This window comes from Mytilus galloprovincialis, chromosome 3, assembly GCF_965363235.1.
Source record: "Mytilus galloprovincialis chromosome 3, xbMytGall1.hap1.1, whole genome shotgun sequence".
NCBI classification, from domain to species: Eukaryota; Metazoa; Mollusca; class Bivalvia; order Mytilida; family Mytilidae; genus Mytilus; species Mytilus galloprovincialis.
Window position 1 is genome coordinate 35,104,357 of NC_134840.1, and position 144,179 is coordinate 35,248,535.

Sequence of the window (144,179 nt, forward strand, 5' to 3'; positions counted from 1 at the left end):
TGTAGTTTGTAGACTAGTTCTGTTGGTATACATTTTTGTGCCTTCACTTTTCTTAATAGACATGATCTTGCTTTACCTATAACTATTATGTTCACAATCAAAATATGTTTGTGACATAACACAGTAGTTATATATCAAGTTACCCACATATGCCCCTTACAATGTCAAACAAACACAATTAATCTGATTACTTAATTTTATTTTTAAACAAATAGTCCATCTGCTAGACATCTTGTACTGTTGTTCCATATTGTGGTCTCTATTTTTTACATTCGAAACTTGTTACTACAGCATTTGCAACAGAAAAAAAAACCATATTGTACTATCTTTTACATAACTGGGTTAATTTCATTATGCAGCCCAAATAAAGAACTCTAGTGTCATATGAATGATATAGTTATTTCTTTAAATATTTATCAATAGCTATCATGACACTTGAATTCAGATAGTAAATAATAAATCACTTTAATAAAAACAAACCTAAATATTTTAGTAGACAAAGATGCCGGGCCAATTTAAAAGAAATTGTGACCAAAATCTCACACACTTTTATGTGAAAAAAAACAATGGTGTATATTTCAATACTCACCTCTTATTATTTCAATCGGTCAAGCTTGGACACCATAGGCATTATGCCGCATATTTATTCTTTTTATCCGAGATGTACTTTACAGACATGGATTTTTTGGTAAGACATCATCTAAAAAAAATACGTTTATTTAATTACAGCATTTTCAAATTATTAATTCCCTCCTGAACTAATAAATAAACACGCTTACAAAATTTGAACATCCAAAACCTTTCATTGGGGACTTTCTAATTTGAATTTTCCTCGGAGATCACTATAATCTATTGTTGTGATCTTACATTTTTTCAATAATTGGTTGAAAAACTTTAAGTCCAATAATTATTATTGTAGCATTACGGGAAGTTTGTCCAGTCGGGAATCAAACATGATTCTGGAATCATTGGCAGATCCTGAAATTTTCATAAGGGGTCCACTGACTTAATAATAGAGGGAAAGGGGGGGGCTCAAGTCATGCTTCAGTGATTCATTATATAATCAACCAATTTTTCCCTCTCAAGGGGGACCACAAGCATTGAGATTTTGACAGTCACTCATCTTGAGATACAATACTGCACCACAATCACCGAAATCTTGACAGTCACTCATCTTGAGAAACAATACTGCACCACAAGCACCGAGATCTTGACAGTCACTCATCTTGAGATACAATACTGCACCACAAGCACCGAGATCTTGACAGTCACTCATCTTGAGAAACAATAATGCACCACAAGCACCAAGATCTTGACAGTCACTCATCTCGAGAAACAATATATGTCATACTTTACATCTAATTTTTTCACGATCTTTCATCAATAGATACTTAAATTCGGCATGGTTGCTAAACTTTGAACCTGTGTTTACATTTTTCTTTAAACTGCAATATATTCCAGTCTTTTGTGATACGTCTTTTTTAATTTTCATTTGCATGCATATGGATTAAGTTTAGACATTAAAAATAAAAGAATATTTGTTTTATTTCCTTGACTTTTTTTGTGCTGTAATAATTCAATACGGTCAATTGATAAAGCATCTATTTAGACGTTAATCATATAGACCACTTTGAAAATGGACAGATCATTACGGACGTCAAGTTGGTTACCTATTCCCTATTCCCTATTCGTTACCTATTCCCTATTCCCTATTCGTTACCTATTCGTTACCTATTCCCTATTCCCTATTCCCTATTCGTTACCTATTCGTTACCTATTCCCTATTCCCTATTCGTTACCTATTCGAACAAAGTTTGGAGACTTATTGTTTTTGCTCAGTTCTTATTATTTTTATTATTATGGCACCCTCAACGGAGTTGGGGTGACGTATTGTTATTCTACGTTTCTTTTTTTTTTCTTATTATGGCACCCTAAACGGAGTTTGGGTGACATATTGTTATTCTACGTTTCTTTATTTCTTATTATTTTATTTATTCTTCCACACATTTTGTCCATGCTATTTCTCAGAATTGGCTTGAACAATATTGATGGAACTATACCATAATGTAGACCACTATATGAAATTGTGCAATCGAGGTATGGAATCATCAAGATGGCTGCCGTTGTCATGGAAACTGACAAAATGTGAAAAAAAATGCAATTTCTAAATCTTTCATTATAAGACCTAGCTGGATGAAATTTTATGGTAATGTTCCTTGGTATGCCTAGATGTTGTGACAATATTAGGAAATTCCAAAATGGCCGCTATTGTCATGGAAACAGGGCGAAAGTTTAACATTGGCCCAATGGGAAATCATATTGAAGCTGCATTTCCTGAAAGAATATTTGATCAAACCTTCTACAACTTAATGAATATGTTACACGGCATGTCCCAAAGTGGCACCTATCTTTGGAATTTTGGAAATGGTACCCGTTACCATGGAAATTGCAAAAATTTCAAAAATTTCAAAATGATCCAAAATTGACGAAACTTTACAAAAATGTTTATTGGCATGTGTATATGTTATCTTTGACTTTGGATTTTTCAAAATGGCTGCCGCTCACCTGGCAATTGGGGAAGGGTGCCATCCGTTATTGCTAGCAATTACAAATCTAGTTATTATGTCACCCTGACGGAGGTCGGGTGACATATTGTTATTGTACGATTCTTTTTTTTTTCTTTATTATTCCACACTTTTTTGTCCAGACTATTTCTCGGAATTGCATGGACCAATGATGATGGAAGTGTACCATAATGTTAACCCCCATGTGCAGATGTGCAATCGGGGGTTGGCATTTCCAAGATGGCTGTCGTTGTCATGGAAACAGAAATAATGTGAAAAATCGGAAAGTGTTCCAAAATGAATAAAACTTTGTGGAAATGTTACTTGGCATGCGAAGACTTGAAATCCATTTTTGGAATTTCCAAAATGGCGGCCGTTGCCATAGAAACAGTACAAACATCCAAATTTTCAAAATGCTTTAAATTTTCGGAAAATTCGCAAAATGATGTATTGTAAAGTGAATTAAGTTAATTCAATGTTAAAAGTTTCGAAATGGCTGCCACTTAGTGGCAATTGGCGGACCAGGGTGACATCCGCTATTGCTTGCAATGGCAATTCTAGTTTTTATTAATCTTCTTCCACACTTTTTGTCCACGCTAGTTCTCAGAATCTAATGGGTCAATGATGATGGAACTCTACTATAATAAGGACCCCTATGTGAAGTTGTGCATCTTCCTATGGAATGGTCAAAGATGGCCACCGTTTCCATGGAAACGGTAAAAATGTAAAAAAAAAAATCAAAATTCCAACTCTTTCATTGTAAGACCCAACTAGATGAAACTTTATGGAAATGTTCCTTGGTATGCCCTGATATACCGACAATATTTAGAAATTCCAAAATGGCCGCCATTGTCATAGAAAAAAGGCGAAAGTTAAACATTGGCCCAATGGGAAAATACATTAAAGCTGTATTTTCTAAAGGAATATAAGATTAAATCTATTAAAACTTTATTGATATATTACGTGGCATGTCCCAAAGTGGCACCTGTCTTTGGAATTTTGGAAATAGTAACTGTTACCATATATTACGTGGCATGTCCCAAAGTGGCACCTGTCTTTGGAATTTTGGAAATAGTAACTGTTACCATGGAAACAGCAAACATTTCAAAAATTTCAAAATGCTCCAAACGAGATGAAATTTTACAACAATGTTGATAAATATGTCTGAAAGCGTTCTTTGACTTTGAAATTTTCAAAATGGATGCCGCTCGCCTGGCAATAGGGGGACGAGGGTGCCATCCGTTATTGCTAGCAATTACAAATCTAGTTATTCTTCTTCTTCCTCTTCTTCCTCTTCTTCCTCTTCTTCTTCCGCCACTTTAAAAATGAACTTGTCCGCAGCATTTCTCCAAAACTACTTGTCAGATTTACTTAGGGTTTCATAAAATGTTAGACTAATATGTCTAGGTGAGCCACCAATCGTTCATTTGTGCATTGGGGTCTATTAAGGGGTATTTTGAGGGGCATAAAGAAGGGAGGGGTTTACTATAGAACCCTATGGGATTTTATTTTCTAAAATTTTCAAATGAATATAACTTGAAAACTGTAAGTGAAAGCTACATGCAGTCTTCAGAAATGATTAAAGGACAATAAAACAATTCACATGAAATATAGGGGAGTCCCTGGGGGTCATCCCTACCCCCTTCAATTCGAGAATATGCTTTTAACTTGTAAACGGTCCAGATCCCCACCCCTAAACCATATATATTCTTGTATGGGACAATAAAACTAATCAAATGAAATTAAATAAAAGTTCCTGGGGATCACCCCCACCCCGTTCAATTTGAGAATGTACTATTATCTTGTAAACGGTTCAGATCCCCACCCCTAAACCATATATATTCTTGAAAAGGACGATAAAACAAATCAAATGAAATTAAATGGAAGTCCCTGGGGATCATCCCCACAACGTTCAATTTTAGAATGTGTTATTATCTTGTAAACGGTCCAGATCCCCAACCCTAAACCATAAATATTCTTGTAGGGGACAATAAAAATAATCAAATGAAATTAAATAGAAGTTCCTGGGGGTCACCCCAACCGGTTCAATTTGAGAATGTACTATTATCTTGTAAATGGTCCAGATCCCCACCCCTAAACCATATATTGTCTTGTAGGGGACAATAAAACAAATGAAATGAAATAAAAAGAAAGTCCCTAGGGGGTCACCCCACCCCCTCTTGTTTGAAAACTTATAAACGGTCAACGTCCCCACCCCTAAACTATATATATTCTTGTAACGGACAATAAAACTAATCAAATGAAATTAAATGGAAGTTTCTGGGGGTCACCCCCACCCCGTTCAATTTGAGAATGTACTATTATCTTGTAAATGGTCCAGATCCCCACCCCTAAACCATATATATTATTGTAGGGGACAATAAAACAAATGAAATGAAATAAAAGGAAAGTCCCTAGGGGGTCACCCCACCCCCTCTTGTTTGAAAACTTGTAAACGGTCAACGTCCCCACCCATAAACTATATATATTCTTGTAAGGGACAATAAAACTAATCGAATGAAATTAAATGAAAGTTCCCTGGGGTCAACCCCACCCCGTTCAATTTGAGAATGTACTATTATCTTGTAAATGGTCCAGATCCCACCCCCTCTTGTTTGAAAACTTGTAAACGGTCAACATCCCCACCCCTAAACCATATATATTCTTGTAGGGGACAATAAAACAAATAAAATGAAATGTAGGTAAAGTCCCTGGGGGTCACCACCACCCCCTCCTGTTTGAATACTTGTAAATGGTAGAGATCCCCACCAGTAAGCCATATATATTCTTGTATGGGACAAAAAATCAAATCAAATGAACATGGGACCATATGAATAGCGAGTTATGGGAGCTTTATTTGGGAGACTTCGTAACAGCATCCTGTTACAATTACTTCTTGTTGTTTATACTCTTATATCTGGTAATAGTTCTAAATTTGTTGAGGTAAAATGATCTTTTTATGACCTATTTATATGTGTTTGTGCTCAACCGATCCTTTTACTTTATGTTCGATACTCATTTGTTCCTTATTTGATTTTTATACGTTCTACCTTTTAACTGCTTTATGTCCGTATGTTTGAAGATGGATCTTGGTTCGAAGGGATGAAATCATCGTGTTAGCGCTTGCATAAAAAAAAAGATGTGGTATGATTGCCAATGAGACAACAACCCACAATAGACCAAAATGACACAGAAACTATCAACTATAGGTCAATGTACGACCTTCAACAATGAGCATAGCCCAAACCGTGTAGTCACCTATAAAAGGCCCATATATGACAATTTCAAACAATTCAAACAACAAAACTAACGGCCGTATTTCATATACAAAAAAATAAACGGAAAACAAATATGTAACACAAAAACAAACGATAACTACTTAATTTCAGGCTCTTGTCTAGGGACAGGCATATACTAACATAATGTGGTGGGGTTAAACATGTTAGCAGGGTGTAAATCGTTTCAGAGCATGCTCTTACCTTGTTTAATTCGTTCCATCACTCGCTTATAGTTCGCTTATAATACGTGTATCATACGTTGCACCTTTTAAAACATGATTTTCAGTTGTTTTGTTGTCTCTAATGGTAGATTTGGGTTCCTAGAGGTGATATAACTCTATAAGCGCATATGTACCCGTTCCAGCGCTCGGATAATACCCTGTTAAATATTCGTTACTTATTCGCTTTTAATACGTTTGTTGTACGTTGCACCTTTTAGAAAAGGATTTTCAATTGTGTTCATATCTCTGGTGGTAATAATGTGTTCTTATGGATGAAATATCCCTATTAGCGCGTATGTACCCGTTCCAGCGCTCGGATAATACCCTGTTACTTATTCGTTCCTTATTCGCTTTTAATGCGCGGGGTAAGTATACGTTGCACTTTGAAATAAATCGTTTTTTAATTGTGTTCATGTCTCTGGTGGTAACAATGTGTTCTTAGAGAAGAAATGACCCTATTAGAGCGCATGTACCCGTTCCAGAGCTCGGTTAATACCCTGTTACCTATTCGTTACCTATTCACTTATAATACGTTTGTTGTACGTTGCACCTTTTAGAAAAGGATTTTCAATTGTGTCCATGTGTCTGGTGGTAACAATGTCTTCTCAGAGATAAAATGACTCTATTAGCGTGCATGTACCCGTTCCAGCGCGCGGATAATACCCTGTTACTTATTCGTTCCTTATTCGCTTTTAATGCGCGGGGTAACACACGTTTTATTTTTTAATTCAAACATATTTATTTATAGTGGATTGGGAAACAAGTTTTGCAACTTATATTTACCCCTTTCCACTTTTCGGGTGCGAGTGCTGCCTTGTAGCGGCATCAGCCTACTCTTTTTCGAAATCTACAAGGGTGTCTTCAACGTGCAATAGATATGGCTCTCTCTTAACACGGGTCAGCCATTTATCGTCCCCTTCCGACGGACTATCATCGTTTCCTGAAGACCATAGTCGCAAATGGTGTCAAGGGAGGGCCGAAAATTGAGTTAAATTCCTGAAATTTTCATCCCGAACGGGAATCGAACCAGGAACCATTGTGTTAGTAGTCCGATGCACTAACCGCTACAACACGTTTTATAAGCGAATAAGAAACGAATAAGTAACAGGGTATCCGTGTTGCGCTGAAACGGGTACATATGCGCTAATAGGTTTTTTTTCACTTCAGAGAACACACAATTACCGCCAGAGACATAAAAGCAATAGATAATCGATTTATTCCAAGGTGCAACGTATACCACGTGTATTAAAAGCGAATAAGGAACGAATAAATAACAGGGTATCAGTCGAGCGCTGAAACGGGTAATATGTTCTATTAGGGTTATTTCACCTCTAAGAACCGACAGTTACCACCAGACACACAAAAAATATTTCTTTTTAAAGTGCAACGCATAACACACGTTTTAAAAGCGAATAAGGAACGAATAAGTAACAGGGTATCAGTGTAGCGGTGAAATGGGTACATATGCGCTAATATGTTTTTTCAACTCAGAGAACACATAATTACCACCAGATACATGAAAGCAATCGATAATTGTTTTATTTCAAGGTGCAACGTATACCACGCGTATTGAAAGCGATTAAGGAACGAATGAGTTACAGGGTATAAACCGAGCGCTGGAACGGGTACATACACGCTAATAGGGTTATTTCATCTCCAAGAACACATAGTTACCGCCAGAGACAAGAACACAATTGAAAATCATTTTCTAAAATGTTCATTTTTATACAAGCGCTCACCTCTTCGAACCAAGAACCAGATCTTCAAACATACGAATATAAAACATTTAAAAGGTAGAACGTATAAAAATCAAATAATAAACAAATAAGTATCTAACATAAAGCAACAGGATCGGTTGAGCACAAACACATATAAATAGGTCATAAGAAGGTCATTTTACCTCAACAAATTTAGATCTATAACAAGAGATAAGAATATAAACAAGAGTGCACACGCTGAAATGTCTCGCCTTCTTTACTAATCATTGATATTATGTTGATAGTCTTAAGTATAAAGCTTTATAACAACTGTCACATAACTTAACATTAACCAAGATAACAAAAACCAAATTGAATGACCCATGAAAATGAGGTCAAGGTCAGATGAAACATGCCAGACAGACATGTAGAGCTAACAATGCTTTCATACAACAAATATAGTTGACCTCTTACTTATAGTTTAAGAAAAAAAGACCAAACACAAAAACTTAACACTGAGCAATGAACCGTGAAAATGAGGTCGAGGTCAAATAAAACCTGCGCGACTGACATACAGATCATATAATATTTCCATACACCAAATATAGTTGACTTATAGCATATAGTATTAGATAAAAAGACCAAAACTCAAAAACTTAACTTTGACCACTCAACCATGAAAATGAGGTCAAGGTCAGATGACATCTGCACGCTAGACTTGTACACCTTACAATCATTCCATACAACAGATATAGTAGATCTATTATGTAAAGTATGAGAAAAAGAGACCAAAACACAAAAACTTAACTATAACCACTGAACCGTGAAAATAAGGTCAAGGTCAGATGACACCTGCCAGTTGGACATGGACACCTTACAGTCCTTCCATACACCGAATATACTTGCCCTATTGCTTATAGTATCTGAGATATGGACTTGACCACCAAAACCTAACCTTGTTCACAGATCCATGAAATGAAGTCGAGGTTAAGTGAAAACTGTCTGACGGGCATGAGGACCTTACAAGGTACGCACATACCAAATATAATTATCCTATTACTTAAAATAAGACAGAATTCAACATTACAAAAAATCTTAACTTTATTTTCAAGTGGTCACTGAACCATGAAAATGAGGTCAAGGACATTTGACATGTGACTGACAGAAACTTCTTAACATGAGGCATCCATATACAAAGTATGAAGCATCCAGTTCTTCCACCTTCTAAAATATAAAGTTTTTAAAAAGTTAGCTAACACCGCCGCCGCCGTAGCCACCGCCGCCGAATCACTATCCCTATGTCGAGCTTTCTGCAACAAAAGTTGCAGGCTCGACAAAAATTAAAAAGGGTGAGGATATCAAAAATTGAATAAGTAACGAATAGGGAATAGAGAATAAATAACGAATAGGTAACGCATAGGGAATAGGGAATAAGTAACGAATAGGTAACAAATAGGGAATAGGGAATAAGTTACGAATAGGTAACGCATAGGGAGTAGGGAATAAGTAACGAATAGTAAACAAATAAGTAACAGGGTATTAACAGAGCGCTGGAACGGGTAGATGCACGCTAATAGGGTCATTTCATCTCTAATTACACATTGTTACTACCAGAGACATGGACACAATTTAAAATCCTTTTCTAAAAGGTGCAACGTACAACAAACGTATTATAAGTGAATAGGTAACGAATAGGTAACGAATAGGTAACGAATAGGTAACAGGGTATTAACCGAGCGCTGGAACGGGTACATGCGCGCTAATAGGATCATTTTATCTCTAAGAACACATTGTTACTACCAGAGACATGGACACAATTGAAAATCCTTTTCTAAAAGGTGCAACGTACAACAAACGTATTATAAGTGAATAGGTAACGAATAGGTAACGAATAGGTAACAAAAAGGTAACGAATAGGTAACGAATAGGTAACAGGATATTAACCGAGCGCTGGAACGGGTACATGCGCGCTAATAGGGTCATTTCATCTCTAATTACACATTGTTACTACCAGAGACATGAACACAATTGAAAATCCTTTTCTAAAAGGTGCAACGTACAACAAACGTATTATAAGTGAATAGGTAACGAATAGGTAACGAATAGGTAACGAATAGGTAACGAATAGGTAACAGAGTATTAACCGAGCGCTGGAACGGGTATATGCGCGCTAATAAGTTCATTTCATCTCTAAGGACACATTGTTACCACCAGAGACATAAACACAATTGAAAATCCTTTTCTAAAAGGTGCAACGTACAACAAACGTATTATAAGTGAATAGGTAACGAATAGGTAACAGGGTATTAACCGAGCGCTGGAACGGGTACATGCACGCTAATAGGGTCATTTCATCTCTAATTACACATTGTTACTACAAGAGACATGAACACAATTGAAAATCCTTTTCTAAAAGGTGCAACGTACAACAAACGTATTATAAGTGAATAGGTAACGAATAGGTAACAGGGTATTAACCGAGCGCTGGAACGAGTACATGCGCGCTAATAGGGTCATTTCATCTCTAATTACACATTTTTACTACCAGAGACATGAACACAATTGAAAATCCTTTTCTAAAAGGTGCAACGTACAACAAACGTATTATAAGTGAATAGGTAACGAATAGGTAACAGGGTATTAACCGAGCGCTGGAACGGGTATATGCGCGCTAATAAGGTCATTTCATCTCTAAGAACACATTGTTACCACCAGAGACATGAACACAATTGAAAATCCTGTTCTAAAAGGTGCAACGTACAACAAACGTATTATAAGTAAATAGGTAACGAATAGGTAACGGGGTATTAACCGAGCGCTGGAACGGGTACATGCACGCTAATAGGGTCATTTCATCTCTAATTACACATTGTTACCACCAGAGACATGAACACAATTGAAAATCCTTTTTTAAAAGGTGCAACGTACAACAAACGTATTATAAGTGAATAGGTAACGAATAGGTATTGAATAGGTAACAGGGTATTAACCGAGCGCTGGAACGGGTACACGCGCCCTAATAGGGTCATTTCATCTCTAAGAAGACATTGCTACCACCAGAGACACGAACACAATTAAAAAAAACGATTTATTTCAAGGTGCAACGTATACCCTGCGCATTAAAAGCGAATAAGGAACGAATAAGTAACAGGGTATTATCCGAGCGCTGGAACGGGTAATATGCGCTAATAGGGGTACTTCATCTATAAGAACACATTATTACCACAAGAGATATGAACACAATTGAAAATCCGTTTCTTAAAGGTGCAACGTACAACAAACGTATTAAAAGCGAATAAGTAACGAATAGGTAACTAATAGGTAACAGGGTATTAACCGAGCGCTGGAACGGGTACATGCACGCTAATAGGGTCATTTCATCTCTTATTACACATTGTTACCACTAGAGACATGAACACAAGTGAAAATCCTTTTCTAAAAGGTGCAACGTACAACAAACGTATTATAAGTGAATAGGTAACGAATAGGTAACAGGGTATTAACCGAGCTCTGGAACGGGTACATGCGCTCTAATAGGGTCATTTCTTCTCTAAGAACACATTGTTACCACCAGAGATATGAACACAATTGAAAATCCTTTTCTAAAAGGTGCAACGTAGAACAAACGTATTAAAAGCGAATAAGTAACGAATATTTAACAGGGTATTATCCGAGCGCTGGAACGGGTACATATGCGCTTATAGAGTTATATCACCTCTAAGAATCCAAATCTACCACCAGAGACAACAAAACAATTAAAAATCATGTTTTAAAAGGTGCAACGTATGATACACGTATTATAAGCGAATTATAAGCGAGTGATGAAACGAATTAAACAAGGTAACAGCATGCTCCGAAACGATGTACACCCTGCTAACATGTTTAACCCCACCACATTATGTTAGTATGTGTCTGTCCCTAGACAAGAGCCTGAAATTAAGTAGTTATCGTTTGTTTTTGTGTTACATATTTGTTTTCCGTTTATTTTTTTGTATATGAAATACGGCCGTTAGTTTTGTTGTTTGAATTGTTTGAAATTGTCATATCTGGGCCTTTTATAGGTGACTACACGGTTTGGGCTATGCTCATTGTTGAAGGCCGTACATTGACCTATAGTTGATAGTTTCTGTGTCATTTTGGTCTATTGTGGGTTGTTGTCTCATTGGCAATCATACCACATCTTTTTTTTTATGCAAGCGCTAACCAAGATCCATCTTCAAACATACGGACATAAAGCAGTTAAAAGGTAGAACGTATAAAAATCAAATAAGGAACAAATGAGTATCGAACATAAAGTAAAAGGATCGGTTGAGAACAAACACATATAAATAGGTCATAAAAAGATCATTTTACCTCAACAAATTTAGAACTATTACCAGATATAAGAGTATAAACAACAAGAAGTAATTGTAACAGGATGCTGTTACGAAGTCTCCCAAATAAAGCTCCCATAACTCGCTATTCATATGGTCCCATGTTAATTTGATTTGATTTTTTGTCCCATACAAGAATATATGGGCGTTTTTCAATAAAAACGTACTTTCTTGTCCCAGCCACTTTAAAAAAAATGTGTTTGATCTTTGCAAGTAATTTTTTGTGCAGTCAGTACATTGAATTAGATATAACATTTTTAAGCAAAGAAACAGTTTATTTTTTAGAGGGATTGATAAGATATTGAATTCTGAATGGTCCAAAACAACCAAAATGGCATGTCCCTAGACCGCCTGTTCAACATTCATACTCTCAAATATCGTAAAAAAATATAGAAATAAATATTAATTTTACTTAATATAAGTTCTTTAATAATTCAAAAGTATGTTTAGAGCCAACATATTTTAATAAACAGCTTTTAACATAGGATTTTTTATTTTAGAAGGTGTGTCCCTAACACAATGTCCACTACGAAACGAAGTCATTAAAACTTGCTTATAAACAGTTTTATAAAATCAATGTAATTTTTTGTTTGCAAGAGTTATAAACATTAGGGTCTTACAAAAGAAGTGATGCTTTTATAACGGCAATTAAACTGTTGGTAAGAAAAATTGAGCACATCAAATGGACCAGAGTGATGCCGTATTTTTGTAAATGTCCACTACGAAACGGGTCAAATTTCTTCAGTAACTGGTTTTAAAATTATGAAAAAAATGTCAGTGTACAGCTTAATAACGCTTTGATAAATACAGTCAGTCTTGTTACTATTGCAATATTGGGGTTGTGAGAAAAAAATAAAACATGTGAATACGTCCCCTACGAAACGGTCCCCTACGAAACAAGTTTGGGAGAAAAACGTTTCGTAGTGGACACTACCACTACCATGCAGTCTTTTTTACTCTTTTTTTCAATTATATTCGTGCAAAGCAAATAACAAAGGTTAGTTTCATGTAAGTTTTATTATGTTTTTATTAACGTTTTTCTCCCAAACTTGTAATAGGTAACGAATAGGGAATAGGGAATAGGTAACGAATAGGGAATAGGGAATAGGTAACGAATAGGTAACGAATAGGGAATAGGGAATAGGTAACGAATAGGTAACGAATAGGGAATAGGGAATAGGTAACGAATAGGTAACGAATAGGGAATAGGGAATAGGTAACCAACTTGACGTCCATCAGATCATTGTGTATTAATTTGTTATGGTCACACATGTTTCTTATCTGCCGTATTGCTTCATTGATAAATCCTCGGAATACATGCTGTGAGTGACATCTATTCTGACCCAGAGAAAAGAATTTGTTTGTTTTGAATGTGTTGCAAGGTCAAGAATGCCATGTGTTGTAAATCTTTGACTTGTAATTATATCAGCATATAAAACATGTAAAAGAACTAGTATGAGATCGCATAGGTGAACTTCAATAATTATATATTATTATTTGCCAGACGAATATATTTTTTTTTCAATTTCAACCTATGTTCCATGATATATTATGACTTCGCGCCCTCCCAGTATCTGCAATGATAGAATTCTTTGCCATACGCTTTTGCTTTAAATTACCAAATCAATGTTCATAAAATCACTCTCCCTTTTCAAGTCTTAACATATAATAAGTTGCCGCACCCAATCAATGTACAAATATATCTTAGGGTCAACCTTGCTGTTCCCCGAGACTACAAACACATGTGTATAATTATAAATTATATCTGATCTGCTTAAATCACTATACTCATATCATGCATATAATTACGGTAAACGCTACACTATTGTATATCTTAAATTATTCTCGACTCCTAGGAGTCGAGATTAAGAATTGAACGATGGACACTAAGGGCGTGAATTTTTCTTGCTACCTGATTAGAAGATATCACGAGACGAGAATAATTAAAATTTATTGATTGGTTAGGACAATCCAAACCAAGTAAATGTCCTTCAATCCCGTAGAGTATCGGATTTGTCGTCTCTATTTTAGCAATTAGATTTTACACAGGTAACTTTTATCTATAAATAGACGAATCTTCTGGAGTAAACAACAACGTTAAACGATACTACAATTTCATAACGTGTGACCTCACGTGTGTGGTAAAATTTGTTGATTGATGCACGTGGCTATTCTAGTAAATGAATTAATCTACAAAGCGAGAGCTCTTTCCATTTTCATCAGCTAAGAGTCGAATTTAGCACTTTTTGAAAGGCTATCGCTTGTCATATAACTATCATTAAATTAAACAAGAACATGGTTAAAATCATGCATTATTTTAATAGCACCGGTTATTAATTTGACCAACAAGGTGATTCATCATAATTGCAGGGTGTGTTCGATATTTAAATCTGGTGAATATCTTTGAAGTATTAGTAGTTCATTCATTCATTTCTTTATTTCCTCTATCAAGAGATTCAATGAACAACATATATGTTAACAAATCAAATTACAAAAGTTTACAAAACAGGCAACACAATACAATATTACAATATTACAATATTTACAATAACTATAGCATATTACCAAAAGAACGTTTTAAGAAAATTGCTCTCACTAACGACAGTTCATGTACTTAGCACGCTACTGTATCATCCTTCTCGTTACTCTGCTATACTCAGCAACACAGAGTGCAACGTGTACGTGGCACAAACTTAGAAAACTGTCAGTGTCGATATTTACTGTTGTTATGTGCTTGCCCAAAAGAATGCAGTATAAATGTTCATCATCGTATGAATACAGTTCGACAAATAATTGCAATGGAAACCTTTCAATAATGAAATCCCACCATGCGTCTCTGATTGATTGAGTACCACAACAACTACAACACGCATGTACGTACACATCTAGAAATGGTCTGTCGCATAGCTCGCAAGTGCTTCCCGTGTTATTAGGGATGTCAGTTAGTAATTTTGTTATAAAGTATGCGTTTATGATTTCTCTTGGTGATCTAGCGCATTTCCAGAAATCAGGGACTTTGACCGAGAGGTGAATATTTCTAAAACGAGAAAAGTTATTGTCACTCTGTATTCGACGAGTCCATTCATCACTTTGTACTTTATCTACAGTATTATTTACTATGATTTTCCAAGATTGTTTTGTAGGGAAAATTCCATCTCGCATAAAGATAATCACATATTCATGAAGATAATATTTATATAAGATATCCATAATTTCTTGAATGAATAAATAAATAAGAGTACAGGCGCACAAGAAATAGTTTGTTAAGGCTACAAAGTTTTTGTAAGAAATATAACTTCTTTATCTCTATAGTTGAAGTAATGGGATGCAATCCAAGTATACTTTGACACATATCCGACCTAGTTGAAGTTCTTAAGTCTAAAATACGCTTGACTATAAAGTGCTGAAAACAATTCAACGTTGCTATATCGTTTGACTTTAAATTAGTCCACATTTCATAACCATACAGTACAGTAGGTAACACAATAGATTTATACAGTTTAAGTAGAACGCATGGATTGGCTGACTTGAGACATACACCATTAAGCGCGAAAAATGAGTTTTTGCCTCTTCTACATGCGTTAGAGGTCCTTTCTGCCGATCTAAATTTATAGTTTAGTTCAATACCCAAATGAGTATAATCCTCTGCTAACGGGAGAACACTGTTTGCAATATGCCAATCGTATTGTAACCGAACTTCTCGTGGATTTAGGGAGAATTGCATTACACAAGATTTCTTCGCATTGAAGCAAAATCGCCATCTATTAGCATAGTCAGCACATGTATCTAACATTCGCTGTAAACCTGACGGGGTTGTGCCAATACATGAAATGTCGTCAGCGAGAGCAGGAGAGCAACTGGCTATATGATATACACCTGTTTTCTGGTTACATTTTTCAAGTTCAACCAACATTTCGTTTATGAATATCAAATATAATATACCAGACAATACCCCTCCCTGCCTTACACCTTGTAATACAGGAAAAAAATCAGAATGACATTGGTTAACAACTACAGAACTCATGGTACCAATATGACAGTCATTTATAACTGACCACATTTTACCTGTTACCCCTATATTATACAATTTATACATTAACCCAATTCTCCATACAGTATCAAAAGCTTTTTTACTATCTAAAAATGCAACAAATATTTTACTGAATAATTCAAGGTTATGATAAATAGTCTCATGTAGGTTAAATGATGCTGTTAAGCAACTAAGGTACTTTTGAAATCCTTGCTGTTGGAGATTCGGAATGTTTTTATCAAATAGCACAAAATTTATTAACCGAGCTTTAATAACGCTTTCAAATAATTTCAAAACACAGGACAGTAAACTAACTGGTCTGTAGTTATCCGGTGAAGTCTTGCACTTGGTTCCACCTTTGAAGATAGGAACAAGGAGGCCTAGTTTCCAGTTCTGCGGTATTCGCCCTTGTTTGCATTGACGATGATGTTGAATATAGCGGTTACACACTTCACAACAGAGATACCTCCGTGACGCAAATGTTCGTTTTGGACTCTGTCATGTCCGGCGGCTTTTCTATACTTTAACTGTCCTATTAATTCGGTAACTTCTTTTTCAGTTATCAACCCACCAGTTAAGTATTCCCCTTCAACACCACATGTTTTAATAATTTTTATTGTATGTACTCTCAATAGAACATTTAAAGTCATTGTCAAAATTATTCTCATCCTTTGGTTGGTATATATCATGGAAATATTCGGCGAAACAGTTTGCTACAGACTCAGGAGTATTACACACTTTATTTTCATACACAATCTCGGGATAAACTTTAGACGAACGACCTATAAAACGTTTTATTTGTTTCCAAAACAGACGCACATCACATTCGGCAGTTTCATTGAGATAATCATAACAGCTCTGTATATACTGTTCATTAGCCACTTGTTGTACACGTCTAAACTCGGACTTGGCCCTTTTGTACATTCGATAAGAGTCAAAGTGCATGCCTCGAGGCCGACCTTCTAGTACCCAACATCTACGCTTTGATCTTTCGTTGTCATGTGCTCGTTTTACATCTGCGTTCCAGTAAGGTTTTGTATGTGGATTAAAACCGCATTTCGGGATTGCAATGTCAGCAGCAGTGTGTAAAATGTTAACGAATTCGTCATTGATGGCGTCAATATCGACATAAGAAAAAGACCTCATTTTATCAATCAACATATCAACGGGATCATTCAGCAGTTTTTTGTATTCATTTATCTGCGCATCTGAAACTTTATGCCAAGCAGGTAATTTGTCGCAAGAGTTCATTACACGATGCGGGTTTGAGTCTATCACAAACTCAGCCACAACTGGCAAATGATCGGACGTGCTACTTATCTCCCCTTCATCAAGGATTTCATAGTACCTTAGTTTTCTATACATACTTTCGTTGACTCTGACAGGTAAAATGAAGGGGGTCATCTAACAATAGAAAAAAGTACTAAATAATTAGTTTTTCAAGAAAGATTTTATTATTCAAATAAGGTTTGTCTTCTGTTAACAAATCCTGCACAAGTCTCCACAATCAGTCTGAGTTTTTGTCGTGGGTGCCTCCACAAAGTACCCATCACTTTATATTTTTTAAGATCACCCATTGCATTTTCAACAAGAATTCTATATTCTTCAATAGCTCTGTTCAATTTTCTACTCTTGCGTTTCTGGAAATCTGGTTTTCTGGTAATTTGTTGTCGCGTAAATAGCGTAATTACGGGATGCCGATTCTCCCAACAGCACACATTCCAGAACCAAATGGCATATATGACCGATTTATTACCCAAAAAAAATCCAAAATTTAATGAAAGTTATCGGAGCTAGTTCTTCTGAAAACGATTCCGATTGATTATAATAGATTAAGAAAACAAATAAAATGTATTTCCTAGATTTGTTTAATTTATATATATATATATATATAGTTTGAACATTCACAAATCTTATTCACTGTTTCTTAGCTCAAAGGTATTTGTGAGTTATAGTCCTGATCACTTGGCATCTGTAGTTTTTTCCGTCATGTTTTGCGACAAAAAAAACATAACGATTTTTAGCTTTACATTTCAAAAGGTAACTGTCCGCTGCGCATTAAAATATGTCAACCACCCGTAACGCAATATTGTGACTCTAAGCGGACCATGCTACGTGCTCTAAAAAAAAGGGGGGATGGGTGTGATCAAAATTTTGCCAAACATTTCCGCTATTTAAATAATATTAATCCACATCTGTTTTGTCTAGAACAATACTTGGTAGACCCCCCCCCCCTTCCCAAAAAAAAACAAAAAAAAAAACACGCACACCGATATCTATCCTAAAGATTACTCCCTAACCCTGATGTTCCATTTATTTTTGTATCTGTGAAACAGGAAAATGTATACACCAGAATGCAGGATATGTTTATCTATTTTGTAAACTTTTTTGAGACGACCCCTGTAATTTTTGCTGTCAGAGTCGGAGTCGAAAGTCGGATCCGAGACTTTCCGTAAATCTCTATTGGGATACCTAAGACCCTTGTCCATAGAACTTCAATCTGAAAACTGTGATCTTGTGGAAGCACACGTTCAAGCTCGTTCACTAGCTGCATCTTTTCTCGAGATTCGGGAACACGCAGAAGAAGCTTTTGATGGGCTTTTTAAAAGAGCATCTACAATCGCAAATAAGAACGACATTACGATCAACAAACCGCGAACATCTGGACGCCAACGCCATAGGGCAAATGCAGCAGCTGAAACTGTAGAACAGCATTATCGGATCAACATTTTTATACCTAGTCTGATTGATCACATCATTAAACATCTCAATGACAGATTTCCGGACGATATTAAGCCAATGCTTTACGGATTTTACTTGCTACCACGGTACTTTTGTAAGTTGACGGAAGACATTATAGGCTCTATAGCTAATGAGTATATAAATGATATTCCATACCCTAATGACTTGTCACAAGAAGTTCATAGATGGAAAACTGTTACGTCGGTTAAGGAGATTGGGTCAAAATGTACAATAGAGCAAGCAATCAAACACACGCAGTTTTACCCAAATATAAGGCAAATACTACTGCTTTTGTTAGCCTTGCCAGTTGGGTCTTGCAGTTGTGAAAGATCGTTTTCTGCGCTACGGCGCCTCAAAACATGGAATAGGTAAACAATGACGGAAAACAGATTGTGTGGTCTTGCTATACTACACATACATAAGAGTGACAATGTTGGCAATATTGAAGGTATAGAAGTGCTCAAGAGATGGGATTCATCCGGTCACAGAAAAATCGCCTTGGCATTTGATAACGCTTAACCAAATAAAACTTTCAGTATAAACAAACAGTGTTACTTTATATTAATTTGAATTTTATGATCAAAATTATGAGTAATAAATTACATGTGAATTTTCAGTTTAAGGTTTGTAAATTGTGTCTGCGAAGCGAAGTTAAAATAGCTCGATTTGAACAGACAAAAAAAGCAGGATAAACCACAAAAAATGCTCAAGTTGGCAATGTCAGGGAGTCTTTCATTTTAAGTTCGCAAATTGTTTCACTAAAACTTAGTAAAAATCGCTTGTGAAGTCATAAAGCAGTATAAAGCGTAAAAAAAAATTACTTTACACCTAATCTTACTCTGAATTATAAAATTGAGAATGAAAATGGGGAATGTGTCAAAGAGACAACAACCCGACCATAGAGCAGACAACTGTATTCAATATTTTTAAGCGATTAGTTATTGAAATGTAACAAAATTCTAACAAGTAGTGGATTCTGGGGAGGTACATTGCATACAGGAAAAAAAACACGAAAAAAAATAAACCATTTTTTGTCTAAAAAGGGTCCAAAATGTTTTCGCCTCGCTCCGCTCGGCAGGGTGCCACAGCCCTGTGTGACATATGATAGACTTGGTCTTGATGTAACAACATGCCACGGTAGCTTGCTTTCACCATTTTTCTATTTATTTCAGCAAGCAAATTGAAGCCTTATGACATTAAACATCGTGAAGATGCATATTTCAATTGTCTTCTAATACAAGATAACTAAAGGATAATCGAATAGACGAACTAACATATTAGAATAAAGTTACCCTGGTGTTTGTTTAAATGATTTACGAGAATATAATGTTACCATGATAAGGGTGTGTGATCAATTTTAATGAAACACAAACTCAATGACAAAACAACATAAAAGTCTTATAGGGTGAAACTGCCAGTCTGCAACAAGATCAACGTATCTTTGCAATGTAATATCAGTAGCTCTCGATCACACGTTATGAACTAACACATTCACGCAGCTTATATATTACCATATAATTCTACACGGCGGTTGCATGTTGTTTATGTTGGTCTTTTCTATGTTAGTCGTTTTAACCATGCTAGACCTCTTGTCTATCTCTATTTATATATTTTGTTTATTGCTCCCTTATTTTCTTTAATACAGTTGACACGATTTTAATTTTCGTACTACGGAAGTCGATAAGGGCCATTCAACAAAAAAAATTATGTCGTAATTACGACATAGCATGTCGTAATTTCGACATAACCTGTCGTTATTACGACATCGCCATGTCGTATTTTCGACATATCATGTCGTAATAACGACATCGCTTTAAATATAAAAGAATATGTATTATGATTGCCAAGAGACTAAATGACACAGAAATTAACAACTATATGTCATGTCATAATGCCCCCAATAAATAGAAAAGCCCCCGCATAGTCAGCTATAAAATAGGGAGGAAAGATACCAGAGGGAGAGTCCCCGAAATGCTGTGTGGCAGACAGTGTTATTGATTAATTATTAGCTCCCTTGGTAAAACTCCAAATTTCCTATTTAATGTATTTCATTGTTAAATAATTTACATGAAGCTTAAGTATATATTTGGTAATTGCATAGCTTTTGCTATTTGAATGTATTGGTTAAAAAAAATTATTTACATTGTAAAGTTTCATATTTGCATCGTCGCAAATTCTTTGGTTACCTTCTTTGGATACCTTCAGTGAGAAACTTATATATTTTATAGATCCCATTTTGGGACGACATCAAAGCATCTATGTAAGATAAAAAAAAAAACTTAATTCAAATAGTTTGGGGGTGGGGGGATTGAACTGCTGCAAGATTTGGTTATCCGACATTGATTTTTACATATAGCCATATGGGTCAATCAATTTTTCCCAAATTAAGTTAAAAGGGGGTAGGGGGGTCAGTGAAAAAACTATTTGAATTAAGTTTTGTATCCTTCATTGAACTTTTGATGTCGTCCCTTAAGTTTATTAAGTTAGCAACTGTGAAAGTGCTGTACAGCCACACATGGGTGATATAAAGAAGATTAATACGTGGAATTATATGAGGACTGACATTGCAAGCCAAGCATTTCATCTCCTTTTAAGTAATAAGGGTAAATTGAAGTATTGTTTGCTCTATTTCTACTTTCAAACGTTGGGCACGATGTTCCTACAAGTTACAACACGACGTTACACTTAAAATGCGGCGTCGAAGAGGGTTTTTGACTTCGATTAATTTTTGCAAGTTTTATTCGGTTTTTTATATTGTTGGTTGATTCTGGTTCTGTTCGTTTTGTGATGTCATTTTATCAAAAATAATCTCGAGTTGTGGAAATCGATTTAATAATGTTTACCCTTTAAGTTATTTCAACTAAAAGAGCAGTACTGTCGCAAGTAATGTAGGAAGGAAAGATGGGACGGAAGTACATGTATACGGTTTGCCATATTCCGTATTCCCATAGGATGTTTAACGTTCAAGGTGCATATCATCTGTCATTGTAATATTTCTATATCTTAATTCAACCCAATTCAAATATATCTGACACTCTGCAAGTAAATCGAACATTTTTATCCTTGATTACATTTGAATAGAATTGTATTTTCCCTGGCACATAAGTTGTCGAAATACATTCCTTCAATTACTTGAACCTTGGCTTGAGAATTATTTCCCAAGTCATCTGTAGTGTTTAACTTCTGATATACATTTTAAAATATAGTAATCTACTCTTGGATCGTCCGCGAAAACGGCAAATATAATCCCGGGTTTTATTAATTCGATGAAACGGTTTTCGTCGCTGTTTGGGATTCGTCTTTCAATTACCACCATTTAATGCACAAGTTTATATTGACGAAAAGTTCCGGCTTCGCTAGTACAGGAATTACTTTCATCACGACAGTTATAACATGAGTAGCAGGACAAATCGCGAAGTAAAACATTCCGTGAGTCTTTTAATATTGGTGATTGCACCTTACTGAAGTGACGACTTTAAATGATCTATTTCGGAGTACTTCCGTAACATAAATTTCAATTCGCATTTTACATTTAGAGGACTGTCTTGGTGTCTCCAATTTGTCTTTGCAAAAGTTGGACGAAGTTCATGTAATGGGATTTTTTCCCTATTTCCCAATTCTTTTAAATAAATCGTTAAAAGCTATAAACGATTAATAAAAATTGCAAAATTTAACCTGTGTCGAACCTATGTCCCCGGGCGGAGTCTATAGCAACATGCACTATTCTTTTTTTTTCAACAGCAATCATTAACCTCTTTTTCCAAATTTCATAACACGATTTGTTTTAATTATCATGAACATTTAATTGAAACTTTAGCACATGTAACGTCGGAAATTAGCGTCTTCTTTGTTCTTTAAACAGTTTTGTAGAATTATTATGGTGAATAGAAATTCTTGCAAGCATTTATGTTGGTCAGCTAGTTAACCCAACTCAATCACTCTCAGACTCCGACCATCACGACATGCCAAGTTACTGTCATTTTCATGGGAGGGAAGCACTGTTTAACTGTTACAAGATATTTCATTTTACATACTTCAATTTTTGTAACATTTTGGTGAGATGCATTCAATTCTCTTCCACCAAACTGACCATTATTCTGACGAAGCGGAATATATTCCGACATCTTGAATATATATTTTCTGGTGTACGGGAGATAACTCCCATAGCAACAAACGTCGATTTTCCCGTTTTCCGCTAGAGGCGTTCATTTACGTACCTCTCACCTTAAGATTTAAGACGTTTTCAGACGTTTGGACAAATTGGCTACCGTTTTGTAATGTGTGGAAGTATTTTATTCCTTTAAGACTCAAATATGTAGGTAATAAGAAAAGAATCTTGGCATTTTTTACTCTTCATGTATCTAACTTTCGTTTTGATCAATTATAAAAAATACGCGTTAACTGCTTTGAAAAATGAAATATCAACTTGGACAAAATGGCTACCGTTTGAAAAACGACTGTGTAGAGAAGATTTTATTGAATCAGCAATATTTGAACTCACATGAGGCAAATATTTGTACTTTTGTTAGATATTATTATTGTCTTATTCTTTTTATTCATTTTCTGCTATATCTACTTATAAAATTCACTTTCAGTCGTTGAGTTAACGAAAAACATCGTTGGACATTTTTCTTATTCCAGCTTAATATGCAGCCACCGAGTCAAATGAAATCTGGCAAAATTACTGCTTTAACGCCACAAAGAACCGACACATGTCGTTGTTCCTGCCAAGAATCAAGAAGATCAGAGAATAAAAAATAGGATCACTATACATAAGAGTTAAAACAGTTTTCCATAAATGTAACGTTGGACATCCGTTTTTTTTTTCTCTCACATATAGCTTTTTTTATTTTAATCCTCAAATATACTAGATATTACTTAGTATATGATCAAGAGCTGTAAAAACATAATTTAAAACATATATTGAATTTGTTTTAATATTGTTTCGTGTTTTCTAACACTTTTATTTTGTTTTTCGGATGAAATTTCGAAGATTCTGTTTTAAATCCTAGGGGGTACAAGTAGGAACATCGTGCCCAACCTTTGAAAGTAGAAATAGAGCAATCAATACTTCAATTCACCCTTATTACAAGAAGCCATGTAGTTTGCGCTTATTTATAGGTAGATGGAAAGCTTGGCTTGCCTTGGTAGGACTGAATGTCAGTCCTCAGATAATTCCACATATTATTCTTCCATAAATAGAGGTTTATGGACTTTACGAATTGATTCTTTTATTTCTTTTACTTTTTGTATCGACCTTGTCTGGCTTTACAGCTCTTTCACGGCGGGTACCTTTTTAAAATCAGATGGGATCTTTAAAATATATAAGTTTCTCACTGAAGGTATCCAAAGAAGGTAACCAAAGATTTTGCGACGATGCAAATATTAAACTTTACAATATAAATAAATATATTTAACCAATGAATTCAAATAGCAAAAGCTATGCAATTGCAAATATATACTTATTAAGCTTCATGTAAATTATTTAACAATGAAATACATTAAATATGAAATTTGGAGTTTTACCAACTTTCCTCCCTCTTTTATAGCTGACTATGCGGGGGCTTTTCTAATTATTGGGGGCATTATGATGACCTATAGTTGTTAATTTCTGAGTCATTTAGTCTCTTAGCAATCATAATACATATTCTTTTATATATAGCGATGTCGTTAAATTTCACGACATGATATGTCGAAATTACGACATAACGATGTCGTTATAACGACATGTTATGTTACGACATAGCGATGTCGTAATAACGACATGTTATGTCGAAATTACGACATGCTATGTCGTAATTACGACATAATTTTTTATTTTTTTTTTAATGGCCCTTATTATATCGGCTTCCGTATCTTACCGAATTGATGTTTTGTTTTGTTTTTTAAACTCATAAGTTATTGGTTATTGTGCCCTCTCATTTTTTTAATACAAAGTTTTGTTACATTTCAACTTTAAGTGTGCTACAAAAGATTCGTAAGGCACATGATTTACAATTCAAAAACAAAGCAAGTATTAATAAATATGAGTCTCATGTCGTTAATTTTATTGACTGGTATGGTTCAATAATACTACGAAGCTGTTGTAACATGTGCTCAGCAGAAAGTAACAATGAAAAGGAAAAGGGTTGAACAGTCATTAACACGTTCAATTCGTCCCCGAGGGTATCACTAGCCCAGTAGTCAACATTTCGGTGTTGACATGAATATCAATAATGTGGTCATTTTTTTAAATTTCCTGTTTACATTACTTTGAATTTTTGAAAAACTAAGGATTTTCTTATCCCAGGCATAGATTACCTTAGCCGTATTTGGCACAACTTTTTGGAATTTTGGATCCTCAATGCTCTTCAATTTTGTACTTGTTTGGCTTTATAAATATCTTGATATGAGCGTCACTGATGAGTCTTATGTAGACGAAACGCGCATCTGGCGTACTAAATTATAATCCTGGTACCTTTGATAACTAATCAATCCCGCTTCATTCTTTTCTTTATGTGTCTTTCCCATTTCAGTAGCCTGTATTATCGTGGTTGTGAATGGTTTATTTTTTTCATTTTTTTGTTTAATCCATCACCATACCGTTGGTTTTTCGTTTGAATTGTTGCACATTAAACCATGTCTGGGCCTTTTATAGCTGAATGTTTTTTATTGGGTCTGCTCATTGTTGAAGGAATTGCGGTGGCCGTTAAGTGCTTAAATTACGTCATCACGATTATTTTTTTTGATAATGGTACACTATCATTGGCAGTTAGTTATAGCATATCTCCTTTTTGCATATTGAAATTAATGAAAATATAGATTACTAAATTAGTGAGTAATTTGTTTTAAAAAACCGTTTTGAGAGTTCTGTATGAATAATTTTATATTAACATCACTATCTTTAAAATCCCGGACAATATGTTTATAGTACTCGGGGCGGGGGGAGGGGTGCAGACGATGTAAAAAGCCTGATTTTGAATTTAACGTAATCTGTTTTCAAATCTGCATGGACATTAATTTCTTGAAAAATATGTTTGGCAGCGTTTAATAAAAGTCTGACTCATATTACCGCGAAATAAGAGTAAATAGACTTGATCGTATACGGTATAGTTTCACTCGAAAATGGTAGACCGATTGCGATTCACCCAAGAAAAAAATCTCAGCCAACCACTAGTATACCTACCGCTCAGTAAATTATGCAGGTTAACAATTATTTGTACTAATTTAAAGCTCTGTCGGTCATACAATTTAAACACGAACATTTAAATTTATTTTGTATGAAGGAAGTTAAATCATTAATTGTAATCTATGGTGGATATCGATTATTTGGCCTAGACAGGTAAAGTATGAATTTGTAAATAACATATTTTATGTAATATAACACTATATAAGACATAATATCTTCAAAATTTTATTGTATTTATTTGTTTTCGTTCATGCCAATTTTTTTTTATAAATACAAATGTTGTAGAACGATAGTGTTGCCGTTTGTTTCATTGTTCACCATTTATGTACTGATTGACTTTGGTGAATCCATTTTCTGTTTTGGAATCATTATTTTTTGTTTTAAAATCGTTATTTCTCTTGTTTATATATAATTATGCATTATTAAGATTATATATATCTGATAATAACATTTTCAATATATATATGAACAGTATAAAGAAATATCAATTCTGTTGATTTGGTAAAATTAATCATTGTTGTAAGAGCAAGCCGTAACACGTTACGTATACATAACTACAGGTGTCATTCGTTTTATCGAAAAACTATCGTGAAAGAATAACTAACAGTGGTCAAACATTGCGATCGGATACTTCAAAATCTGTGCAAAATCTTCTGCATTTTCAAAACTTTGGAAAAAGAAATATGTCTGTCAAACGATTCAACTTCCTTAACGATATCGTGCACTATATTACAGAAAAAGTGCAGTACTTGTTAGGAAAACACAAAAGGCGATACACAATCCTATGTGAATCATAAGGGGGAAACATCACGCTGTGTACTATAATGTTCATATTCCAATATATTTTGATATAATATTTAAAAAAAAAAATGTTTTTGAGAAAAGTATAACTTTGTTGATTTTAACTCAAAATATATCGTGATAGATTAGGCAACACATTATTTTGATGGTAAAATACCAGGCATGGCCAGTCTAAATTAACAGAGAACAACATTAATTTTTATTTATTTTTCCTATTGACAAAATTGTAATTGGCTGAAACGTGCAGTAACTTATTAAGAACGTTAGTTTAAACAATATTTATTCAGATAAATCAACATTAAACATATTATACAATGAAATAATATTAAGGATTCAGAAACAAGCAATTTGCTTTTACAAATCTGTCTCCCTTTACAGACATAATACACTTATTGAACAATACATAAATATAAATACTGGCATGCTCTGTAATAAATATATGAATATGAAAAAGGTGAAAAAGGAAGAAAAAAAAAATCATGAGAAAAATAAAATAAAAATAATAATAAATAAACGTGAATAATTGTAATTTATACAGTGTGAAATGCTTGGGTTCCTATTGAGTGATGAGGCATTAACATCAAGGGTTAAAACGTTTACTTTTAATAATATATTTTTGCACCAAACTGAATAAAATACTATTTTGCTCATCTGAGAGTACCGTTAATCCAAAAAGCAAAGTTTTTGTGTCTACTTGGACAGGAAGAACTGAAATAGAATCTAATAGTTCATGTCTTAAATTAATGTATATAGGACAAGATAACAGAAAGTGAGTATTTGTTTCTACATCACCACAACGACAATTTGGAGAGTCTACTAAATTACGAACGAAAAGGTGAGAATTCAAAGAACTTGAATCCATTCTTAAGCGAGCATGAAGAATTTGACCAAAACGATGTCCTATATAATAATACGTTGGGACCTTACTATTTTGGGTACTAATTTGTTTTTTGAATAATGATAGAGATTCACATTTTCTTATGTTTAAGTTAAGAGTGTTCCATAGTTTTGTTGTTGCAGGGATGAAATATTCAGAATATAAACGGGTCCGTGTGTTGACTTGGGTAATATTATTTCTTTGTCTTGTATTATGATCATGCCTACTTCCTACTGAATCAGGCAATAAGTCGCTTAAGTACTCTGGAGTTTTATTATTCAAAATTTTGTGATAATGAATTAGTCTATGATTGCGTCGTCTTTCAGATAATTTTTTTTTTAATTAAGAACGTTGAATAATGCTTTCATTTTGTCAGTGATATCATACATATTATTAGTTACATAGTGTGCTAGTGACCTAATACGGTATCTATGGGGTCAGTCAATTCCATAAGGGGCGAGAGCGAAGCTCGAATCCCTATATGGAATTGACTGACCCCATATATAACGTATTACGTCACTAGCACAAGTAATGTAACGAATTTATCTTATCGACTATCTTAACGTGTGAATTTAGACTAGTGACCTATCAAAATGAGCAAGTCTTCAATATTGGTATCATTAAGAAAGTACTTCCATTGATCCTACAAAAACAGATGCCAACAGTAAGAACTTGTTAGGTTTAAAAGTGTTTTATCTGCTATTGGATTATGTGTCTTACTTAAATGGCGGCGAATAAAAGAAAATTATTGCTTATTTATTTCCGCTGGGTAATCGTTTATGGACAATAACTAATAAACAATCTATGAATTTATTTCAATCTTAATAATCAATTTCTTCGTCTGTTGAAACCTTTAAGATTTTTTCTCAGTACCGTTTTGTTTTATAAAGGGACGTAAAACCACTACTAACCGTGTATGAAATAAGCCCCGCCTCCCTTTTAACCTAATATGGAATATAAAGGGGCGTACCAACACTACTAACCGTGTATGAAATAAGCCCCGCCTTCCTACTAACCTAATATGAAATATTATACACAGTCTCCTTGTGGACGCTTTTAACCAACCATATTCCTAGAAATGTTTAGGAGGTAAGATAAATACCCATATTTAGACCCGTTTTCTCTTAAGGTAGCACAATATAAAGATTTTTTTACTTCCAATCACTAACCATTCAAATGCTGTAACTTTCTTATGAATGCATAGAAAATAATAAAAGAAGTATATATAGATAGATAAAAGATTAATCTTTTAAATGAATGCAATATTTTTATTATGCAATCATTATGTAATCAATTATTATGTAATTAGTGGTAAAATCCAAGTAAATTCACTTGAATGAATTTAGCTCTATCATCTCTTTAACTAAACAGAAAATTTTAACTAAATCTTAATCAACACATCATGGGCTTCAAAAGGGTGTCTCAGATTGTCTCTATGGTATTCCATTCTCTCATAAATCTCTGATTAGTGTACACATCCTAACCACATGAAAGAAGATAATGTTTAATTAGGTGTAAAATTTGTTCTATACATTCTATCTGAAATCTGAGACACCCTTTTGTAGATAATGGCCATAGGAACAACATATAATAAAATCAACCCTCTAGGGATACCTATGCAGAAGCTAATTTCATTTGAAAGTGGAAATTTGGTGAAAAATATTTTAGACACAATTAACATTATAATTGGTTACATAATTGTTGCATAATACTAACATTGCATTAATTTGAAAGAGTAATCTGTTAGCTATCCAAAACTACCACTTTTATAAATTTTCAAGCATTATTAAGAAAGTTACAGCATTTTAAAACTTTGGAGTTGGAGTTATAAAATCTTTGTATTGTGCTACCTTAAGAGGCAACTCTAACTAACAATCCAAGATAAAAACACATCCAGGAGCGTAAATTGTTTAAAGTGAATACACATATTATGTATATGTATTTATAATGCTATATGCATTAACAAAGGAGTGAAGTGGATGGTGGGTGGTCTGGTGGTCCTGGTAATGCAATAATGTGTTCGTTTTTGTGTTCGTCAGTTTTTTACTATATCATTTTACTTTACATGAAGATAAATTATAATTGTTTTTTACATCAATGATACACACTTTTCTGGTCCCCTGAATTGTCGTGAACTTTAGATTACAGACACCACATTTACAGTTACCTCTGCCTCATTTAACACATATACCCCTAATTGGCTACAACAGTCGTATGACAAACGAGAAAGTTGACCTTTTTCAACACAAATTCATTAGAAAGTATCAAGAACTTATAAATAGATATTCAGGGCCGACTTCAAAAATAATACAAGCTGCTCTTGAGTTATTGTTGTATAGGTGCTGACTCTATGTAGATTTTGATCATTTGATCTACATTTTGTACTTGACAGTTTTACCTTTATATGTCTTTGTACTAGGATGCTCCATTTGTTCATATGACTCTTGCGGTTCGGTATTTTCATCCAGATTTCAAATGTTTGGCTTTTGTCATTCCTTCTTCGTATAGGACCAGAGATGCGTTTTGGACACATGTTGTTTTTATTGAGATGTTTTCATTTGATATACCATTGTATTTGTTGTACACTTATTTTGAATTGTATCGGGAAAGTTTATATATTATTATGCATTATCAGCTTTGTTGTCGTCTTTAGTTGATTATGTTTTCAATATACATTTGTATGTTTGAATAATTACATTAGATGTATGTTTCATTATGATACTTTATTCTGATTGACTAACTGCACATCACGTGTTATTCCGTAAGCAATTGCATTGCTCAATAAAACTTTTCATTCATGATAACACGTGACCCCACAATGAAGTGCATAGGTGAATTAAATAAAACAATAATAAAATTCGTGTTTTCATGATCATTGCTAAAAAAATGTAATTATAAGTATTGAATGCTTCTTTTTGTAACTTCATAGGGTTGTAAAAGCGTTGACCGTGCGCACATCTTAGTATGAAGCGCTTCCGCGCTTCATACAAAATGTACTTCGGTCAACGCTTTTACACCCCAATGAAGTTACAAAAAGAAGCATTCAATTCTTAAATGTTTTTAATTCAGTAGTGTTGTACGTCTGCTCTGAATGTTCACACAGTTTAAGGAATTTTATGATTTGAAATTTTATACAATTTACATTAATTCCTTCACTGCAACACAAAACTATGATGCTCAATAAACCACCTCATATGCTACCATTGATGCATAATATTGGTCAAGTAATATATATATCTGGGGAAAAAAACCAGTGAGATAAAAACAAAATTAAGTTCAAAGTGCAAATTGGTCAGCAACGTAAAATAGTGCGAATGATTACAAATAACAATCAAACTAGAAAATAAATTTACGAGCAGAAAAAATATTTTATTTATTATAATCAGAAATTGAAATGTTGACTGCCTTTGATTAAGTCTTTTAAAAGTTTTCAATTTAAATCATGTTTTAATGTACATACTAAAATAAATCCAAATGATTCGAATTTCTTGTAGTAGATTCAAAATCGTATCTCCTTTCAAGAAAGAAAATGAATATATTTAATTTATATTTGCGACAAATGATAAAAATATATTCTTATTAGTTGTTTTTATTTTATTTTATTTTTGATTTTATTCATTTTTTTGGGGGTAAGGGGTATTTATTCGTGAATGCCCTTATTAGATAATCAGATGTTATATAGCTTTTTATAACGATACATTTTAGATACAGTATTGAATGAAGCTATGTTTGTTATATTTACAGTACTAATTAGGATTTGTAACCAAAATGTATTGCAGGGGGCGTTGAACTATTCGATGCTCTTGCAAAAGAGGGACGAAAGATACCAGATGGGTACACAAACTCATAGATTGTTTTTTTTTGGCTTTTTGCCTTGTATATCAGTTATCAATCGTTAACAGTGTGCAAATGTAAATGTTTTGGGTTATATAGATACAAGATGTGGTATAAGTTCTAATTAGACAACTCCCCATACAATTCACAATTTATAAAAGAAAAGAAAAACATTATATGTCAAAGTACGGTCTTATACACGGATCATTGGCTCAACTCAAACAGTAAGCTACAAACAATTTGATAAATGACACAATATAACTCTATCTTTTTTTATATCGTTACGATCGATTAAGAGTTATTCAACTCAATCAACTCTATATTTTGTATTTCAAGGGTCACAATCGTATCGATTGTGTTCAATCGTTATGACCAATTAAGAGTTGATCAATTCAATCAGCTGTATCTTTTGTATTTCAAGGATCACGATCGTATAGATCGTATTCAATCGTTACGATCGATTAAGAGTTAATCAACTCAATCAACTCTATCTTTTGTATTTCAAGGATCACGATCGTATCGATCGTGTTCAATCGTTACGATCGATTAAGAGTTATTCAACTCAATCAACTCTATATTTTGTATTTCAAGGGTCACAATCGTATCGATTGTGTTCAATCGTTATGACCAATTAAGAGTTGATCAATTCAATCAGCTGTATCCTTTCCTTTTAATGGGTCACCATCGTATCAATCGTGTTCAATCGCTATGATCGATTAATAGTTCATCAACTCAATCAACTCTATCTTTTGTATTTCAAGGGTCACGATCGTATCGATCGTATTCAATAGTTACCATCGATTAAGAGTTGATCAACTCAATCAACTCTATCTTTCGGATTTCAAAGTTCACGATCGTATTCAATCGTTACGATCAATTAACTTAAAAGAGTTAATCAACTCAATCAACTATATACTTTCCTTTTCAATGGTCACGATCGCATCGATCGTATTCAATCGTTACAATCGTTTCAAAGATGATCAACTCAATCAACTTTATCATTTGTTTTTCAGTGGTCTAGATCGTATCGATCGTATTCAACCTTTACGATCGATTAAAATTTCATCAACTCAATCAACTGTAACATTTTTATTTCCAAGGTCTCAATTAATCGTATCGTGTGGGTTCAATCATTACGATCAATTAAAAGTACATCAAGTCAACCAACTCTATCATTTGTTTTTCAAGGGTAACGATCGTATCATATTCAATCGTGACGATCAATAAAGAGTTAATGAATCAATCAACTGTACATGTATCAGTTTAAAGCCTAATTCTAACCCTAACTCTTACCATAACCATAACACTATCCCTAACACTAACTCTAACGCTAGACGTAAATGGAATATAACAGCCTGCATGAATTAATTCTTCAGTAAAAATAAAAAAACAAATTTGTCTAACACTTAATATTACCTATTCTTATAAATAAACCTCAAAAACTTGTTTGTCAAGGTAAACGAGGCAAATTTAATCATTATCTTCCAATTCACTAGTTGTTAGTTCAAGCTGTTAAACACTTTGAATTTTAGTATGTAATTGTATATATAAAATGGCAACAAATTGTCCGCTCCTTCGTCACTCCGGCAGCGGACTTGGCAATTTAAAAAGACATTAACGAAGTAACAATATGTGCTTTCGCTTTTGATACATTTTAATTATTTTCAGCATACAATGGGTCTCTATAGTACAACATTTACTTGGTATTACAAAATGTACATATAAATGGCTGTTACATTTCAATCCTTTCATAAAAATATAACTTTTACATTCATCTGTACTAGCACCGTAGGCTGTTATTATTTTTAGTGAATCATACATTTACAAAATATATAATTTCTTTCATTGCTATAATAGATCTAAGTACAAACATCCAATCTAAATAAAATTCATATGCATCTAATTTGTTTAACTATAAAAGTTTAGTAACATCATTATTTATACAACATCAACAATTATGAAAAACTTTTATTCCAACATATTGTAATAAAAAACTCACAAAAATAATAACCAGTATAAATACAATTTTATGCAAATGTCCTTGGTCAGAAGTCTGCTGTTCAGTAGTTGTCGTTTGTTGTTATGGTTCATAAGTGTTTCTCGTTTCTCATTTTGTATACAAATTAGACTGCTGCTTTTCCTGTTTAAATTGTTTTTCACTAGTAATTTTGGGGCCCTTGATAGCTTGCAGTTCGGTGTGAGCCAATGCGTGTTGAAGTCCGTACTGTAACCTGTAATTGTTAACTTTATATATATACATTGTTATTTCGATGGAGAGTTGTCTCAACGGCACTAATACCACATCTTCTTATTTATATGTATATATAAAAACTAACAAATCCTTGCAAAAAATACATACTCAGTATACTAGTTGCAGTTATAATTAAAATGTCAATTGTTCTTGAACAATTGAGAGGTCTTTCCTTTTCGTAATGTAAAATACATGTTCCAATAGTCGTAAAATGCATTGAAAAGCTCTCAAACACACATAAAACCGTTAAAATATGACAAAAACAACAAATTCGCTTTTTAGGACATGACCTTGACTTTTGACCTTGTGACTTTTGTAAAGGTCATTGCTCCACAATGTCATTATAAAAGACCCCATGGGTCTAGGACCTTTGGTTCAAGAGTTAAAGCTAATTTTGTCTTTTCATAAACCGTTAATGTGGGTTATGCCCCTTAAAGGTATGTCAAAGCTCTTCGGTCAAAATGTAAAAAAGTTGCGCCTTAGTCAACTCAACACATTTTCACTATTTACTATTTCTGTAAGTATAATCGTTTTTGAGATATCCAATAAAAAGTTGAAAGGTCAAAGGTCAATGTCAACCTTAAAAAGCTTGAAAACACACTAAAAATCCTTTATATAAGGTTAAAAACACTAAATTCGCTATCTGGGACATGACATTGACCTTTGACTTTTTGTCCTTTGTCAAAGTCATTAGTCTCCAATGTGATTGCTGAAGACCCAATAGGAAAAGTCTTGAGAGATATCTGCACCACGTTGTTTTATGAACCTTTAGTACATGTATGCCCTGCTGACTGCAAATTTTGGGGTCGATTGGACTTGTAGTTTCAGAGTACATGTGGATTTTTTTTTCAGAAGAGATGTAAGAAAAATATAAAAATTCAAAATCTTGAATAATTGACAGTTTTTTCTTTCCATATTGTTTTAAATATACTGTAATAAATAAACTGTCATACAGATTGATTGATTGATTGATTGATTGATTGATTGATTGATTGATTGATTGATTGATTGATTGATTGATTGGTTGGTTTGTTGGTTGGTTTATAATTTAAACACTTGAGATAAGGTCTCTTGAAACAAGCGAAAAAAAAAACAAATGAGAACTTGGACCCCGTATCAAACACACACAACGGAAGCATGCATACAATGATTGATTGGTTGATTGATTGATATATTGATTGATTGATTGGTTGGTTGTTTGGTTGGTTGGTTGGTTGATCAATTAAACACGTGGGATAGGATCCCTTGAAACAGGCGGAAAAAAACAACAAATGAGACATTGGACCCCGTATTAAATACATGAAACAGAAACATGCATAAATTGATTGATTGGTTGGTTAAACATGTTGATGGGTTGATTAAACACGTTGGTTGGTTGGTTAAACACGTTGGATAGGGTTTCTTGAAACAAGCGAAAAAGAAACAAATGAGATCTTGGACATCATATTAAACACATGAGACGGAAACATGCACTGATTGATTGATTGATTGGTTGGTTGGTTGGTTGGTAAAACACGTTGATTGGTTGATTAAACATGTTGGTTGTTTGGTTAAACACGTTGGATAGGTTTCCTAAAACAATCGAGAAAGAAACAAATGAGATCCTGAACCCCATATTAAACACATGAGACGTAAACATGCACTGATTGATTGATTGATTGATTAATTGATTGGTTAAACACGTTGATTGGTTGATCAAACACGTTGGTTGATTGGTTAAACACGTGGGATAGGTTGAAACAAGCGAGAAAGAAACAAATGAGATCTTGAACTCCATATTAAACACATGAGACGGAAACATGCACTGATTGATTGATTGGTTGGTTGGTTAAACATGTTTATTGGTTGATTAAACACAACGGTTGGTTGATTAAACACGTTGGTTGGTTTGTTAAACACGTTGGACATGTTTTTTGAAACCAGCGAAAAAGAAACAAATGAGATCTTGGACTCCATATTCAACACATGAGACGGAAACATGCACTGATTGATTGATTGATTGATTGATTGGTTGGTTGGTTGGTTGGTTAAACACGTGGTTGGTTGGATAGTGTTTCTTGAATCTAGCGAAAAAGAAGCAAATGAGAACCTGGACTCCATATTAAACACATGAGACGGAAACATGCACTGATTGATTGATTGATTGGTTGGTTAAACACGTTGGTTGGTTAAATACGTTGGACAGTGTTTCTTGAAACAAGCGGAAAAGAAATAAATGAGATCTTGGACCCCATATTAAACACATGAGACGGAAACATGCATGCATGCATGCATGCACTGATTGATTGATTGATTAATTGATTGATTGATTGATTGATTGATTGATTGATTGATTGATTGATTGATTGATTGGTTGGTTGGTTGGTTGGAATTCAAACACACATAAAACTCTTTAAATAGTGCCAAAATCACATAATTTGCCTCTTAGTACATGACCTTGACCTTTGACCTTTCGACCTTCGTCATGGTCATTGCTCCACAATGTCATTGCAAAAGACCCTATGGGTCAAGGACCTTTTGTTTAAGAGTTTTGCCTAATAATGGCCTTTTATAAACCATAAATGGGGGTTATGTCCCTTACATAATGGTAAAACCAATACAGTCATAACGTAACAAAATTGCCCCTTGAAGTACCAAGCATTTTTCACTACTTAAATTTTCTGTATCTATAACCATTCCAAAGTTATAGGGAAATCAAAAACAAATAAAAATCTAAAATACGACCTTGACCTTTGACCTTGACCTAATTTTCATTTTTTTGGACCAAGGACCTCAAACCAAAAGATCCTAGGTCTCTATCACTTGTGGTGTTCCAGTTTAAAATACATTTCAAAATTTCAAATACAAAAAGGGAAATAACTCTCATATGGAGCGTTCATATTGCTTCGGTCGAAATTGGACAAATCATGCGAAGGATATAACGAGCAATTTTATAAAATAAATTTGTCGTAATCTTTTACGGTTGCGAAGGAGTTGTGATCACAAGGAAAACAGTGTTTGGGGAGATAACTCCTACAAAGAAAAGTATTCGGTTACGCAGGGTAAATTTCAAAAGCGCATAAACTGATCGATATCATATACCAAATATCTAAGCGACATATTGCGAAACAAATGTTTATCGCAAGAACAAAATTTGGCGGAAGAAAAAAAAAATAATCAGAAGAAAAACAATAGTTCTTTCCACAGAAAAGTGGAGAGACCTAATAATAAACAGAAGAAATACAGTAAGGTATTTCCCTTTTGAAAAAGGAAAGACCTTAATTATATGAAAACCGTTTTATAATATTTATTTTTACCTATGTTGTCGAATGCACAAGTCTTTTTGGATTACGCTTCACCAAAGCCTTCCATTGGTAACGATCAAGTTGTTGCATTTCTTATTAAGTTGATTGAGTTGAAATTTGGTAATCAATTGTGATCAATAGTATCAATCGTTACGATCAAGTGTTTGTAATTCCGTATTGAGTTGATTGAGTTGATTTACGGTAATCAATCGTATCGATCGTTACGATCGAGTCGTTGTATTCCGTATTGAATTGATTGAGTTGATTTTTGGTAATCAATCGTGATCAATCGTATCGATCGTTACGATTGAGTGTTTGTAATTCGTATTGAGATGATTGAGTTGATTTTTGGTAATCAATCGTGATCAATCGTTTCAATCGTAACGATCGAGTCGTTGTATTTCGTATTGAGTTGATTGAGTTGAAATTTGGTAATCAATTGTGATCAATAGTATCGATCGTTACGATCAAGTGTTTGTAATTTCGTATGGAGTTGATTGAGTTGATTTTTGGTAATCAATCGTATCGATCGTTACGATCGAGTCGTTGTATTCCGTATTGAGTTGATTGAGTTGATTTTTGGTAATCAATCGTGATCAATCGTATCGATTGTTACGATTGAGTGTTTGTATTTCGTATTGAGATGATTGAGTTGATTTTTGGTAATCAATCGTGATCAATCGTATCGATCGTTACGATCGAGTCGTTGTATTTCGTATTTCGTATTAAGTTGATATATGATAATCAATCGTATCGATTGTTACGATTGAGTGTTTGTATTTCGTATTGAGATGATTGAGTTGATTTTTGGTAATCAATCGTGATCAATCGTATCGATCGTTACGATCGAGTGTTTGTATTTCGTATTAAGTTGATTGAGTTGATATTTGGTAATCAATCGTGATCAATCATATTGATCATTACTATCGAGTGTTTGTATTTCGTTTAGAGTTGATTGAGTTGATATTATATAATTAATCGTATCTATCGTAACGATCTATGGTTTGTACTTTTTAGTTAGTTGATAGAATTGAAAACTGGTTATAAATCGTGATCAATCGTATCAATCGATGTTTTGAAGTCAATTGTTATTGTATCAATCGATTGTCGAATACTGTACCTTAATGGACAAAGTCCACAAATTGTATCAAAATAATAAGTTGATGGGATATTCAGAGCAGGTAAAAAAAAAAACAACCAATAAAAAAAAGCTGAATAAAAAATAATGTTGATTACGACGAAACCGTTGGTGAAGTTCATTAGCAATTTTTACTTGGTACACAAAGTACATATGATATCAACAAACATATTTAGTTATTTTTGTCTATGCATTACTTTAATTCAGATTAAAGTAATTATATTCTGATTTTTTTTGTCTAAATTTTCATAATAATTGGAGCAAATTCATTTATGTATTGTTAGATACATTGGTTAATAATTGCAAATGTTCAAAATGTTATCAGTAGCCGATTAAATTTCTATTCCACAACAATTTTACTACTGTTTTTTTTTTGTAAATAAAACAAATCCATTAAAATACCACAAAATAAAATTAACAATTAAATCCCGAAAACGCTATTTACAGTATACTAAATCCTTGGTAAAATATACAATGTATTTTATCTTGGAAAATTTGAATAAGATAAATCCACCTGTGATGTTGGAAGAGAATATGTCGACGACTTGTTGCATGTCTATAGGTTTTTATTACAGTGAACTATTCCAGAAAAAACGGATAGGGAACATAAACAAATGAATTTCAATGATATATTTTTCATTGTTGAAAAGTCAATCTATTTCATGCATATGCTTAATTTATTTGTTGCTATGCTATTTCAGTTGAAAACACATGTACAGTTATCTGAAAATGGTTACTTTGGATAACTATGGATTGTCTGCCATTTTCTTACTTGTGAGTGTACATTTTTACTCTAGATTAATTAGTACTTTTCGCCGTTTCAGTGAATTATATAAGACTTTATTGAGCACTGAAGGCACATAACAACTAATTATAACACAAGTTATTATAATACAGACCACAAATATGACATTTCTGATATCATATGAAAAGATACGTGTTTAGAATATTATAGTATACACTACAATGACAACTAACAATAATATTGTAACTTTTACTTTACAATACTTTTAGTACAATATCAACCAATAAACGCATATTTTATGATAAGTAAAAATGACAAATGTCATCAATCATTAAAAACTAAAATTTTGAAACTAAATAATTGAGAGTTATCTACCCTTACCAATATTTTGCGCAACAAGACAAATTCACCATAAGCCGAAACCGAAATTGAAACCCAAACCGATACCGATACCGAAACCAAAAAAAGTAGTGAGGTAAATGATAAATGTGTTAATTAACTCAACCTATTTACTACACTATATTGTTTGAAATTTGAATACACTAGATGGAGTATAACTTTAATTTATCAATTCACATGAATATATAAAAAAAAGTTAAATCTAACCATTATCAAATACACTATTGCAAGTAATATGGAATTCAAGATGTTGATGCAATTCATTTATAATGTACATTGATCATGAAGCAGGTTTCGTCGTAGGAAATAGCTTCTACAATAGGTGCAATATCGTTCCGAGTATGTTTATATGTATATTATTTTATAAACTTTCATTCGTCTTATGGAATGGTCTACATAAACTCTTCATTTCTTTGACAAATTTACGTTGATCGCGGATTATTGCATTTTGATTGCATAGATGCCTTACAGTATATGGTGTAGCAATATGATTTTAAATGGATATGTAGTTTTGCCAATTTAAGTAACAATCACGAAGAAACAGTAATATCTAATATCTCGTGTGGACCGATGGCATCCATTAATCTGTAAGTCGTCGCGTCATTGTTATGACCTAGGAAACCAGATTTTATGCATCTTATGTTCTTTCCAGTGTCTATTATGACTTGCGTATGATTACAGGTTTTTTTTTAATCCGAAGTCCACTATAACACAAAGCGTGTTTTCGGTTGGGCATACGATAGTTTTGATACCGTATTTACATTTTGATAACATTTTCCATATGGACTATTTTTACCTGATTAAATCAAATAAGTAATTAAAAAATATACCTTCCTGTGCTACAATTTGAGTAAAATGAGGTCGAAATTTTGGATTTTTGCTCAAAATACGGATGTGTGGCCGTATTTTCCTTTTCGAAAGAAAGACATAACTTTTTTTGTTTAAAAGATAAACACAAATTGTTTTTTGTTAAATTAAGAAATAATTCATGGAAGCCATAGATTGTTGGAAATTTACACATGGCCTGGGCCGTGATATTCGAATTTTATTCTGAGCGTTGCCATAGATTGTTGGAAATTTACACATGGCCTGGACCGTGATATTCGAATTTTATCCTGAGCGTTGCCATAGATTGTTGGAAATTTACACATGGCCTGGGCAGTGATATTCGAATTTTATCCTGAGCGTTAGCAAGGGATAAAATTAACGAATATCGCGGCCCAGGCCATGTGTAAATTTCCAACAATCTATGGCTTCCATGAATTATTTCGATTCTAATAGAACAAATACGGTCATTTAAAAGATGAAGAGCAGGAATAAAAGCCCTGCTCGTTGATAATTTGTATTTTTTCTATGTATTGATTGCGATTTTGTCCCGTGTATATTTAGTCCGCATCTCTTTATTTTCTATTTAGGACCTGGACACCGCTAAAGTTTACCCCTCAAATGATGTTAAAATCGGTGCAAATGAAATGCAGATCGGCGCAAATGCAAAATGACGTAAAGGTCATGTGCTTTTTCTTTTTAATTATTTGATGCCGGAGGATTGGGATTTCTAGCTTTAATGTAACCCACTCTAGCTTTTTAACTTGTATTTACAGCAACGAAAGCCAGTTTTGCGTTCTGTAATATGCCATAACAGTTTAATTTTCAATGATAAAAGGACATGTTTTTCAATGTCCGGTAGCATCGTAACTTTTCAAAAACAATTTCGAACAATATCTGGACATCGGTGGGCATGTACAAGTGCCAACCCATACATGACCATTCTTTGGTCTTCGTAGATCTATTCCAACTTATTAAGTCTACGCCAAGCAAAACATGATCTTTTAAAACATTGAATATTGAAGCCATAGTCTAACCTTTCCACGTCAGTTTTAATCTAACGTCGTACTTACAGTACATGATATATAAGGCATGGAGATGTTATTTTAACAGAGCAGCTAAATTATCTATAGTAAAGGATCCTACAAATTAATGTAAGATGCAGTCACAGAAAATAATTATATTTATAAGCACATATATATAATTAAGAAATAATCTATGGCTTCCATGACTTATTTCGATTCTAATAGGACAAATACGGTCATTCAAAAACTGAAGCGAGGGTGGGTTTGCTGTGTATGTGGCTGTTCTTTTTAACTCCCTGTTAGATAAAGCTCAAATATCTTTATAAATATGTAACTTGCATAGGTTATTTCGAGAATAACTGCTCGAAAAAAACTTTTTTAATTCTTTAAGTTCTCAAACCCAACATTTGTCATTTTTTATTTACATGTTTTTCTCGTAAGCTTCCGTCAAATCAAAAGTTGACATTTTGTACTGAACTAAGGAGCCGCCATGTTGACTTGCTGGAATGGGTAAATATGCGAATAATGCAATTGAATAGAAAATAAAACAAAACCTACTTCAAAAAATCAGTTTTAATACAATATCATACGAATTCCGATGGTTCGCGTAACAGAAAACTTTCAAGTTTAGCGGTTTCATTTGTATGACGTCATGTTTTGAAATGACTTAAATGTGCCAAAAAGATTAATAGACTTTCGCGAAATTTTATTTAATTTTTATTTTGTTGATTTCTCCGAGCTCTTGTGCATTACTTCTTTTTATTATGCATACGAATAAGAATAAAAGTTATTTTGTCTTTTTTAATTGCACTTTTTAAAACAACAAAATCGGCAAAGGATCTGCAAATAGGTTCCAATACATGTAGATTTACGTGGGAAGGATATTGTAACAGCCATTATTATGCATATCTCTGAGTCTGCGCTAAGTTTATTTTATCGAGAATTTTATCACAGTGTTGTTTACAAAGCTAAAGAAGCACGTCATATTAATTTGTAATTTCCGTATTATAAAAGTATTCTAAAAATATATACATTTTTTATTCAGAAATAACTCATATTTTTCAAATTTCCATGAAGGTAGAAAAAAACATCGTTTTTTATGTATATTTATCAAATTAGAAAAGATTGCACTATTTACGTTTTCATGATAATTGGCACACATAATCTTCTCGCGTTATCAAACCAAATGGCATTTTTAAAAAGAGAGGTCAATGAACTCGTTTTCAAGTTAAATAAGTTTGAATGATAAAAATCAGTCGAAAACTGAATCTTTTCCCGATAAGACATCATTTGACGTCGCGAAAATAACAATTTACGTTATCAACGTCATTATCTCCCCTGTCACTGTATTGTATGCCCTTAATTTTGTGTTCAAACATAAAAAGAGATAACACTTCATACATTTGTTGTGTCCAATGCCCTTTTCTCGATTAGCTTCTTTTTAAAAATTATATATATAAAAAAGGAAGTGTATTTTGAACAGATATATCATGTTAAAGAGGGGTATTTGCGAAAAATACCAGTCGAGAGAATGTTAAATTTCACGAGCCGTAAGGCGAGGGAAATTCATTCTCAAGACTGGTATTTTTCGCAAATACCCCTCAATAACATGATATATCTGTTTAATTACACCGAATGTTAATGTACTAAAACGCATTGATGATCGTGTCGTTACAAGCGTCCAGTCGGATAGAGTATTTTTTGGCAAATACCACGACAGAGAGGGTAAAAAAGGCATATCCTTTTAGCAAATACCCCGGCGGCGTTAAAAATGAACGATATTCATTTGATAACAGTAAATTGGTGAAAAATACACTGGCTATTAACCAATCAAAACCCCGGATTCTTACATAAGGTGTAATTATTAGTAATATCATATTCTGTATGCATTTTTCTTGAATGTTTCCATTTAAACTATGTTTACAATCAGGCTTAATTTATCATTATTGTACTTGTTAGATGGCAAATTTAATCATCATTTGACTAGACAATTTCAAGTATCAAATTAATGCTTATTTAGTTTCGATTCTTCACAAAAATCCATTAATCAAATCGATACAAAATAAATGTGTATACATAAATGTATTGCATTTGTAGAATTTGTTTCAGGTATTTTATTTCCGAACAAGTCACACCTATGTTAAAAGATGTCCTGAAATGGGTGAACTAGTCATATTCACAAAAGTAAAATGCTTCAATGATTACGAATATCATTGTTTGGCGTTACATCGCATTGCGTTTAACAACTACAAAGAGGAATGCAGACCTCCAGAATGGGTATCTTTAGGTACAATAAGACTAAAACTGATAGATTTAATATGCAATACTTATGATAAATAAGAAGATGTGGTATGAGAACCAATGAGACAACTCTCTATCCAAATCACAATGTATAAAATGTTAAATATTATCTTAGTTCAAAGTAATGACTTCAACACGGAACTCTTGCTCAAACAGAACTGCAAGCTATAAAATGCCCTAAAATGACTAGTTTTGAACAAGTCAAACAGGTAAACCATCTGTCTTATCCTTATAAAAACGAGATACGAGAAACCCTTATAAATCAAACCCACAATCGACAACCACTGAACAACAGACTGCAGGTTTAGGACAGGTGCATACATATGCAGATTGTTGTTCATACAAAAAAGAAGATGTGGTATGATTCCCAATGAGACAACTTTCAACAAGAGACCAATTGACACAGAAATTAACAACTATCTGAGGTCACGGTACAGCCTACAACGACGAAGCAAAGCCCATACCGCATAGTCAGCTTTAAAAGGCAATGTAAAACAGTTCAAGCGAGAAAACTAACAGCCTAATGTATGTACAAAAAAATGAACGAAAACAAATATGTAACACATCAACAAACGACAACCGATGAATTACAGGTTACTAACTTGGGACAGGCACATACGAACAGAATGTGGCGGGGTTAAACATGTTAGTGTGATCCCAATCCTCCCCTAACCTGGAACAGTAGTGTAACAGTACAACATAAGAACGAACTATGCAAATCAGTTGAAAAAGGCTCAACTCATCAGATGGATACACATATAGATACATTTAACAAACAAAAAAAACGTGGACGTGGCCTGATACTTGTATATCCCAACTACAAAAAGACATTAAGTTCTGATCTGAGAGTACTCGCAGTAAATGACAGCTAGTTTAAAGTCACTCACAACTAATAAAAAAGAAATTGCATCGAAGACTCATGTATATATTGTTTATATCCTAAAGTTTGGAAAATGCTGGATCTTTTATTTTGCACTATACGCTTTCCTTACAAAACTGCTTGTTCAGTTTATTAACTAGGAGACGTAATGTATATAAATTCATAATAATTGGAAAAGACAAGCCAATGTTTGTTACGTGAAAATGCCAAAGTAACAAAAATACAAATACTAATTTCATGGTGTTTTCTATAAATACAGGTAACTATCCAGTATTAAGAGGCCGGTACATCGACTACGAAACTTGTCCGGTTTCCTCTTATCAACCTTATTTGTTCAGATCCAATGAACGTTCTAAATGCACATATCTTAAGTCAATATGTTCATCAGACGGTCAAGTTAAAGTTAACGATGGAACAACAACTAGTGACAAAGCTTGTCGCTGTGATTACAACAGAGGATATGCATTTGTAATAAGACCGCAAAATCAAAGTGCATGTATTCCATCACAAGAAGACTGCAGTTGTTACAGTAAACCTTGTGAAAAAGTTCAACACCAACACCTGAATCCAGGTAAACACTTTAACTTAATGAAAGAAAAATATCAGTGCTTTAAAAAATGGTTATCCACATATCTTCGAAGATACCAGCAATTTATAACATATAAAGACATGTAATTGATATATTTATTATTTAGCATAATGAGTCCAAACTTATCTTGCAAATAACAATGGAGCATTATGTTCATGATATAATAATAATATAATACTATTTTATTCAATAAAATATCAAGCATATGAGTTTTACAATACACAATATACAAAACATAAAGACAAAATAAGTCGTAGTACGGTCTTTACACGGAACCTTGGCTCACATCGAACAACACGATATAAAGAGCTACTAACATGACTAGCGTAAAACCATTCAAACGGAAAAAAATAACGGTATAATCTATATTAAAAAATAATCCGAGAAACCCTTATGAACCACATCATTAAACGATAACCACTGAACTTCGGGTTTCTGACTTAGGACAGGTGCAAACACATATACCTTTAAGCATTACGAATAAAGGAAATTGTGGCATATTGTGGCATATTGTGCCAATGTGCCTGGTTGCAAAAGCCAACGGTAATTGGAATAAACAAAACTCAATGTTAACACACAGACTTCTAGAAAAATACCAAGACCATTTTATATCCAGCGCTTATTCTGTATTTTCTAATTGAAAATGATTAGAGAATGTATTGTTTGCTAACAGTGTACGTTTATTAATAAATTAAAGGCAAGCATTACAATTGTTCCTGCTGCAGTTGTGACTTGAGAGTGTTTTTTAGTTTTATTCATTCAATAAATTACGAATTAATACAGCTTTCCAGTCAAAACGTTATGATTATATAAAAAAATATATACAATTGATAATATAATCATCTTTTACTGTTGATTTTCAGATTATGAATGTAAAACTTTAACAGTACTACACGGAAACAGTACTTACCATGCTGTGTAAGTTTAATAGTACTTTCTTTTAATATTTCGAACCAGAGTCGATTTTTTCTGAAGTTTTATAAAACAAACGGAAGCGCACATGATTTTTTTTTACAATTTCCGAATTCATGCATACAGAGATCTAGATGTATTGACATAGCGGCATTATCAGCTTTTTGACATTAAAAACAAACCGAAATACGTGCATTTTAAATTATCATCAATATATTTTAATGAGCTTTTACAACATGTGAGTCGATACCACTGCTGATGGTTGTATTTGGTTCAGGGCCCTGAGTTAGTATCAATACCCTAGTTTGTTAGTAAACCTATGTTTTAAGGTTTTTCATCCCAAAGGCACATATACTGAGCAGGCGTGAGAAGAAAATAATATAATATATCTCTTTTTTCTCATTGTGTAGCCTTCCAACCGTTAAGCCTCGGTCACACCTTACCGGATAGCTCGAACGGACGCCTAACGGATAACTTTTTTTTCAATCCGTTCATGTCCGTTCTTATCCGTTAGACGTCCGTCCATATCCGTTGCATGTCCGTTAAGCGTACGTTTTATCCGTCGACGTCCGTTCTGTCCGGTGGAAAATTATGAGCATGTTCAAAACTTTGAACGGACGTCCAACGGAAAAAATGTCCGTTAGGCGTCCGTTTTGTACGGTACTCGTCCGTTTCGTTTCCGTTTTTTTATCCGTTACGTGTCCGTTATACATCCGTTGGAGGTCTGGAAGATAAATTCACCAACGGACTTCTACCGGACGTTTGACGGATAAAACGGATGTTGAACGGATGAGAAACGGACTTCTACCGGACGTATAACGGATAAAACGGATGATGAACGGATCTGAACCGGATAAATGCCAATTGAAAATTTCGCGTCAGAAATACCAATTATTGATATGTCAGATTTATTAAGGTTCATGAATTCTTATTATTCATAAACGATCTTAGAGTATAGGCACGTCTTCACAATCAAGCAGTTCTTATTCAGGCCAGACACTGCCCTCTGGCGGAATTTTGAAGAACAAACCAAACATTTTTTTCTTTCAATTTTAGCATTACATATAGTGGCAGCTGAGGGTGAAACAAACATTTTTTTTTACTCAGGGTCCAAAACAAATTATTTTTTTCACCAAAACCTGGAAACAAACTTTTTTTCCAAAAAAAACCATAGCCCCCCCCCCCCCCCCCCCCCCAGAAAATGAAATGGTTGCTGCCTTACACAGAAACATTTTGAATATTTATGCGATTTACATGTATTATTATTGTCGCCTTTGACTTTCCGTATATCTTGTTCATCCGTATTATACGGTACGCTTCCTTTAGGTGTCCGTTTTATGCGGTACTCGTCCGTTTGATGTACGTTCGACATCCGTTCTAGCCGGTACGTGTCCGTTTCTCGTACGTTGCATATCCGGTGTGTGTCCGTTGTGCACCCGTTACACGTCCGTTTTATTCGGTCAGTACATCAACGGACTCCCAAACGGATAACAATTTTTTCAACGGACAACTTTTATTTTCATCCGTTAGGCGTCCGTTCGTGCTATCCGGTAAGGTGTGACCGAGGCTATAAAGCAGAATGCAACTCATCATTTTATACATACGTCATAAGATAACCCGTTCCTTGTAAATATATTTACCCATTGAAAAATTGATTGGGAATAAACGCATTTATCCTGCAATTGGGTGTCCTACTATACAGATACAGCCCTACAGATATCGCTATGCTGTATCTGTATACTATACATATATCGCTTTAAAGCTCCGCCCACTGCCGGACTGAGTATTGTTTGAACCTGTGTGACCTCAGAATGTGTATTCCAGTTGCATTCCAATGACGATGACATTTGTCGATTTCAAAATTTGAATGTGTATGATTGTGTTACAAATTCAACCATGTCAATTTCAGCATGCATGTTTAGTGAATGTCAAGTCTGAAGCGTAGGACAACTCGTACACTTCTGTTTTAAATTTGACAATGTTTTGTTATTTGTTTTTACTGTTGAAATAAGTTGTTATGCTAAAATAGATAATTATTCACCTTGAGCGATGTATTATTGTTGACCATTCTGGATTCTTTTTTGCGAACCCGCCTTCAGCGTAATGTGTGATTTTGATATTACTACGCGGGCCTCAAGGGATTACAAATCGAAAATAAATGCTAAATATGTTAGTTTTTGTGTCTTTCAAAACACAAACAATATACAGAATTAATTGCAGGATAAAGACAATAACTGTTTAGTGTCTTTAAATATCAGCTGTATTTGTACTCGGCTCGAAACAGGTGTAGTAGCTCGCTAAAAGCTCGCATACACCTTGTTTCCTAGCCTCGTACAAATACAGCTGATATTTAAAGACACTAAACAGTTATTGTCTATATATTTTTAAATGCATCTTTTTTTACTTTTTTGTACAAATATTTTATGTAATGCAAAATGTGCAAAATTGTTCATATAATTATATGTCATATTATTACTTTTGTGGAGATTAAACTTAAGCTTTAAGACAACTGTCACGTAAAAAAATCTAAGGGTGACTTGTTAAGGCGAATATTGACAATACTGTTTGTTATGTACCGAATTGGCCTATACCACTTGAAATAAAATATAAATGAATAAACAAACGACTCTTATGAACCTTGCTGAAGAAACTAGATAGGAGCGTTTTGTAATTCTAGATTATTATTTCTAATTTCATCAATGGTTGGTCTGTAGCTCAATGTTTAATCTCTGTTTTATACATAAGTAAATGTTATTCACATATAACCATTGCAGAACAGTGACATCCAAAGAAAACACAAGCCATAATGCGAAATATGTCGTGACAAATCTAAAAAATTCTGTCTCTGGAAAAGAAGGTATGTATGAATACATATCTGGAAGAGATAAATTCGTAACTTAAAGCGTGCTCTACCAATACGAGGGAAAACAATTGACAAACTCATTTTAAGTTCACCGGTCGGCATCGTGAAATGTTATATATCGTTGATGTTTCAATGCAGCAGGTTGACTCTATATCCTTGTGTCAATCAAAATGTCAAAATTGAAAACTTAAAAGTTTCTTATCATAAAGCAAAATCAAAAGACCAAACATATCAAACAAATGGAGAACAATTGTCATATTTATGATTTGGTACAGGCATTTCCTTGAGTACAAAAAAACGTTGGATTAAACTTGGTTTTATAGCTAGCTTAAACTCTCATTTGCGTAACAGCCGCACACAATTCCATTATATTGACAACAATGTGTAAGCAAAAAAAAACCAGACATACTGAGCAAAAATGTCAAAAATAGGGGTCTACATGTAGCAGACATCATTGTGTTATAATATTATTCACTATAAAACAAACAATAATACAATAATACAATATACAATACAATATACAATACAATAAAACACTCCGTCACATTGACATGTGAAACAAGAGGTAAGTTACAAAATACAATCACATACAATTAAAGAAATAAATAAAACAACTTAGAAATGAAATATATAGAAAATTACTTTACTTTACATTATAATATTTTAATATTATAATATTTTAGTTAACTTTGAAATGAATAAAGACGCATTTTTAAGTCAATGACAGTAGTCCTTTCATTTTTGCTTCACTCGGATATTTCACATAGTACTCAGGAATATGCTGATTTCTGATATTTTTTACTAATATAGAATTGCATTCAAATAAATAAGGGTATTCATTGCCAATTGCAGTTAAACACAAATTACATGTTCTCTCTTCTTTTGGAATGTTATACCATCTTCCCAGCTCTACTGGAATTTTTATATTGCAGCATCTTAATTTTGAAATATATTTACGTTCGAATGGTGTTAATTTTAAAAGATAGTTTTCTAAGCCAAAGATTGTTTTAAAAAGTCCATAAAATTCTCCTCTGGATGAGTTGTCAATTTGACTATGCCATTGTTGAATGAATGAATCTTTTAGTTTTTCTGTCAGTACGATTTTTAGTTGATTTATATCTAATGGTGATTGCTGAGTCCAAACATAGCTTAAGCCGGCATTGTCTATGATCGATTTAATATAATCCATCCATTTGAAAGTGTGATCATCTTTTAAGTTGAAAATAATTTGATAAAGAATACTGCTAAGTTTAATTTTATTGGTGAAAAGTTTGTTCCAAAAACACACCATTCTACATTTTATTACGATATCTATTGGTGTAAGACCGAAAAACAACATGGCATAGAGACACTTTGTAGACAAAGCCAATAATCCAGCAAGAAAGATAATAAAACAATAAAGGACTGTACTATATTAACACAATGGTATGAAAAAACTAACAAACATATAAAATGTCAAATAAAAAGAACATTATAACAGGTTTTTAAGACGATGAAAAAACGTTTGTTCATATAATCTATACTACAAAACCATTATGTATCATTTGGTGAAGCTGATACAGAAGATTTATCAGCAAGGTCTCTGTAGCTGAACGTTTTTAAAAAAGAGACTTCATTGACGTTACCCTGGTTCATTAACTTTATGCTCAGATATTGTTGACAATTTATAAAGTCTGAGTAGCAGCTTCAAGTTGTTGAATACCGAAGGAGTGTTGTGTTTTACTTTGGAAAACTGTAACGGATTGTGCATGCATAACATAAGTTTCTTATTTATGTCAAAAGGACAATGTTTCTTACGCCCAGGAGTAGATTACCGTAGCCGTATTTGGCACAACTTTTAGGAATTTTTGGGTCCTCAATGCTCTTCAACTTTGTATTTGTTTGGCATTTTAACTGTTTTGATCTGAGCGTCACTGATGAGTCTTATGTAGACGAAACGCGCGTCTGGCGTATTAAATTATAATCCTGGTACCTTTGATAACTATTTCTTTCCCGATGTTAATTTCCTATTTCAGAATGGAGATGTTCATTTGGTCCCATCTTACGATGTTTTTATTTCAAACCTTCTTCGCTATGTTCATGTCAGTGTTTTTTTCAATAAATGTTATATGTGTTTTTAAATTATTAAATCAGGGATTTCGTCGTCAAAATAACTTATAGCATTTACTTAAACTCTTTCATAGATACTAAGACTTGTTTCGAAATTTTGCTGTACTTGTAGAAAACTTATGACAAACAGGATATCACATCCTTACTTTTGTGGTTATGTTGTGTATAGAGCCAAAAATTTGGTAACGATCCTTAAGATGAGCTCATTTTAGCAGCTTGGCAATTATACCGCTGTAATAATATATTTGAATATTGATTTAATGGTACAAAATAAAATTTAAAAAGATGTGGTATGATTACCAACGAGACAACTATCCACAAAGACTGTATGACGTAACAGGTTGGTAACAAAATGATACCATATAGCCAACAGCAATGAGCAAAACCCATATCATAATACAAAGCCCCAAAATGGCAAATGAAAAACAATACAAAGGAGGAAAATAATGGCATGATTTAAGTATAAAACAAAGAGTGTGACGGGGTAAAACATTGATTATATTAGCAAGACATTAAAACATAACATAGCTGCTATTACAAACGGTCATATACTCTGTCAAAATTTATATTTTTGCATTGATCAAGATCACATTTTTTTTTCAGACTGTTTATGACTTTTTTTACTCTTTATCCATGTAGTGTGTACTGATTGATATTATTTGTTGATAGAATGTTTTTTGCTTTCTTTCTTTCAAAATAGCAATCATTTCAAAATACTTTGTTATAAATTGATAGTATAATTAATTGAACTTTTTTTTGGAATATCTGTAAATAGAAATGGAATAAAAGTAAACAAACGTCTTTAAGTATTTTTGTGTGTTATTCATTGTGTGTGTTTCGTGTATATCAGTCAATCCTTTTAAATCTGATTGGTTAAGATTGTGTATATGTTGTGCTGTTACATGACTGTTCGATGTTTGGGGCGGGTTGGATTTTAACTTAAGCTTTTTTTAACCCCCGTCACATTCATTATGTGCCTATCACATGTCAAGTCAAGTTCTCTGTAATTCAAGGGTAGTCGTTTGTTGGTGTATATATTTACTTTTAGTGGATTGGTTTGATCATAAAATTTTAAATTTATTTTTTTATCATTCGGTATAATTTCTGCTGTCTTTCACGTATTTGGTTTGTCATCGACAATCATTACACAGCTTCATTTTTGTATAGTATTTTCTGTATGCACATGTCCTTATTGCGCTTAAGATTTGCGGTTTACTCATTTCAAGTATTTACATTATGAATTTACTCTGCCTTATTTTTTTCCTGAAGACATAGTTTTCTGATTATAATTGTATAAAGTTCGAAATTGCATGTTAATTACGAGAGCGTGTCACTGTTTTTGATATCCTGTGGTGTTTGTAGTTGACAGAATATATTCGTGGTTGTTCTGCGATTTGCATGTTGTGTCGACTACTATATTATTCGTTTGTGCGTTTCATTGTGATGCATGATTTTGCTTGTGTTTGTGCTTTATTTCCGTAGGGTAGTGTTATCAATTAGTGATATTGTTTAACATTGTATTAAAACAGGAAGTTTGGTTTAATGAAACCAGTTTTGTTTCTTAAAATTGTCTATACCAAGTCAGGAATACGACAGTTATTATCAAATAGTTCGTTTCTATGTGTGTTGACGTTTGATTTGTTGCACTTCGGTGTTCATGTTGCTCCTTTGGTTCCCTAGATTTAAGTTTGTAATCCGCATTGTCCTTCTCTCTACCGGTTTATGACTTTTGAACACAGCTTTACTACTGTTGTCTTTATTTACGTTACATATATGGTTTTTGCTTTTCAGTTGGAGTTCCCGTACATATCAGAAAAAACCGCTATATATATACGTTACGTGTTTTTTGCCTAAATTGCACTAATGATTATAGAACTAAAAAAAAACGGAATTAAAATAATATTCTTTTACTGGCGTATTTAAAAGATTTATTAATTCTGTTTCAGGACATTTTTTTGGTTTGATTGCATTGAAATCTTTAATAGTATTTGTCATATTGATGATATCTGCCTTTTCAATTGCCTGTGAGTATTTCTAACTAACCCTTGATTAATTTACAGATCATGTTTGCTTTAAAGTTTATCAAATATTGTTTATGCTGTTATCATCAGTATTTTCAGGTTAGTCTCTTGTAATATTAAAATATTTTTGGCTTTTAGTTGAGTTTTTAATTACCAGTATGGTGAGAATTTTGAAAAGGCGTAATAAAGTACGACTGATAAAGAAACAAATACAGCACTTATACCACGCTTTTCAATACATATCTAAGTAAAATAACACTGCCTTTAATCTATTGTATCCGATTTACTGTTCTCTCTATCTTGTTGCCCAATCATGCCTTCAACCGTGAAAATACCGAACGTTCCTAGACAAATCCATACATGTATCTGTTGATTGCGTTGTAGCATCGCTTCGCCAACACTTAAAAGAAAAAAAATACTCTAATTTTCGTATAATGCTCATATGCAGCCCAATAAGAGTAATTCTCTGACATTTTATTTTATGTTAAGGTGTGGTTTTAAATTTGTTTCCCTTTTTACTCACATTTTAATTCTCCTCAGTAAGTTAAGATTGTAATGGCACTAACTCTATATTTTCTATTAGTTTCTATTTCAGAAGCGCGTCAAATCTTATAATTCTTCAATAATCAGATATAGATAGACAGATCATCATTTTTATTTTGGTATAGATAATAAGGTTCCATCCGTACACTTTCATACATGATTATACCGACATTCGTTCTGAATTGTTCAGATTTAGATATGACATTGGAAAAATCAATTTAATGTTGTAAATAGTAAAATCACAAAAATACTGAACTCCGCGGAAAATTCAATCGGAAAGTCCCTAATCACATGACAAAATCAAATGACAAAACACGGCAAAATCAAATGACAAAACACATCAAACGAATGGAAACCAACTGTCATATTCCTTTAAAAACAAAACATTGAGATTTTTGCCTAATTTTGTTATGTTGCAATTTGTTATGTTATGTTTTTTGAATATTTGAATTCGATATTTTAAACTATTGAAATAATAATTTCAGCATGTATATACTTGACAAAGAAAACTCCGTCAAATCAAGCAGTTAGCAAAGACCCCACCATACAGGAAATGAATCAAACGACAGGTATGCCAGTTATGATGGTTTGATATTTGATGTTTTAATTGGTTCACTTGATAGGTCAATCAATGAATTGTGGCAATTTCAAATCATTTATTTTAGAATTTAGCAGCTCATACATTCAGTACCCCACCCTTTTCATATATTTTGATTATAAAAAATTCATATTACCCTGTCATATAGTCTTGACACAAAATTTACCTTAATATGTCATGATAACGCTTTTTCATGGAGAGAAACAGAGATTTGTCAAATATCTGATACATTTACAACTGCGACTTGTATGGTTTCTGACAAATAAAATCAACATCTGATTAGTCCTGTTACTAAAAAATTCAGTTAGCAATCTTGTGATATATACTTTATCTTATTTCCCTTTGCTTGAAATAGTGACATTCCAGTGGCTCATATCTACCACATATTTCAATATCAGCCATCCCCCGAAATGTTTAATTAATCTTAGATCTCGTATTTATTTATAATATATAAAAAAAGAAGAAGTGGTATGATTGCCAATGAGACAACTATCCACAAAAGACCAAAATGACACAGACATTAACAACTATAGGTCACCGTACGGCCTTCAACAATGAGCAAAGCCCATACCGCATAGTCAGCTATAAAAGGCCCCGATAAGACAATGTAAAACAATTCAAACGAGAAAACTAACGGCCTTATTTATATAAAAAAAATGAACGAAAAACAAATATGTAACACATAAACAAACGACAACCACTGAATTGCAGGCTCCTGACTTGGGACAGGCACATACATAAATAATGTGGCGGGGTTAAACATGTTATCTAGATCCCAACCCTCCCCTAACCTGGGACAGTGGTATAACAGTACAACATAAAAACGAACTATAAAAATCAGTTGAAAAAGGCTTAACTCATCAGATGGACTGAAGTTTCGAATAATATTCTTTACGCTTTGACAAAAATTGTCCAAGCGTAAAGAATATTATTCGAAACTTCAGTACCAAATTGTAAAAAAGATTTTGTAAAGTAATCAGTTAAAATAAAGTTGACCATTAAAGTTTTAATAAGACGTCATTTGTTTGAAATGTTTAACATTTGATCTCAAGCACCTACTTTTGTGAGGGGCTAAACGTCTTATTAATTTATATATTTCATTGGTAATTGTGCTCTAGAAACTAAAAATAAAAGAAGTCTAAAATCTAACAACTACTTCTTTAAATAACAAATAGAGAGTACACTTATCATATCTTGCAGTATTATGTTTAAATATGGTCTTTAATTCTAATGAAAAAAAATCAGAAGTATCATCAGTTATGCTAGAAATAAAGGTTTACTACAAGAAACAGTTTCAACATCTTTTGAGATTGTCATAGTCCTAGATATATATTAATTATTTGTCACTTAATAATTTCTATTGAAATAGATATAGGAACATGTCGTATGAAAGCCAATGAGACAACTCTCCATCCAAGAAACAATATATAAAATGTAAACCATTATAGGTCAAGTTATGGCCTTCAACATTGAGTCTTGGTTCACACCGAACAGCAAGCTATAAAGGGCCCCAAAAATTACTCTAGTGTTAAACCATTCTAACATGGAACGGTCTAATCTATATAAAAACTAGAAACGAGAACCACGTATGAACAACATAAACAGAAGAAACCACTGTACATCAGATTCCTGACTGAGGAAAGGTGCAAACATTTGTAGCGGGATTAAACGTTGTAATAGTACCAAACCTGCTCCCTTTTCTGAAACAATAGTATAACATCACAACATAGGCAGACACACTATAAGATTGGAAGGCTTAATTCAATCATGTTTTTTTTTTAATTCCAACCTAGTTAAATAAAAAGAAATAGGAGTCTAAACTTATGCTCCTGATGGGTATATGTTTGAAATAACATCAAATATCACACCAAAATATCCATATTGAATTGTTGTGCATTTACTTCAAAAATACACAGCTAGACCACATTAGATGTAGTCTTTTTTTATTTGATGCGACTGTCATACAAGTGAGAGGTTTAGCTAGTTTAAAATTCCGATTTTTATTTTCAACATAAGAAAATGCCTATACCTAGTCAGGAATGTGACAGTTATTATCAATTCGTTTAATTTGTTTGAGCTTTTGATTTTGCCCTTCGATTAGGGACTTTGCTTTTTTACTTTTATTCGGAGTTCAGTATTTATTTGATTTTACTTTTTAATAACTAAAGAATGTTTAGCTCTAAAAATTAACTAAAACTTCTATATTTAGATGGCTTGCGTTTTATGACAAAACTGTAAGCATGCAATCAGGGAATTGTTCATTAAACATTTATTCAGGCTATAAAAACAAACAAAAAAACAAAAAGATTTTGAAAATGATATCTCTTTACTTAACTGTACCGAATTTTGATATTTATTTTAAAGAACATTTGGACTTTACCTTGCATATCTGTTCATGTCGTGTATCTTGTTGTCCAGGCATTCTGATAATAAATGAAAGCAAGCCGTAGTCTTTGCTCCTTTTTCTAATAGAACATCGTTCAATGTCATTTTATATGTACAATACTTTTCCTTTTGACTGCTTACCCTTCCGGAGCACTTGAGATCAACCCTAGTTTTTGGTGGGGTTCGTGTAGCTTATTCTTTAGTTTTCTATGTTGTGTCAAGTGTACAACTGTTTGTTTTTTTGTCTTTTTCCTTTTTAGCCATGGCGTTGTCAGTCTATTTTTCCACTAAAAGTACATGATTTTCTCTGTTTGTACATGTATCAGTAGAAAGTATCTGTTTCAAGTTACCAAATAATTTTCTAACGCATGTCTAAATACCATAAAGTTTGTCAATTATATGTAAGCTAGTTGGATGTTGAAAATTATTCCTGTTGGCAATAATCCTTTTTAACTATTGTTTTTACATCGAAATCAATGAAAACTGATCGCACAAAGAAAACAAATCTTTTGACCCCAAATAAATATTCAAATGAATGTATTCATAATGAAAGATATTTTTTAATCGAAACTTTGCAAGAATGTTCACATGGCACAATATTTCTTTTTATTTGTGAGTGACTACAATTACGTAAAAATGTCTATTTTCCACTAAAAGTACATGATTTTCTCTGTTTGTACATGTATCAGTACAAAGTTCCTGTTTCAAGTTACCAAATAATTTTATAACGCATGTCTAAATACCATAAAGTTTGTCAATTATATGTAAGCTAGTTGGATGTTTAAAACTATTCTTGTTGGCAATAGTTATCAAAGGTACAAGGATTATAATTGAATACGCCAGACTCGCGTTTCGTCTACATAAGACTCATAAGTGACGCTCAGATCAAAACAGTAAAAAGCCAAACAAATACAAAGTTGAAGAGCATTGAGGGCTCAAAATTCCAAAAAGTTGTTCCAAATACGGCTAAGGTAATCTATTCCTGGGGTAAGACAATCCTTAGTTTTTCGAAAGAGTTTTGTAAACAGGAAATTTATAACAATGACCATATAATTAATACTCATGTCAACGCCGAAGTGCTGACTACTGTGCTGGTGATACCCTCGGAGACGAAACGTCCATCAGCAGTGGCATCTACCCAGTGGTGTAAACAGATATAAAAAATACCAGGATTATAATTTAATACGCCAGACGCCTGTTTCGTCGAGATAAGACAATAATCCTTTTTAACTGATTTATTGTTTTTACCTTGAGGAATGAAAACTGCTCGCAGCAAGAAAACAAATCTTTTGACCCAAAGAAATAGTCAAATGAATGTGTTTATCCCGTCCTCCAAAAATATAAAATCAAAAAAGTACCAACAGATCTATTCCTTGACAGGAATTAAAGAATGGTAATTGTTTTAATATCAACATAATTATCTGTTTCCCCCTTGTTTGCATATATACTATTCTTATTTCGACTTCCATTTTGACAGCTATTGTTATAGAAAACAATCTGATGAAAACGGAAACAGATTCGTCTACTCCAACAGAAAAAGACGGTAAGAGTAATATTTCTTTTTGAAATGTTTCCCTCGCAAGTAACCTCACTTCTGATTTATATGTCCGTCTCACCAAGTATAAATGATCTTCGTCGTGTTTGATTTATTTTCCTTACTCAAGATGTTGATTTATGATAATCGGTAGAGATTTTATTATTGCCATGCTTTCTTTTTGTCTCGTATCAATCGCTTATAACTATTTTACCTTTTTCCTAAAACTTGTTGAAAGATTTTTTTAATCAAAACTTTGCAAGAATGTTCACATCGCACAACATTTCTTTTTATTTGTGAGTGGCTACAACTACGTAGATCTATTAAAAATGTCTATTTTCCACTAAAAGTACATGATTTTCTCTGTTTGTACATGTATCAGTACAAAGTTTCTGTTTTAAGTTACTTAGGAATTTTCTAACGCATGTTTAAATACCATGAAGTTTGTCAATTATATGTAAGCTAGTTGGATGTTGAAAATTATTCCTGTTGGCAATAATCCTTTTGAACTGGTTTATTGTTTTTACATTGAAATCGATGAAAACTGCTCGCAGCTAGAAATTAAATCTTTTGACCCCAAAACAATATTCAAATGAATGTATGTATCCCGTCCTCCAAGAATATGAAATCAAAAACAGTACCAACAGAAATTAAAGAATGTTTAATGTTTTAATATCAACATACTTATTTGTTTCCCCCTTGTTTGCATATATACTATTCTTATTTCGACTTCGATTTTGACAGCTATTGTAGATCTTGGTAAAGAGATAACAATATGGCATGGTTTGTCAATAACATGCAACTTTATGCTAAAATGTATCATATACTTTTAATTAATTAGTTATATTTATTGTTATAGAAATCAGTCTGATGAAAACAGAAACAGATTCGTCTACTCCAACAGAAAAAGCAGGTAAGAGTGATATTTCTTTTTGAAATGTTTCCCTCGCAAGTAACCTCACTTCTGATTTATATGTCCTTCTCACCAATTATAAATGATCATCGTCGTGTTTGATTTATTTTCCTTTCTCAAGTTGTTAATTTATGATGATCGGTAGAGATTTTATCATTGCTATGTTTTCTTTTTGTCTCGTTTCAGTTGCTAATTACTATTTTACCTTTTTCCTTAAACATAATGAAAGATATTTTCAATCGAAACTTTGCAAGAATGTTCACATGGCACAACATTTCTTTTTATTTGTGAGTGGATAAAAAATGTCTATTTTTCCATTAAAAGTACATGATTTTCTCTGTTTGTACATGTATTAGTACAAAGTTCCTGTTCCAAGTTACCAAGGAATTTTATAACGCATGTCTAAATACCATAAAGTTTGTCAATTATATGTAAGCTAGTTGGATGTTTAAAATTATTCCTGTTGGCAATAGTTATCAAAGGTACAAGGATTATAATTTAATACGACAGACGCGCGTTTCGTCTACATAAGACTCATAAGTGACGCTCAGATCAAAACAGTAAAAAGCCAAACAAATACAAAGTTAAAAAGCATTGAGGGCCCAAAATTCCAAAACGTTGTTCCGAATACGGCTAAGATAATCCATTCCTGTGGTAAGACAATCCTGAGTTTTTCGAAAAAGTTTTGTAAACAGGAAATTTATAAAAATGACAATATAATTGATACTCATGTCACCGCAGAAGTGCTGACTACTGGGCTGGTGATACTCTCGGGGACGAAACGTCCACCAGCAGTGGTATCCACCCAGTAGTGTAAACAGTTATCAAAGATACCAGGATTATAATTTAATACGCCAGACGCGAGTTTCGTCTAGATAAGACAATAATCCTTTTTAACTGATTTATTGTTTTTACATTGAGGAATGAAAACTGCTCGCAGCAAGAAAACAAATCTTTTGACCCAAAGAAATAGTCAAATGAATGTGTTTATACCGTCCTCCAAGAATATAAAATCAAAAACAATACCAACAGATCTAATCCTTGACAGGAATTAAAGAATGGTTAATATTTTAATATCAACATAATTATCTGTTTCCCCCTTGTTTGCATATACACTATTCTTATTTCGACTTTGATTTTGTCAGCTATTGTAGATCTTGATAAAGAGCTAATAATATGGCATGGTTTGTCAATAACATGCAATTTTATGCTAAAATGTATCATATAATTTTTATTAATTAGTTGTATTTATTGTTATAGAAATCAATCTGATGAAAACCGATTCGTCTACTCCAACAGAAAAAGCAGGTAAGAGTGATATTTCTTTTCGAAATGTTTCCCTCGCAGGTAACCTCACTTCTTATTTATATGTCGGTATCGCCAAGTATAAATGATCATCGTCGTGTTTGATTTATTTTCCTTACTCAAGATGTTAATTTATGATATTAATCGGTAGAGATTTTATCATAGATATGCTTTCTTTTTGTCTCGCATCAATCGCTGTTTACTATTTAACCTTTTTCCTAAATCTTGATGAAAGATTTCTTTTAAATCAAAACTTTGCAAGAATGTTCACATCGCACAACATTTCTTTTTATTTGTGAGTGGCTACAATTACGTAGGTCTATTAAAAATGTCTATTTTTACATTAAAAGTACATGATTTTCTCTGTTTGTACAATATCAGTACACAGTTCCTGTTTCAAGTTACTAAGGAATTTTCTAACGCATGTCTAAATACAATTAAGTTTGTCAATTATATGTAAGCTAGTTGGATGTTTAAAATTATTCCTGTTGGCAATAATCCTTTTTAACTGATTTATTGTTTTTACATTGAAATCAATGAAAACTGCTCGCAGCAAAAAAACAAATCTTTTGACCCAAAGAAATAGTCAAATGAATGTATTTATCCCGTCCTCCAAGAATATAAAATAAAAAAAAAGTACCAACAGATCTATTCCTGGACAGGAATTAAAGAATGGTTAATGTTTTAATATCAACATAATTATCTGTTTCCCCCTTGTTTGCGTATATACTATTTTTATTTCTACTTCGATTTTGATAGCTATTGTAGATCTTGATAAGGAGCTAACAATATGGCATGGTTTGTCAATAACATGCAACTTTATGCTAAAATGTATCATATAATTTTAACTAATTAGTTGTATTTTTTGTTATAGAAATCAATCTGATAAAAACAGAAACAGATTCGTCTACTCCAAAAGAAAAAGCAGGTAAGAGTGATATTTCTTTTCGAAATGTTTCCCTCGCAGTTAACCTCACTTCTGATTTATATGTCCGTCTCACCAAGTATAAATGATCATCGTTGTGTCTGTTTTATTTTCCTTACTCGTTATCAAGATGTTCATTTATTATAATCGGTAGATATTTTATCATTGCTGTGTTTTCTTTTTGTCTCACATCAATCGCTGATTACTATTTTACCTTTTTCCTAAACCATGATGAAAGATTGTTTTTAATCAAAACTTTGCAAAAATCTTCTTATCGCACAACATTTCTTTTTATTTGTTTGTGGCTACAATTACGTAGGTCTATTAAAAATGTCTATTTTCCGTTAAAAGTACATGATTTCTCTATTTGAACATATATCAGTACAAAGTTCCTGTTTCAAGTCACCAAAGAATTTTCTAAAGCATATTTAAATACCATAAAGTTTGATAAAGAGCTAACAATATGGCATGGTTTGTCAATAAGATGCAACTTTATGCTAAAATGTATCATATAATTTTATTAAATTAGTTATATTTATTGTTATAGTAATCAGTCTGATGAAAACAGAAACAGATTCGTCTACTCCAACAGAAAAAGCAGGTAATTTCTTTTCGAAATGTTTCCTCGCATGTCACCTCACTTTTGATTAATGTGTCCGTCACTCCAAGTATAAATGATCATCGTCGTGTCTGTTTTATTTTCCTTACTCAAGTTGTTAATTTATGATAATCGGTAGAGATTTTATCATTGCTATGCTTTCTTTTTGTCTCGCATCAATCGCTGATAACTATTTTACCTTTTTTCCTAATCATGATGAAAGATTTTTTTAATCAACACTTTGCAAGAATGTTCACATCGCATAACATTTCTTTTTATTTGTTAGTGGCTACAATTACGTAGATCTATTAAAAATGTCTATTTTTCCAGTAAAAGTACATGATTTTCTCTGTTTGTACATGTATCAGTACAAAGTTCCTGTTTCAAGTTACTAAAGAATTTTCTAACGCATGTTTAAATACCACAAAGTTTGTCAATAATATGTAAGCTAGATGGATGTTGAAAATTATTCCTGTTGGCAATAATCCTTTTTAACTGGTTTATTGTTTTTAACATTGAAATCAATGAAAACTGCTCGCAGCAAGAAAACACATCTTTTGTCCCCAAAACAATATTCGAACGAATGTATTTATCCCGTCCTCCAAGAATATAAAATCAAAAAAGTACAAACAGATCTATTCCTTGACAGAAATTAAAGAATGGTTAATGTTTTAATATCAACATAATTATCTGTTTCCCCCTTGTTTGCATATATACTATTCTTATTTCGACTTCAATTTTGACAGCTATTGTAGATCTGGATAAAGAGCTAACTATATGGAATGGTTTGTCAATAATATTCAACTTTATGCTAAAATTTATCATATCATTTCAATTAAATAGTTGTATTTATTGTTATAGAAAACAATCTGATGAAAACAAAAACAGATTCGTCTACTCCAACCGAAAATACAGGTAAGAATGATATTACTTTTCTACTAAACGGTTGAATAAAGAATTTTTGAATACGAAACCATTGAAATATTTTTGATTTTGCGTCATTTTCTTTAAAATAGGCAATAATCAAAGACGACTGAACTGATTTTTACAATCTATGTAGAAGAAAGCTAGAAAAATTAAAATATTTTTTTAGCAATATATGAGTTTGATTTCTAGAGACAAATTCTTTATAAGCAAAAAAATTGTTTAGAAAAAACCTTAAATCGACCCTTTTTCAATCAGCACTAAAAATAAGATGTAAAATTCTTATTTTAGCTCACCTGCCAGTTATACAAATTATGAACTTATTTTTAACTAAATCTAACATAATCAGCAGTAGCTGTCCTTTTCTTGATTAAGACATTTCAGTTTCTAAAAGAAAACTCCATACAAAAATTTACAACAAAAAGAGACGATTTTCGTTCACTATTATTGATTTTCCTTTTTTATAAGGCGATGATTCTTTGGCGCCATCATACGGTGTTTATATATCCCTACTCGTTCGTTATGCCCATGTGTGTAGTGATGTCATAGATTTTAACGAACTTAATGAATGCAACACTGGTACACTATTAAGTCGGGGATTTCGTTACCATAAATTACTCATATCTATTACTAAATTCTTTCATAGATACAAAGATTGGCTGTACCTGTAGAGAACTTATTAAAATTGTATTTCACAGCCTGTATTATACGGTGCTATTGTACTTAATAAACTCATCATAGATATTATACCAGGATAGAAAATGTATATAAACACCAAACACGCGTTTTGTCTACAAAAGACTTATCAGTGACGCTCGAATAAAAAAAAGTAAAGAGGCGAAATAAAGTAAAATTTAGAAACGTTTTGCCAAAATCATCTAAGGTAGTCTATTCCTTGGGTAGGTAAGCCTAAGTATTTAAAAACTCGAAACTTTGTAAACAGTTGATTTATAATTATGACCATATCAATGATAACTCATGTCAACACAAAAGTGCTGACTGGGCTGGTGATACCCTTGGGGAATGAAACTCCGCCAGCACTGGCATAGACCCAGTTGTTTTAAATAAACTCATCATAGATACCAGGATAGAAATTTTGTATTTGTACGGTAGATATAGTGTCCGGCTAGAATCGTGGTTTTTCGAGTAATTTGATCGAGCTGTTTCGAGTGTGATCACTATTTTCGCATTTATAGGAATGTGATTGGTTATAAGCGTCTGCGTGGAGACGGTGTATATTTCATATTAGGTTAGTAGAGAGGCGGAGCTTATTTCATATACTGTTAGTAGTGGAGTTACGTCCCTTTATATCCCATATTTGGTAGTAGGGAGGCGGGGCTTATTTCATACACGGTTAGTAGTGGTGTTACGTCCCTTTGTAAAAACAAAACGGCACTGAGAAAAAATCGTTAAGGTTTCAACAGACGACGAAATTGATGATTAAGATTTAAATAAGTTCATAAAACACATTAAAACATAACAAGTTGTTATTGTTGGCATCTTTTTGTCGGATCAATGGAAGTAGTTTTTCAATGCTAACAGTATTGAAGATTTGTCCTTTTCGCTAGGTCACTAGTCTAAATTTCACACTTTAGGATAGTTGGTAAGATAAATTCGTCACGAAGTGTGCTTCGCTCTCACCCCATATGGAATTTACTGACCCCATATATACCGTATTAGGTCACTAGCACACTATGTAACTAATATCATCTTTGTCTCGATACTATTTTGAAAATCGAATATATAGTATAAAATAAACATAAGCATAACTGCACATCACATTTTATATATTTTCAATATAGCTTTAATAACATTTATTGGAACATATCCGACACTTGTTTCGGAATCAAACAGACCTTTCAACAAAGTTTGGTATCGAATTCACTAGGTTGAATTGATATTTCAACACAAATTTGATAAGGGGAGCACAGCGTTTAAAATGACTTCGAAGGGTAAAACTTTATTTTCTAAATACACTTTGATCTCTGTGAGATAGATTCGTGTATTCGTGGTGACCTTCTGCTGTTGTCTGCTCTATGGTCGGGTTGTTGTCTCCTTGGCACATTCTCCATTTCTATTCTCAATTTTATCATGTAAATTGCTGAATTGAAGTAATCAGTCTGTGGAAGAAGCGAATCGATAAAAACGTTTCTTATATCACATAGCGATATTGTCTAATATCAATTGTAAATATGCAGAGACATGCGGAAAATGTTGTTTTCGGCAACGAAAAAATAAGAATATACTAACTTTAAATCTTATTGTTCAAATATAAACAACAGTCAAGTCTAAATATACATTCAGAAGTTAATTAGAAGCAAAAGTTTATTTCCGTGTAAAATTTGAAGTGCTGTGTTTTTCTTATATACGTCCTGAGTCAGGAATCTGATGTACAGTCGTTTGTTTATGTAATTTATACGTGTTTCTCGTTTCTCGTTTTTTTTTATATAGATTAGACCGTTGGTTTTTTTGTTTGAATGGTTTTACACTAGTAATTTTGGGGCCCTTTATAGCTTGTTGTTCGGTGTGAGCCAAGGCTCCGTGTTGAAGGCCGTACATTGACCTATAATTGTTTACTTTTTTTAAATTGTTATTTGGATGGAGAGTTGTCTCGTTTGCACTCACACCATATCTTCCTACATCTATAAATAAACAAATGCTATTGATACTTATATCAACGCAATACTTTTAAATCGTCATAGCAGTGTTTTTGTTATATCAATATTAGTACTTGTTAGTATTAATATTTGACTGCTATACCCATATTTTGACAATTTTACCTATTATGTCTGTTTTGTTCACGCATCGTTGTAAATATGACAAACACATGAGAGGTTTAGCGCTACAAAACCAGGTTCAATCCACCATTTTCAAAATTTGAAAATGCCAGTACCGAGTCAGAAATATGACAGTTGTTGTACATCGTTTGGTGTGTTTTATCATTTGATTTTGGCATTTGATAAGGGACTTTCTGTTTTGAATTTTCTTCGGAGTTCAGTATTTTTGTGATTTAACTTCTTAGTAGTATTGTATGTAAATAAGTAGTATTGTATGTAAATAAGCAGTTTTAAGACCATTGCTTGAATTCGAATTGTTTTTAGTAACATCTTTCTAAATTGGTTTTTGAAGCAAAACTAATCAAATAAGGGTTTAATAAACAATGTCGTAATCAAATAGCTAAGTATCAAAATAATGGTTCACAAATATAACAAATTAACAAATTTTATTATGAACGCATCGAAATATTATATATCTAATATTCTTCCAGCGCACGCATGGGATACTTTCTTTGTTGGTTATAATGAAAATAACTTGTATCAAAGATGAATCATACTGTTCTCGTTCAGATTGATTCCACAAAATCGGACCTGTACTTTTGAATCTCGTTTTTTATACAAATTAGACCGTTGGTTTTCCTGTTTAAGCGGTTAAACACTATTAATGTTTTAGGGGCTGTATAGGTTGGTGTTCGCTGCAAGCCAAGGATCCGTGTTTAAGGCCCTATTTTAATCTTTAATGGTTTACTTTAAACAAATTATAACTTTGATGGAAAGTTGTCTCATTCGAACTCATGCACCATCTTCTTATATCTATACATCATTAAAATGTCCCCTTATAAATAACTGTTTTCCCGTCCTCCAGAAACGCCATTTGAGTGATTTGGTCCGTCAAAACGGGTGAAATGTTATTACGCTTGAAGCTGTCAAACTGAATTTTACACCCCCTTAACACAGAATTGTCAATATTTTGAGTTAGAGCAGGTAGAAGTTTATATAATTTTGATATTATTTGTTCCATCAGTATATTACACTTTACTGTAAAAAATCTTTTTTGAGATGGAGCATGTGCGATGTTTTTAATTTGAATGTATTGTTTGAAAGAAATGCACTACAAAATAACTGTGTTCTCGGGCCAAAAGAAAGGAAGGCCCCTGAAAATTGAATAAAATTGAGCATGGAATAAAAGTTATAAGAGAACTGAACACCGGATGACCGTAAGTTCTTATACCTGAAAGTATCTGAAGTTGTTCAATTTATAGTCTGAGGCTACTCAATTGACATCTTCAAAGTTCGGGAATCAGCATTTGTACATTTTAATGTGTTTAGAATATTTATTTTACCATTTGAATATTCATTGTCAAGTGTAATTGGGAACTGTATTGGATTGGATTGTTTGAATGAATGTTTTTTCCCCTTATAGGTTGCACTTTGTAAATACAGCTGTTTCTCAAAACACGCCTCTTTTGGAGAGAACTTGAATATTCATAGAAAACTAATTTTTTTTACATACTGGTTCCCAGTTATGCTCTCTATGTTCCATCTCACAGAGACATAACTTGGGAATGTTACCAGTAAATGTATATGTGCATATTGTTTACATTGAAATCTGTGGTAACCTTTCATTCGAGGTATGGGTAGTTAAGAAGATTAGTGTTAGTTTAAACTCTGAGAAGTTCATGGAATATAAACGTTGAAAATATGCCGCACAGCCCTATACTTTGACCTTCGAAAAAAAATTGTGGTGCATATGAACTTTCAATTCTAGGATAAGATTTTTCAAAACTTAATAGTAAAAGTGGTACAGTTTAAGCCGTAAAAGGAGTTCCTATGGGAAATTGTATTGTCAATATTTACAGAATTGCAAACTATAAGTAATGATATTTTTTGTCTATTTCGATATTATACCCATGTGAATAGGCTACATAGCAGTGTGACCTATATTAGAATCTAATAGGTCGGTAGACTATTTACAACCGCATTTAAATTCCGCCATTGCATCATAACTTCAAACAGAGTTAGTCGGTTAAACCATGTGATTGAAAACAATGGACTGAACAGGTTGTTAACACTGTCAACTATAAATAGGATCAAGCAACATTTCCGAACTGATAAGTTCATGTAAGCATTAATTTTGTCACAGGTACGAAATTTTAGTGATATTGATCCTCAAAAATTAAACCGGTCTTGAACTAGGTTTGTGAATTATGTTTGCGGTCTTCTTGACTTTCTTTGTGACGTGTTACCGTATTACTTTTATTTAGAAACTACAGCAGTTATATTAGAAAAGTATCGCATTCATAAGTTTTTTATATTAAAAACACATCGCTATTATATTAGACAAACATCGCATTGATATAATAAAATATAGCAGTATCTTTGGCTTATAGGTGATTTTGGCTTAGCAAACAATTGAATTCATCTTAATTGCATTCCACTTAATTCGAACATGATATGTATTGAATGTGTACATCTACAAATGATAAATCGTGCATTTATGTTTCATTTATTCAACAATTTAATTTTCCCGTTTAAATACACCTTGCTTGTTATATAAAATAATTCATGGAAATTATACAGCAGACGTATTTCGTATTAAATGTCACCCTGTTTTCAGAAAAGAGTCATAACTTTATACCTAGAAATCTGCCTTTTGTCGTACATATGCTAACATTCGTCTGAAATTTCCCACAATGCAACTCGTTGATATAAGACAATATCGCTCCGGTTGATATAAGAAACGTTTATATCGATTCGATTCTTCCATAGACTGGTAATACTCCATCTAGTGTATTCAAATTTCAAACAATATAATGGAGTATTAGGGATTAGTTGATTCAATATTATAAACATTCATGATTTACCTCACTACTATATTTGGTTTCGGTATCGGTTACGGTATCGATTTCGGTTTCGGTTTCGGTATCTGCTTATGGTAAACATGTCTAATGACAATATTTGCCATATTTTGTTTTTTCGAATATGACTACATTAAACAACTATAATAATAGTTAACAACTTAAATGAACAAACATTATCAGCCAATCAAGATCTATATATAAGTCAAATGGTTGACTACGTCATTCGACTCTTAATGTGGGTATTGGTCTTTAATAAAGATTTTTCCACATTTTTAGCTTTCGCCGGTTTTCATAAAAACTAAAATAAATAGACAGACCCGTTAGATAGCATGATAAAATCTACAAATAAATTGTTAGTTGAATCTTTATAGGAGTGATTGGTCTAAAATGATAACTTTTAACACTTTTCCGTTTTGTGGACAAAACTAAGGACTACAGAGAAACTATAAATGGGAAAAATTATCAACAATAAATAGATTTTTATATCAATAATTCTATTGTATTCTACAATGTTCAAGGGTTTCCATGTTTGAAGTTGCATATATGTGATAAGAATGCATAACAACTCCAAAGAATGTTACATTTATTTTTAAAAGAGCATATATTTGAAAAGAGGACATTCCCAATTGTTTCACCTAAAGCTACTTTTGGTAATCTTTTGAAACAGAAATGCTATAGTTATTGTGTCATAATCAGCGTGATCTCTGTAAATTTATTAACTATTAATTAAACATATTCCACGCGAAGTTTTGAAAAGTTAACTACTGCAGGATACCTGGTAATTTTTAACCATATCATTTACCTTTTTTTTGTGACTTATGTTTATTCCATCTCGATTTCTAATAAAAGGTCTTGCAGATTAAACAACAATTAAGTTTACAACAAATGTTGAGCATTTTCATCAATCATATATGCAAAGTACCAAATACGAGTATTTCTTCTTTATCAAAATACATTACTAGTATATCATTTTAGAAAATCAAGTCTTTGTAGACTATGTAATGTTTGTTCTGGGGAATGACTTTTAAATCATGTTATACCTGCAATATATACTGACAATCTTAACATTTATAAAAATAAATCAAATGTCAAATATTGATATGTTTTAAAACATTTATACGTTTAACTTTGAGAGAAACCTACAAACAGATTTGTCTTTTCAGCTACATAAAAAAATGGTTATTACAAATTGAAGAACGTGTAATTTTATTTGACTTACAATGATAAGAAATCTTGTAACTAAACTGCGTGATATTTATTATTGAACTTTTATTTGTTTAACAGACATCGTTATTCTTCACATAGAGGAAGAAAAAAACAAGACTGAAGTAGAATCGTTTAAGTTTCATCTAGAATCGTTATCAAAAAAAATGGGATACAGCGGTATAAATATCAAGATGTTTGATGACATTTTCCACAAGAAAGAGGATGACAGTGATTTTGAGATTGAAACAGTACTTAAAAAATGTAATTATGTTTTTGCCTATATATCAGATAATTTTTATACATCAAAGTTAAGACGACTAGGACTAAAAGAATGGTGTATAAAGGATGCCCTGAATGACCCAGAAACGAAGAAGCACATCACGATCGTGAGAAACTGCAAATACTTGCCTAGAGATTGGCACTTGTCACTTCAACAGGAAGATGTAGATTTAGACTTTTTTGAATACGATGAAAAGAATCCTGGTGTCGTTATGAAATACCACAAATTTTATGAAGATTGTCTAAAAAATATTCAGCATAATGATGAAACAAAATAAAATAAATTGAAAACCTGTATTATGAAAAAATGTAATTAGCGCCATTCAAACCATACCACTGTCGCTTTTTAAAAAATAGAAAACAAGTATGTGTACAGTCATCTTGTTTTATTCATAGTTACTTTACTAATAATAAGACAAGATGCAAAATGATAGTTCACACTTAGCATTGGATGATCTCAACAGATTTTGGTTTTATTCTACCCAAACAAACTAAAAAAAATGTTGATGTTTTACTTAAAATGATCATTGAAACGTAGTTCCTATAACTTTTTCATATGAATCGGAGTTCTTTCAGACAGAAGTCAAAAACAAAAAAAATAAAAAAAGTCAAATTATTTATTTTCACATTCAGATTTATTGAAGATATTCTATCCATTAATATCATGGAAATAAAGGAGGGGAATTTGTATAAGTGACTTGTCACTGTTTTCCAATCCATGTATTGTATTGATATACGTATTTATTGATCTGTTTCTAAATAAATATTGTTTACACATTAAAATTAAAACTTTCCTGATTGAGTTCCATTGATATGTCCTCCAAAACTTAAAATTAAAGAAACAACAGACACGGCTTTCTCTGCCCTTTTAAATCTTATACCTCAAATTTGACATACGAGGGCAACTTAATACCAGAATCTATGACAAATGAGATTTTTTTAATACGGTTCATCTCTTTCATAAGGTAAACCAATTTAATTAAAGAGAAATGATTACTGCATCATTCGGATACGGTTCTCGTTTCCCGCCAATCAACGTCACATGACTCGTCAGCATTACATTGCACTAGTCACTCTTATAGCCAGATATTTTAAAGTTTCAAAAATGTCATCGTAAAAAATCATTGACATCCGCATATCATATTCCAATATTTTGATATGAAACTATCGAAGAGACAAGGTAATTCTACAAGAAATGATTTTCATTTGCAAGGGCCAGCAAATGACGAAATTAAAAGGTAAACCGAACTGTCACCACACAATCCGATGCCATAAATACGAGGAACACATCCAGCTTCTTTCGACATGTTTGGATGTGTAAAGATCATTGAACAATTTTATTAATGAATCTTCGCCATAAAACTTATACAATGCACGAGTGACAGGGACAGCTTCCAATTTGTCAGTGGCTCATTGACCGGTGATCAATTTAATGGCAGAACAAAATCTTCACACCGGGAGCCCCCATTTATAATTCCACACGGCACAAGATGCACAAAGAAAACACGATTCAAAAGGAGAATCACTGATCCAAAGAATTCCTTACCTGGTTCTAACGGTTTGCAGATTTCGTCAAACATTAATCTTGGTATGTTTAATTAAAAAATTAAAAAATAAAAAAATTGATGTTTTGTGGCGTATAATTATTCTAATTGATGTTTATCTCATAATGAATAAGATTAATATGATAGTGATAAAGATAAGATTTACTGAAAGGATTATTTTATTATTATAATTTGATTTCATATATTTAATTTGAATTTTGCATGTCTCTGCTTTAATGTACAATATAACCATGCAGTCATTTGGAAGACGCACCTAGCGGTATTACAAACATGATACACACGAGGGCAATAAGTGCAAATTCGTCAAACTTTATCTCTATTACAACATTATACCACTAATTATACACAATTATACACTAGGTGTTAGTTGGCTCAGCTGCTCGCTCAGCTGACGTGTAAATGAAATACACTTTATGAGAGTTCGAAGACCAATGACAAATTTTGTGGCGGATGACGCTATATATAGCTTTAGAATAAATCCAATCAGAGTCGATGGCTTCGATTAAAGTATGCAAATTCTTTGAACAGTCTTAAATATTTCCTAATACTGTTCGATACACTTTAATCGGTGTGTAAAATAAAAATGTACATAATTTATGACTACAGTTTTTTCGTTTGACTTGTTTAAAATGTTTTATAACATTTTTCTTTTGGGGGTTTTTAATTAATCACTAATGCGGTATGGGCTCTGCTCATTGTTGAAGGCAGTACAATGACTTCTTGTTATTAATGCAGCATTGGCCCTGCTCATTATTGAAGGCAATAAAGTGACTTATTGTTATTAATGCGGCATGGGCTCTGCTCATTGTTGAAGGCAGTAAAAAGACTTATTGTTGTTAATGCGGTATGGGCCCTGCTCATTGTTGAAGGCAGTAAGATGACTTATTTTATTAATGCAGCATTGGCCCTGCTCATTATTGAAGCAGTAAAGTGACTTATTGCTATTAATGCGGCATGGGCTCTGCTCATTGTTGAAGGCAGTAAAAAGACTTATTGTTGTTAATGCGGTATGGGCCCTGCTCATTGTTGAAGGCAGTACGAATACTTATTGTTAATGATTTCTTTGCCTTTTGGTCTACTGTGAAGAGTTGTCTCATTGATTCATGCCAATTCTTTTTTTCATGAGTGAGTTACTCTGTTACATGTATATATATACTTTTCAATTTGCGTTTCTATTCTTGTTAGCTTGCTTGCTTTAATTTATGCATGTTTCATTTTGCCTAGCTATTTACATTATGCATGTGTTCTTGTTGTGTAATATGCTTATAATTTGATATTTGATTTTTGTATTAAATATCAAGTCAGTTGAACTTGAGAGATCTACAGAGCTCATGTTTACGTTGTTGAAACATACATATCATGCCCGACCCGAAAATTTCTGACTTTTGCAAATAGAGTTAATATAGTTTTACAAGCAAATATAGTTATACAAGCTAAGCTGAGTTGATATTTTCAACCTCTACATATGATCTGTTGTTACTATTGGTATAGGTTATTCAGATAGCTCACTAAAGCTCATGGCCAGGACTATTAGTTTACCAACAAGTCAACTTAGAGCAAATAAGGGAATTATGTGCACTTTTGACACAATTATCAGATTACTTTATAAACTCACGAAGCAGCAGACAGAGCATGGTACACTCACAATATCCTCTTTACTTTGAAGTGCGTAATGTTATTGTATATATACATGTATTGTTTATAATACTTTTGATTGTCATCATCTAACACGGATAAGTGAACATTGAGGATACCTTTGTATTTTACCATCACATTTCTTTTACATGTATCACATGTCAGCACGAACTATGGGCTTCCTCACAACTATTTTTAGAAACAAAACAAATATGTGGTATGTACTTCTAAGGAGTTTTACAGACAAACACGCATATTATCCAGATGGGAGACTCCATGAATTTTTAAATTAATTTCAATTACTCTTGATTTTTTTCCTTCTGTTAAAAGGAACATTTAGCATTCTTAGCTATATACAGAGCTGATTGACACAATCTTTTTAATTCTAGTCGGAATTAAAGAACCTTAATGGCACGCTCACATACCCCACGTCCCCACATTGTCATTGGAGAAATTAAATAAGTATAAGAAAAAATATTGAATAATAATTTCCTGTCAATATACATAGTATGTCCTTATTATCTACAAAATTTCATGAAATTCTGTTGTGTGTTTTCAGAGGAGTTGAGATGACAAACTGTTGCAGAAGTACATTGAAGCAAATAAGTTCAAAGGAGCATAACTCCTAGAAAAAAAATTGAACCGTAATTTCCTGTTGATATGCACATCTACATAGTATGTCCTTATTATCTACAAAGTTTCATGAAATTCTGTTGTGTGGTTTGAGAGGAGTTGCGATGACAAACTGTTGCAGTAGTACATTAAAGTAAATAAGTTCAAAGGGGCGTAACTCCTAGAAAAAAAATTGAATCGCAATTTCCCGTCGATATGCACAACTACATAGTATGTCCTTATTATCTGAAAAGGATTCGTGAAATTCTGTTGTGTGGTTTGAGAGGAGTTGCGATGACAAACTGTTGCAGTAGTACATTAAAGTAAATAAGTTCAAAGGGGCGTAACTCCTAGAAAAAAAATTGAATCGCAATTTCCCGTCGATATGCACAACTACATAGTATGTCCTTATTATCTGAAAAGGTTTCGTGAAATTCTGTTGTGTGGTTTGAGAGGAGTTGCGATGACAAACTGTTGCAGTAGTACATTAAAGTAAATAAGTTCAAAGGAGCGTAACTCCTAGAAAAAAATTGAATCGCAATTTCCCGTCGATATGCACAACTACATAGTATGTCCTTATTATCTGAAAAGGTTTCGTGAAATTCTGTTGTGTGGTTTGAGAGGAGTTGCGATGACAAACTGTTGCAGTAGTACATTAAAGTAAATAAGTTCAAAGGGGCGTAACTCCTAGAAAAAAATTGAATCGCAATTTCCTGTCGATATGCACAACTACATAGTATGTCCTTATTATCTGAAAAGGTTTCGTGAAATTCTGTTGTGTGGTTTGAGAGGAGTTGCGATGACAAACTGTTGCAGTAGTACATTAAAGTAAATAAGTTCAAAGGGGCGTAACTCCTAGAAAAAAAATTGAATCGCAATTTCTCGTCGATAAGCACAACTACATAGTATGTCCTTATTATCTGAAAAGGTTTCGTGAAATTCTGTTGTGTGGTTTGAGAAGAGTTGCGATGACAAGAAACAGGACTGACGGACGGACTGACGGACGGACGGGTCAAAAACATTATACACTCCGCAACTTCGTTGCGTGGGGCAGGCCTGGGGTAATGGTAATTTGTAATTGTAATGCATTGTAATATTACATTTTTTGGATGTAATGCAAAGTAATTTGTAATGCACATTTTCTGCATTACAATTACATGTAATGTAATGATTACTTTAGTTAAAAATTGATGTAATGCCTCCATTACAGTACATTACTTTTCATTACAAATTGGTAAAATAGATAAAATTGAAGAATATTGTATAATAAAAATAAAATATTAACAAAAATAAAAGAAAGTATGGAATAAAACTTTTGTCACAGTTGATTACTGTATTAAATAAATTACATCAATCTTTAAAACACACATTAATTATAAGGTAAGAAACATAAAATGGTTAAAAAATAGCAAGTCTTTGATCTTGGTTTCTGATATTTGTTTAATATGATATGGGAATATTTTGGTGTTTGGTGGTCTATGAAAAATCTTATAAAAAAATTATCAAACAAAACTATATAGATCAATGAAAAAAATATGAAGATGAAAATTTCATAATTCTATACACACCTTACATGTATTTCAATGAAATATTGAATATATATCATACAACATTTTTAAACCAAACTGTGGTTTGAGTCCTGCCTGTGTTGTTATTTCACCTAATTAATATCACAATGTTTTTATTGCATTCAAATCTTCTTAACTTATGTTTGTCCTCACAGAACCCTTAGGCATTTCACAAGATAATCCTTTAATGACACATTTATTATATCCCTTTGAAATCCTTAATGATGTCTTAATGATTAAGTGATCAATGTTAGAAACAAAATTATAAGATAATTTATTTATTTTTTACCACCACCTAAGAAACTTAAAAGCGACTTTTTCAGTTTCATGCCTCCTACAATCAAAGGGTATAGACACAGGTAAGGTGCAGTACACGATGTTGACATCTACTTGTCTGAGCCATGTGAAGAAATTTCAATCAATGCACTGGAATAATGGAAGTCAAATTCAGTGTGCCTTTCTTCTTTGGCTAATACAGCTATCAAGTATTTAGCCATTTCCCACACATAAGCTCCTGTAGAAAGGCTTTTAAGTATTGCCGGAAAGGTGTACAGAACTGATTGCTGTTCTCATAATGGCATCACATTTAAACCACTTATGATGATAAAGTGCAATGGACATATTAATTAACCAGTATTTGAAGTCTATGTCCCTTACACTGTATACATACATTGTATGTACATATACCTCTGTTTTTGAAATGCTTTTTGTTTTTATATTGAAAAAGTAATGTGTAATGTAATGCATTACACAGGCAAAGTAATTGTAATGTAATGCATTACATGTGAGAAAAAGTGTAATTGTAATTGTAATTGTAATGGAAGAATCACAAAGTAATTGTAATGTAATACATTACATTGCAATGTAATGGCCCCAGGCCTGGCGTGGGGTATAATTAATCAACTATGCATCTATATACACCCACATGGAATTTCACTCTAGCACCTAGTTCTTTTGGGTCACAAAATATATTTGACGTAAAACTATTCAAGTTTGAACTTACCAAAAAGCTGCACAGACTGCTAAGCTGTATCCGAATTTTAAGTTTTACTAGGAATGCATGTGGTTGCCGACTTAGTACAGAAATTGTGGTACTTTCTATATGTATTGATTGATACGAATAAATTATTTTTTAAAAGTGTACGTTAAACACCCTTGTTTAAAATATTGGTCACGTTACTTGTTGAAAATAAAAATATATACAAATGTACTCGACTTCGAAGGGGTGCCAAGAATAGCATAAATTATATATACAGGTAATGTATTTTCGTAAACTTTGTAGAGGATAATAAAATTGAGATTGGAAAACTGATATTAGTGCGTATTACAAATTAACAAAGCAATTGGGTAGATTCATGGAATACCACCATCTTACATTGTACTTTTGCAGTGACCAATCAGTCTAGTTGTTACCCAAATCTCCGAATTTGTACACAGATGTTCAATTTTATTGATAAGAATGTTTATCCCTATGAAGAAAACTTCCTGATTTATCGCATTATATATATTAAAAATATTTTAACAAGTACCAAACATATGTGCTTTAGATTAAATTTGTTTAACTAAGCCGGTTAAGGCGAGATAACTCTTTTAGTAAACATTGATAATTCATGAGCGGTTTATCAGTGGATGTATTACTGCTAAAGTATTGCGTTTTTATGATGATTTAAATATATCTATAAAAGGAATAATACAACAAAAGTGTGAAATCGTCCAAAACAAATCTCGCTGAGGGGATATCATGGAAGGATAACAGCCCCATGATAACGAAGCTATTATAAAAAGAAAAACATGATTGTCCAAGATTCAAACGTATTAACAAAGACTAATGCCTTCTAAAGCAAGTTCACTTAAATGGACCTTTAGGTTGTGGAAATGGGGTGGGGGGGGGGGGAGATTTTTATGAATGTGTATAGACACACTCAAGTGGCAAGATTAAGGGGTTATGATCGTTTCCCGTAATTGTACGTCGGATCATATTAGGTTTTTACTTTCCTGCGGTACCGCAGGAAGTTCTGTTGAGACCATCTCATGTCTACCCTGAGTGGCCGGTTCTGAATTGGTACCAGTTCGAGCTTGACTGTTTTATGATACATAGTATGGCCTATGTATTCAGCGTGCATATAGAGTTTTATGATATAGAAACTGTTAATCATTACTCCCCTGAAACCAGGGGGGTGATGCGAATAAGACCCGACGTATGGGGATCATAACCCTCGTTCTCTTTAGGCTGAACCTTGAGGAACTTGAGCATCCATTGCTACCAATGGTGCACAGATTTTTCAGTTAAATCAATCATGTCGGCATTCTGTAATCATGTCAGACCTCGTCATTCTAAGTGAACTGTGGCCGTTATTTCCACATTAGTTATTTGTTTGTTATGTTTTTGCCTGAAACTTGATTCTGATTAATACGGTTTATCTCTTTCATGAGATAAACCAATTTAATTAAAGAGAAATGATTTATACTGCATCATTCGGATCCGGTTCTCGTTTCCCGCCAATCAACGTCACATGACTCGTCAGCATTACATTGCACTAGCCACTCTTGTAGCCAGATATGTAAAAGTTTCAAAAACCCATCCACCTTCCCTTGCAATCTCACATCTAATAACAATTCTTGTGTCTGCTGCTGTTTTATATATCTTTTCAGAATGATCAGAACATGCTGGATCTATAATTTTTTGGACAAAAAAGAGGAGACAAACAAGCCGAGGGATTTGCTAGCTGAATCATACGTTCGAGAACTATATATGTCAGTGCTAATTTTCATGAATGGCTACCACCTTTATCTAAATATTCAGACACCAGTAGTGTCAGAATGGAATTATCAATACCTGCTAATAGTTCTTCGCCTGGAATGCATTTAACTTTTGACTTTATTTGGATAAAGATCATGCAGCATTTATCTTGATTACTTGATTCTAATTGTTCATTTATATTTTGCAATAAAATCATTCGTCACAGTCAAAAAGGATGTCGGGATCTGGCAAGATTAAGGGGTTATGATCGTTTCCCGTAATTGTACGTCGGATCATATTAGGTTTTAACTTTCCTGCGGTACCGCAGGAAGTTCTGTTGAGACCATCTCATGTCTACCCTGAGTGGCCGGTTCTGAATTGGTACCAGTTCGAGCTTGACTGTTTTATTATACATAGTATGGCCTATCTATTCAGCGTGCATATAGAGTTTTATGATATAGAAACTGTTAATCTTTACTCCCCTGAAACCAGGGGGTGATGCGAATAAGACCCGACGTATGGGGATCATAACCCTCGTTCTCTTTAGGCTGAACCTTGAGGAACTTGAGCATTCATTGCTACCAATGGTGCACAGATTTGTAAGTTAAATCAATCATGTCGGTATTCTGTAATCATGTCAGACCTCGTCATTCTGAGTGAACTGTGGCCGTTATTTCCACATTATTTATTTGTTTGTTATGTTTTTGCCTGAAACTTTAAATCTAATTTAAAGAATGTAGTGAAATCAGTTATAAACAGATAACGATTTATGTACGCATTATATTAGCATGCGTTATATAGTTCTATAAACACTTTCTATGATATAAATAAAAGTAGATAAGGGTCGGTATCTCCATTCCTGTATTAACTTCGATGTAGTAGATATCAAAACCTTTAAACCCTTTCGTATGTGTACATAGATATAAGAAGATGTGGTATCAGTGCTAATGAGACAACTATCCATCCATGCCACAATTTGTAAAAGTAAACCATATGTATAATGCGTACATAAATCGTATTTCTGTTTATAACTGATTTCACTACATTCTTTAAATTAGATTTCAAAAAATCTCATCTGTCATAGATTCTGGTATTAAGATGCCCTCGTATGTCAAATTCGAGGTATAAGTCTAAAAAAAGAGGCAGAGAAAGCCGTGTCCGTTGTTTCTTTAATTTTAAGTTTTGGAGGATATATCAATGGAACCCAATCGGGAAAGTTTTAATTTTAATGTGTAAACAATATTTATTTAGAAAAAGATCAATAAATACGTATATCAATACAATACATTGATTGGAAAACAGTGACAAGTCACTTATACGAATTCCCCTCTTTTATTTCCATGATATTAATGGAAAGAATATCTTCAATAAATCTGAATGTGAAAATAAATAATCTGACTTTTTTTAATTATATTTTTTTTGTTTCTGACTACCGTCTGAAAGAACATAAGGTGGTTATACTTTATAGTAATTTGCTTATCATCTGGAAACCCAGATGTCGCCACTTGTTTTTCGAAGTATGGACAGTGTGTTACTTTCAAATATGTTCAATACACCTGAACCTTATTTATTTCTACTGGTTTATACCTAAAATAGCAAGTACAGGATGATAGGGAGTAATTACAATCGAAAAGATTTGGGTCATGAATTTGTATTTAAAGAAGTGATTTGGTCAAGTTGAAAAAGTTTAAATATGTCAGTATGTCTGACGCTTTCAAACTGACTCAAGAAACCCTCAACACAATGTTGTTCGTATTTATTTTTTCTAGTTAAAGCTGATAAAATTTTCTATAATTTCAATTTATACCATACCACATAGAAACAGTAGTAGTCTCCTAATAAAACCTAACAAGTCTCATATACCATACCACAAAGAACAGTAGATGTGTCCTATAGACAATAACTAGTCTCATGCATCATACCACATTGAACAGAGGATGTCTTCTATAGACAATTACTAGTCTCATGCATCATACCACATTTATCTATACTACTATAGATACTAAGAGTAGAAAAGGAAATGTTCTACTTGAATGGAACATTTATCCTGCCATACTGGATACTTGATATTTTATTCAAAACTGTATAATAACTATTCTAATTTTATTAACAAACTAATATACTAAGACACCATTGTATACACAGTATACTAGTATCATATTCACAATCAATTCTAAATCTATTATACTGAATACATATGAAAATAATAATAAATGTATCATTTGGCTTTCTAGGGGGCTACTCATTAAAACTTACAAAAATACTAATTAAAATAATCAAATCGAAAAACACTACCTACTCAACATAATTTAAATTAATTAAAAATAAATTGCCTAAATTATGCAATTTTAAGAACCTGCAGTAGAGCCCTGACAGGTGAAAAATTTATTTTAGAACCTGACTGGTAGAGCCCAGACTAGTATAAATTTTAAAAATGAGAATACCTGCGGTAGATCCTAACAGGTACTTTTAGAACCTGAGTGGTAGAGCCCAGACAAGTATGAATTTTGAAAACTGAGAATTCCTGCGGTAGATCCCAACAGGTACTTTTAGAACCTGAGTGGTAGAGCCCAGACAAGTATGAATTTTGGAAACTGAGAATTCCTGCGGTAGATCCCAACAGGTACTTTTAGAACCTGAGTGGTAGAGCCCAGACAAGTATGAATTTTGAAGACTGAGAATTCCTGCGGTAGATCCCAACAGGTACTTTTAGAACCTGAGTGGTAGAGCCCAGACAAGTATGAATTTTGAAAAATGAGAATTCCTGCGGTAGATCCCAACAGGTACTATTAGAACCTGGCTTGTAGAGCCCAGACGGGTATACATTTGAAAAATGAGAATTCCTGCGGTAGATCCCAACAGGTACCAAAACTAACTTAATTATCACCCTTAAATAAAACAAAGCCTTAATAATTTATAAGATGTATGAATGAATTGGGGGAAAATAATTTCCCTGAAATTAAGTAGGCCAAATTGAACGAGTAGAATGAGTGAAAGCCCCCAAGAAATGATACACGTACAAATATATATAGTTAAAATAAAAAATAAAAAATAATTCAATATACCATTTAAAAGAATAAGTACTTGAATATAATTTCCATGTATGAAAATGAAAACAAACAAAATAAAATAACTACAATACTAAAATAATGAACAAAATGTAGTTCTAGGACTCCTTTGAAGTAGAACAAAACAGGTATAAGAATTAGGAACGACACATTCTCCTTTGTGCTTTGCAAACAGTTGTTGGATCAGTTAGAATGTAACGTTATATCAAATGACCATCTACCTAAAGTCTGGATAATGTGATCCTCAACCCCTGCTGCTCCTGCTGATGTAGCAGCACCAATTCGAAAGGAATGACCACAAAATTTACTATCATTATACCGTAATCTGAGCAGCAAATCTCTAAGCAGAGATATAAATGTATCTCTAGACAAAGGAGCTTATATACTCATCACTAACAAATAAATGGGAATCTGGTCTATCTCCCTTATTTTTTCGTACTTGTAAATATCTTTTCATCAAATCAACTGGTTTGAAAATATACCTTCTCGAAATAGGTCACATTTGGAGGAATTCAGATGTAATGTGAAATTTAGAAAATTTAAGTCTAAATAAATATTTTGAATTAAGAGTGTGTAAGGCCTTGCAATTTACTACTATTCGTAAATTCACAACATCGGAGAAATCCAAAAAGCTAGATTAAATGAGCACTGCAACCGTAAGTCAACGAATTTGTTAAAGGGTCAGGATGCCCTATTCTTGAGTTATTATGCCGCCTAATTCCTGCTAAATACAATTTAATTGTACATGTTGTAGCATGAGCTAGCTTAAGAGAAATCTTACAATAGGTTACAAATTAAATTAAACAATCTTCATCTATTATTGGCACACTATTTATATGCTTCTAACTAGTCATACCATAAATGTTTTAAAACATAGAAAGCCAGAATAATAAGTCTAACTAAATCTTATACATAAGGATGCCTAGAAACCTGTGGTAGAACCCACAGGTGAAACAACAATTACCTGAGGTAGAACCCAGATAGGTAAAAAAAACTTGAATACTGTAGTAAAACCCTGACAAGCGAGACATATAATAACGTATGGTAAAACCCAGATAGGTGAAAAAAACAAAACCAAAACAATAACATTTGGTAGACCAAAAAAAGTAAAAATTCTTGAGACTGCATATAAAATAGAGCAGGTCTGCAAGCCTTGCTACATGTATGTGCAATGTACGTAATGTGATACAATGTTCACTGGATTGCTTGATTGGTTGATTGATTGTTAGTTGCTTAACGTCTCAATATTCACTGGATTGATTGATTGATTGATTGTGGGTTGCTTAACGTCCCAATGTTCACTGGATATATTAATGTTGAATCCTGCACAGCTGCATCTGGCAAATACCATAACTGGGTTCACTGGAACTGACAAGTCATCTAGCACTCCTTCGGCGGATTTATAGTTACAATTTCACCTACTATCATTCCTTGGGAACCATAAACAGCATTCCAGCTGGGACTATTATACTATAATAGTCCCAGATTCCTGCTGAAATATAAAACTAAAGCAGTATCATGTCTTAAACATCTGGTCCAACCTAAACATGAAAACAATATATGAACCTGTGCTAAATCCAGACAGGTAAAATCTTGAAAATGTGGTATAACCCTGACAGTTATAAACATGCAATATCCAGAACCCAGACAGGTGAAAATCTTGAACCTTATGGAAGAACCCTGATAGGTGAGCATTAAAACATACATGTGCAAAACACCTGTGGTTGATCAAACACGAGTGTTTAGATGAGAATCCTCGGGTAGATTTAAACAAAACTGGGCTAGATGGTAAGGCACTCAACCCTGTATGATTGATTGATAGATTGTTGGTTGCTTATCGTTCAGTGGCAATCCTGCATGAAAACCTGCTATTAATCCATCAATTCAATTACCTAAAAATCCATAGTACGGATGGTCATTCAAATTCTCTGATAAACTGTTAGTTTTAAAGCGGTAACTGAAGTCAAAACTGACATGGGGATCCAAAATGTCTTCAAGTTGCCAGATCCGATACTCTGGGGCTCATATGGTCTCTGTTTTAAGTAAGTACAACATATATAGATTTTCCCTTTACAAATCGAACAATTATGACTATTGCAACATCTCATAGCTGCGCATCCTCTGATACCTGAAAATATTACAAATTTCCCGAATTTCCCAACCTAAGAGTAGTGTTTCTAATACTAGACCACTCTGCTGCTATATAGTAAAGAGGCATATGAACTGCACATTAACAATAGCGAAATTCGTAGAAACCCATACCTGGGTAATAAGTGGTCATATCTACATGATCCCTCCTATAGAAATCACATTACTTCTCCGTTGGGGGAAGACAAGAGCACGTATAATATAATATGAATATAAGATAAATAATATACTAACAAGGTGAATATTAATAAAACACTTCTGTAATTACTTGATGAAAACCTAATTAGCCTAGGGATGAATGAAATGAATAGCCCCCATGTAAATTATTTTTTCAGACCCAGCATGATAAGGGTTGAGTATAAGGAGTTCGTACCTGATGTAATGTTTTCCTCAGTTGGGGAGAAAGGCAGTGATTTCAGCTGCATATCACCTTGTATTCCGAACACCACAAACTTCCTGGTTTTTCTACTAGCTGCAGTCTCTGATATATAATTCCTAGAGAAGGCTGCGTATCCTTCATATGTATGTAGTAGGGATAAATTTCTCCAATTGTTGACATTGTCACATCGTAAACTTCCGGTTGATGTGAAAGTAGAAAAATCGGCTGCTTTATGTTCTGTCAAGTATTTTCAGAAACTTATAAGATTTTAGATGATTACTAACTTCCGTTCGGTGATGAAACATAACATTTCCACTGAAGCAAGGGTGAAGAAAAATATGGTCGCCCAGGTAATAAATTTCTTCTGTCCATTTAATCAGAGACATATAATACATTATATATTATTAAAATATTATATGTCTCTGATTTAATAAAGAAGTGGAAATAGAAACCATGTGGTCCTCTGTGTACTAGCTGATGCATTGTGGGATCGTGCACTACCATATATGGTGTAGCTTGAATTTTATCTGCTAATAACGAAATATGTCCTCCATTTCGATTATATTATCATTATTGGTAATAAAGTCTTGAAAAGCAATATCCTGCCTGTTACATTTTCCTTGCATTTAACGGTGCTGTTATTAACTGCTCGGTTAATTCCCGACTATTACCGTCCCATATATGCGGAATGAGAGGTCTAAATAGCTACTGAGAAGCAAACACATTATCTAACAACTAACTAGGTTGATAATGAAATGAATAATTAAAAGCATCTTTAGAAGCAGGTTCAAATATCAATATCCATGTTACAAACATCAACTTCAATACAAAGACGCTCCAAATGTACCATTTAACGTGTTTAAAAGTTTCGGTTTTGATTTGCATCAAAAACTAATATAGCCACTTTCAAGAAAATGAAAAGTAATTTTCTTGAATTAATTTTCCACAAGTACAAATATGACTGCTAACAGTGCAATGCTCAAACCACAACTGACCATCCTATCAAAATTATATACAGATGTTTCTCTGATAACATCCATGCTGTCATCCTGCTGTTTCCTATCTATGATCTAATACATATCCCGTAATCTTTTAATTAAAACAAACTGCCAAGCTGCCAAGCTGACCTTATCATTAATGAAAATAAAACCAGGGAAAGTACATACCCTAGGAATTTATCAAATATGTATAAACTCTAATTTAATTTTTAAATTACCATATAATAAGTAGTAGATTACACATTAAAAACTTTATCGCGAAGGCGCAGGTGCGATGATGTTTTTATTTGCTTTTAGTTTTCTAAAGAAATGCACTACATATTACTTGTCATTGTGCTATAGAACCATTTACAGACAGACGAACAGATCAAAAAGATCAACCCGCTGTTTTGTAGTTAGGGGTATCAAAAAACTGATTTTACTTTCATATGCACATAAAACACAAACCTATGCACACTGTTAATTATGGCACCCTCAACGTAGTTGGGATGACGTATTGTTATTCTACGTTTCTTTTTTCCTTGTTTTTATTCTTCTTCCACATATTTATGTTATATATGTTATATTTGTTATTCTCATCGAATTTTGTCTATTGCTTAGTTCGTTTTTGTGTGTGTTACATTTAAATGCTGTGTCGTCATTCTCTTATATTTAATACGTTTCCCTCGGTTTTGGTTTGTGACATGGATTGTTCTTTTTCTATCGATTTATGAGGTTTGAACATCGGTACACTACTGTTGCCTTTATTTGTACGCGCAAGTTATCGGAGTTGTATATACCAATGTTGATGGAAATATGCTATAATGTTGACCAGTATGTGAAGTTGTGAACCTGACTTTGGTATGTGCAAGATAGCCACGGTTACCATGGAAACTAAAAAAGTGTGAAAAAAATCAAAATTCTAAATCCTTCATTCTAAGACCCAATCTAATGAAACTGTATTGAAATGTTACCTGGTATTCATTGATATGCAGACAGTATTTAGGAGTACCATAATGGCTGTCATTGTCATGGCAACAGGGCGAAACTTTAACATTGACTCTATGGGAAAACACATGAAAGTTCCATTTTCTATACAAATTAACAATTGAACTCAATGAAACTTTATGGATATACAACATGGTATTAGTCAATGTAGGAGCTGTTGCTGGAATTTTCGAAAAAGACACTGTTACCATGGAAACAGAAAATAAGTTTTAAAAAATCAAAATGCTCTAATCTTAATGAAATTCAAAGGTAACTGATAACTGAAGATGATATTTTGGACTTGGAATTTCCAATGAGGCCGCCATTGCCAAGGAAACTGCAAAAATGGGGAAAATTGAAAAATGTTCCAAACTTCCTCAAAATTTGCAAACAATTTAGTTGTAATGTATTTATGTGCTTTGACTGTTTTTAATTTCTAAAGTGACTGCAGGTTTAGTGGCAATGTGGGAAGGGTGCCATCCGCTATTGCTTGCAATGGTAAATCTAGTTTGCATTTGCGCTTATATAATTTTGCTCCAAGTGATTCTGTCATGTAAGTTTTTACCCATTGGAAAATTATACGCATGTTTACGTGCGTTGAAATTTGAGTTTGAAAAACGTCTTTTCAATCAATATACATATCATATGAAAATAAGCAGATGTGGTATAATTGCCAATTAGACAACCTTCCTACGTAGAAGTTAACAGCTATAGGTCAGATATAGAATTGCATTCTATGTAAACGTGGCTAAAATTGTTATTGGAGATAAATGTATCATTAAAAAAAGCTTGAACAACTGAGCGAAAGTATTGTGAAAAACAATAAGGTCTATAAAACATTAAACCGAAATAATTTTATGAATGACCTATAGATGTTAATTTCTGTGTCATTTTGGTCTCCTGTGGGGAGTTGTCTCATTGATAATCATAACACGTTTTCTTTTTTATAGATACCAAAAGTTAATACGTTTTTAATCATGGACGTTTTGAATATAAAATAAAACGAAATTCAACATTTTTTGTTATATGATTTTCACAGACATATTACTCATTACTAATACGTATAAAACATCTAACATATTGAATCTTTGTTTAACTCGTTCAAAGATTCCTCTGCCAGAAATGGATACTTGTCACATTGAGATCCGATAGCATTGTCTCGGGGAGCTACTTCCTCTGGCTCTCCGCTTTGGTCATTGAATGAAGACACAACACTCGCAGGACTTGTGCATTCTATATTGCAAATAAACCCCTGTTCGTCGAGACTTGAATTGTTTATTTGAGGCTTTGCGAGAGAATATATATGCATATTTGATATTGTAGACTTGTTATTACCTTCTTGAAAAGGATGATGCTGATTGTTAATATTCTGACGTAAAAATCGATTACGACTTGTCTGCATAGGAGAAGGCCTACTATTCTCTACAACTGTCGATATTCTGACGGAGGCATAATAATTGTCATTAGTGGTCATTTCTAATGAATTTGATTGCCCTTGAAAGAATGAAAGTGCTCCTGTTGGAAAGAAAAAAATATCTTTTAAAGAAGCATTTCTAGAAGATTTATGCAATTGTAATCATTAAATTATATTTCATAATATTCTATTATACATGATATTTACATGTTAGGGGTAAACATGCTTTTATTTCCTATTTCTCTACTTTGCTGTTAATAAAACAAATATTTGATTTTCTTGTGCGCATAACATATTAAGTCTATGTTCTTCAAAATATTTTCATTTCCAATGCCAGCTATTAAAAATGTTTGTTTCGAATAGAAATATGAAGATAACCTGATGTGTTCACGTTTTTATTTAAATTTCTGTTTATAATTATAACTATTTTTGTACATAAATTTCAAATACGAACAATGATAATAAAAAAAACCACACATTATTACTTTTGCAAGTATTTTTGGCATCCCATGACCTTTTTTGACATACTTCATAGTATAATTAATAATTAAACTTACTATTTATATTCAAGCGTATAAAGGCTATATTTCCGCCCGTTTTCCTGCAAATAAAACAAACGTATTGACACAGAGGATGTACATTGACATGCTTAGAACGTTTGAAAACTCATTTCGTTGTGAAACATTTCAAATCTTTCCTGTTGATTATAATTAATCTGGATTGTTTCCTTGACCATCATCACAATAATAGTTTGTTTCTCAATTGATCAGAGAACTTATTCATACTCTTAATAATACCGGCACAAGGAGAATGATTTTCTTATTGTAATTTTCTTATTTTAAGACAAGATGTTAAGTGAACTGCACTAGTATAGCTGAATTAAAAAAGGATATAATTGTTCGATTAATTATATCCTGTCCTGGAATAAAAAGAAATTGCTATATGATTATAGTTATTGTCATACGTACCATAACACTAACAGAATAGTGACAGACAATATCAACATTACTATTACAATACAACCAATTACAACGCCGGTGCTATCTTTTGTCTTCCTACCTTAGAATACAAAAGTGTTAATATAAACCAGTTTAAAACATGTACATTTTTAATATTATAATTAAATTATCAAGAAATTTTAGGTTTACGCTAAATATTTAAAGAAAGCAAATTATTTTGTAATAAACGTTACCGGTAAGTCTTACCAAACTAGTAGACATTTGGTATTTATAAAAACTATGCTTCTAAATAGCAAAGCAATTGCTTAATGTATCAAGAACGACAAAAGAATAAATCGCCATATAATTATGTTTGTATGTAGTGTTCTATGAGACTAAGAAACTGAAAAAAACACGTTTAATAATTTCTTGCGTCCGAAGCGCTTTTCTGGATTTACCTTTATCAGGAACGCTCAAAGCCAAACATTTGAAACTCGAAGATGTATAAGTACCGAAACCGTTGAAGAGCTATATGTCAAAAATACAAAAAATTCATCTAAAGCCAGCTTTGCCTGAGAGAGTTGAAACCTTAGTTTCTTAATAGTTTCAAAAATTATAAACGGACAATTTAAGTAAAGTTTGTTAAATCATGTCAGTACCGAAATAGTGACTACTGAGCTGACTGGTAGTCCACCAGCAGAGGTATCGACCCAGTGATGTAAAAAATTGAAACAACACGTGTAATAATTTCTTGCGTCCGACGCGCTTTTCTGCTTGGAAAAAACAGAACTACTGCAAGTATTAAGTTAACTTTTATATTTTTATGTCTTTGATACACTGCAGCATGTGTAGAAATAATTAATAAATTCCACAGCATAAGTACTTTCCCTGTACCTAGAAATTAAAGAAATAAGAATTACGACTTCCGCATCTCATTTTTAGGCGTATACCTCGAATTTGAAATATGCGATCACCTCAGTACTAGAATCTATGACAAACGAGACGAGTTTAATTTTGATCTTCATCTGCATAGGGCATACATATTTCCCAATTTGTTCGGTATTCAAGATCTTGTAGTTCGTACTAAGACTTTGTAAAACGTCTGAGTAGAAAATTGATGAACCAGAGTAGGTCCAAGAACGTCGCGTCCTTTTCTAAAAAAAAAGTGCGTCGCGTCCTTTTCTAAAAAAAAGTTCATCAGGAGATACCAAGACCTTATTCATAATTATTCCGTTTTAACAAATAATACACGATGACCTTAAAGTATAGATTCTGGGAACTGATGTTGTGATTCATCTTAATGACGTGTTACGGTATTTATCAGAAAATACTAAGACCTTATTCATAATTATTCCGTTATATTGACTCTTGAAAAACTGATATTCACTAAGGCCAACGGCCAAAGTGAATATCAGATTTTCAAAAGTCAATTAAACCACATATTTACCAAAACAAAAGACAGTAATTTTTTTATTCCATATTCCAAGAGAAATTTATGTAATGGAAATTATTTACCGAAACCAATTGTACATCAAACTATTTTACAAAAATTATACAGGTAAAAGGACGTGACATTCAGATGAATATACTTTTTCCGCAGGTGAATATGCTTATTTATTCAAAGTTCTATTCAATTAGAAAACCTACTAAAGTTTTGTGAATATGAAATTCAATAGAATTGTATGTGACTGTCTTACAAGGGAGAGGTTTAACTAGTTATAAAACCAGGTTTAATTCACCATTTTCTACGTTAAAAGAAGCATGTACTAAGTCAGGAATATGACAGTTGTTATCCATTCGTTAGATGTGTTTGAGCTTTTGATTTTGAATTTAATAACGAACTTTCCTTAAATAAAGGCAACAGTAGTTACCGCTGTTCAAAATTCATAAATCGATAGAGAAAAAACAAATCCGGGTTACAAATTAAACTGAGGGAAACGCATCAAGTATAAGAGAACTACGACACACAGACACACAACACCGAAATGTAACATACACAGAAACGAACTGCAATGTAACAATGTCCATTTTCCTGACTTGGTACAGGGCATTTTATGAAAAAATGGTGGATTGAACCTGGTTTTGTGGCATGCCAAACCTCCCGCTTAAATTATGTTATGTTAATTATAACATTAAAATGACAACATTACACGACAGGGTTACAATGAATAAAGAGATACATGTGAGAAAATATAGGTCAGAGAAACAAACGAATATTAGCCATCAATGGGTAACAGGTTAAACAAGATTTTTATACGCCAGACGCGCGCTACGTCCACACAAAACTATGTTCAGATGTAAAAAGTTTGAAAGCCTTAACAACTACAAAGTTTAAGATCGCCAAAGACCAAAAGTTCCAAAAAGTTGTGAGGCCAGGGTTCTCCGCCTGGGACAAAAACATCATTATTATCAAAAATGATACATAGTTTTGCAAACAGTAAATTTTATAAAATACATAGTTTTGCAAACAGTAAATTTTATAAAATGACTATTTAATAGAAATACATGATTAAACTGAAGCGGTGACTAGCTATAGAATAAAAACGAATACATTACAAAATCACAGCCCTGTTAGCAATAGTCAATGCAACGCCCAAAGTGACGTCACATTTAAATTTCTAAAACGTGTTCCGAAAATTAAGAAAGAATTTGGATGATATTCAAGTTTAGATTTGTATGACTTATCTAACTTATATGAATAACAGTGAAAATTATAATACTAATTAATATTTAATTGTATTAGTAATTAGATAATTATTTGTAGTAGTAATTAGATGATTAATTGTATTATCTAGCTTTGTGGGTGTTTCTTCTGATCAAACTCAGTGTATGTAAAGTGCGGATCCTAAAATGTCATTTTCACTGTATATGCCAGAAATTTCTGATGTAGAATGATAAATAAACAGACGACTTTTTTTTATTTTTGAAGAAAATGAAGAAAATAAGTTAAAATGTATATGTTAAGAAACACATAATACTAATAAAACCAAGTTAGAGATGCGAACGGGTTTTTTTTCGCGCCTAAAGACAATTAGCTGTGAAATATATACTAAATAGGTGAATATTTAGGACATTTCACGAACAGATCGTGCAGGTGTTTTATAACTAACAGGTAAGATGTTGTTGCAGAAAAAATATTCATTTCAACACAATTATTAAAGTTGTATAACGTAGAATAGGTTTTGTCAATCAGTTTCTTCATATTGAACTGAATTCCACTATGATGCTTTCTTTATGCGAGTCATGTTTACTGTCGAATAATGATACTATTCTTTCATTTTCACTGTAGAGCGAGTCATTAGTATTGTATATGCGGAGCATTTTCACTGTATGATTTTTTTTTTAAACTATTACAGCGTATTTTTTTAAGCATGTAAAGCAAGACTTTAGTTAGCGTCCTTGCTTTGGTTTTTTTATTGTACAATCATTATGATAACACCCAATTTAATTCAAATATAATAATTATAAAAATACAGGTTAAACTATGCCGATACATATTGTTTAAAGATGTCAATCTTATTTGCAAAGTTTGTATAAACAATTATACAAACAAAGCAAGCAAGTAAACCAACGTTTTGCTTTACATGCATTAGGAAATTAGCTGTAAAGCCTTTAGTTAATTTAGCCGACTTGCTCAAACAATAGATAAAGTAAGAGACGGATTTGATAAAATTTAACTTACGGAGGAAAGTTTTGGTTTAAAAAAACTCTAAAAAATTCAATAGAAATAACATTTATTTCAAATGTATTCCATTTAATTTCTTATAAATCGTATAGGGATCTTTATCCTTGTTTTTTTTTTATCCATTTCCATATCCTTGTTTTTTTTTATCCATTACAATGACATTTCACCACTAATTACGTACATCTTGATATAGATTGAATCGTTGGTTTTCCCGTTTTAAAGGTTTTAAACGGGGGCCCTTTATAACTTGCTGTTCGGTGTCGGCCAAGACTCCATGTTGAAGACCGTATTTTGACGGTATACTATTTTAAATTGTGACTCGGATGGAGAGTTGTCTCATTGTCACATATGACATCTTATCTATCTATGGCTCAACCCGAAACGAGACGGGACAAAAAGGGATAAAAACACACTTAATATGGGTCAGAAAAGAGTACAATAGTGGGTCGCGTTTGGGTATAAGCGTGACGCTGAATTGCCGATTTTTTTGTAAGCGTGACACGTGAAAGTCAAATGAATGTGTCGTGAAAACGAGAAATAAAGTATAGCGGGACACGGAAAAAAAATGAGAACTGCATAGTATAAGCGGGATACGGGAATCTGACAAAGCAGTAAGCGGGATCAGGTATCAGACCACAACACCCCCCCCCTTCCCCCCAATGAGACCCCAGAATAAGATGTTTATTGATCTTCATCATATTGTTACAGTCATGCCTTCAATAACAAATGTATTCCATGCATGCATTTTCATAAGTTATCGAATTAGCCCACATAGAGGTCCAAAGGGTCTTAGATCATCAAACATGAATTGTAGCATGCATGTCGTGTACAATAACCCAAATGTGCATTTTTTTACCTCTGTGGTAGTATCCACTCGCGGATCTAGAAATTTTCATAAGTAGGGCTCAATAACTGCCTAAGAGGGGGCCCGCTCCAGTGATTCCATATGAAAGTAACCAAATGTTTTCCCAAAAAGGGGGCAACCCCCTGTCCCCCCTAAATCCTCCTCTGGTATCGAGCTGTGCATTACGGATAAATTTTTTTTTGTATCAAGGGTGCTCTACGTCACCTACCAATGCAAACAAAAAAGTTCGCCCACACACCTTACATTTCATGTTTTAATGACTGTGGATAATTTATGTCACATACCGTTTCACCTTATACAGTAAAAATCATGCAAGCAACAATCGAGTCAAAAACATTTATTCTACCAAAAACTTTCTTTTTCAGAATATGGAAATTGAAGCAGTTGAGGGTACAACTGGGAAAGTTAATCTTTTATAAGCTTTTCTGTCACCATATCGTTTCAAGATGCATATTTCTCTGTTCGCAAGTGTATGTATTGCGTGGAAGATAACGTCCTCAAATGTACTCGTCTCTATTTTACACAGACTGCACTTAAACTCCGCCATATTAATCTTTGACTTAAAAAAAATACAGAAATATCTTTTAAATTTTTTTTTAAATCAAGGAAAAACGTAATTACAATATGACATTTTGAGAAGCGTTTTTGTTACAAGTGTGAAAAGCTATATATTTGATAAAGAATGAATGAGGAGTTTGTATTTCAATTTGAAAATACATTTATCATAAATTCTAAAGTCATCAACTAAGTTTTTTCATTTGTTTCAAGTGCATTTATCACATAATTCTACAATAAAAATTCCTCGCATCTTCGAAAATTCCACATCAGAAATGACTGCACTAACAGTGATAATTCATCGCATCTATAGTTAAAATGGATCGCTTTCAAAAATCGATATGCTATATTATGTTGCTTTTATAACACTTATTAATAGAGATTTCCAATAAAATGACATACGTACCTAACTCGACGTACGCACGTAACGGGACCGGTTATTGCTAACTAAATAATTTTGTTAAATGCGTTACTCAAGTTTTAACTAAGTATTCCTAAACTACGATACCCATTTATGATAAATGTTATCAATATCAAATATTTCTAAGATGATGAAAAACGAAAGAAATCATGATTTGTATGTATCACGTGATTATTGAGATTCCCGTCTAAACTTCATTGTCATAAGACCACGTATATATACGTATATTTACCTATCATACGATTCATTTGAGTTGTCTTTCATGGTTTTGACCATGACTTTGTTTTTCCGATATACTTTTACAAAATTTGATGAACCTTTCATTATTTGATATTTGTATTGCTTTTGTTTGTCTTTATCAGATTAATGTCTCTTCTTCATTTCGTTTTTTAATGTTTTATAATATTTAATTTCCGTAGGTATTTATTATTAGATAGATTTTTTGTAGCAATTTGAGAAAAAATGAACTCAAAGTGTTAATCAGAATGTATCTCTGTTAAAGTTGATTACCGGGATAGCATCATACTTTATTAAGCATCAGTTCAAACGTTCGCTTCTTCTGCAGTTAATCTTCTTAATTTACAATCTCCGATTTTTTTTTCGACAGGGAAAACTTACGTCAACGGGGAGTGTATATTTATAAAAAAAAATAAACAGGTCTTGTACTTCTTTAAATTTTAATAGTTGACATACACTTTTCTTTCAAATGAAAGTCAACAAACATTAAAAAGAAAAGAATATAGTAATTGATAATAATGTATGTAAATAAATATGTACGCCAATTCGTTATATAGATTGTAATTTGGAAGGTGTACTTGATTCGCAATTGATGACTAATAATCTGCATATAAACATTGACCACTGTGGATAGTTAACTATCAATTTATAGTACATACTAATTGGCTAAAAATATCCTGTCCCCAAGTATCTCTGATTAAAAGTGAATGAGAATACCAATTTACATAGTTGTTACATTTTTCAGTCTTTACGGGAATTTTCTTTTACTCTTACTTATCCAAATAGAAGTAGATTCTAAAGCTATATTGATTGATTTAGCGGATTTTTTTAGTTTCAATTTTTGTCTCGCTCTGATGGTATATATATAAAAGTAACAACTATGCGACAGATCCATGGACAGGATCACCAGTGAAGGTGTTACACGACTGCAAAAAAACACATTTTATATTCATGATTATATACTTGTACATGGGATAGACTGGTAGCAGGCTGGCCTGGAATACGGGTTTCATTATTTTCTTGGACCCGCTGATCGAATGACTTTGGGACTGTATTTTTCGGCTTCTTCACCAAGCATGATGCATTCACGAGTAAGAGCAGGTATTGGTTTACTCTTAGAAAGACAAGTGGGTCTCTTTTGTTACCTAGCATATGAAAATGCGACTTTAAGTGTTGTGCATGTATAAAAAGGTCTATGCATTAATTATTATCATTCTCCTTAATATATACCAGTGTTTAATATTTGTCGCTGGAAATAAGCCATATATAAGTATCATCATCATCATCATCATCATCATCATAAGTACTATAGCTTGAGGCTAAATCTCCGTCGTAAGTACACGTATTATATATATAGCTTGGGGCTTCTTCGTCGTAGGTATTATAACTTGAGGCTTAATTCAAATCTGATAGTTTAGCCATTTTATGTCGAGAACTTATTTTACGCATGTATCTCTATGCTACATAGTTTTTATAAATATCAAAAGTTAAAGCCAATAGAGATCATAGAAGTATGTTTATCAAATAATCATGTCACCATTTAATCAGTTAAAAAGAGATTGACTCGTGAGACTGAAACGAAGCATAAAAACAGCAATTTCTAGTATTTCCAAATAAACTCCATGTACTGATCTGATAGTATCCACAGCTGCTGAACACTACCTTTAAAACAACTACAACTAATAAATAAAGTATAATTATCAACTTTATAATATTGATTAATTATGTCGTACTGTTACACCATTGACCTAGTATGGATGTGCCTGTCCCAAGTCAGGAGCCTGTTATTCAGTGCTTATCGTTTGTTGTTGTGTTTTCATTCATTATTCTTTTTTTAAAATTGGCTGTTAGATTTCTCGTTTTAGGTGTTTTACATTTGTCATTGTGAGGCCTCTTATAGCTGACTATGCTGTATGGGCTTTGCTCATTGCTGAAAGCCGTACAGTGGCCTATAGGTGTTAAAATTTCTTTGTCATTTGGATTCATGTGAAAAGTTGTCTCATTGACAATCATACTACACTTTGTTTTTTGTACATATCACAAATTAAGTATAAAAAAATCATTGGCAATCTAGAAAAGTAAGACCTTTTGGCATGTCAAGAGCACTGTGTCTGTAGGACCATCAGTGGTCATTACTGTATAGCATATTATATGTAGTTTCCATGTGTCCATTAGATTACACATCAGTATCCAGTGAGCTACTAAATCACGGGAAAAAATCCAATTCAGTATGTAGTCTTAAACTTTAAAATCTCGTGCGAGATGTCTAATGTTCAGACATTGTTGTTTTTAAAAAGTATATATTTATCTAAGTCGAACGACAATCATTTAAGTTTTTTCGTGCAATACAATTTATTATTTGATTATGGCCGGATCCAAGATATTTGAAAGATGTTGTAGTTGTCGATAAGTGAATTTATACTCACAAGCGGAGCAATGCGAAAAATAATTTGGACGAGAATACGCTAAAAATTTGTTTAGATATTGTGGAAACATGAGCTTTTCAAAATTATTTAGCGATCGAAAGGGGGGAGTATGCCCTAAACCCCTGTATCCTCGAAAGCACGTTTAGGTATACACGGACAAAAACCTCGTCCCATACATCATGTTGTACATTGGTATAGGTAAAGACGAAAAAGTACTGTTTGATAAATGTATCAATGATATGAATTGCTGCCCACATCAAATTATCTTCAATTGAATTATGATTTTTTTTTAAATAGTTGAGTACACCTTTTACATTCGGGTGTGTTGGATTCTTCATTAAATGTTAAAAACTTGTAAAAATAATAAAAAGGCAACCTTCTCGCTTCGGAATTCATAATTTTAATATTTTCAAGCTATATTTTGTCTCGGAAGTTTTTAAAATTCATAATTGGAGCAGAACTAAAATATGGGTCAACTGAAATTACCAGAAATGATGGGTGTATTTGATTACAAGTTTCTAACTTACTTATTTCATTATAATACGTGTGTCAATAAAATCGTTCAAAGTTTAATGACAAAATATTTAAAGATTAAAACAATATTGGGGTTGATTTTGAGTATATTCCAGCAAACATTACGTGTTCAAAGAGCAAAACATTCATGCAGCGTATGTCCCCTCTTTCACGATTCAATGCAATATGACGAAATACGTTGAGTTAGGTCGGTTATGTCGAGTAAAGTCATTTTATTGGAAATCTCTATTTGAACTTTAATGCTATGTTTGTACATAATATAGACATATCACAATGAAAATATGTAAACACTTTCCTTCAAATCAATTAATTTGGTATTTTCAAAACGTAAACAAACACAGTTTTCCCATGATCCTTTATTCTACAATAGACATACCCGCATATAACAGTGAAAATGAACTAGCTGGATTCGCACTTTATATACACTGAAACTGTAAACCAAATATATCGTGTAAATTTCGTTGATCCAAAATTAAATCTACCTAATGAACTGGATGAGTAGTTATCCTCAACACAACATATGAATACAACAGAAAAAAAAATACGATTTAAACTACAAACGTTAAGACTTTTGACAAAATCCAATGACAGCAAAAAATACAACATCAAAACCCAAAAAATTAATTTGGGATGGAAAAGTACCGTGCCACGTCTTAAAGCAATACGAATTCACAAACTTAATATTTTCATCGGAGTTTGGTATTTTTTGTTATTTTATCTTTTTGCTCCCAATTTATACCTGTTCCTTAAAGTGTCACTAGCTGTCAAATACATATTTACCGATATGACTCAAATTTTCATATTTGATTGATAACAATATAAAACATTTATCCAAATTATAAAAAGTGTAAAATAATCAGTTTTCAAGGCACGAGCTCAATATTATGTAGCTTCGTTTCGCTTGTGTTTAAATCTATTTTAGATTAGAAAACAAGGTATTCTTGACTTTAAATTTGTTATATATGACATTTAGATATTTATCACAGTCAATCTAATAAAAATGATATTCATCTTCGATTACTTTTTTTATCACACATAGTACAATGACGCTCTTTTTCTGGAAATAGTAAGGTATCTTCCAACTTTTCTACATCGAGTGAATGTGAATTATTATATTTAGTTACAGTTGACTAGTATAAACTGTTCAATGGTCGAATTGAATAATAAAATTTTAAAGTATGTCTATCATGTATGTATTGATGCTAAAGGTTCATGCAACAAGCAGGTACATTTTTAAAAACCATATTGAAATAATAACGTTAGCGAGGTATTTCATTTAATATACTAGTAGTTAATATGTGTATGTAAAAATAAACAAAAGTAACCTACCTTCAGGATCATTATAATCAAATATACAACCATATTTCCGATTACACCTAAAATAAACGTTTACTTAGATTAAAATAGAATTATCTGATGTGTATGTTACTGTTTGTAACTAATGTTCTAAAATCAGCGGAACCGTTGCTCATAGGTCCTTGTGAATTTTTTGACAATTTGCGGACCAAAGAGCTACGGATTTTTTCTACATCGAAACGTTCGGAATTGCGACCCAGGATCAGGTCGCACTTATTTCCCCCAAAAATATTGTTTATAATCCATGCAAAGCTTGTCAATATATATAGTTTGTTTCGTTAGATATTTTTCTAGGATAAGACGTACCTATTTATATTTGAATATTCATTTCCTTAACACTATTATCTTATTATTTCCATTTGTATACATTCTCTGCCTATTTTGTTCAGCCATATTGAAACTCGTCGTGACGAAATGATTCTTCGACAATAAGACATTTTTTATTCTTGTTACTCATTACTTTTGAATGTAGTAACTCGTGTTAAATTTTGTTTTAACCTTTTTTTTCAATAATTTGGTCTGTCATTATACACTAATTGTTCTGATCCACAACCGAGCATAGTGTGCCTCCGTGGGTATCAGATCCAGATTTTACTTCCCCAACGTAATATGTTCATATGTTCTTAAACTTTTTCGATAAATACTTAAAATGTTCATAACAGTTTCAAAATACAATCAAGTTTTATTAATTAAGGGATAAAAAGAGTGTAGGGGTATAAAATGTACGTCATGAATTCAGATACTCAACGACAAAAATATTCAAACGACATCTTTGTTCATAGTTATAACAACTTTGACAACCAAATTAAAATCAAGAGAGCAAAATCTTTTAGAATGGTTAGTCGATTTCAATGGTAAGCAGTAATTTTGGAATCAGTTAGATGTGTAGTATCTTATATTCTTCTTAAGCGACAATATCCAATACAAAAAAGTGGCTACATTAGCTAGCTTTCAGTAGTAGAGATCACATTGTGACCATGCTTTCCAAATTAGGTTTAAGTTTGTAGTAGCTGTTGTACATTTTAACTTTAAAAAAAGACAGTTTTTTGTTGTGTTTTACTTTTTCGACTGCAATCATTTGAAATCAGACATCTGAACTGAAATTGATAACGTTTACTAGTGTCTTCTTATCCGAAATGAAAAATATTTTTCGATGTATACATTTGTACCTTTCAATACAGAAACGCAACATGTGAAAATAAATATTTTACTTAAACTTTTTCAACATCATTTGATATACAATTATGAGCACAATGTAACATGGAATTTGACACACTGGTTCATCGGACTTTAAATTTAATTTATAAAATGTCAAAATGTATCACATATCCATATGACGTTACTTCAAACTTAATATCAGTAAGCTTATAAAAATTACGATCCTGCGGAATGCTCCAAAATTCTTGCGTGAGAGCCTACTGTAGTTCTTGCAGAGTTTGTGTCGAAAGCCGAAGACTGCGCATGCGTTTATTCAAATTATCTGGTGATAAGCATGATCCGAGCGTAGTCGTATCAATGAAAATCTTCACCAAGGAACTACATTACGGGCAGCATGTTTTGTGCACCATCGGAACCATGTAAGTCGATGACTGCGACTCAGACCTGCGTAAGGACATATTATAAGACATATGTTTTTTGGGGGTGAGGCCGGAGGCCCAATCCCCTATGGATTTTATTCACATTCTATGGTTCTTATGGGGTCGGTAGTTAACCGTATAACGAATTCATCGCACGATGGACTTTTACTGCTGCGTTTTGTTGAAAAATAAACAATGAAACACAAAAACATTAATAGATGACGTCACCATTAACGCGTCTTTAACCCCTATGCAATTTACTTACCCCCTACGGTCTTATAGGGGGTCACTACGTGACGGCGTTAAACCAATCACAACGTGATAATTTACCCGCGGTGCGAAAAGGTGTGTTAGCCGTTGTCAGGCAAGCGGTTTCTGACTTTCTTTGTTGGTATTTGTCGGAAACCTTGCACTTTTGATGTCTTTCTGTTGCTGTCGTTGTCTTGATTCTCAGGTGAAGTATTAAAATGTAGAGATCTTGTACTGTTGTGAGATCATATAGCTAGGTTGGTCAGAATGTTGAACCAAATGCTGGTACCGTTGCAGGAGTATGGAAATTGTGTTCCGGTTTCATATAAAGTCGAGTGGGACTACATTATATGATTAACTGGCCTGGAGACGCCGATCGACGATGGTCATTGTAGCTGTGTTTGGACTTGGCTTGATGACATGTTGATGCGCACGTGTAACTGCCTAAATTATTACACATGTTCATTCTATCAGGAGTTTAAATTCAATTATCGGAGATTTTAACTTTACCCTAATCATGTTTTTTTGTGTTTTTATGTATCAACTATTAGCACGCAAAGGGGTAGGTTCGGTAAGGGCCGATTTTGGCCTCAAATTTCACGTTCATCGAACGAAAGATTTTGGACACTATTTAAATTTCTTCAATTAGTTTCTGTAAAGAATTTTAACTGATTTAGTAATTAAAAACGCTCCGATTCAAGCTTAAATATGAAAAGTCTATCAAATATGCCAAAAAAACGTCACTTTTCAGATGGTTTTTGTCAAAAATGAAAATAGCCGCATCCGTGGTCATCCTCAACCTTTATATATGTTATGTGTTTTAAAAACAAATACAACTTAAATTTCAATATTATGAATGAACACGAATGCGGCCACTTTCATTTTAGACGGAAACCGTTTGAAATTTAACTAAAATGCTCAAATTGTGAAGATTTCAGTAATTTAGCATGACTTAATGATGCTTGAACCCGATATATGGGCATTGTTTTGTCAAAAACAGCCCATATTTATGTAGCAGAAGCATTCTACTTTCCAGTAAATAGCTAAAAGATTACCTTTTCATACTTTTGTAAAACTGCTATATTTTGGGGCCAAGAATGGGTCTTACTGAACCTACTCCTTTCTTTTTAAATTCATGAAAAATTCGATTGTTTCGTTTCTTATTTGGTAGAGTATGCTTAATACTGTAGCCAATAAGAAACGCAACAATTAAGATATTGCTCAATAAAAAAAAAGGTTAGTTAATGTTTTCAGTAAACGCCTTTGCTTTCAGAACTAAGGTATCAATTGAATAGTTAGAAATCATTTTTGTTATTAAAACGTTCTGTCATATTCATTCTAATCAAATTAAAGCTTTGAATATTCAAAGTAAAGTACATATAGTAACTTCTTACATTTGAAAGGAGCAACTACATGAACTGTTACAACTAACACCATAATAGCCTTCATTGCAGTGATATTTGCAGTCAGTACCATATGTTCCTAGTGGGCATGCTGAAATTAACGATGTATGCCATTATGCATTGAACATAGAATTAGTGTTGCTTAAAATGAAACATACAGTTTAGTTGTGCATTTTTTGTACTATTTGGCTATCAAAATATAAAATTATACATTGTTGCATCTGACTTAATTCTGAACCAGAAATTCTACCTTCTCTTTCAAAGTGAAGTCATGCACTTGAAGTATTGTATATATAGATTCTACCACTGCATCGAGTGTGATACGATATTTTTCCACTCGAGACAGTTGAGTTTTCAAATTTAAAACGCGAGGCTCGCGTATTACACGATATTTGGTGGTGGAATCTGTTTCTCTAATGATTTTCAAATAATAAGCAGGCAAAATCTGTTCTTCTTTTCGAGTGATTTGCAAAAAAAATGTGTTCTTTCTACGTGACGTCTCCAGGCATGGTCGCCTTTTTTCATGCCGTCTCACAATAGGAAATTCAGAGGAAAGCAAGGAAATTCGACGTCATAATCGGATTTTAACAAATGAAGAACTGAAATCAAACAAACCACACGTTGATTACATTTTTTTATACAATGGGTGCAGAAAGGGATAAATTGACGAAGAATTGGAGAAATCTAGTGATGCAATTTTCATTAACTTGTTTTTTTTTATTTGTTGTTGTTGATAATTGGATGTCTACATGCATGTTAATTCAACACAACGACAGATTCATTATCAATGCGGATGGTGTATTTTTTTTACACTTACTCATGCATGCATCCTTCTTTGGATTAATGACATAACCTTGACAGCAATACAGATCTTTCGTCCCATTCGGACTGAAATTAGAAAGTGCAATAAAAACTAATAAGCAGAGCACATTAACAAGTCAATCTGTGTGTTCTCATTGTCATAAAAAAGTTGTATGGTTTTACGATCGCATATCATATTTTACAGCATATACATAAAGGCAACAGTAGTATACCGCTTTTCGAAATTTCGAAATTAATTTAGAAAAAACAAATCAGGGCTATAAACTAAAACTGAGGGAAACACATCAAATATAAGAGGAGAACAACGACTCAACAGAAACAAAAAAATGCAACACACGAAGAAAAGAACTATAAGATAGTTATAGCCATTTTCCTGACTTGGTACAGGAAATTTGAAGAAAAGTGGTGGATTGAACCTGGTTTTGTGGCTAGCCAACCCTCCCGCTTTAACGGCAATGTTAAATATATAACACTTAAATGACAACATTACATCATGACAGGACTACAATACAAATAACAGGAAGAACAAACAGGACAGAGAAACACACAAATAAACAATAAAATAGAACATGACTACAATCTAAAATTATTAAAGGTACCAGGCTTATAATTTAAAACGCGAGTCACGTGTTTCGATTACATAAGACCCATCATTGACGCTCAGGTCAAAATAGCAAAGAAAGCCAAACAAAGATGAAGAGCATTAATGATCCAAAATTTCAAAAAGTTGTGCCAAATGCGACTAAGGTTATCTGCCTGGGATAAGAAAATCCTAAGTATTTAGAATATTTCATATTTTTTCAAACAGTAAATTTATAAAAATGACCATATAATTGATATACATAGTACACTGTTAAAATTAGAATTATTTGTAGATTTAGATCGATATTGCACAAAATCAGAAATGATGCACCGATGATACTAAGTCATGTAGTAAAACTTACAATGTTCTGTAGCATACTCCTACATCACTTTCCTTTAGACTATACACTGTTGTTGACTCTATTAATATATGCATAACCAAAAAGGCATTTTTTTCAATACAAAACATATTCGGTTTACAATTTTGAGTTATTTACTGTAATGTATAAATTATAAAAGAGGTTAACAACAGGATTTCACTCCCGGAAATTAAACTGGAAAATATTTCCTTATTTTTTAACTAGAATTGAACCCTGCGCATGGAAACAAGAGGCTTTCAAGAGCCTGAATCGCTCACCTTGATTTTTTTACATTTATCTTTCGTTAAAGAGTTTAAGTGTCCAATTTTATCGTAGTCTGGTTTTTTGGGTAGATTCAGCATATCAAAGAACCTTAAGAATTAATTTTTTTATGAAATCAAACAAAGTTTAATTTTCATTTTTGAGATCTTACTTTGCTGAAATTTTTTGTTGTTTACAGTTTATCTTTAATATCATTAATAATATTCAAGATGATAACCAAAAGCTGCAAAATTTAAAATTACCAATTTAGTGGAGGCAACCCAACAATGGGTTCTTAGTTTAATCTGAAAATTTCAGGGCTGATAGAACTTGACCTAATGAACACTTTTATCCCATGTCAGATTTGATTTGAATGCTTTGGTTTTTGAGATATAATAATAAGCAAAAAACTGCATTTTACCCCTTTGTTCTTTTTTTAACCATGGCGGCCATGTTTTTGGCAAACAGAAAATAAAACACAAACTTTATTCTTGATACCCTAAGGATCATTCTGCTTTAATTTGGTTTGAATTGGTTCATTAGTTTTAGAGTAGAAGATTTTTTAAAGTTAGAAAACATGATAAACAAATTTTGTAAAATTATCCTTAAAGGGCAATACATGTAACTCTTTAAGGGGTCAATTGACAATTTTGATCATACACACTTATTTGTAGATCTTACTTTGCTGAACATATTTGCTGTTTACAGCTTATCTTTAATACATGGGAGAAGAGGAGAAGATGTTTGAAATAGTTTACACCAGACGGACGACGACGACGGACGCCAAGCGATCAATAAAGCTCACAGTTCCTTCTGAACGGTGAGCTAGAAAAAGGTAAATTTGAATAATTATTACCTGATTATCACATAGATACCAAATAAGGATCCCGGGTTATTTTTACAAGAATCACGTAGTGTTTCGAAGACAGTGATGTTTATTTCAAAGCATAACGCTTGTAAGTGCAAATTCATTTATTGAGAATATGTCGTTTGGTTGTTGATTAAACGTAGATATCATGCAGTCAGAAAAAAAAACTTTTTTATAATACAGAAAAAAAGGGTAATGCGGTTGTAAACAGCATCTGGACAACGTTTAACTTTAAACAATGCACACAATCGTTTATAGCAGAACAAACGCATAAGCTTCTATACAATGGACATTACATGTAAGAGCTAAAGTACGTCCATTATTCATTTTTTACTATTCAAAATTCCAGCCTGAATTGAATAATGGGCGTTCTTTAGCGCGGTGTAACTATTGAGAAGTGAATAGAAATTTAGATATTTTATCAGTTCTTACCTATCTTAAAATCAGATACTGTAACACACTTGATAAAGAAATTTTCTAGTAACACATCAAAAGCAGTTTTTAAAATACACTAGAACAGTTTTAGACAGTAACAAATATTCTGACAGTTCTACCCTAGAAAAGTTTGGACAGTCCTATTCTACATTTTGTAACTAGTCCTGACATATTTGTACCTAAGACCAGATCCTGACGGTTTCTATAGGTAGATATTTTGACAGCTCTTTTTATAAATAAAGCTGACAAAAAATCTTTGGACTCTTTCTTTAATTCAGTAATGAACATAGTTGATATACGTATTCAACATTTTAAAGAACATTTTATTATTAACAATAACCACAATAAACCTATTTCTCGTATCAAACATAAACTAAAAGAACTAGCCAAGGAATTTGTTTTTGTCCCGGTCGATAAAGCTGCTAATAATATTATTATTGTTTGGCGTAAAATTTACATTGAGGTTCTGAAAAAGAAATTACCAATTCACCAACATTCCAACTGACTCCATTTTCAGAAATCGACATCTGTAACAAACAAACTTTTAGCTACCGCTTTACAAGCAGAACCGAATACAATGAAAGTCCCTACTATGTATTGGCTTCCGAAGCTACACAAAACACCTTACAGATATAGATTTATTTCGTCTTCAAGCCATTGTTCCACTACTAAATTGTCTATTCTTCTTACCAGTACACTTGGTACAATCAAAAACCTGATAATAAATTGTTCAAATAAGGCCTTCGAAAATAGTGGAATTTATTACTTTTGGAGTGTCAAGAACTCGTTGAAAGTACTTGATAAATTGCATGCTTATATTGGTGATTTTGAATCTGTTCAAAGTTTTGATTTTTCTACCCTGTATACCACATTGCCTCACATTCTCATTAAGAAAAAATTCACCCACCTAATTAAATAGGCATTTAAAAAGTCAGAATGTGAATATATATGTTCAAACTCTTTTAGGTCATTTTTTAGTAGCAATAAACAAAAAAACTATGTCAATTGGACATGCTTTGATACTATATATGCCCTTGAATTTTTACTAGATAATATTTGTGTTCGCTTTGGAGATTCCGTATATCGTCAGGTTATTGGAATTCCAATTGGGACTAACTGTGCACCACTTATTGCGGACCTGTTTTTGTATTGCTATGAGTTACAATTTATGACAAAAATCAGCAAAGACCCATCGAAACAACATCTCATAAACAAATTTAATAATACTTTTAGATATTTGGATGACATTTTGGCTCTCAATAATGACGACTTCAGTATGTATACTAAAGAAATTTATCCTGTTGAACTTACTTTAAATTAAATAAAGCTAATACTAACAATGACCACTGCCCTTTCCTCGATCTTGATATCTATATCACTAACGAAAAGCTTAATACTAAAATTTATGATAAAAGAGATGATTTTTCATTTCCTATAGTTAATTATCCATTTTTAGATGGTGACGTTCCATTGTCACCATCTTACGGTGTTTATATATCTCAACTCGTGTATGTAACAATGTTTTAGATTTTAACGAGAGAAATTTATGTATTACTGAAAACTTATTACACCAGGGTTTTCGATATCACAAACTAGTCAAAACATTTACTAAATTTTATCATCGGTATAAGGACATCATTCGTAAATATAGCTCAACATGCAGACTTCTTATACGTTCAGGTATTTCACATCCAATTTTTTATGGAAATATTCTTTATAACGCACAAAAATGTCAGTATTCACCTCAGAAAATGCGTTCAGGTATTTCACATCCAATTTTTTATGGAAATATTCTTTATAAAGCACAAAAATGTCAGTATTCACCTCAGAAACTAACAAAACCTTTAAATAGACTTATCAAGAAGGGATATAGTTACGATACTGTTGTCAGGTCACTAAAGATTGCTTATTTTGGCGTTAATATTGTCAAATTACGCTAAGAAACATTGATAATTAGTTATTCACTTGCAAGTGAATGAGTCGACTTCTTTAAATCCGTATTCATGTGAACTTCAATTTAACCCCTGGCTAGATAAAGGCAACAGTAGTATACCGCTGTTCAAAACTCATAAATCCATGGACAAAAAACAAAATCGGGATAACAAACTAAAACCGAGGGAAACGCATTAAATATAAGAGGAGAACAACGACATAACACTAAAATGTAACACACATAGACAAAATCCCACGAGAATAACAAATATAACATATATATATAACATAAAAACCAAATACATGAATTTGGGATAGACAAGTACCGTGACACGTCTTATCGCAATGTGAATTTACACTCAAAAATAAGAGAAAACAAACGACACAACGTTATAATGTAATACACACAGAAACGAACTATAATATAACAATGACCATATTCCTGACTTGGTACAGGGCATTTTTAAAGGAAAAAATGGTGGGTTGAACCTGGTTTTGTGGCATGCCAAACCTCGCACTTTTATGGCCATATGAAATATAACATCAAAATGACAACACAGGACTACAATATAAATAAATTGGAGAACACAATTGACAAAGAATCACACGAACAACAGCCAACAAAAGGCAACAAGTTCAAAATTTTTTATACGCCAGAAGTGTATTTTGTCCACACGAGACCTATGTGTGACGCACAGATACAAAAGTTTGAAAGCCGAAACGAGTACAAAGTTGAACGGCATCGAGGATCAAAAGATCAAAAAGGTTGTGCCAAAAACGGCAAGGGTTTTCTGTTAAGTTACCAATAGAAATTGACAACGCATGCATTGTACGTGTACTGGTTATTTAAAGAAAAAGAATGTCAACAATGAAAGTTAAACTACGGTATATCATTTGATTACTAATTCGATGCACATCAAATCATTCTTTATTTTTAATCTATAATATAAAATCAAACAGACCTATAAAAATCCAATTGCACGTGTTGGTTTAATCTATTCATATCTTTATTTATGTTTACATCGCTTATATGGTCATCTGAGGTCAAATCGATAGTTAATTAGATGGCGTCTGGACCAAAATACACACGAAACAAACCTATATATTATCTACCCCATGCTTTGTAAACTGTTTATTCTAGACTTTTGATAGTTTGGATAAATGTTTTACCTTGTTATAAATCAAATATGAGAACTTGAGTCAAATCGGTGACCATGAATTTGACAGCTAGTGCCCCTTTAACAAAACAATTATGTGTTCTATTATACTTTTCAAAAAGGTAAATGAAGCGTTATCACATATACTTTGATTACCAATTATATCCATTCAAATTTAAATAGCAAGCATTCTAAGTCCTTTGATATACAGTAATAAAAACAAACAATGGAATTCGACGCAGTAAGATTAAAAGACAAGAAAACAAACAACTATTGTGAATTTTGTTGTATCTTTATTGAAGGAATTTGCATTACAAAAATGTTGATAAAGGAACGTGGCTTAATACGTGAGTAATTAATTTACTAAGTTTACCATAAAGAAGTTTTTAGAAAACCTTAGGTAGATCTGTTTTAAAGACCGTACTTAATAGCATTTTTAAAGACTGCAAAGATTACATTATAATAAGTGAATTTAAGCTTTCGTCAAAGGCGCTTAGAAAATAGAAAGATCTTTTTACGTTAAGAGACTTCGCAAAAACTCTTTGAGGGGTCCAATGGTGGTCTGTTGCAAGGGAAATGTCTGTCACTGTCCAATATTCTCTATTTTTTCAATGGAGGTCCAAGTTGTCGCGATTTTTATCTCAGACGGCCTCTATTACAGACCTACCTCTTGTATTCAATGTGAAGTTCTTCTAGTCCTGAGCATGCATTATATATTTTACATTAGACGTTAAGCAATCATCAATCACTCATTGTGAAAATCAGCCTATTGTTATGCTGTTCTAGACCCCGTAATCGTGACACCTTTAGAAATCTCAAAATTCTCAAAATTATGCGTATCAATAGACCTAACACTCACGATTAAATAACGAATCCTCGTATAATACCATCTTATATTAGTACCGTTGTGTAAATCTTTATACCATAAATATTATGCATATCATTACAAAACTAAGTCTGGCCTAAATTTTATGTTAAACAAATGAGTTATCTTCCCTTGAACACAAAAGTAAATTTTTATTAAGATGAGCATTATCTTGGTGTCAAATAATATGTTTTAGATGTTGCAATTTTTTATTTTTTTATTTATTCTATGTATTAGTTTGCATTTATTATAAAATATGGATTTAAGGTATTTGTCACATATATGCAATATCATTTCAAGAAGTAAAAAATATGAAAGCAGTCTCGCATGAATTATGTTTTTCTTTTTTGCAAATATCATAATCACATTTGAAGAGCAAATATCATGATGGAGGGAAAAACATAAAAATAATATCATTTAATTGTCAAGGACTTCACATGAGGAAAAAAAGGGGAGATGTTTTTATTATCTTCATTTAAAAGATTAAAACATATATTGTATCCAGGATACACAGGATAACACTTTGAAGAACAAGATGAAGATTTGATAATATAATACCATTGTGTTTTTAATGCATTTGCATTTAATAAACGACGAGTTGCTCTCCTGTTTAAAAATGTTTTGACTATAAAATACATTATAAAACCTGGGGATTGCAATCTGGTGGTATTGGATCTTAATATTGAAGGCAAGAGATTTACACTGATTCATGGGTATTGGTCAAATGTTGACACTCCCTGCTTTTATGACAATGTAACAGAAATTCTAGCTCTCTTTGAAAATCAGCTTTGTATTATTTGTGGGGACTTTTAAATTTATTAAAAATTTCAAATCTGATACCAATCACTATATAAATTTAAAAAAGTCCAAGATCTAGAGAGAAAATTAAAAAAAAATAGAATATCATAATATTGCAGACCCATTTAAAGAGATATACCCTGAACTTAAAGGATGTATATTGAGAAGGAAAACGCCTTTTAAGCAATCTATATTAGATTTCTTTTTGATTTCTGTAAGCCTTACAGATGACATTTGTGAAGAAAGCATTGGTAATAGCTACAAGTGAAATCATTCGTCAGTGATTTTAACTTAAAATTAAAGGAATTCATAAAGGCAGATGCCTCTTTAGGTTTATTAACTCTCCCCTTTATGAGGCTGGTTTTTTTAAACAACAAATTACTAACACAGTTGAGCAAGATGAAATGCCCGTGTATAGAGGAGATGCTTTACATGTTAGTTTGCAATTAATGAACAACTATTTTTTGGACATTCCCCACCCTGAGATTTGAGACTAATTTCTTAAATAAACGATATAAAGGGAAATTCAATTGACTGATGAGATAGGAAAACTAGAAGAAAAAAAAGTTAAGCACAGAGGACAATCTTAATAAAATTGAAGCCAAAAAATGTCAACTTAGAATTTTGAGACGAAACATAGTTAAAAGGCAATATGTTAAGTCAAGAGGCCAATGGATTGAACAAGGAGATATATATATGATATCATTGATAAACTTACATCACTGTGTCGGCTATTTTGCTGATGACACTTCATTCAGTTATTCTTGTAACGACGGAGAACAGATTGAATCTGTTATCAATCGAGACCTGAAAGAGCTGAATGTTTGGTCTTCTAAATGGCTTACGTCTTTCAATCCTGGTATTTAGATTTTCACCAATATTGAAATTCCAGACCTAAGCTTTTCCTTAATTGGTAAAATACCCCTTTAAGGACATCTTGTGAGAACCTGAGAGTTCATTTCAGTAATGATGCAAAATAGAACAATCATATCGAATACATAATCACAAATGTAAAGAAACACTTACATTTTCTGCGTAAACTTAAATACCGGCTATCCCGAAACAATTTAGAGAAAATGTGTACCTTATTTTTACTACATCCATTATTGAATAACGGAAGTTTGGGCTAATTGTGGAATATGTTTTTCATTTGGATCAGAAAATTTGCATTGGTGGTTGCAATAATTGTATCCGGTCTACTTATTTCCACTTAAACTGAAACCTTGTACTCTGATCATGAGATTTGTTGGGAATCTCTTTTATTAAATCTTTGAGTTAAATTTCAATCGTTATAAATTTTGATTTTTTTTAAAGTTAAAACTAACATGAATAACATTATTATTCAAATATAAACATTCACAGTCGTACAATATGTCGATACTGTTACTTTGTCAGGGCACAAGGTCATGTTATTTTATAATGACGTCTTACGCCTATAAATCTATGAGAAGTTGAATTTAAACACTTTGATATTGAAGTCGAAGATACATGAATGGTTATGTAAAAAATGGCTTTAAGCTACTTTTCAGTAACAGCATGAAATTTCAGGTCTGAACTTCGTGACTTTTGTGTTTTTGTTAATAAACTCATCACAGATACTAGGAATGAAATTTTATATTTACGCCAGACGCGCGTTTCGTCTACAAGATACTCATCAGTGACGCTAGAATTTAAAAATTTAAAAATTACGAAGTTGAAGAGAATTGAGGAGCAAAAAATCCTAAAAGTTTTGCCAAATACAGCTAAGGTAATCTATTCCTGAGGTAGAAAAGCCTTAGCATTTTAAAAATTCAAAGTTTTGTTAACAGTTAATTTGTAATTATGAACATATCAATGATAAATCAAGTCAACACACTACTGGGCTGGTGATACCCTCGAGGAATTAAAACTCCACCGGCAGTGCCATCGACCCAGTGGTTGTAAATACACTCATCATAGATACCAGGACTGAAATTTTATATTTAAGTTGTTTTTGTGCATTGCATCGATCTGATGAGTAAAGCCCTTGTCAACTGATTTCTATAGTTTGTTTTATTTTGTGCTGTTAGGCCTCTGTCATAGGTTGGGGAGGGCTGATGCGCCTGCAATAATGTTAAAAATCCTACCACATTTGGTATGCTACTGTCCAAACGCTGCAGCCAGTAAATCATTGGTTGTTATTTGTTGATGATTACAAATGTATTATAAAATTGAGAATGGAAATGGCGAATGTGTCAAAGAGACAACAACCCGATCAAAGGACAGAAAACAGCCGAAGGCCATCAATTGGGAGTCAAATGGCGATAAAATCACGCACCAGAGGACGGCTTGAGGGGTCCCTTTAACCAGATGTGTACTAGTTCAGTGATTTGGACGACACACGTGTACTCAACTCCAAAAAAACATAATTGAACTAAAATTTTAAAAACTGATACAAGACTAACAAATGCAAAATGTTCCTGATTAGGGACAGGCACTAAAACGCGGCGGTGTTAAACATGTTTTGTGAGATTTCAACCCTCCCCTATACCTCTAGCCAATATAAAATAAACAAACCCATAGAAATTTTGGTTTTTCGTTTATTGGTTTTAACATAAATGCAGCCGTTAGTTTTATCGTTGGAATTGTTAGACATTTATAAAATTTTAGGGGCTTTTTGTTTAGCTTGGTATGCGGTATAGGTTTCGCTCATTGTTGTAAGCCGTCTGGGGATAACCCTCTTAGTTATTTGGTGTCTGGTGGAGGTTATCTTATCGGCAATCACATCACATCGTATTTTCATATATAAGCATGTGCTTAAAAATTAATTCAACATAATATTATCTACTTGAAATAAAAACAAAATGCTATGATCTTGTTTCAGTAACTTTTGTAACTTTAGACATGACTTGTATCAAACTAATTTTTGTTTCAGCACTATTTCTTTTGAGTATTAGTGATGCAGTACTGGTATACGAAATTCGTTGTCCTGGACGATCGGAAAAGAGGCTTCTTTCAAATCGATGTCCGAATCCCAGTCAGTTCCATTGCTTATTAACTGCTGCTGATGAAGTATACAAGTCGGAATGTCGAAATAGAGAATGGGTGATTAAAGGTATTAAATTTATGCATTCTAATTAAATATCAATAGTAAAAGGGTGTACGTCAAAATCTAAAAAGGAAATTTAAAGGGGGATTAGCTACGAAGTTATAACATCACAAAATAATTTTTGGTTTTATCGAGCATTTATAAAACCGGAATTGTGAAATAATGTATCGATTTAAGCAGTCAGTATGGTTCAATTTTGTCAAAATAAACCCATAAACATCTATGAGGTATAATATGCTTGCAAGTCAATAATTTAACTCATTTCTTATGTGCATTGTAGGATTTATCTTTTGCATTGATTGATAATTTGTTCTTGTCCCGAACATGAATGAAGAATTTGACAGCATAAGAAATCAAATAACGTTTATCAATCTTTACTTGACCCAATTATGGGCATTATATTATCTGGTCTGTGCGTCCGTTCGTCCGTCTGGCACGATTGAGGTAAAAGTTTTGGGTCAAGATAGTTTTTGATAAAGTTGAAGTCCTATCAATTTAAAACTTAGTACACATGTTTCTTATGATATGGCCTTTCTAATCTTAATGCCAAATTTTGAAATTTCACTGTCCACTAAACATAGAAAGTGACAGTGCGATTGGGGCATCCGTGTTCTATGGACACATTCTTGTTTCATTTGAATTTAAACCGGTTTTCTAACGGTATATATTAAAATCGGCGTGCGCTGCAGACAGATTATAATTTTCCTTTTTTCAAATTTTGTTATGATTTTTACTTTGATCATTCTGGTTACTGTGCTCTGATTTTACTTCATCGAAAGGTCAATCAGTTTAAAATTTGAATATTGTGTTTCAGGTGGTATAATTTGATTCGGTGAACTTTTGTCGATTTGTGTCGTTAAAGGGACACTAGCTTCGAAATATGAAAAAAATAGAAGATGATTTTGTTTGGTTCAATCATTAAAAAAAGTGAAATGATGAAAAAAATATTCGTTTTAAGCAGCCAATTTTGTTCATTTTGTCAAAACAAGCAAAGAAACATTGCTGATGAACTATTATTATTCACATCATTGCTTCCATATTCATGTGACCTTCAGTTCAACCCATTAGCTAGAGATTGGTTACGCATGTATAAATTATGTGCAGTCATTAATGTCCCTAATGAACACAATTAAGTTATGCCTGAAGCAAAACACATCAGTAGATGAAGAAAAGGGCTACCAGTCATTTTAACTTTTTAAGTGAATATTTACACAAATTTATCAGAATAGCCATAGAATTATGAATTAACAAAGTACATTAAAAATAACGTGATTATGTATTTGATTTAATATAATAATAAATTTATCTATATAAAGGTTAAATGTTGAACACACGAAAGTAATCTTCGTAAAAAGTAACTCAGCAGGATTACTGCAACCAAAACCGGGGTTGATCCTTGCCCAAACCCACATATTTTATGATTTTTCACTACTCCACATAAGTTTACCTAGATTCCACTTTGTTACCCCCTATATGCCTTGGGAAAGCAGACAAAGAGCAGTTTTTGATTTTTAACATCGACTTTGATGATATGAAATGTTCTACTTTAGGGAATTATCCAGTAAGACGAGGTTTTAGGCGGTATATCGATTATGAACCTTGTCCGATAGACAGATACCAATCATTTGTATTCTGGTCCAATGAAGATCATCAGTGCAGCATGTTAAAATCTTTGTGTTCAGAGGAAGGTCAAGTTCAATATGATAATGGAACAAGTACTAGTGATAAAAGATGTAATTGTGATACTGCAAGTGGTTATGTTTTTGCAGTCCCACCGAAAAATAAACGTTTTTGTGTGTCATCTGAAGAAGACTGTAGTTGTCTACAAAAGACATGCATGGATCTCCATAGACAGAATGCAGGTAAAGCTGTCAAGTAACTAATAAAGTTAAAAGTTTTCAAGCACGAAATATCTGTAATTTTTTTAGATACTGAATAAAAGTAAACTTGTGAAATGAGGATAATTTGTTGAAATAAGATTAAAACGTGTAAAGTTTTTAATCTTACCTGCTTTTACAACAATTATAAAATTAGGAAACACTTAACTGTCTCGAGCTCGCTCGCTTTCTTTGAACATGGAAGTAATATTCAAAAACTACTTCCATACTTTAGAGTAGAATGACATAATTTTCTTGCAACCATTATGTCATTACGATTTTTTTATTGGTTGGTAATGCATGATATCAAGTTTTGTTTGGTGTGTTTTTAAGTAGGTACAGTTTTTGGCCAAAAAATATAGCAGTTCTACAAAATTATTTAAATGTAAACTTTTAGCTATTTATTTGTAAGTTAAAATAAATATTAGCTGTTTTTGACAGCACAACGCACATGAATCGGATGCTAGATTACAGAAATTGAATTTAGCATTGAAGTTAAATTGTATACGGTTTCCGTAAAAAAAAAATCTGAAAAGTGACGTATATATTATTTAATTGATAGATTTTTCAGATTTAAGCTTGATCGTTAGCGTCTTTAATGCCTAAATCAGTTTAAATCTATGACATAAACTAATTGAATAGACTTAAGTAGACACTTTAGTTTAAAAAGTATCCGAAATCAGAGGATCTTGAAATTTGAGGCCAAAATCGGACCTACTCCATTAAATTCGATTCCTAAAAAAAATGGTTTTTCAGTATACCAGATACATGTATTTTTTAAAAGAGCATTAGCTTCGAGATATACGCAAAATAAAAGATGATATTTTAATCGTTCAATAATTTATGAAAGGTAAACAATAAAATAATATTCGCTCTTAGCAGCCAATTTGGTCCAATTTTGTCAAAATAAGACAAGAAACATCGATAATGAATCATTCACTTGCAAGTGAATGATTCGACCACGCGGATCCGTATTCATGTGACCTTCAATAAAGCCCCTTATATAGAGAAGGGTTATATAGGTGTGTTCAGCTATTAAAAGGAGACAATTAGACGTAATGTTTCCATAATCTATACAGAGAGCAACCCAATGGTCAATAAATTAAACACAGATTTGTAAGAACTTCCAATACAATTATGTTGCCATATTAGAAATTTGATTGCGGTTAAATCTAGTTTCTTCACTTCATTTGTTTCTGTATCATATATAATTTCTAGATAATGATTGTGCTAGACGGGAAATGATAGAAACATATAGAGTTTCCACGACAGGGTAAGTTGTATTATGTAACATGTTGTTTGTGTTGTTCTTACATTGCAAACTTTGATAAAACATTCATGTAAAGGGGGGGGGGGGGGGCGCTCACTAACATTTTTAACAAGCAACATTCTATGGGCCTGTCCCAAGTGAGGAGCCTATAATTCAGTTTGTTGCTGTGGTACATATTTGTTTTTCGTTCATTATTGTGTACATAAATAAAGGCGTTCGTTTTCTTTTTTGGATTGTATTACATTTGTCATTTTGAGGCCTTTTATAGCTGACTATGCGGTATATCTTTGCTCCTTGTTTAAGGGCGTACAGTGACATATAGCTGTTAATTTCTGTGTCGTTTGGTCTCTTGTGAATACTTGTCTCATATGCAATCACCTGTTTATATGTATGTGTGATAATGTAATTGTTTCCTCATACGTTGATGCTTTGTATAATACATTTGAAGTCTGTTGTGTTCATGACTTTCGAAGTAGATATTTCTGTCGTTTTACATTCAATGGTTAAAATTTAAATCTATCGAAACTAGTTTGTTCCTTTTATGATCATAGTGAAATCATAGATCGTTTTTTGCTTTGTTTTTTTTTTAGTATTTTCCCGCTACATCATTAGTATAACTTCATTTCATATCTTTATTGCCAGCAATTGCTCATTATACGCAAAGACGCATATCATTCTATCAATTGCTTTTAAATTGAATTCAGGGACTTTTATTATAATATGTTGTATAAGTTTCAAGTATACGTTTGGTGAACGCTGCAACTCCAGGATATTCATATGCAGCATAAAAAATTTCATCCAGCTCAAGCGTTTGTTTAGCGTATACCTGTACGCTACACACACGTAATACACACGCTACAAGCGCGTTGAAAACGCTATAGATAATTTTGAGACACGTTTAGAGCACGTTGTATACGTTTCAAGATCGTTCGACCTTAACCAAAACATATGGGTGTATGTTTGTAACAAACACCCTAAATAAAACGTCCCAGAGACGCCGAAAGCACGGATTATCGTCCGAGATACGACCGGGACGCGTCTCATATGCGTTTAGAACATTTTTGTTCCTTCGTAGCGTGCATTCCATCTACGTTAGACAAACGCCAGACTTACGCCAACATACTTTACTTGAACGCCCGATAAACGCTTTTGTACGCTTCTGCACGCTTAAAGCTCGTTGTACACACGATACAGATATGATTGACAGGTTGAATGCATCCAAAATTACTAGCGTATTAGCAGCGTACATGATTTTTTACCACGCCCGGCGTACGTCGGAGATATACGCTGATGTGTGACGCTGGTATAAGCTTGTTCATAATTAATTTGAGAACTAATTGCACGTTTATGCACTGCGTTAATTTGTAAACAGAAATAGAAATTTTTATTATATAAGGAGAATATCCATAACAGAATACTACACTGTTTTACAGACATAAGAGAATGGACATTAAAGAAGAACATAATTCAACAAAACAGATCTCCAGGTTTACAAACACAATACATATAAAATCAGGTACACCACATCCAACATTTTTTTTTCTATTTTGGTTATATTTTCAACCAATATAGAAACAATACTTTGCCAAGATTCATTATTATATAACCATTGTCATTAAAAAATGATTTGGCTCAGCCCTTAACAGGCTCATTGCATTTGCTCCAATTTTTTCACAATCCAATCTTTCATTTGCGCCTCAATGTTATATTTCATTTTCAATGGATCAAGTATTGTGTTAGTTCAAATAATCATGATGTCATCATAGCATTTACTTAAGCTAGCCTTTCAATACCGTCATAATCATGATAATGGTTTGGACTAGTATTGTAAAAATAATTATTTGAATATCAAGATTATTTATTCGTAACAAAAATACGTCACTATTTCTGATGTAATGTGTTGTCATTTTTGGAAGATCTACGTTGTTATTCCGTTGTGAACATGATGTAACTACTATTATCTTATTTATTTGTATGTTTCTCTGTGCTGAGGAATTTTGCGTTTGCGTGTGCTGTTTTTTTCTGTCACATAGTGTTGCCATTTATGCGATATCTTTTTAACATTGCCATATAAGCGTTTGGCTAGCTAGCGATAACATGTTGCTTTAAAGTGTTTCTGTTGTTACGTTATTTCTTTTTATAGTTAATGTGCTTCCCTTGTTTTTTCCCCTCAATCGATATATGACTTTTAAACATACTACTGTTGCCTTTGAGCGCCACTGAATAGTCTTAAGACGGACCGTGCGTCTGGCGTACTAAATTATAACCCTGGCACCTTTGGTAACTATTTACACCACTGGGTCGATGCCACTGCTGGTGGATGTTTCGTCCTCGAGAGTATAACAAGCTCCCAGTAGTCAACACTTCGGTGTTGACATGAATATCAATAACATGGTCATTTTCATAAATTACCTGTTTACAAAACTTTGAATTTTTCGAAAAACTAAGGACTTTCTTAACCCAGGAATAGATTACCTTAGCCGTATTTGGCGCAACGTTTTTGAAATTTTGGATCCTCAATGCTCTTCAACTTTGTATAGGTTTGGCTTTATAACTATTTTGATATGAGAGCCCCTGATGAGTCTTATTTAGACGAAACGCACGTCTGGCATACTAAGTTATGATCCTGGTACCTTTGATTCCTATAAATATCAAAAGGAAGACAGATTTGTGATTTTGTATAAAATCATCCTTTGTGAAGAATATGTAGGATTACCAGTTATGCTGTTTATTTCAAGATCCTTTGTGAAACATTACAAATATTTGTTGTTTACGTGCAAATAAAGTATTTATCAGCTGGAACAACGACATATTTGTCATGCAACAAGGATAATTTATCCACAATCTCCGGGGTAATGGCATGGGTTAAAAACCCTTGTGCTCATAGTACATCATATGTTTTAAGAGTCGATTTAAAAAAAAAAATTGATTGATTATAAGTATACTGAATTTTAGTCGTAAATATTTTTGTTAGCTATTTATTTATTCTTTGTTTAGACTTTTATCTTATGGTAATATTGTAAATTATCTGAAATATGCTTTGCAATGAAACAAATAACCAAAACCACATATTTAGTGCATTCGGCCTCTTCCATTCTTCTAAGCAAGTATGATACAAATGTATGATACAGAGAGCAGTTGGAATGCAACATAATACATTGTATATTTAACATTGTTTTCAGAAGGAATATTATTTTATGGGATGGCAGTGTTTCTAATTATTGTAACTATAATGTTTGATCTGATGGTAATTATTAGTGTTGCATTCTGTCGGCTAGGTACGTACCATTTTTACCGGAGATATGATAAAGATCATTGTCAAATAGCAAAATCAAATAATGTTGTTTGTTTTTACGACAATACCTCATACAGGAATTCCATTTAAACAAAATGAAAAGGATTTATAGCAAATAGAAATCTGTCTATCTTCAGACATAATTATATTGACGTTTTTTTCGGAGAAAATATTCATAATAAACGTTTAGGAATAACAAAAGGAATCTTCCATATTGGAATGAATGTGTTTTTTGTACAAATAATGTTCAAGGATAAAATGTTTGGAATTTAACATTTAATCAAACGTTGTAGATGAGAAAGGATCATGATATCAGCTGTTCGCGCCAAGACACGCTTAGCAATAAGCATGAATAACCTTCATGTTTATCGGTAAAAACATATAAGTGAACACAAAGAAACAAAAAACATCATATAATTGAATACGAATGAAACACACAAAAACATATATAAACTGTACATTGTAAATTCAAATGAAATAAAATTAATCTAGTTGTGAACATATTTGAACAAAATTTAACGTTTGCCATGCAATGCAAGAGTTGTAATTTTTGCTCAAGAAAGGCTTTTTTAATGTCTTCAGTAATTTATGTTTCAGAACTACTTTGTCAAAGGGAACATGAAAAAAGAGACACAGTTCTACCTAAAATCGATTTTGTAAACAGAGGAAAACAGTTAATTTTATCAGGTAAAATACTATCTACAGGAGTCAACGAAATGAACAGCCTCACTGAAACAGCTAAAGATGCATGGGAATATTCACATGCAGTCAATAACTAGAACTTTTTTATTAACCCCGGAAACTCATCAAGTATAAATAAGGTCGAGCATAAAGAGTACATCCACGTACAATCATATCGTATATTAAATCTAGCAACTCACATGAAAGAAATTAACACAAATGGTTCTTTATTTGGTCAGTTCTCGAAATATTCTACGCACAATATGTTAGAAAAGTGACTACAGATATAGGCAAAATACAGTCAACGTTTATATTGTTCATTTAGTCACCGAAAGCGACTTACAACAAATAAATAACAGTGTGGTCTGCTAACCTAATAAATTACACATAATATCCAGTATCTCCAGTATCTTTTTATAGGGAATAATTCTTTAACCTGTAGTTTTCTTGGAAGTGCTTTATGGATTATACATGCCTTTAATTTTTTTAGTGCAGCCCGATGCCCGTCTTTTTCATTTGCCCCTTAGCTTTGTGTCCCGGCCTAAGTCAATGAGTTTATTTTCAAATCAAAACATATTTAAATGCAACTACACCATGCGCTCAGTTTTTCAAATTTAAAACTTTTGTTTATTTGTTTATTCATTTGTTTATGTGTTCATTGATTAAGGTCATCCCCGTTATTTTGTGTATGATGGGGTTCGTGCTGCTCAGTTGTCTTTTATGTTAAATTTAGTGTTTTGTGGACCTGCGTGTCTGTTAGTCGGTTTTATTTCATTACTATGGCGTTGTCAGTATGTCCCCTGACCAAAAACCGGTCATCACTTTTGTATTGTATCAATGGTTTTAAAAATAAATAAAAGAAACGCAGATTCATTTCAAACGAATAAAAGAGGGACGAAAGATACCAAAGGGACAGTCAAACTCATAAATCGATAATAAACTGACAACGCCATGAATAACTTTCTAACAAAAAAGAGTAAATAACAGGTATAATAAGAGGTATTTTATTTACCCTATAGTTGTACTGTTGAAAAAATTAAATCACAGTATTTTCTCAGTCAACTTCATTAAATATTCTTTTGGAGAGAAACATAATAAGGTGATTTTTTGTGTAACAACATCGTACATCTTTTTGAATTTTTTGAAATATGATTGAATGTGTAATCTTATACTTATTCTGCACATTTGCAAGGAACGTAATACTTTGAAACCTCCATGACCCTATGAATATTTTACATTTAAAATTTCTTTATTGCAAAAAACAATTTGTTCACGAATTTCAATACAACGGACACCTTATAAAAACACAAAAAACAAAACGTGTAGACGCACATTTCTAGTAAAAGAAAAATAATTGCTCATATGTTAAAAAAACCATTTTCAATTTCATAGAGTGATTAACATACATGTGTTTATGTTTAATACAAATGGATTCGATTGTTTTCTCTGCTACTTGACCTGTTTCTTGATTTTTAAGATAAATTATACTTGTAGGCTAAAATCACATGGTCAATATTTTAATAATAAAGTTACAAATTACACATTAAGGTTATTTTAGAAAATAAGGTTTGAAACAAAAATTGTATGCAATTATAGTTTGATTTTTTTTTCAGATATCATTATTCTACACAATGACGAGGACTACTACAATTTTGCCATCTATAAGGATCACCTAAAATTTATTGCAAAGCAGTTCGGTCACAACGATGTTACTATTGAGTCGTTCAAGGATGTATTTCCATCGACGGAAAAGATTCCATTACGAGAAGTTATCAAACAATGTAAATTTTTATTTCTTTATGTTTCAGGAATATATTTTCCTTCTGAAGTTGCTATGTATGGACTGAATGAAAAAGAGATAAACTCTGTACTTATGTTGCCAAAGAAAATCACTAAATATCCATCAATCAAAACTGTGTGCGCTTATTCAAATTTTATTTACTCGGAAATCGATTTGGATTACTATAATTATAAAAACGAAAAAACAATTCGAGAATCGTACAAAGAAACATTTAAACTGATTTTGGAAAGTATAAAAAAGTAGGTGAATACATGTGTAATAAAAAATTCAAACACAACCTACTGAAAACTAACGTTGGGGCTCTATCATCATATCCAATTCAGTGCTGGTGACCGATCAACATTTTGAAGTTACTTCCCAATTCATATTGGATCCATTTATCTAATATGAAACAAATAATAATGCACAAGATTGAACAAAAAAGAAACATTAGTATGATGAACGGAATAGCATTGGATGAATGGCAGAGAAGAAACTGATGAAGACAATTTAAAATAAGTGTTGAGTTTGCATATAGTTTTTGTTAAAATAATTATGCAATAAACCAAATATGAGTTATGATATAGAACTTTGACGTTACAGGCTCAAGTAGTAGTGATCATCTAGAGAACACTGTAGTATTAAAGAGTACTGAATTGACTAAATTCAATAAAACAGAAAATACATTGAGGTTACACAAATAAACAATAAACAAACTTGATGCGATTCCTTATTTGACAGGGAACAAACCTATGTTTAGTTCAAATTAGCTTCATGAAAATATTCAGTTACAGGAACACTTAATTACACTATAAATTCATGACAGTAAAGAATCAACATTTATTGCTAGCACTTAAAGGTCCGTGGCTTAATTCAGAAACTATCTCACACATGATATATTTTCGTTGTCTGTAGTAATCTAAAAACAAGGAATATTTCAAAAAACTTACAAAAACACAAACCAAAATAACTAGACGTAATTTTGAAGACAACATGCAATATACGCCTTACAATTACAATGTGTGTGTGTGTGTGTAAACGGAAGACAAAATATGGCAATGCTGTAAAGAATTTAGCAAAAATTGAAGATAGTTAAGAAGTCACTGTAAAATCTGCACCTCAAATTGTCTGAATCAGTTTATCGGACTTACTGAATCATATAGTTTATTATGCATTATAGTCATTTTTGCTATATACCTTTGATTAGACTGCTATCAAACATTTGTGCTAAAATTCATATTCAAAGTATTAAATGCGTCGAACAGCGGTATACTATTGTTGCCTTTATTCAATATTAGTAGTGCAAATTTATTTATACGTACAATTTGCACATCTACAAGATCATTTATTTATTTTAATAGTAACAAACTGGTAAATAATGTTCACTAACGCAATGTGTTCAGCGGTTTTGTCAAATTCATAGCACTAAACAAGAAACATTGAAGTGGGCAATTTTGATTAAAGAGTTTGGGCACATTTATGATATCGACCCCAAAAGCATTAGCGACAAATTTTAATGACTGCAAGCAAACAACACTCGCCATAATATCATATTTCTTCAGATTAAGTTAAGTCGATGAGCAAAATTTACAAAGAGGGAATGTGTATCCATGCTTCAATAACCACTACAAAGCAAACTGAAAAGTACAAGCACCGAAGCTGGCTGTGCGACAATACAAGATGAAGACCAGGAAATTTAAATATTGGTGCAATATAAAATCTTGAATTTGTGCTAATGAAATATCGACCAAATGAACGATAAAACGCCATTTTTAAATACGTCTTGTAACTCTAAACATATTAAGAATGTCTGGTAATTTCGTTTTTTTAAGTAGGATTTAACATATGTGTTCATTTAACCATCATATTTTTCTAATTCTGAATGGAATTAACGAACCCATAGCGGTACGTATTCGGAAAAACCTACGTCTTCATTTTGAAATCCTGTTTTAGGTAGCAATACACAGTTATGAAAAAAACTTAAAATTGACACTCATAATTTTTAAACACCCTCTTTCCCCTCCTGTCTAACAAAGAAGGCTTTATATGTGTGTTATGCATGCATATACTTTTAGAAAGAGAATCTTCCATAGATTTGATTTCTTATGGTCATAAGGGTGAAATATAATCCCTTTTGGGTGTAACCATGGCAACAATCTGCATTTCTTAGATACAAAATATAGCAAAAAAGGGGGGTGAACATGTCACAAAAGTCTCCAAAATTTGGTCTAAAGGAAAATTTCAATCAATTACAGTGATACCTTTCCTGAATTCATAGGTTTATATCTATCAAGTGGTCCAAACAAAATCATATGCATTTCTGCTCGTTTTTCCATAAAATTGAATTGAAAAGATCGAGTGCAAAATCTTTGTTTATAAACACTACAATAATTTATGGACGGTACTGATAGGAAAATACGGACTGTCAATCATAGAAATGGCCTATAAAACATGTTAAAAACAATCTAAATGTTCATATAAACCCACTAAGAAGGTTATATTATTCTTTATTTATCTAAAAATCAATTTTATTGTACAAAAACTTTCATATTTAAAAAATCACAGGGGCCATAATGCGAAACTTAACTTCTAAATGTGTATTGCTACCTTATTTTTGTCTGGCATAATCGACGTTTGCCATTTGATTACGGACTTTCCGTTTGTAATTTTCTGCGGATTTCGGGGTCTTTTCTGTTGTTATTTTACTTTTTACATCTAAAATTTGTGAATTCAGGAAATGGACCAATTTTGTTTCTTTTTTTTTTATATATATATTATATAGATTAGACCGTTGGTTTTCCCGTTGGAATGGGTTTTCACTAGTAAATTGTTGTGCCAATTATAGCTTGCTGTTCGGTGTGAGCCAATAGACCACTTTCGAGTTTGTCAGTCACCAGAAAAAACTCGTCAATTAAGCGCGCCTTAATGGCGTCATTTACCAGAAAGAGGGGATCGCCTGTATCCCTGTACTATAAACGTTCGTCAAGCGTCTTAGTGATCGTCAGTGTGCAGGATAAACTAGAAATGAGATTTGTTCTGTAGGTACTTAATCACAATTCCCTTATGACAGCAGTGTTGAAAGACAATTCTGAGAATTCAATTTGCTGAATAATTCTTTTAATATAGCTTTATAGTTTTCCGATCACTCGCTCAACAATAGAACTGAAGTGACGACGCCCCTAAACGCAGGAATGATGTTCACAAAAACCAAAGTTTTTGACGGAAATGCATCGAACTCGAAAGTTGTCTATTGAGGCTCCGTTTTGAAGACCGTACTTTGACCTATAATGGTTTACTTTTCTTAAGTGTGACTTGGATGCTGAGTTGTATCATTGGCACTCATACCACATTTTCTCATATCATGACTTACATTACTTCGGTCTTATACTTAACCTATTTTGCAAACAAAATCTGTTTAAAATCTTTATATCATCAGTAACAACGTAGACAGACAGATTTCATATCAATTTGAAAGTTGCACAGATTCAATCGGGAGTTTTTTCCCGAAGTCGTCTATACTGAGATCCATATAACGTGTTTATTGTTGAATATGCAAGTCGGAATAGGTTTGTGTAGGTATAGTTGGCTGTTGGGACAGACTGGTTATAAAATACGGAGAAGTTCTTTATGAGACTGATTTAAGAAGAGCGAATATACCGACATTTGTTAACAGATTGCATCAAGACACTTGTTTGATTGATTGATTTTCTAATTATAAATTTTCTTATGCTAACCCTACCTAGACGTTTGTGTCGGTCAAAGTCCGATATGGTAAATATAGATTCTCGTTATTTTTCTGTGACACAGATATTCTATAATAGTCAACCAACTAATGATGGTTTGCGTAAAACAGCCAATGGTATGACTTGGGAGGGCAGGTGTTATGCATTTAGCTTACTTTTGGGATCGAAGAGATTTACAAACTATGGTTTTAGTTCTTTCTCTTATTCTTGTGGACAATTTCTAGTGATAACGTATTAGAATGTTTGCCGATTTTGAAAAATCATGACTTAAGATAGATGTTTACGCAGGATTGAAAGGCGTCAGTTGGTAAAGGTAAAAAAATCACAAGTAGGGTAAACCATTGCCATCAAAACTTTGAATATTGTTTTCATTATTATGAATATTGATTTTGTTATCAGTTAATTGAAACTATACTATTAGTTATCTTGGTGTAATCAGGGGTGTACAGAATTTTACACCGTTGTTGAAAATTCATACACTCTGAGGCGCAGCCGAATGGGTGTATGAATTTTCAACAACGGTGTAAAATTCCGTACACCCCTGATTACACCAAGATAACGAATTTATTTCTTATGAACAATTCCTTTACTCATTTTGAAACCAGGACGTAAAATTGTAAAAATGGTAGTGAAAAATTTCCAGCGTAATATTATTTCAATGTCCATGTTGCTGCACATTGCCAAACACTTTTTTACTTTATTTTTGGAAAAATTCTGAAAATTTTTGTGTTCTTTTAAGTTTACAAAAAAAACTAAAAAAAACAAAAAATTTTAAATTTTTTTTTTTTTTTTTTTTTTTTAGCATTTTCTTCTTATTATTTTTTTTCTAATTTTTTTTTTTTCTTTATTTTGGGAAAATTTTATTTTTTAATTTTTTTTGGCAAAATTTCATTTTTTTTTAAATTTTGGCAAAATTTTATTTATCCCCGGGTGAACAAGGGTGGGGTGTTATTTACACTGGGGTAGTCAACCAATCAGATTGCAGTAGTTTTGCTGCATAAGAAATAATAAATGTTACACATCATTTAGTTTCACGGTACAACAACCTGTCGATACCTATTTTTTGGGGAATTCAAAAGGTCATATTTATAACTGACTGTTAATGACATCTTTGCACTAAATCAATTAGATGTTTGATATGTAATAACTGTAATGGTTGATTTTTAGTTTTTGATACATTATTTAAGTAGGTGTGATTGGGTTTGAATAGTTGTCAGAAACTGCAATAACTGTTAGCGGTTAGGGATAAGGGATGGGTATAGACCCTGCTACATCCCGTCCGTTTTTTTTTTTTTTATGTTTTTCTTTGTTTTTCTTTCAACTGATTTGTAAAGTGTGTTCTTTGCTGTTCGTCTTATTGACAATCTTCCCACATCTTCTTATTATTATATAAGTCAGGTTATCTAGACCATGTTTTTCTGTTTGTCTTTTTTTCCTCTCGGAAAAGTGTGTCCGTCGGTAATGTGGTATTTCGTACTGACCACTTTGTTTAGTATATCAGTGTAGCATTGTTATGTATTATCTGAAGTACAACTTTAAATGATAACAAACTTTATCTAAGGTTTTAACCACTTGAACATTTGCTGTAAAAATAAATAAAATTCGTTAAAATGAAACGCAAACGCATATCGCGAGGTGGCTTTTTTAACTTTAAAACTTTTGAAATTAATTTGATTCAACAAACTCCGAATAACCTGATCAACTATTACGTGCAATGTGAAAGGAAGTTTGTTTTTTTAACGAAACTCACAACTAATTAGGCTTTTTGAAAATTAAACCGGAAATTCATTTATTTTATTTCGATTATACATTATATAGTCCGAACTGTTGAAAAAAAACACCAGAAAATCATTGTCAGCATAATGTTAAGCCGAAATGGACTAAGTTGCAATGTTGGAATTCTAATTGTTAACTGTTTACAACTATCTGTATACTTGAATACATTTACTGCACTTCAAGTCAATGATGTTGGGGCGTGTTTGAAAACAAAGTAAGTCAAAAGTTTTATATATCATAACAATGTAATTATAAATTATTGTTTCTCAGATAATAAAATTTTAAATTTATATATTATATTTGTTCTGGCTCTATACTATTAGAAACTAATAAATTAATGTAAATGCATGCTTCTTATGACACAAAATGGTTGTCCTTTCACCCTTAGCAACTTTGAAATCATGTATGGGTCTACCTGTGTTACGAAGGATTGTGAAATACACCGTCTAGCATAGTTAGCATGAAACCGATTCATGTAATGGCATACATATACTTATCTGTTCAATATTATCATATATCAAATAGTCTTGAAGCAGGTTCTCTGAAAGGTAAATGGAGTGTTGGTACATGTACTATTAAACAAGGAATATCACTGATATAGCTGGTAGACTTATTTAATGAGTCTGCATTGCACTTAAAATATTATACATTACCATTTCATTCAACAAATGTATGTTAGCACAAATGAGTTATTAGTTAAAACCATTTGAAAATAAGTTCATAAAGAATCACGAAAGATGAATTGATAAGATGACTTGAATATACCGATTGGTTATGAATTTAGTCATTGTTTATGGTAAACAGTTCAATACATTGATTGCAGTAACTGCAAACTCAGGGGACTTAATTTGATGTTAATGAAATTATAGTGTTTTACATTTTTTTAAATGTCGATATTTAATTATAATAATACTCCAACAGTGACATTACAGAAAAGTCTGAAGAATTGTGACCGGAGCTGTCATTTTTTTCAGGGAAAACGGCACAACTTATGTGACATGCTGTCAGAGTTTTTTTCATGATCAAGCAAATGACAGATGTACAGGTAATATTAAAACATATATAAACTACGTTATTTTATAGTTTCACTATCATTTTAGTCGTATATTGCACGACCTTTATGTGTTCAAGCTTGGTGTAGTATTTGCATTATTATTTATATTTGTTTGTTTGAGATAAAATGAAATCAGTTTTCCTCGCTTGATATTTTTGACCATTTAATGTCGTTATTTTCCAATTGTCTAGATATAAATAAAGCACTCCAGTTATACTAACAAGTTGCAGGTGCTAGAATTCAAATAAAAATCGACGGTGCGAAAATCAAGTTAAAAGGTTAGAAATGACAATTAGGTTAGATTTAAGAAACAAAATATTTAATTGGCCAACTTTATATTTATAATATTCATAATAATTTTTTCAATATTTTTGTCACTCGATTCAGGATTTTGAAAAAAAGGGGCCACAGTCTCAAAACTACACAAGGTTGGAATGAAGAAGATGGAATTATATTAACCATAAGGGAATCCAGGACACCCCCCCCCTTTTGCGCTTCTTATGTAAACATGAATAAATTGTTTTTTTAATATTTTATAAAAACATTTGAAAAATGATGTTAGGAAACATTTTTAAAATGACATTCATATAACATTTAAATAATGTTTTGAGAATACGAACATTATTATAACATTTTGTTTGGAACACTTTCACAAAATTGTATCCTGCAAAAATATGTTTTTTATGTTTCAAATTTTTTTTAAGGACATTTTATAAACAAAGATATTAAAAGGGGCCCTAGCTACGAGATATATAAAAATCTAATATATATATTTTTTGCTCAATCATTAATGAAATGCAAAAAGTGAAAAAATAATTCGCTTTTAGCAGCCAGTTTTGTTCAATTTTGTCAAAAATAAGCTAAAAAACCAAATTGATTATGAACTATGCACCTGCAAGTGAATAATTTGACCTCATTGAATCCGTATTCATGTGAACTTCAATTTAACCCCTAAACTTAAGACGGATAACACGTGAATTGTTTGTGTAAAGGTATTTAAAGGAAAAGAATGTCTACATTGAAAATGAATGAAAGTTTAAACCATTTGATTGACTGATTCGATCCATAAAGGATCATTCTTACTGGTAAAAACGATGATAAACATTTATTTTTCATCTATAATATGAAATTAAATAGACCTAGAATAATCTTACTGCACGAGTTTGCTTAATCTATTTTTATATCTATATTAATGTTTACATCGCTTATATGGTCATCGGATGACTTTATATGTCAACTCGATAGTTAATTATATGACCTGTAGACTAAAATACACATGAAACGAAGCCATGTGTTTTCATGCCCGTCCCCTGCTTATTGTTTATCTTAGACTTTTAATAGTTTGGATACATCTTTACATTGTTGTAAACCAAATATGAGAATTTGATTAAAATCGGTGAACATGAATTTGACAGATAATGCCCTTTTTAAACATTTTACAAACATTGTTAATAAAATTCAGAAATATTTCCATGATGTTTTAAAAATATCCTGTACAGGCTATGGGAAATGTTTTGATTATATTTCAGCGCCATACATTTTAACTTGATTTTGATATTTTTCTACGATATTTTTACATTTAAATTTTTTTTTTTAACATATACAAAATTTATTTCTCTTAACCGGGTGACAACCCTCTATCACAATCAAACATTATGAAAAACGATTAGCAACTAACGGTTACTACATACGACTTCAACTTTGGACAAAATCCATGCCGCATAGCATGCCATTAAAACGCCTCAACTTAACAAATGTTAAACAATTTTTTCTAGAAAAATTACGTTTTTTTTTTTTATGTAACAAACTATAATCGAAAAACAAATGTAACACACAGCTTTAGACGCTAACCGCTGTAATACAGGTTCCCGACTAGGGATAGACAAATCTATAACAAGGTTGAGCTAGAAATGATTGGGATCATTGCCCAAACCACCGAAACCAGGGGACAGTGATACAATAACACAGCACAGGATTAAACTGTACAAAACAATAGCAAAACAAAATGTACAAATAAGATATAACTATAGACAACAACTGACATTAAACTTATATTATATAAAATAGCTATTATTTAACTAAAAAAAAATAAAGCAAGAGCTTGATGGCCGTGAAAAAGTAATTGAGAAACTTCATTGTAGAGAATGCATAAAAGTTATTAAATATTACTTGATTTCTTTATCAGAGTGTCCTGCTGGGACTTTTGGAGAAAATTGTAAAGAGATTTGTGCACCTAACTTCTATGGTGTTTCGTGTATTTTTGCCTGTAATTGTATATTTGGCGAAAGGTGAGAAACTACTTTGCTTTTAAAAAACGATTCTTATAGCAAGTGTACATTAATTATGATTATTCTTCCCTTAAATGTTTTTTCAAAGTTAAAATGATAACATTTAACATACGTTTAAAACAATCTTTAGTTAAAGCACAGAAAAATAGTTCCGTATGATTACGTCCAATATCGATTTTTCTCCAACAAACTTAATGTTACATATCTCTATATCACATGGAACAACTTGTAAAAAATGGAATCTGATAAAAAAAAAAAGAGAGATAAAAAAAGTAAGTTGGACTCATATTTATAGCAGATATGTAGAGACTTTAACGTCTGATTAAAAGATCTAGTTTGGTTAAGTGTAGCGACTTGAGGAAAACATTATTTCACCTTAAAATGCCTGGGGTTTTTTCTGGGATATCAGAATATTCATTATAATGATTATTATGTCCATTTACAATACTTGCGATATTTATGTTTTCATAGATGTGACAAAGTCAGTGGATGTATTTCTATTCAACCACAGGGTAAGTTTACGTTTCTCTTGATCCTTTGATTTTATTATATCCCATTATCTATTCCGTTTTTTCTTAACTTTTTTAAACGTTCAATCCAAAAGCAAATATCTTTTTTATTGTTGGTATGCATCGCCCTGTTATCTTTGAATCTTGAACTCCGAGTATGGTACTTCAGTGTTGTACTATAGTTTATATAGTATTCCTCATAACTATGTTAAAAAGCTTATATAGTGTTTTAATATAGAAAAACGTATTCAAAGTTATAACAAACAAACAATTTTGATATAAGATAAAGCACGTAAAATAACCTTATTCTGTGTTGATATAATTCTGTTTGCAGCACTTCGCATACGTTTTCAAAAGTCTTTAAAAGTATAATAGATTGGGACATTTTACCAATCTTTCAAAGACACTTCGTACACATCCTTCCATGAACTATTCTATTTTGTTTAGAGTGCCAGAGTGGAAAATACCTAGCCAATTGCAGCGATGAATGCCAGAGTAACTTTCAAGATATAAGATGTCAGTCTAATTGCAACTGTACCTCAAAAGATTCGTAAGTATCACTAATTTATAATATATGTATAACTTATTTTATTAAGTTTGATGTAGAAAAAATCTACAAAAAGTAAAATTACAAAAATTCTAAACACCGAGGAAAATTCAAAACAGGTGAGTCCCTATTTAAAAGGCAAAATCAAAAGCTCAAACACATCAAACAAATGGATAAAAACTGTCATATTCACAATTCAAACTTTTGAAACAGTATTGTCAAAAATGAGTTGGGCTTCATTTAGATTTTAAACTGACAGATTCAAATGCTTCAGACAATGCATTCTGTAAAGACTTTTCATGGAAACGTTAAAATTGTTTAAATGTCTACCTAACTTCAAAGAAAATTCAAAACGGAAAGTCCTTTACTTAATACCAAAATCAAAGCCCAAATACATACAACGAATAAAAAAAAACTTGTCATATTCCTAACTTGGTTAAAAGCAGTAATTCGCGAAATGAAGTTTTTACTTAGCTTCTTAGGTTTTATTAGATTAATAAGTGTTAATTTTCTAACGTTTTATATGTTCTTTCAAACTACTGACCTTTAGTGAACATGGAGCAGAGTAAGATAATTCTAGAACTACGAACGCATGGAAGTCGGTCCTATACATTTTTTTTATCACATTAATATTCCCAAAACATGCTGTACATTTTTTTCATACACATATGGCTGAAAAATTTATCCCATTGTTATTTTGAGTTCAAGGTTTTTGAATTCAAATAAAGTAAATAAACTATTTCGTCAGATTAGTAAATAAAGCTCAATTTATAATGTGTTTCAGTTGTGAAAAGGTTCAAGCTTGTTTTAGCAAGGAGAAAATTTCAGGTATGGAAACAAAATATTTAGAACGGTTGCGTGAACTAAATGCTTTTTTAAAATTGAAACATACAGGATGCCATTGCTGCTTAAACAGAAGTTTTTAAAAGAAATATAAAATGTTATCCCTTGACGGATTGTGGAAAATAGTCAATTATCATTGATTATTAAAGATAATATGATTATGGAAAATTACAAAACATTATAAATATTTTAAAGGAAAACCTGAGCATATTCTATTTTTTTAGATGTTCCAGAGTTGTTCTATTTAATTCAGCAAATTATAGTGAGACAAATCATTTCTGAAAAATTAGCATTTCATACACACAAAAGACAAAAAAAAATCAGTAGAGCTCGAATCTAAATGTTTGGAAACTATAAAATATCTGTGCACAAAAATTATATTTATCCTCATGGCGTATTTTCCAGACATGGTTAATATATTGACGATTGGAATTGGAAGTGGAGTCCTTGTACTATCATTAATTATTGTTACAAAGTGCTTAAAATTAAAGATGGCAAAGAAAGTTGACAGACGAAGCATACATTCAATATTATACGACACGGCAGAGGGCTCATCCGAATATATTGTTATGGACAACAACGAAAGACACCAATATTATTCATGTACAAGTAATGCAAACATAAATATGGTACCACATGCTGAATGCTCTTTATATGATGTCATAGATGATACTGCGATACATACAAATAACCTTAACTTTAAGATACAAATTCCAGTAAATGAATATCAGAATACGTCTACACTAAGTGAGATGTCACACCAAAGTCTGTCAAAGGAAAGACAAGGCCATCAGCATGTGTATGACACCCCAGACAATGATGTAAATGACATACATCAACGCGATAGATTGAATGATATCCAGCGCCCTAATCAAGTCCAACCTCCTAATGGAAATGGCGCGTATTCATTACAGAGGTCGCATCGTGGTCTCTACAGCTTCAAGTTTTTGTAAACATTTATTGTTATCACATAAGCAACACGACGGGTGCCACATGTGAAGCAGGATCTGCTTACCCTTCCGGAGCACCTGAGATCACCCCTAGTTTTTGGTGGGGTTCGCGTTGTTTATTTTTTAGTTTTCTATGTTGTGGCATGTGTACTATTGTTTGTCTGTTTGTCTTTTTAATTTTTAGCCATGGCGTTGTCAGTTTATTTTGATTTATGAGTTTGATTGTCCCTTTGGTATCTTTCGTCTCTATTTTATTGCTAGTTTGTTGTTCCATTGAAACATACAAAACATCCTTTTTATACTGCAACTAGTTGTGTTTATTTCTTAAATATAGTGAAACAGCTATATTTTGTACAATATCAATATCATCATGGAACACTTTTTCCACAGTCAGGGGTTCATTAAGGGATGATAATAAATTTGAAATCTATGTTACAATTTAGATAGCTATTTATTTATTTAAGTTGCAGTATAAAAACAATATTAGGTCAATGTCAGAAAAATATCATTTTTTTTTTGTACTCGGCGCAAAACTTGCGAAAGGCTCGGTAGAACCTCGCCTTTCCCCAGTTTTTCAGGTTCATACAAAAAATATGGCCTAATATTGTATATTTACAAGAATTTTCCTTTTATTATTGCGAAAATCCTTAAAAATAAATGTCACATTATTTTCACCTTTCAAACCGTAAATATGCCGAGATAATAACCAGTGCTGTAAGAGAGTTAGAGTTTTTGGTACCCCCTGCAACATATACTGTACTATTTCATTGTGTATTGTCCGACCGATAACCTCCTTCTGTCTTGTCGGAAGTAACACTGAACTTGAAAACAAAATAAATAATTAGAACAAACTGTCTCCTACTGTCAAAAATCCATAACACATTACATTGGTGAAAAAGAAATTGAGAACAATTGTTGTGTTTTAACCAACAATTAATATTTGAAGTGGGAAATATCAGTTGAAATTATATAAGCTATGTACATACACATATATATATATACTAGTCATTAAAAAATTATGATTGTTTTAAGACAAGGTTTAATCAAAATTGAATTGAGAAGTTGTGTGCCAAACACGTTTAATTACTGCATATTTTTCTTTGTTGACTTAATACCAATTTTGTAATTAAAGTTTGAAATGGTACTATATATGTGTCCTTTATCTGCCTTCTTTCTTGCTTTTAGTTTGTCACCCGGATTTTTGTTTTTTTTTATCGATTTATGAGTTTCGAACAGCAGTATACTACTGTTGCTATATTAAATGATGTTAACGACGTCCGATGTTTTAATTTGGATCCTCAAGGCTCTTCAACTTCGTACTTGTTTGGCTTTATAACAATTTTGATATGAGCGTCACTGGTGAGTCTTATGTAGACGAAAAGCGCGTCTGGCGTACTAAATTATAATCCTGGTACTTTTGATGACTATATAGCCATTCTTCCCCCATGAACAGCGGTATACTACTGTTGCCTTTATTTAATGATGTTAACGACGTCCGGTGATTTAATTTTGGATCCTTAATGCTCTTCAACTTTGTACTTGTTTGGCTTTATAACTATTTTGATATGAGCGTCACTGATGAGTCTTATGTAGACGAAACGCGCGTCTGGCGTACTAAATTATAATTCTGGTACTTTTGATAACTATATAGTCATTCTTCTCCCATGCCAGTTTTCACCCGGGGTAAAAACTGGCATGAGCCAATTCTTCCCAAGGGGAAAGGAGTAGGTCCGGTAAGGATCAATTTTGGCCTCAAATTTCAAGTTCATCTGACGAATGAATTCGACCTCTTTTTAAACACTTAAGTGTCTATTTCATTTGAATCAATTAGTTTATGTGAAAGATTTTAACTGATTTAGTCATTGAAAACGACCCGATTCAAGCTCAAATATGAAAAATCTACCAAATATGTCGAAAAATGTCACTTTTTAGATAGTTTTTGTCAAAAATGAAAGTGGCCGCATCCGTGTTCATCCAAAATCTTTATATATGTTATGTATTATCATAAAATACAACTTACATTTCAATATTAAGGATGAACACGAATGCGGCCACTTTCGTTTTACATGAAAACCGTCTAAAATTTAGCCAAAATGATAGAATTGTGAAGATTTCAGTAATTTAGCGTGACTTAATGGTGATAGTACTCGATATATGTGCATTGTATTGCCAAAAACAACCAATACTTATGTAGCAGAAGCATTCGTCTGTCCAATATATATTTAAAAGTTTACATTTCAACAATTTTGTAAAACTGCTATATTTTGGGGCCAAAAAGTGGTCTTACCGGACCTACTCCTTTTGTATCATTGCCATTCTTCCCCCGCGGAAATTTGGCAATACGTATACATATAGTAATTTTTTCGCCATGCCAGTCTTTCTCCCATATTAAAGATTACACTATATATAAACAAGTCCGAAAATCAAACCCAACAGAGAAAAAGTAGATGTTCATGCTGACAAATACTATTTTGTAAAATTAAATTTACACAAGTCTGTTTACATGTTCGTCATTCTGTCTATGTGTCCACTAGTTTTTATTCATTTTCACCAGTCTTTTTTGTAGTCCCTTAGTCTGTCTACATTCTCAAACAGAATAGAAAGAGGGAGGTTTAGCATGCCACAAAACCAGGTTCAACCCACCATTTTTTTCTTTAAAAAATGTCCTGTACCAAGTCAGGAATATGGTCATTGTTATTTTAAAGTTTGTTTCTGCGTTTGTTACATTTTAACATTGTGTTTTTTTTTTGTGTTATTTGTTTCCTCTTATATTTGAGTGTGGATTTACATTATTATAAGACGTGTCACGGTACTTTTCTATCCCAAGTTCATATATTTAGTTTTGATGTTATATTTGTTATTCTCATCAGATTTTGTATAATGCTTAGTTCGTTTCTGTGTGTGTAACATTTTAATGTTGTGTCGTCATTCTCTTATATTTAATGAGTTTCCCTCGGTTTTGGTTTGTGACCCGGATTTGGGTTTTTTTCTATCGAAATATGAGTTTTGAACATCGGTATACTACTGTTGCCTTTATTTATTATGACTTCCAATGAGAATAGTTATCAAAGGTACCAGGATTATAATATAGTACGCCAGACGCGCATTTCGTCTACATAAGACTCATCAGTGATGCTCATATCAAAATATTTATAAAGCCAAACAAGTACAAAGTTGAAGAGCATTGACGATCCAAAATTCCAAAAAGTTGTGCCAAATACGGCTTAGGTAATCTATGCCTGGGATAAGAAAATCCTTAGTTTTTCGTAAAATTCAATGTTTAGTAAACAGGAAATTTATAAAAATGACCACATTATTGATATTCATGTCAACACCTAAATGTTGACTACTGGGCTGGTGATACCCTCGGGGACGAAACTTCCACCAGCAGTGGCATCGACCCAGTGGTGTAAATAGTTATCAAAGGTATAAGGATTATAATTTAGTACGCGCGTTTCGTCTACATAAGACTCATCAGTGACGCTCATATCAAAATATTTATAAAGCCAAACAAGTACAAAGTTGAAGAGCATTGACGATCCAAAATTCCAAAAAGTTGTGCTAAATACGGCTAAGGTAATCTATGCCTGGAGAGAACTCTCCACAAGAGACCAAACGACACAGAAATTAACAATTATAGGCCTAACTTGATAGCTTAGTTGACATCCCTCAAAAAATGCAATTTCAAAAGATTGGCTACAATGTCTTAAGCTAGATCAGAGAATTCCACGAGAATTATAGTCAATGTAAAAAGACAATGCTTGTTAATAAGTGGTAATTATATTGACATTTCTTTTTTGTCAAATAAGTAAAAATAAACATTGTGAAACCGATTGATATAAATGTATGGTTAAATGTATTACCATTACAGACAGAATTTCATTTGAAACCATTGTACATGTAGAACTTTATTTTTTACTATTCAGGAGAAAATAAATTGAAGATGTATCGATGGAAACTTTTACAGAGTATTTTACCTACTTAAACGTTATTGTTCAGATGGAAGGAAACAGACAATGATTTATGTAACAAATGCTTTACTGAAGTAGATTATCAACATTATTTTATGTCATGTTCTTTTTTAAACATTTTTGGAGAAAAAATCAAAATGTATTGCAAAAAGTAAATATAGAAAAACCTATCACATTGAAAGATATTGTTTTTGGCTATAAAATATCTGATAAATATTACTTTGGCTTAAACTATCTTATTTCTATTATTGGGTTTTCAATTTATAAATCCTACTATGTATTTGATCAGAAAAAATTGAAAAGTATTGATGTGTTTTGTCTATTCATTAGAGAATTTACAAAACGAATGTATTATTCAAAGAATTAAGAAAAAGATACATGTTTAGTTAATGTAAAGAGACATTTATTTAATTGATATTTAATATATTAATATAATAGAATTAAAACTTATATTTATTCTTCACAAGGAAATTGTACTTGTTGAAGACAATGTAACAAGTAACTGATGGTAATAAAGATATTTTAAAAAGAAAAAAAAAACAATTATAAGTCACTGTTCGACCTTTAACAATGAGCAAACCCATAGTCAGCTATGAAAGGCACCGAAATGACAAGTGTAAAACAATTCAAACGAAAAAAATTAGGGCCTAATTTATGTACAAAAAAGTGAACGAAAAGCAAATATGTAACACATCAACAAACGACATCCATTGAATTACAGGCTCCTGACTTATTACATGCATGTACATACAGAATGTGGCGGGGTTAAACATGTTAGCGGTATTCCAACCCTCCCTTAACCTGGGACAGTGGTGTAACAGTACAAGATAAGAACGAACTACAGAAATCAGTTGAAAAAGGCTTCATGAGAAGAATACAAATAGAAAAACATCTAAAAAAGGCGGCTACTTGTTTATTCCAACAACAACAAAAAACACTAAGTACAGATCTGAGAGTATTTGCAGTTACTAGGATATTTCGAGCTTTACACATTTCATTTTTTATCCACTTATATTTGATATTTATAGCTATAATTCGCTCTTTGGTTTTTAAATCATTTTGATGCTTTGAACACACAAAACCTGCGTTTATACATTTTACAGTGATAAATTGTACATCATAAGGTAAATGGAAGCACTCCACTTCAAATTAAAAACCAATTGTTCAGAGAACAATTGAAGGTCTTTCCACCAAAAACACTGTATTTCAATATGAAAGTTATAAAATTAAGTTTAAAATGTCATTTCAATCGTCAAATGATAGCTTATTGTATACTGACTCCAAAAATATATGGTTTCTATACAATATTTTTTAATAAGGGATTTAATTTGTTACTTCCTGTTTGAAAAATGTTACTACCGATAATATTTACTTGACACTGATTCCAAAAATATCTGGTTCTATATACTTTTATATTAATAAAGTACAAAAAAAAAGCTATTTCCGGTTTACACAAGTTCACTTCCGGTTGTTTTTTTTTTCAAGGTTTCATGGTTTGATACCTTTTGCCAAAAGTATCATGGCTTTATCATGTATATATATGAGGTAAAAGCAAAGGTCAAAATCTAGAACGTCAAATTTAAACTATGACCTTGAGATCAATTTCAATGTCATAAACCAAGGACCTCAAATCAAAAGACCAAAGGTCTTAATATATTTGGTTAATGAGTTATATATCCATACGCGTATTTCTAAATTTTTAAAAGAGGTGAGAAAACTCCCTTTTACGTTCAACGTACCCTTACAATCAAAATTTACGTGTTACGACATGTCGCAACTAACAATTTAGTAAAAATAATTTTATGATATCTTATACGGTTTGGGGGAATAATATAAAATAAGCCAAATTCAAAAATAAGAATATGACCTTGACCTTTGACCTTGACCTAATTTTCATTTTTTTTGGACCAAGGACCTCAAATCAAAAGATCCTTGGTCTCTATCACTTATGGTTTACAAGATAGAAATGAATATCACTTATATCAAATGCATAAGGGGAAATAACTCTCATATAGAGCGTTCATATTGCTTCTATCAAATTAGGACAAATCATGCGAAGGATATAACGAGCAATTTTATAAAATAAATTTGTCGAAATCTTTAACGGTTGCGAAGGAGTAGTGGACACAACAGTGTTTGGGGAGATAACTCCTACAAAGAAAAGTATTCGGTTACGCATGGTAAATTTCAAAAGCGCATAAACTGTTCGATATAATATACCAAATATCTAAGCGACATATTGCGAAACAAATACTTATCGCCGGAACAAAATTAGGCGGGAACAAAAATTAATCAGAAGAAAAACAATAGGTCTTTCCACAGAAAATTGCGAAGACCTAATTAAAGGGAAAACACGGCTTTATTAACCTTGTTCAATCCGACAAAAGTGTCATACTGATTCATGACCATACGTTGATTTTATCATACATACATAAGGAAATCACCTATATTATTAGATAATACAATGGAAGCAACCAAAGAACAACGCTCATGCTGTCGTCGACGCACTTTAGAGTTCATGAGATTCCCTCAGACTTATTATCTCTCCTGGTGAACTGTTTCTCTTGTCGCTTTGATTTACAAATAACGTCTCGTCCCGTTTTCAAAACAAGTTCCGCGGAACACCAAAACCTTGTTGATAAATATTCCATATCAACATTACAAATAACACATGGTTTTGAAGTATGGAAGAGGAGCGAAAAATACCAGAGATTAAAGGTACAGACATTGTTTATAATCTTAATTACGTGTGACAGTGGTCCTTTGTTTGTTTTTTTACAACAATTAATCTTAAATATTTAGTCCATATTTGGTAATAACATTTAAGCATGGCTCGGGTCTTGTGCATCCGGCCAGTGTGTTGTGGTCATTTTTATTATTCTTCGCTCTCATTTTTGCCTATGATCTTTGTTTTTTGTCAATTTGTTTTTCCTTATTGACATGTTTGTTTGATTTTAATGGGATATAGATTATAACACAATATTGTCTTCTGTGCCATTATTTTTGACTTTATTTAAAGGGGCACTAGCTGTCAAATTCATGTTCATCGATTTTAATCAAATTCTCATATTTGATTAATAGCAATGTAAAACATTCATCGAAACGATTGAAAGTCTAAAATAAACAATAAACAGGGCACTGGCCTAAAAACGTAGCTTCGTTTCGTGTGTATTTTAGTCTAGATGCAATCTAAGTAACTATCGAGTCGACCTCTAAAGTCATCCGATTATCATATAAGCGATCTAAACATATCTATAGATATAAATAGATTTAGCAAATTCGTGCTGTTGGATTTTTCAAGGTCTATTTAATTTCATATTATATATGAAAAATAAATGTTTAACATCGTTTTTACCTGAATAAGAATGATTTTTTTTTGTGGATCGAATCAGTCAATCAAATGATTTACCTTTGTTTCACTTTCAATGTTGACATTCTTTTGACTTTTTAACCGATTATGTCTGTTTTGTTCAAACATCGTTGTAAAAATAACGGAATTTGATGCGATTGTCATATAAGTGAGAGGTTTAGCGCTATAAAACCAGGTTCAATCGACAATTTTCTACATTTGAAAATGCCTGTACCAAGTCAGGAATATGACAGTTGTTGTCCATTTGTTTGATATGTTTTATCCTTTGATTTTGCCATTTGTTTAGGGACTTTTGTTTTAAACTTTCCTCGGAGTTAATTTTTTTTTTGTGATATTACTTTTCCTTTTAATAACTTAACGCATACAATTCACGTGTTATCTATCTGAATCTAAGGGGTCAAATTGAAATTTACATGAATACGGATTCAATGAGGTCGAATTACTCACATGCAAGTAAATAATTCATATTTTTTTACTGATTTTGACAAAATTTTACCATACCAGCTGCTAAAGCGAATTATTATTTCACTATTTGCATTTTATTATTAAATTGGCAAAAAAAATAGTATCTTATATTTTGTATATATCTAGTAGCTAGTGCCCCTTTAAGTATTGTGTCTTTTTGTTTTATTTACACATAGTTATCAATAACTGGAATTGTATGTGATTGTCGTACAAGTGAGATTTATAGCTAGCTATAAAAACCTGGTTTAATCCACAATTTCCTACATAAGGAAAAGCCTGTATCAGTCAGAAATATGACAATTCTTTTGATGTTTTTGAGCTTTTGATACTGCAACTTGATAAGGAACTAACAGATTTGAATTTTCTTGGAGTTTGGTATTTTGGTCATTTTACTTTTTACCAGACCGAAAAATGAACGATTACAGCTCCTTGTATGATAGAGTTTTTCATTTTTCGTTTAAAATGACGGTTTCAAATTTAATTCCATAACACGTTGTATTAAGTCTTCTTCTAAATTTACACAAAATATATACCCTTAATATTTTAATGGTATATATTTTTGTATATCTGTTAATATTTGCAAACTCGAAATAATCATCAATATTATGTCTGATGACCAGTTTGAACTGTAATTAGTTCTTCTGACCAAAAACATTTCACATATATAAGGATAAGGTGGAGTTCGAGGCTAAATCAGTAAAACTCGCTGCATTTCTTTTTTGTTCATGTCTTTACATCAAGAACCTTATGTTGAAGGCCGTATTTGACCAAGAATGGTTTTTTGTTACAAATTGTGACTTGGATAGAGGAGAGGGTTGTATTTATAAACATTTTCAAAAATCAATGCGGAATGAAATGCTTTAATCGATATTGTATATTCTTTAATAAAATATTGTTATTTGAGTTTTAAAATCCTACTTGTATTTTAAAACCTGTATTGAAGTGATAAAAATTAACATTAACAACCCCTTCTATGGTGCCCTTCGCAATACATAATATCGGAAAACTAGAGAAAACAAAAGCAAAAATAAAAAAAAAACGTTCACTACAGAATATCTAGGGTCAATGTAATGGGATAGCTTAAACCTCAGTTAAAATGCAAATTTGGAAATAAAATTGGCAAATCAATAGGTTTGTTATTTTGATCATACCAAAATCGAAATACGAATTAAACGTGTATTTCATCAAAAGTTGAACAATCTAATGCTTTTTCTGTTTAAGATGCAATATTTACAGTTTTGCTAATGCTGTATATAAAACTAGTAGATGATAAAAAAAAACATAGTTTGGCAAAAATCAGGCCGTGGATTTTCTCTTGTGAATTGTTTCAAACAAAAACATCGGCCATTACATTTTAATGCTTAACAACTATATGTATTCATGATTCTCATCATTAGTATTTGTGAAAATGCGAATAGTTTTCTACAAAGGTTAAAGGCTTTGGGCGCTTGAAACTTTTGGTTTCATCTTTTTTTTTGCGTGTTTTCACTGCAAATGTTCATGAAAGAAATACTTTGTTCCATATTGCAAAAATAAAATCAAGTACTATTTTCCCTTCTCGTGTTGGATACGATGTTCATTATAAAGGGAGGAATGTGACAATATGATGGGCTTAAAATATATATATAAAAATATATATATAATATATTTATATTTATGATTATATATTCTCAAAATGTTTATAAAATTGAATAAAATAAATACAGGGGAATATCTATGACGAAAATCATGACCTTGTATATAACATATTTACATGCAGACCATGTGGTGACATTTAACAATAACAATTAGTTAAAACACGGGACATACGTGTATTCTTTGACCGTCAATCTCCAGGTTGGTCAAAACATGTCAATTAGAGTCAACTTAATAGATATTCATCCCTGTACAAATGTATCTTTTGATTTAAGACTATACTGATCAAATTAATAGAAACCTTGACATTGGTTATATTCTGTATATATAATTATGTATTTTACTGTATAGAGGAGACCGTCCGTTATGGACACTGGTCCAGACGGGCTTTAATAAACTACTATTCCAAATAACCATGTGTTGTGTTACATGTGGTTATTTTTGGTACCCATATACACTACCTGCAGAACTTGATGACATCAGCTCAGTGATGTGTTTACATTGGTTTTAATTTGTTGTATGTGTTTATCTTTTTGTCCTTTGATTACTATATCAAGATATATTATGTTGGTGACCCTCTGCTGTTGTTTTTTATTTGGTCGGGTTGTTGTCTCTTTGACACATTCCCCATTTCCATTCTCAATTTTATATCACCTTGATCGTTTCTGAACTATTTGGATATTGCCATAATATAATATTTCATAAATAGTTTTAATTTTTTGCCTAAAATCATGCAAAACTGGTATTGAAAATCAAATGAAATGTATTAATTCCGTGGTTTTAATCAGACAATTGCATATATGGTCGGAAACAATTACATTCTGAAATTTCCTTTTTTGTTTCTGTTAGCCGGGAAGTTGTTCTGTATATTGTTATTTATAAATGGCTTTTTTCCGTCCTGAACCAAAATGGGTAATATCCTGCAATTCACAACTCAGTCAATGGTTGTGAAACTTATTGTTCCATTTACAATAGTTTTATCATGGAAATGAAAACTAAAATTACGTGTTATTACAAAACATCATAATTCCATTTTTTACTTTCCCTAAATTATATTAAATTTCGGTATTGAAGTTCGCATCGTCTCTTTGACTCCAAGAACTGAAAAAAAATCTATAAGGCGCTTTCACAGCTTAAAAATTCAACTGTTTTTGAATGACCATGTGCATTTTTTTCTACACAAACAAAAGCCTTATAAACTGAGAGTAATCATATGGTGTTATTTCAACATTCAACCCCATACGACGAATGCATGGTTTGGTCTCATTCAAAAACCAGATGATCCCTTGGCCTAACCTAAGCAATAAAAACAACGCGTGATATAAAAAGTAAAATCTTTTACACAATATACTTTCCAGTATCCAAATAATTATTTTGTACACTACTTTGTTATGTTTTTCACTAAAAACGTAGCATTGAGGTGTATTTTCCGGAATTTGCCGAGTATCATCGGAATGCCATTCTATAACGTTACGGAAAGGCATGTAATAACAATCGAAGCATGTGATAAACTTTTCATATCAGCCCGGTAAGCACCAATTCGAACAAAATGGAATTTACGTTAATTTTATGCTTTTATCATACAGTAAAAATCATATGTTATATAGTCTAAGTATATGATAATGCTATATATATATATTGAAAAACCATGCATCATGCCATCAATCATATTATTTGTATTATGATTTGTATTTTAAAATATTTTGGCCTCACTTAAGAGGCATATAGATAGCTTATAAACTGGATAAAATATCTTATAATATAAATAAGAAATTTTAATATATACTTTTAAAGATATATTTGATAACAGTGATATGCACAACTTTTGAAACTAAAAAGAATTGGAACTGGTCTCCAAATAATCC

The 144,179-nt window shown here is 32.5% G+C and overlaps 2 protein-coding genes and 1 long non-coding RNA gene across 4 annotated transcripts; all 3 read left to right on the top strand.

Annotated features, from left to right (window-relative positions):
- Window positions 1-26,161: 26,161 nt before the first annotated feature.
- LOC143066398 (uncharacterized) lies at window positions 26,162-70,541 on the top strand. The gene is made up of 14 exons (XM_076239336.1): window positions 26,162-26,226; window positions 38,960-39,032; window positions 43,362-43,539; window positions 44,693-45,004; window positions 45,886-45,940; window positions 48,709-48,791; window positions 52,853-52,930; window positions 53,956-54,039; window positions 58,847-58,900; window positions 60,161-60,208; window positions 61,080-61,133; window positions 61,678-61,731; window positions 62,590-62,643; window positions 69,575-70,541. The coding sequence occupies exons 2-14, from the start codon at window positions 38,970-38,972 to the stop codon at window positions 70,051-70,053; spliced, it is 1,596 nt and encodes a 531-aa protein (XP_076095451.1). The 5' UTR covers window positions 26,162-26,226; window positions 38,960-38,969; the 3' UTR covers window positions 70,054-70,541.
- Window positions 70,542-107,753: 37,212 nt separating this feature from the next.
- LOC143067793 (uncharacterized) lies at window positions 107,754-121,745 on the top strand. 2 transcript variants are annotated; one of them, XM_076241329.1, is made up of 8 exons: window positions 107,754-107,877; window positions 112,087-112,266; window positions 113,811-114,122; window positions 115,356-115,410; window positions 116,841-116,923; window positions 118,590-118,685; window positions 119,300-119,389; window positions 120,997-121,745. In XM_076241329.1, exons 1-8 carry the CDS (start codon window positions 107,757-107,759, stop codon window positions 121,425-121,427), a joined length of 1,368 nt encoding a protein of 455 aa, XP_076097444.1. In that variant the 5' UTR covers window positions 107,754-107,756; the 3' UTR covers window positions 121,428-121,745. The 2 variants fall into 2 exon arrangements, with proteins under 2 accessions (XP_076097444.1, XP_076097445.1); XM_076241330.1 differs by lacking the exon at window positions 118,590-118,685.
- Window positions 121,746-130,984: 9,239 nt separating this feature from the next.
- On the top strand, window positions 130,985-133,906 carry LOC143066399 (uncharacterized). The gene is made up of 3 exons (XR_012975599.1): window positions 130,985-131,083; window positions 131,865-131,908; window positions 132,329-133,906. It is a non-coding gene; the product is annotated as an uncharacterized LOC143066399 (long non-coding RNA).
- Window positions 133,907-144,179: the final 10,273 nt, after the last annotated feature.

Excerpts from the sequence above, each read along its gene's own strand:
- LOC143067793 (XM_076241329.1), top strand. The coding sequence starts at position 107,757 with ATGGAATTCGACGCAGTAAGATTAAAAGACAAGAAAACAAACAACTAT. Across the intron at positions 107,878-112,086 it reads AAAGGAACGTGGCTTAATAC|CACTATTTCTTTTGAGTATT; the intron begins GTGAGTAATTAA and ends TTTTTGTTTCAG. Across the intron at positions 116,924-118,589 it reads CACAATACATATAAAATCAG|AAGGAATATTATTTTATGGG; the intron begins GTACACCACATC and ends CATTGTTTTCAG.
- LOC143066398 (XM_076239336.1), top strand. The coding sequence starts at position 38,970 with ATGTACAGTTATCTGAAAATGGTTACTTTGGATAACTATGGATTGTCT. Across the intron at positions 60,209-61,079 it reads TACTCCAACAGAAAAAGCAG|AAATCAATCTGATAAAAACA; the intron begins GTAAGAGTGATA and ends TTTTTGTTATAG. Across the intron at positions 61,134-61,677 it reads TACTCCAAAAGAAAAAGCAG|TAATCAGTCTGATGAAAACA; the intron begins GTAAGAGTGATA and ends TTATTGTTATAG.